Here is a 138,033-nt window from a genome sequence, read left to right as displayed (position 1 = left end):
AACTGATGAAGACCAACAAGGGAAATTATGAGTGACAGAGTGGCCCCGTGGACTAGTTACTGACCCAGTGGACTGAACATGTGTGTGAGGCTGTGGGTATAAAGCAGACACTGATGGTATTCCAATACTGCAGCTCACAAGACCTAAAAGTAGCTTAACATTTCCTGCATACTCTCTCACTCATACAAAAATCATTATTACAACTGATTATGGTGTGTTATAAAACAAAAAACACGATTATATATTTATTAAAAAAAAAGAAAAAAACAAAAAAAAAGGAGAGACTGATTTGCTGATGCAGTCATCAGTGTGTTTTAAACAGTTTATGTGAAACTTACGTGGAGGCCAAAGATGAGGATTGGTAATATAGCAGGTTTTGAAATGGGCTGCAGTTTCACCAGCTTTGATTCATCCAACCAAAGTCATTTACAGGAACTAATTGAATGGTTTGAAGCCAAAGTATTAAGTCACCACTTCTGTTAGCTGGCTGCCTGAGTGTGATCAACAGAGAATCAGGGAACAGTCACTCTAACCACGTGCACACACTGACATTCACATGTTTGACTTTGTAATTTATGTTGTGGTCATAGAGTCTAAATTACAAACACAACAGTTTGTAAAAACAAAGACCATCTGGTCGAGGTGTGGCAAATTCTGATAACTGTATATACACTTTAATTGAGTAGTTCCTAACCAGGGTTCACCAGGCCCCCATGAAAGTATCACAAGATAAATCTGAGGCATTGTGAGATGACTAATGGAATCAGAACACAAAGAACATTGTTCTGAAACATAATTTTGGATTTATTTATTTTTTAAGACCTATATCTAGTCCTTCCTTTTGGGGGGGAAATTGAGTTTTACCTCTGTAGGATCAAAAAGGTTCAAATTAAACTGTTTCTGAAGTTTAGGGGGTAAATGTCTTTTAAATGTGAGTGCTAATTCGTAGGCATCTGAAACTCCACGAGATGCTGAGTTTTTGTAAGAGGATCAGAAGCCTGAAAGGTTGGGAACCACTGATTTGTATTTTATAAATTCATCATATGTTTTATTATTTCAAAATGTATTCTAAGTAGTAAAGCTGTCAAATGAATGTAGGGGCTTAAAAAATACACTATGTCCCACTAAACTGATGTGGAGTAGAAATATAAAGTGGTATAAGTACCTGAAATGTGTACTTAAGCACAGTACTCGACTAGTGCAGAGCAGTTTCTACTTGATTCTGTCTGGTAGTTGAGATGAATTACTCACAAACCAAACAAAGTCAGTTTTCTGTGTCCACTGTAATGATTCAGTTCAACTAGACCTCAACAATACTTTGGTATGAAATCGGATAAATTGATTAGTTTAGTGATGTTGTGTAGATATGACTAACCTGTAGACAGACGAGTCGTTCCTCAAGTGTTACTGCAACTGTCTGTAGCCAATACTCTGACCACTCTTTACTACGGCGACCAGATAAATAAGCAGAATTATAGTTGAAGAAACAAATAAAATTTGCCAGCTGGGTAAACTTAAGGTGGTTGCAGGCACAGAGCCGGGGCAGTATGGTCCAGCTCAAAGGTGAATAAACTGTTTACTGAACTATCCCAAAGCTTGAAATGATGCGGTCAAAGACTACACTGATGGCAGCCTTTTCTGAAATGATGGGCCAGAAACCAAAATGGGTCACTGGCATGTTTCAGTGGATCCCCACATGCCAAGAATACTAATATTCTTAAATGAGTGAACTTTCCAGACGCACTCAGTATTTGCTCAGTTTAGCCTTTTGGCTGGAGAAATTTTAAATCCCTCCTGAAGCTCCACTGGATGCACACTAAGTTCAGATGTTAAGCAGTAAATCAAACCTGTGCTATAAAAAAAAGTTCACTTAAAGGAGAAAAGGTCTGTTCTCATATTGGCTCAAGAGTCTTCTTAGTGCTCTTATTTCCAGGTCCACAGTTTGCTGCATTTTCCCACTTCTGTTTGTTACTATATTGCGCTCTGCTGGCCGTATTGTGTAATGCTACACAGACTCCAAATATTTGACTTAAAATATATCTTCATATTACACAGATGTGAGATAGATTTTCCATTAAATAAGATGCAAACCATTTAATTAAAATTAAGGCTACAGAAATTGAATGACTACATAGAATTGTGAATTTTTTTTTCAAGCTTATTTTATGTGTACTCACTAGAAACTTCCCTCATCATCTTATTAGTCTGTATTGGCATCATTATGCGGCCATCAGATAGCAAAAGTACACTGTGTATTTGGGAAATCAGCCAAAATGACTCATGCTGGCCAAGAACTTATTGTTTCAACTTCAAAAATCATTCTGAAGATTTAAAGTTTGAATATTAATGCTGCGTTTGGCAAACTATTACAGAAAATGTATTCCCGTTAAAACCATAGACAAAAATGAATAAATCATAAAGTGATGAGAGTACAAGAACCAGTAGTTCAATACACCTCTTCAGTTTCTCTTCTTCTTCTTTGTTCCTCTCGCTGCTCCTCTTCTGGTCTGTCAACCTTCCTGGGTGGTTTGTAAGTGCGCTCAGCTCACGTACAGTATGCATGTGTGTTTATTTAGTCTGTATAGGGGAACAGAGCCGTGGCCTCTGACAATTTTCTTTACACTAGGAAAATATGCTTTTGGACAGATGGAAAAAGGGGAGCAGTTAAACAGACTCAGGGCCAACAGATACAAGACCCCTCCTTCCTCAAATCAACCACCACCAACCATCCAGACTGAGAAACCCGCACCTCAAAACGCTTCTGCTTCTTTTCCATGACGGCAGTCTCCACCCAGCATGGCAGTGTAGTGACCAGTGAGACTCAAAAAGCCAAATTTCCGAACTACTGAAGCAAAATATTGGGTCTTTATCAGCATGAACAAACAAATGTGTAACAGAGCTATCAGCTTTTGAGAGAAGGCCACCCTGGAGGCTCTGCAGCATGTGTATGACATTAACTAATATCACATGATTGACTCCCAGGGTTTTAGTCATGATTGCAGCCTTTTAACATATAATCAGTGAAGGTACAAACAAAATATATACAAATAACAGAAGTATTAACATGCTTCGTATGACATGATGCTGAAACACAAGCATGTAGCATGACTCTATAAATACACATATTTAACATAACGTTAGATGATGTTTAGATCAATTGATTTTTGGTTTATTGAATAAATGTTCATCATCACAATAAAATAAGAACAGTATCTTGAGTCCCTGGCCTTTAAGAGGCTGTCATAAGATACAGACCACCAGAACTCTACTCAGAGTTGAGACAGATATACACATGGAAACACTTAAATGATTTATTTTAACCAATGTAGCTATCAGTATTAATTACAGAAATTCAAATACCATGGAGGCTCAGTGTCATAATTACATTTAAGGTTACATTCATATGCAGCTAATTCCTGTTTCACTCTGTAATCATGTAAAACGGGAAGTTTGGTATTAACTCCCAGATATATTTTAAAGAGAAACAAATGATTAAAAGCTTTGGTGAGGATAAAAGTTACTTCGTTGACACATTAGAAAATTAATTGATTTATATATGTTGTTTGTAATCAATAAGATGTTTTCTATTGATGTAATTGTGTAAAAATCACCCTCTCTTAATATTATTTTATAACTTGAAGTCAATGATGAGGGTGTACTGAGCCCAGCGCCAGCATTCAACAATGCTATGATAATAAGTGTAATTACAGAAACAAACAAACAGAAACATCCAAGTAAACACACAAACAAAATCCCTTTTAATGCAGCAGACAGAAGTTAAACATTTTGTTATCTTACTCAGTCCTCTCAAGACCACTGAGGAGGTGTTGAGCTGAGGACTAAGGTTGTGAGAATGGATGGACTGGCTGACTGGGGAAAAAGGGGGGGAGGGGGAGTGCTCTGTGTAGAGAGCATTTGAAGGAGGGGGGTGAGGGAGAGGGGTGAGGGGAGGGGGAGGGAGAGGGGGGGTTGGGGGGGTTGGAGTTTGGGGGATGAGAGAAAAGGAAGGAGGAGGGGAATACCACCCACTAAGCCAGTTGTGGAGAGGTTCTGGGGGTTGGGCTGCCCACAGGAAACAGTTGTGGCTCCATACCAGGCCTCACACCAAGCAGCCCTGGGCCACCCAGTCATCAACAGACAGACCTACCAAATGGCCTGGATGGCCAACCGACAGGGATTTGTTTATTTTTCATCCTTCGGTGGTGGGGGAGGGAGGGGGGGAGGGGGAATTGTTCAGCACAAGCTGTTTATTAGACCTTAGATTTGTCATGTGTCAGCATTTGCTTGCAGGGAATGTGTATACATAAGTCCAGCTTGTGTATAGTTAGAAGGTTTGGAGGCTCAGAGGGTGTGGGCACGTAGTGGGGAGGCTCGGGGGCAAAAAGAAAAGAGCAAAAATGGGAAGCCTCCCACCCTGAAGGGAAGGCTGAACTGCATTATGGGTCATTCTCCAGCTGTCCCTAATTGTTGATGTCATGGGGGACTGAATTGCTGTGCCTGGTTTGCAGTGGGTGTGGGAAGAGACGGAGCATGTGCACAAACACAGGATTCCTGTGGTCACATGGATGAAATGCAGTCGGCTAAATGGATCAGCGTTTAGCAGAATTTGGGAATAATTGTGGTGTGATCGGAAAACTATTACAAGTTAAAACTCTTGAGACACAGATTGATTTATCTGAATCCGTAATAATAGTGTACGGGTAGATAAAATATTTTTTAATGTAATGATGTTGATTAACATCATGATATATTGTATTGTATTATTTTATTTAATAGTTTACATTACATTACATTTAACTATTTATACAAAAACACAGATAAGAATTTTTTTGCAAATACTAATACAGTGAATTATTTGATGTGGTCATAAAACTGTCATACTTATTGATCTGCAACATAACCCTCAATCATCTACATTCAGGGATATAAATATAGTGCCAACAGCAAACACACGAATGGCACCATTTTGAATTGAATATAGGCCTACCACTGAAAAAAAACCAGCCACCCTACTTATTTTTCAAATTTGGAATCTACATTTCTAAATTAGTTGCTTTGATTGATTTAATAATTTTAGTAAACAGACACCAATTTCAGAAAAACTTCAGAAAGACTTTCCACAAAACATTTTTCTATATTATTTCTATATAGACATATCTGCATATGCGATGTTACTCCTCTATCTTAAGCATGACAAAATGACTGCGTCACAGGTGATTAAATAGTAGGTCTAAACACTCCACACTCTATTGTGAATTCACTGCATTAAGTACTATAAGCTCAGTGTGTTTTTGCATTTTTACAAAAGTGTTAAGTATGACATCAAAATAGCGCCCCTGAAATGCAACCTTATTTATATATATATATATATTTATAAAAAAAAAATACCATTTCAAAATTATTTCTGATGAGCCCATACACAAATCTATCGGCACTATCTGCTTGTGGTTGTCATTTTACAGTCGTCTTTTCATTACAGATGTTAGTCCTAACTGACTCAGAGTGTGGCGGTATAAGGCCAGTTTCGATTATACTTAAAATAGCCGTAGAAGAAGAAGGCGGAGACGAGCCAATCAGATTCTTAAAAGAGCAGGAAATAACGCCAGTTCAAATCTCGGGCGGTGCGCTGCGGTGTTCTGTTGAATTTGGCACTGAGGTAAGCTTGTTTTGGACTTTGGTCGGTAAAGGAAAAGACAAATACACTAATTATAATAATAATAATAATAATAATAAAAAAAGACTATTTCGTTAACGTTTTGATGCAATATTAGTTCTATGATCGATGACAGGAGGATATAGCTTTACAGCGACCACAGCAGATAGCGAGTTAGCTCGTTAATGGGCGAACGTTACTTTTACAGCGGCACAAAGAAGAAGCTAAAATGGAGAGTAACCTGTCCAGACTTCTTGTGGGACTCTCTGTGCAGATCAGTCGCAGTGATGGTGAGTTCATATTTGACCTTCGAAATTATAACTGTATGTGCCCGGTGTGACTTTGACTTGTCGTCTTGTTTGTGTGTGAACCAGGTCGAGTCCATTCGGCCACGGTGAAGTCCGTTGATCCGGTCAAATCCACGATTATGGTAGAGTGGATTGAAAGGAAGACGTGCCGAGGAAAGGAGGTCAGTCATGTCATAATCACAAAAACGTGACATGTGCAAAAACACAAACGAGACGTAATCTAAACATCAATTACGATAACTACCTGGAGTGTCTTGTATTTCGGGTTTTAGGCAAGTTTCCATTTGATCTAAGGTGAGGTTTCTGCACGTCTCCTCTTGTCTGCTCTTGTTTGTGGTGTAGGTTGAAGTGAGCGAGTTATGTGCACTCAACCCAGAGCTTTTCGACAATATAAAGGTTGCCACCAACAAAGCCACTGAACCAAACCCTCCTACTCCAGGGACGGTAAGTGTCACCTGACATTTTTTACTTGGAGCACTTTTCTGTCGCACAGTCAACACGGTGAACCTTTCACATCCATAGATGAGAACAGTGCCTTCCTGTTAATTCAACACAAGCTTTGTGCTTTAATATACAGTGTCAGGATTTGATAAAAACATAACGATAAATATAGTCTCTTTTGAATTGGGAAACTTTATTCTAAAGCCTTAGATTTTGATTTGCTTTTGAGTTATCTTGATATCGGCCGCATGAGGCTGTGATTAACATGTTACACACAACTATACCTGGCTCAGCTAAATGACTAATTGATTACGCTATATCTTATTTTCTTTCCGTTTGTCTCTTCTGCAGAAGTATGAGGGTAGATTGCGCTCATCCAGGATTCCTGCCCCTGTCTCTTGTATGTAAATTAAGTGTTTTATTTGTCTGTTTGACTGCAGTGTTCAGTATTATCACCTAATTAGCTCATTTCCTTTCTAAAGCTTCTGCTCCAGCAGCCACCAAGGCTGAAGAGTCAGGTCGGCATGACACGCATGTTCCTCTCACTAAAGCAAATTCTTTTTATTCTCTAATCACTCCTTTTTGTTAAAGGGGTGTGGGTGTAAATACAAAGAATCGCAATCCTGTGAGAGCTGGTTATATTCTGATAATCACTGTGATGGAAAATCACAGCATGCAAACAAACACGTGTGGGTGCCGGGTGATTCTGGGCAGCAGCTGTCTGTTTTTGTCTATTAATCCCTAAATTCTTGCTTGGGGAAAAAAAAAAAATCACACTAAGCAAAACAAGACAAAAGGAGTGCTGAGTATCATCAATACTTAGTTAGGTACTACATTTGTACTGGCATGTTTTATCTATTTAGGACGAAATGGACTGTGCTGATATGATACACTGCTTTTGTTATTCTTAAACTGAGAGATTTTCTGTCAGTTTGATTTCTATAATCAAACATTTAATTACCTTCAAGCCTTTCGGGTAAATCTTTGTGTGCTTGTGTTAATCACTCCAAACGCACAGTTCTGCCAATCGGGATCTCTAAAGAGTTTTCTTTTATCTCAGAATGGCAAACTTATATAGTTGTGGTCATTTATATAATTTTGTGGACAACAAGCCTTGTGTATTTTCTTTCCAGTGTATGAGGGTCTGGATAACATTTAACCCCATAAAAACAAAATGTGGCAATACATAACAATACCTTCAAGACACAGACACTCGTGTTGCAGCTGCTTGACTTGGGTTTGTCTTACTTTCAGTTGCCACTCGGTCTCAGGCCCGGCAGACGTGTATGTTCCAGGCCCCTGTTACAGCACCGGTACAAACCATCACGTCTCTTCCAGCAAACCCACTGTCAGTCCAACCTGAACTCCCTCCGTCATCAGTCCTCACAAACTCTGGTAGGTGGTAATCTTATGAACACAAGTTTTAAATAGAAATTCACAATTGAGAACATTTTCAAAAACAACCTGCTGTTTCACTTAACATTGTATTGTTGTTCTTGGGGAAGGGTCACTGTGACTCTGTGTCATACAGTATATTTTGGGCATCTGTGTTGCACACAATCACATCACACCTAAATAATAATGATACAAGATATAAGTATTTTTTTCATGTTTATTTGGTATTATATGTATAACTTAATCTTTCAGTTCATTCTTTGTTTGGTAATTTTGATTTACTTTTCATTTTTATTAACCCTCCATTCTCCTTCCTTATGTAGTAATTCCAAACCAGCAGCGCGGAAAGAATGATGCCAAAACAGCGCTGTTGCTGCCTTTTGTTCCCGAAGCCGTAAAAGAGAACGGACTTGGACCTGAGAGAATGGTTCCTCTGTTGGCAGCCAAAGTAACTAACGGTAACCACTTTTACAATATCATATCACATGGATCATATCACTGGATTTCTATGATCTATAGATGTATCCTAAAGACAGAGAAAGAGCTCCACATACAGTGTCTCAACTGAGTGAAAGTATTAACATCTAATGTTTTATTCTGTACAATAATAAAACATGTTTGTCATTTTTAGGCGCTACAGTCAGAAGAAAGTCTGTGGCTCCTGCGGAATTCAACAAAGGCAGCAAAAGGCTGTCTGCTGCCATAAAGCCCCCGGACATGCAGACCAAGAGGGGAAAGGTGACATTTGTTTTTCCTTACTTCCTTTTCAACATTAACTTACTTTGTTCCCATATTTGTTTGACATTCCTTTTGTTTCCGTTTTAGTTTGGAGAGGCTTCTCGACCAAACCAGAAGTTCTATGAGATGATTCAGGACTTCAGAGAGACCTTGGAAATAAACCCAGTATCAGCTGCTGACATGGTAAGGTTGGACTCAGTAACTGTGTGCCATGTATGAAGCTGTATGCTGGTTGGGCAGTTTGTAGCACACTCCTTCTTTTTCACATCTTTGCAGATTGAGCCTCACAAGATTTGTGTGTGCGTTCGCAAGCGGCCCCTTAACAAGCAAGGTAGGTTAGAATGATATATGCGTCCACTATGCAGTATCATCTGAATATAATGTAGTAATTAATGGAAAAAATACTCACCATTGCTTTTTTTTTTTTACACACAGCCTTTGACATGTTTGTGTATTTCAGAGATGAATAAGAAGGAGATAGATGTGGTGTCTGTACCTGGGAAAGGTGCATTGCTGGTCCATGAGCCAAAACACAAGGTGGACCTCACCAAGTACTTGGACAACCAGGTCTTCCGTTTTGACTACTCCTTTGACGAGACCACCACCAACGACCTGGTCTACAAGTAATTACCTCCTTTCTTCTTTTACTGAACAAAAAGTGGTTCTGATTCTTTTTTTAAATTATTTAAAATCTTGTTCAGGGTTTTTTTCAGTTTCTTCCTGGTTAATTTAAAGGCCCTGACTTTGGGATCCTCTCTATTGTTGTTTTGTTTCTTTCAGTGTAGTGTAAATAATGTGGTGTATAGGAAAGTCTTCAGTATCGGAAACTTGAGGTGTACTTTTCATACATGCTGTTACTGTACTCTTCTTTCTGTTTTTTTTTTTTTTTTTTACAGACACTTGAGTTTATGACAGGTGTTTTTGTTTTTCTTTAGGTGCACTGCCAAACCTTTGGTGCAGTCCATTTTCGAAGGTGGAATGGCAACATGTTTTGCCTATGGCCAGACGGGAAGTGGAAAGACTCATGTAAGTCACAGCTTGCTGTAAGGGACTTGGAGTTGTATTGAAGCAGAAATGTACAAATTAGAGTTTATTCATGCGCTTTTTTCTTTTCTAGACAATGGGAGGGGATTTCACTGGGAAGCAGCAGAACAGTGCTAAAGGAATCTACGCCTTGGCAGGTATGACCAAAATCATCCCCAGATGCTCATCTGGTTTTAATGTTGATGTCTAAATTGGAATCAAAAGCAATTTTCCAATTTGCTTTTATCTGCATTGTTTGTATTTGTTCAAATTGACTGAGACCCATTGCTCCACCAATGTTAAACTGCATGTGACCCCTGCCTCAGCTGGTAATGTAAATATGGGTCACCAGTAAGTGGGGGTCAAAATGCCATTACAGGCTGGTTTATTACAATCATGGTGACAAACATCAGTTCTATAAAAGAAGTTTTAGCCTCTTGCTATAGTGGTTCAGTGCACCAATCAACATGCTACAGAACTGGAGGTGAATAACCAAAACTACATACAAAACACCTCCCTATTTCCTAACAGCATAACATCCAGACTACTACCAGTGCCACAGCAAACCTTAAATGATATCACTGCAGTCAACAAGTGAACCCCCCCCCCCTTCCCCACACCTTACCGGCCACTCCTGTGACTGGAGGCTGACAACAACCGCAGCACTAAAACGGATAAAACTGTATTAAATGACACTTTATTCAATCTAGTAACACACTGGTAAAATAATATAAAATCAATAATGTAAAATAAGCCAGCACTGTACCTGTAAACTGAACACATCACTTACTCCTTTCAATTTACCCACAAGTAAACAATTTAATAATAAACAATAAAATGTTCTCGGACCCTCGTTTTTATAATTCAATGTTTACATAATATCTAATACGTAACAGTGCATTTGCACCCGTACTTTACCGTAATGATAAAAAAAAAAAAATCTAATTAAACCACAAACAGTTTATTTGTCTTACTAAGAAGACTTGTGCAAAAGAGTGATCACAGGAACAGGAATGGAAACTGAAACATCTGTGCTTCACGACCATCCTAAATGCTGATGTGCTCTCACCTTGCTTGGCTATATTGTGGCTGGGTGTGAGTGTCCCCCTCCTACAGACACAGCATTCAGGCCTGTTGCGTGAGAACTAGGCTTTGATTGACTTCTGAGTCTTTCCCTCGTAGCCCAGGATGTTTTCTCACAGCTCAACCACCGGAAGTTTGCTCACTTGGATCTCTCTGTCTACGTCAGCTTCTTTGAGATTTACAATGGCAAAGTAAGTAAGAAAAAAAAAAAACTTTTCTCTGTGAACACATTTTAGAACATTTGACTTAAAATCAGCCGATTCAAGTTATCCTGAAAGCAAAATATATTTTTTGATTTAGGTGTATGACCTGCTGAATAAGAAAGCCAAGCTCCGTGTTTTGGAGGATGACCGACAGCAGGTTCAGGTGGTCGGCCTGGAGGAGATCGAAGTGTCCATGGCAGACGAGGTCATCAGGATGATACAGATAGGCAGTGCCTGCAGGTACTAAAATGCTTTTATGGTTTCACTTCATTATTTCAAGTTTCAACTTTGTTCAACCTAAAGGCATTGAATGTTTCAAACTGTTACCAGCTAAGAAAACGTGCCATGCAATCGAAGCATTTATGAGTCCAACCTTAATTTTCTTATTTTCCTGCTTTGTTGTCTTTTCCAGAACATCAGGTCAGACTTCAGCCAATGCCAACTCGTCCCGCTCTCATGCCATCCTCCAGATTGTGCTACGGCGCAACAACCGTGCCGCCACCCTTCACGGCAAATTTTCATTGGTCGATTTGGCTGGCAATGAGCGCGGCACAGATGTCAGCAGCAACGACCGCAGCACTTTGGTTGAGACTGCCGAGATCAACCGAAGCCTGTTGGCTCTCAAGGTAGACTATCTAAGGTGGAGGCAGGCGATTCTTGATGATTAACTAGCTGTGGCTGCAAAGAGTTTGCTTTCTCTCCTGCACCTGAGCTAGGGTGCAGATAAAGTAACTGTGGCTCTCTGAAATTAAAACCGTAAAGAAGAGTGCTTCTCTTCTGACATTCTCATAACTCTTTCCAAATATGAAATGTGCATGCACAGCACAGCACCTGAAAGAATGTCTAACCCGCCCTGTAGGAGTGCATTCGGTCACTGGGAATGAACAGCGATCATATTCCTTTCCGGATGAGCACTTTGACCAAAGTCCTCAGGGATTCCTTCATTGGGGAAAAGTCCAGGACTTGCATGGTATGTTGAAACACCAAACATTTCTTACTCAGTCTGGCGTATCTTGTATTGTGGTCTGGTTATATTGTACTGGGTGACGCACACCAGTGTACATGGGTTTAAAGTTTCAGTTGTAGGATTTAGCAAGGATTTTGTTGGGAGAAGTGTAATATAATATTCGTAATTATATTTGCATTAGTGTATGATCACTGGAAACTATGCATTGTTGTGTTTTCATTACCTTAAAAGGAGCCCTTTATAATTTAATAGGGAGTGTGTCCTCTTCCTCTGAGCTCACCATGTTGCATCGACATGTTTCTGTTGTAGTAGAGATCCAGAATGGACCAACAAATACTGGATCTGGCCTTTTGCATTTTTTGAAAGTTTTGCAAACAATGGTAGAGTCTGTTACACACTTGGAAGAGGAGAGTGAGGCGAAGGATGTTCAGTTGGTTGCAATCTGCAAACTGACCGCTACATGCCACTAAATCCTCCACCCTGCTTTTGTTAAAAGAGCAGCGTGTAGGATTTGCAGATTTAAAATGCAGAATGAATGTTGGCATATTTTTCCTCCTTCCTTCTTAGATTGCTATGGTGTCTCCAGGCATGGCTTCATGTGAATATACAATGAACACGCTACGTTATGCTGACAGGTACATATTTAGCTTTTTTTAAGTTTCAATTTGATGGCTTTTTTCCCCAGCACAATAAAGTTTGAACTTTTCTGTTCTTTGGCAGAGTGAAGGAACTCAATGGAAATACCAAAGCCATTGGAGCACCTAAGGCACTAGAGCCTGCAAATATCTCCTCAGAAGAGGTAAGCTTGCACAGCGCGAGTCCAAAATCATTAATACTAGGGAATATATCCTGTGTATGATTTGTTAAATTGGGTTTATTGCCTTTGTGTGGTGTAGGAGGAATCTGTTGTGGAAACCAGTGTGTATGATGCTATATCTCAGGTGGCAGAGCTGGAGGAGAAAGTTTATACAGAACTTCAGGTAGTGGTTTTTTTTATTTTTTTTTAATCTTGGCTCTTCTTTATGGTACACAAGTCATATTGCAACTTTTAGAAGTGCTTTTGTAAATCCTCACACCTTTTTAAACATTTCATCCTCAGAACGGAAACAACATTTTAAAAGCAATGGACCAGACCTCGTACAACATCGAGGCCGGGCTTCCCGACCTGATGGATCATTCGCGGAAGTTATTGGGTATGAACAAAGCACTGCTTTACTTGTGGTTTAGTGGTAATAATAATACATCTAATGTTGCCTTTTTTTTAGGTTGGTGTTGTTGAATATTCCACAACAGGTTTTACACTTATTCTCACTGGGCTCCGGCTTTTGTTTAAAGCCATCCACACCAGATAATAGAGCTTCTGCATTTGTGTTAAACCTGAAAGTTAACCAAAAATATGTACATTACAACCCGTCAGCTTGTTATTTTGTTATTATTTAAAGTAGTGTCCAGCTACGCATGAGGTATAAAGAGCCAAAATCTGTGAGTGACTGGTTTACATTATTTTAATCTTATTTATTATCCACAGATGTCATTCTGAATTTGCAGTCTGTTGTGGATCAGGAGAAAATGGCAAGGCTGAACCTCTGAAAGGAGCCTAAAAACCCAACCACAAGTACAAACTATCAAAGCCTTTTCTGTCATAAATAACTTTCTTTGTTTTTGTTGTCAATTTGTATTGTTTACAAAGTTTTAAAACACTACCTTAATAAAGACTTTTTATGGAAAGGTTTATTTGTTATTTTATTAACTAAAGAATATCATCAAAATGTCCTTCAAAACTTACCAGTCTTGTAAGACATCACTTTGAAATACTGGTTCGGCTGTTAGATGCAGCATGTTTTGCTATGGATGTTTTTATGTCTTACAGCGGTGTATGCAGAATTATTTGAACACGAGTCAAACCCCAAACCATTTGTTTGTATCCAGAAAACACATATAGCTTCTATCACGTACAATATCTGAAAATGAATGTCAAAGAAATCCCAGGGATGTGTGGGATGTGGTCATGGACCATAATCCATTATTCAACAGCTTCAATATATTCAGAGATTAAAACTCACATGGGATGCTTAGGGCAACTGCTCATATTCAGACTGAGTACGCCGCTTACGGACTTGAGCTTGAGCCACAACTTTGAATGCAAGATGATCTCCTGCCTGCACAAAGTAGGGTGACGGCTATCTTCAAAAGTTTCTGTTAATTGACACCAATTAACTGAACTGTTACAAAAGTCATCATGAGGGTTCAAGTTTAAGATTCAGGTTGTATGGAGAATACATTTGAGTTATAGGTTCCAGTGAGCCAAAGATTTCTCACAATGCAGATAATCAACTGGGAAGATTGGTGATGCAGTGGTTAGCAGGGTTGTGTATCAATAGGAAGGTTGGTGGTTCAATTCTCCCTTTTGTTAGGACTTTAAAAAAAATTCATACCATATCAATCAAATAGTCTGTTAGACTACGCTTGATTCTATTCTCTACTTTTTTTTTTTACTGCTTATTTCTCCTTATGATCAAGTCTACTTGACTGTTTTAATTCTGTTTGATTATGAGCAGCACTTTGGTCAACCGTTGGTGTGTCTAAATGTTCTATATAAACGCATCTGACTTGACTTCCAACACAAACCTTTACACAACTCATCAAACATGGTCTGCTGAGATGATACTTAACTGAACTGAAAAATATAAATGTTAACACTGTTACCTAACTATGCCAGTCCTGTAATCTATAATTACAATTGATTGTGTGTGGGTTTGTTTTAAAAGGCTTGAATTGCTCACCAAACTATGTGTATATATACATATATGTATATATATACATATATATGTATATATATATATATATACGTATGTGTATATATATATATATATATATACATGTGTGTATAATGTATATATATAATATATGTATATATATATATATATGTGTATATATATATACACATATATATATATGTATATGTGTGTATATATATATATATATATATAGAGAGAGAGATATAGATATATAATATATATATGTATATATATATATATATATATATATATATATATATATATATGTATATATATATATAGAGAGATATATATGTACTGTATATGTACAGCTCGTCATTTGAATATCCAGGCCAGTAGGTGGCGCCAGATGTGTTAGAAACCCAAGATTAGCCCAAGAGGAAGAGGAGGGACCAACCAGCACCGACGTGAACAGATTAACACACCGCTCCGAGTGAGGCAACAAACCCCGGAACGGTTGGAAATGAAGTGGCTGCGGTTCTCGCTCCTCGTCTTGGGGGTTTTCTCGCTGTTCTACGCCACGTCTGGTGACAACGGTGGCGTGAAGAAGATGAAGATGCAATTCGCCACCGGACCGCTTCTGAAGTTTCAGATTTGGTAAGAAAACGATATAAAAAAAAAAGAAAAAGAAAAAAAATAGGCGAGTCATTGCATGCTAGCTAAACCACGTCGTAGGCCGAAAATCGATGCAAGCTTGCTTACCTCTCGGAGGAGAACAAGCTTTCACGTTACGTTAGTTAGTTATTAGGAAGTGAATCAAGCCTAGTCTAACAGACAAGAAGGGTACAGAGAGTGGATTTAATGGGAGTTAGTGATTTTGGCCAGTTCCGACATGGCCCCCACTTCCGCTGTCAAACATTCATAATGTTAAATCCTCCCGGAGCCGCCCAGCGTCCGTTTGTCAGATCACCGCGCTCTCTTCCAGTCTACTCTATAACTATCGTATGTAACATGAACATGTGGCCTTTGGTTTTTGTACAAAGTGCCTGTAGGTGAGGCAAAAAAAAAAATATGAACAAGAATTGCGTGTTCATGTTTAACGTGAGGGGAGTTATGCTAATAAGAGACGTGAGTAACATCAACAGGAGCACGACATAAGACATTTGCGATGTAAATTTGCTTTTCTCCAAAAACGTACAGCCCCGAGCAGGGACGTGCTGCAAACTGGGGGGGAAAAAAAAATCACAGATTCTCAACAAATGATTCGCAAATAAGTTTGGATTTCAGATCACACGGATATGTTTGTTTCTCTCACCTGAATACGTCCATGTTGTAGTCTGCCTTTAGTCCCCGTTTGGTCCTGCAGGAGTACGCGGAGGACGTCTTTTTTCTAACAGCCTGCTTGTCTTCACACAGTATTTCCTGAGGGTACAAGCGGGTGTTTGAGGAGTACACGCAGGCCTTGTACCAGCGGTACCCAGACATCCGCATCGAAGGGGAGAACTATCTTCCGATGCCCCTCTACCGGTAAGAGAGACAGAGAGAGAGATTGTCTGCTTTGTTACAAGTGGATTATATACTGCTTAATTAAAGCAGCCTTGAAAACTCCCTGGGATTAGCTGTGCTTTCACAGAGGAAGGGGAATTGTCGTGCGCCGTCCTTTCCGGACGTGGACTTGTCTTCGGTAGTTTTAGTAGACAACGGATGAAACGATTGGCCCTAAAATGTGCAACCTTTAAACATCAGGATGTTTGATCCTTTCATAATGTCATATTTTAGGTACAACTGCTTCCCTCCCCCAGATTTCGATCCAAGTGAAATTATTGAGGGACTTGTTAGTTTGCACTCCTTTGCTCATTTTATTAGGTACACCCAGCTGAAAGGAATAGTCTTTATAATGACTGTCCTGCGGTAGATTTGACCTTTACTGTAATAATGAATAGTTGATTATTCATCTAAAGCATTTTTAAGCAATATTTCAAAAAAAAGTTGCTTCTCTAAAGTCTCTAGATGTCTTTGGGTGTTAGACTTGTGTTTGGAAAATATTAAAACTATGAAAAACATCAGTAATTGCAGCTGTAGAACAAATATAGATTATTATTTTTCAGTGTATTTCTCACCCCAATCTGCAATTATCCAGGAGCTATTTTTGTTTTGAGAACTATTACAGATACACACTATACTTTTGGATTCTGAGCAAATTTGAATTGTCTCATCTTTATGTCATAAAGTCAGTGGGGTTGTGAAATCTCAATGCCTGGGGAATTAGGTTATATTTGCATCAAAGGGGGGGGGTTTGTTCTCACGTGTTGTAGTTAGGTGTGGTTTTACTGAGACTCTCGGGTCTTCGGCTGAACTCTTAATGAACACACCAGAGACTTGCCCCTTTTAAAGAAAGGAGATCGTAGCACACCTTGCGTTTCAAATTCTTCAGCCAGTGTTTTTCTTAATCTCTTGTGATGTCTGTCTCTTGCACAGTCGCTGTAAGAACAAGAATATGTCCAGTGAAGGGTCGTAGTTCAACAGGTTCCACGTGTTAAATGTTGAAAGTAGTATCAGTACAGTAAATCGTTTTTTTATATACTACGGGACATATCGGGTGAAATAAGCTGTCGGTGCCATGACGGAGCATGTCTGTTTTTGAACTGCAGTGTACCACTGACCGACTCGGCCAGCCGGCGTTTCCTTCATCGAGTTACATCCAAACCACTTAAAAGCATTCAGGGATTTTTTTTCTTCTTGGAAACAACTGCTAAAGATGACATTTTGATGACTACAGATGCGTTTTTAGAGGTTTAATCAATGCCATGAGGGGTTTTAAGATGATACATTTTTTTATGAGGTTAATGTGTTTGTGAAAATATCTTCTTTTCTGCATCACAAATCAAAGTTTATTGAATAACATGTTGAACATGAGCAGCCCGCATAGACAAATTGCATAAATATCTGGAAACGACACTTGTTTGCTTTATGTTTCTATTTGAAGGAACTGTATCAAAAGCCTTTTTTTATTTTTTTTTATTTCCTCAGACACATTGCTTCCTTCCTGTCCGTGTTCAAACTGCTGGTGATTGGGCTGATTATTATCGGCAGGGACCCTTTTGCCCTCTTTGGTATGCAAGCTCCGGGCATCTGGGAGTGGGGCCAGGGAAATAAGGTAAGGGCTCCTGGAATCAAAGGACTTGTTAAAGCTCTGATCCTATGGGAGAGTTTTGACTGTCATATTCAGGTGTAACAGTGTCTCAGAGGTTGCAGTCAGGATGATGCAACTGCACATTGGGTTTTTTTTTTTGCAGGTTATCACAGATGACACTCAAAAGCATGGGTTGACTATAGAAACAGAAAGGTGGGCTTCAGTTGGGTGGTTTCCAACACAGTTGTGAAAATAAACAAAGTAGGATTTCATTCGGTGCTCCATCAGGGCTTTGAGAATGCGTTGGCTTGGATCTGTTATTTGCAGACCTGCCAAACGCTCAGAGGGGGAACGACATTTGATTGCAAACATCAAATATTTGTCAATAAACTCTTGCCCTGAAGGCTGATCTTGCATTTAACCAGAAAGCTGAAGCTTTCTGTTTTCTGATCTTGGAAAGCAAAGAGATAAGTAACAGAAAAATTTTCAGTTGTTTACAGAATAAAGATTCAGTCGGCTTTTGGCTTGGATTAGTTTTGTTAATGAATTTACTGTTATGCCTCTGCGCCCTGCCATGGCCAGAGGTATAGTGTTTTAAGGTTTGCTGTCTGCTACAGGTGTGCCATATCGTATCATTCACAATTGTATTATAAATTGTATGGATGGGATTTTAAAAATGCGTTGTGTAATAATGGCAATATTCCTACTTGCTGACGTAATGACAGCTTCATGGTGGTCAGTGTTTGCTCGGGAACACGACTGACAGTTGTGGGGAAACCGTTTTTGTGCTTTTCACTCCCAATTTCTGTCATTTTTCTTTCAGATATATGCGTGCATGATGGTGTTCTTCCTCAGCAATATGATTGAAAACCAGTTAATGTCGACAGGAGCGTTTGAAATCACGTTAAATGGTGAGTCTTTGATTTACAGCATGAGCTTTGACTGAACCCAGTGATTTGGAGTACGGTCGATTTCACAAGGTTACCGTGTTGTAAATACTGGTAGTGAGGAAGTGTTTTAGTCAACTATGATTTAAAAAAAAAAAAAAAATCCTTTGTAATATTATCAGTAAACTTTTGAGGCAAAGGGAAAAAAAAAAAAAAAATCCAGTGATTTACAGCAACAGTGTTGTATTTTCATAGATGTACCGGTGTGGTCCAAACTGGAGTCGGGCCACCTGCCCTCCATGCAGCAGCTGGTGCAAATCCTCGACAACGAGATGAAGATGAACGTTCACATGAACACAAGACCCCTCCACCACTCCTAACCCTACTGTTCAATTCCTGGCTGGAGCTAAAAGCCCCTCCATGTAAGTACAGTAGGAATAGGATAAAAAAAAAAGAGCCTTTCATATTTATTTTTTTTTGGACCAGAGGAACATTTTATTTGAACTCAGTCTGCCCTCCCTCTCTTCCTGTCTAGGTTTGAGGTGGGTTTCTCACTGGGCTGTGAGATGATGTTTATGAACGTCTGCGCTGAAGGCAGGAAGACTGCCAGCACAGACTGGATGCCCTCATCACTCCTCACCATGCCCCTTAGAGATGTCCTGCCCCTGACGCCAGAGTGGGAGCCATGGCTACAGTGCCGGCCGGTCATTTTCTTGTTCTATTCAAACTACTGCAGATTTCATCCAGGTGACAATAGTGGCCCCATAAGGAGAGATCTACCATTGATTCTTGTAGTCTTTAACCTGTTGCATATAATTCATCTATGTGAATAAAAGATCGTGTCATTTGTACCACTGAGCCATATTTAGAATTTTAAGTTTATTGTCCTAAAAGTAATTTACCAAGTAGAAAATCCAACACATAAAATCTGTCATCACTGTTGTGAAAATAATATTGGGATAACGTGTCTTGGTATGATTTCCGAATATTTTTTATATTTACATACCTTGGAGGAAGATGAGAAGATTAATAAAACATATTGTAACTATTTAACTGTGAAGCTGTGTGTTGTTGAGCACTGATGTGGCGGAAAGGGGCGTCAATTACCTATGTGAGAGGAAATAATGATCTTTTCCTAAGTGACCCTGGATTGAAATGGATAATTGGTGAACTTTATCAAGTTTGTAGCCACTTCAGGTAAAGAAAACCTGAACGGAATAGCAAAACAATAATCTGAATGTCCTGCAGATTGAAGCAGTCAGTGAGTGCACATCTTTAAGACAACCTAATGTTATTAGGAAGTCTTTAGGCTCTTAACTGATTTGAGTAGGTGTGGTAAAACAGATGAGACGTAAGTACAATGCAAGACCAAACCAGATAAGGATATTACAGTGCTATAGCGTGTCCTGTGAATTCTGGTTGTACAGTAAGACCTATGTTTGATAGTTTCTGTTTGTACAATCAGACACTGCACATAATGATGTTTGAGGAAATGTAGATAACTCTTCTGTCACGAGTGTAAATGTAGAAAGTGCATCCACACTAAAAAAAAAAAAAAAAGATTCACTGAGGAGTATGGGAAAATATTAATTTGCAATTTGTGTCATAGGAATTAAGTCTTTGCTTTACTGCCAGGACATAAATGTTGGCGCACAAGTATACGGTATAATTTGTCTCCCAGATTTCCTTTAGTTGCTGTGGAAAAAAACAAAAACGTGTATAAAACTTAAGACAATTTATTTAAACTTGCGTTTGACTTTATGCTATTATTCCTCTGTGACCTAATTTTATTAGCCGAGCTGCTGTCATTGTGTCACAGTGTTCTTCATTGTAGATACATCAACCATCCTTAAGATACCCATGGATGAAGGCCCTGTCATTGTCACTCATCATAACATAAGCGCTGTCTTCCAGAAGCCTTTCGGCAGCAACACGAAGGTGAGGGGTGAGTCTGGTCTCAGGCAGTCGGGGATGGGACGGCGTCATCAGGCACTGGTGAAGACCCTGAATGACCAGCTGGATCCTGATCTTGGCTGCCTTTAGGAACAGCTGCTCCTTCAGTACAGGTGATTTTGAAGTAGGTGTTCTGTAGCCACCCTAAAAAAAAAAAAAAGTTTATTCACATTAATGAAGTCATATACCAGGCATTTACTTTGACCTGAATCAAGAGGCCACGGTTTATAAAGATGGATATATATTTTTTAATATATATATATATATATATAAAATGTTAAACACAGGATCAATCTGGTGAAATGCAATACTCTAAAAAGGGCACCTTGGAATACAATGTTAGAGTAAATACCAGCAAGCTGGAGCTCAACTGAGGTATTTGAACAAGCGGACACGCAGTATACTGTGAAAAAAATCAAATAAACCACTAATTGCTATTGTTAGTGCACGACCAGAAACACTATCATTTCTGTCATATGCTAGTTAAAAAGAGGAAACGATGCTCAGGTTTTACCTGAATACAGCAGGCTCCCACGTGGAACTTTGCCTGTTGGCCTTGCGCCAAGAAGGAGACAAACACTTGTTGATTCTTTAAGACTCGGACTGCGACAGATTTGTTGAGGGGCAGGAAGATGGGGTGCAGAGGAGTGGGGAGCTGACTGCCCCAGCTCCACCGGCAAACTTTGGCACCTGCATCGCTCAAACACTGACCACCTGTTCTGTTTAAGACCAGCCTGCAATGGGAACACGCACAAACGGATACGCGCACACACACTGGAGCTCATTGCCGTTTTGTTTCAGCACGTGGTTGTTCATTTTAACAAATATTTGATTTACACCCCAATTCTTTTATCTTGAAACCATACAAGAGCATGCTGCCATTAGTACAAATATTATACAGAATTTATTACCATAATGGTAATAATGACCAAATCTTATGAAATAATAAATAGAAAAGACATATCTACCATATGCTGCCACTGCTGTGATAACACGCCGCTCTGCCATCAGACTGGAACACAGCTCTGATCGGCTGATTGGGAGCACCGCTGTCGTCATACACGATGCAGACTCTTCCATTATTTTTAGTGACCACGACAACGAGAGCCAAGAGGCCTGAGGGATAACTGTAACCGCGGTGATAAGGACGGAAACACAACAGTCTGAACCAACTGGGATTAGCTCTGTCTTTGAGTTTGAGTTGCTGTTTAGCACTTCTGTAATTTGTTCTTGATTTCCAAACTCACTGAAAATCTCATCACATGATGGAAACCTATTCATTGTATCTGAGTGGATACAAGACCTGAGCAGAGCCATCAGGGAACAGAGTCAGGAATTTCCTGCCTTTGGAATAGTACTTCAGGACAAACCCAGTCCCTTCCTAGAAATATTAAAAAAAAAGAGAATTAAACAAGGTAAAAAAAAAAAAAAAATGCTCTTCGAAAGAATGGAAATGTGATTATAGATCTCCTGCTATTAAGCGGCACTCAAGCAAATGCACAAATCAAAGTCTTCTTACTCATCATCACACAGATGTCTAAAAAACTATTGTTCTCAAGTCATAAAACGTAACCTCGATGATGTACTTAACTTAGAGACCACAAATTCATAACAGATTACTGTATCATTATAGACTGATGGTGTATTGTGACATTTACAGTATAAGGTACAGAGGCTCTAGCAAAATATTACCTTTGACAGTTGCATTGTGGGAATTGTAGGCTTTTCATTCAAGTACGTATAGAGCCTGATCTATAAATAGGACTAAACTTGACCGCTGCGGCATCATTGTTTTATAATGTTCTCTCTTTCCCTTTAATCCGCCACCCTCCCCCCACCGTTTATGGAAGTACAATCCCAGATATCTGGAGTAACTCTTTAGTTGCCATAAACTAATATCTGTCCTTTTTACAGAGGCAAAATATGACATCTTACATTTGAATGGTTATACGCATTATTAGACACGCGTGCTCACATGGGAGTGGTTTTCATACAAAGATTGAGATGCAGTGTGATGCGGAGTTCTGAGCCTTCTATTCAAATATATTCTGAACTTTACATGTGTTGGAAGGAACATTATTTTAGATATTCATAGTATCATGGAATAAAACCAACTTCTCAGTGCTGTGTTTCATGAGAAATAACTCGGTAATTTGTGGGTACCTGATGATGACATATGCCAAACTGAATTCCCTTGTGATCACAAACGGGAACCAACACCTGCTTCTCTTCCTCTTCAAATTTCAAGCAGTGTTCGGGTTTCTTAAACGGACACAGTGTCCAGGATCCTCTTTGTGATACACAAGAGAGTCGGAAGCTGATGCCCTTTGATGTCGGGGAAACTAAACAATAGCAAAGAACAAAACTGCTTTAGTCTCATTTAAAGTTAAAATATTGTTTTCTTTCACACAAATCAATTGAACAAACAGAAAGATATGGAAAATATAAATACTATAGACATTGTGTATGCTAGTTTGTTTATGCATAGAGTTTGTGCTGTTAGTGTGTTAGTTACTCACACATCTCTGCTACAGGTAGATAAACTGCGTAGTCCCTGTACACGTTCACTCTATGAAAAAAAAAAAAAAATACAAATTAGATTGCTCCTGACATTAATGCCACGTGTTACTTAAGCTTTCTATTAATTATGATTTTGTTTTGATGCACTTCTCTCCAGAGATATAAAAGGCAAATGTGTACCCAAAAGTAGTTTTAAATATTTTGGGATCCCCCTTGCTTCGGGTGGTCAGATCCTCAACCGTCCTGCGTCGGGCCAACGGATCCTCCATCTCTCCCTCTAAATTGTCTTCGTCTGATGACAGATTTTCCATCTTTGAGCTACATTCCTGATTTAACAAAACTCTGTGCCTCATCAGCATGTAATGTAGTTGCTGCCGCTGGGTACAACAGAAGTACGGAGATGTCTAAGATATTTAAAAAAAATTTAAAAAAAAAGGCAGATGCAAGGAGGTCAGTAGTGCATTAGGTCAAGTTGGGGAAATTGATTTACTATCTGCCTCACCTCTGGCTCTATCCATGCTAGGTCCAGCGGAGGTCCGGCCTTTTGCCCACAGTACTGACAACGTACTTCGTAGTCAGTTGGAGGCTGGGATTGGATTAGAGAGTTAAATTGGGTGAATCAGTCACATTTTGCTGCTGTAGATGAAAACGTACAACAGTGGATTGGTAGACATTTGATCTTAGTACCGTGGGAATAATATTTGGTAAGTATAGCTGGCTGTCAGACTCCCCATTGTACCTCAGAACTCCTGCAGCTGTGATATAATAGGTGGGCGAGTCCATGTCAGACTGTGGACATCGTTCCAGTGTAAACAAACACAGAGAGAAATACGATTAAAAGGGCATAAACAAGCTATTATTCAAAGATATGAGTGAGAAAGAGATCAAACATTTACCGTCTACTAGAGCTGCAACGATCAGTGGATTAATAGTTGATTGAAAAAAAAAAAGAAAATTGCCAAATACTTAAACCATTGATTATTCATCGAGTCTCTTTTTTTTTTTTTTTTTTTTTTTTTTTTTTTTTTTATAAAGCTAAAATCCTCAGTTTCTTAAATGTTTATATTTTCTGGTTCCTTTAGTCCTCCATAACAATAAACAGAAAATATTTTTGCTTTTGGTCAGGACAAAACAGGACATTTTGGGCTGCACCTTGAGCTTTGGGTCAACACTTCTCACCGTTTTCTCACATTGTAAAGACCGAACAACAAATCGATTAATCAAAAATATGATCCACAGATTGATCGATAATGAAAACAATCATTAGTTGCAGCCTTAATGTCCACTACCTGTTCTGTCTTCCGTGGTCATCCAGGACAGTCAGTGGATCATGTTCGAATGCAGCAGCAGCAGCATCTAGTCTATGGACTTCATCTTTTTGTCTGTCCCTCTGACTGTAGTGAAGTCACTGTGTTCAGTATTAGTCACAGGTTCAAATGACACCATTCAGTGCTGCACATGCTGCTTCTCTCTTGTCAAAGAGACCGACACGGTAGATAGAAGAAAAAGCATATTCTGTCTCTTACCAGAAAAACCTACACTCAGTATTAGCATTACATTTCCCCAAATAAAAAAAAAAGTAAATCTCCAAAATGTATGGCCTTTAGATTTATTTGAGCCATGTTATCATGAAAACAAATACAAAGTACTGCACTCACCACAGTTGTAGTCAGATATTCAGCGATGCTTCACACTTGCTGGTGTTGTCAGTAACCTTGGAGATGAAATAGCAGTAACTGCAATGTGTCAAGTAACAGCTAACCTAACTTTGGCTGCTGGGTGATTGGTTGTAATGCACGCAAACATCAGGAAGCAGATTTCTAATATACTGTATGATACTGTCAAAGACTCCCCACAGACTTGGGCACCAGGATTAAAGAAAAAGATGATCCTGAAATCTAATGTAAACTTTATATGAAGACTTATTGAAAAAGAAAGAAAAAAAAAAAAGAACTAAGGTACAAGTTCAGATTTTGTTAGATTGATTCTCTATTTACTTTTAAAAGATAACTACATTTTGGTATGCAAATTTGATAATCCAGTGGTTGTCAATTACTTTAGAAAAATTTGCAAAAGATCTAAAAGTCAAATGGTTTGTAAGGCCAATCTTCATAAAGTTTTTTTTTTTTTTAAATGTATTTTGAAGATATGAAAGTAAAGCCACAACAGCTGGAAACTGCTAAAACCTCACCTGAAGGGCATATCTCAGCTGTTTTGGGGCTTCATCAGCAGATGGAGTTTTTCCAGTTGCCATGGACTTGTAGATTTTTAAATTTTAAATATTCGCTGAGCACCTCCTGCCTTTAGAGGCTGAGCTTCAGAGTTCTTCCTTGACCTTGGAAACGGCACTTGACAAAACTTTTAATTCAAGGCTAATTTGGTGGCTGTTTTTCCAGCTTTCAATCATTTCACATTATCTGTGTCAAAGGTCAAGAGTGAACCTTGAGGTCATGGTGATGTAAATAATACTATATAGAATAAAGCCAATGGAAGTGTAGTAGTTTGAAATAAGTATGTTGAAATTTGATGCATTTTTGCAGCAATTTTACTCTGCCTGTTTCAAACCCTTCTTCAAAAACCTCTGATCGGCGGCTTCGATCATGTAATAAATCAAATCTATTTATAGAAAACGGCTCTATAATTGTTTGGACTTTTAACAGATACACACGCAAACGTTGAAAATCTTAACCTGAAATCCGCGGCCTCTTTGACGTCATCGCAAGCTCGACTTTTCACCCAGCTGTAAGCGATGCCAGATGATTAGAGAACAAGCAATTAGTCAACCCGCGGAGGCTTTTAATTGGCTGCTGCAGCAACCTGCTTTCCTCGCCGCCAGAAAACGTCGCAACACAAATAGGGTGGCGTTGGAACTGGTGACCGCAGCGCGAAACACCTCCAGGAGTTGCGCAGAAACAAAATGATGCGTGAAGAAAAGAAGAAAAGTGCCTCCTTCCGCTCGGCCGCAGCTGTTATTCTGGCATGTTATTTGGTGCAAACCGCAAGCTGTTTTCGACTGAGAAAAACAGAAAGACGAGAGTGGCGGAAAGATGCCGATTCTGCCACCGGGGTCGGTGTTCAAGAGGGGGAAATCGTGTTCGGGGAAGTCTTCGAGACTGGGTTAGACCCCGAGTCACACGGGACAAGGAAAGCCCTTTCAAACGCTTCTGCGGAGGATGAAACCGCGTACCAAGCGGACTTCGTAGGTAAGCCTATCGCGTATGTCCGTCTTGTATGTTTCAAATTAGTTCTGTTCAATTTTATTTATACAGCGCCAAATCACAACACGGGTTATTTCATGGCACTTAACCCTCGTGTTGTCCTCTTGTCAAAATGACCAGCAGCTGTGTTCAACCAAGTTCTATTTTATTTCTAATATTTTTTTATATTTTTTTGGGGGGGGATCATTGGTCATCATTCTTTTAAAGAAACCCTCACAGCCTCCTTGTCACCAATGATCCCCAAAAATATGAAAATAAAAATGGAACTTGGTTGAACACAGCTGTGGGTCATTTTGACCCAAGGACAACACGAGGGTTAACCGCATTCAAGTCCTTGCAGCAGAACTTTACAGCATTATACAGAGAAATCCAACAATTCAACAAGCAAGTGGGCGGCATTACACTGGAGGGCATATGCAGCTTTAATCTCTCGATTTGATTTTATACGTTTAGGGCGATATAACTCCTGAACATAGACTGTACTGATTTTCTTTTGGTTTCTTTCAGGCTGGGCCAAAGGACAAATACAGGACGCCAGCTCCAAGGAGGCACAATGGAAGCACATGTCGCCTTCTCTGCAGTGCAGTGGAGACCAGATGAAGTTTAGATCAGTGGGACCGGGAGCGTCGCAGTTTGCGGTGGTACAAGGTAAAGTAACAAAGTCCACTTTGTGTTCTCGTAATGTAATGTGTTTACACCAATGCTTGCACGTTGATTGTGAGACTTTTTTTTTTTTTTTTTTTTTTGCCTACAGGAACTGCACCAGCACTACCTCTGTCCCAGGTCCCTTCCACTTGTGGCTACACTATGAACAGGAACTCCATGGCACTTATTATGCTGGTTCCCTATGATGGCTGCAATGTGATTCGAGAGGTAACTTTAGCTCCTGAAATGTGACCTGTTTCTACTTTTTAGAAACCTGGAATGAGTTATAATTTCACAATTGTTGTCTAATCTGGTAAATTAAAAAAAAAAAAAAAAAAAAAAAGACTTTTAAAAATCCAACCATTTTAATTATTCATTATTTAAAGAAATGATAAACATGACATTAATGGGGATTTTTTTTTTTTCCCCAATCCTAAATCATGGTGGCCTAAATCTATGGACTTTGATCTAATTAATAATAAATACATAAATAAAAAAAAGATTTGGATTAAATTGAGCATTTGCTGCTTTCTGCTGTTTTAAGGCTGTAACCCAGGGTTACCATTTGATGGTTTGTGTAACCGTGAGTTCTGATTGTGTTTTCTTATCCCAAGGGTGGAAGTTATGTGCTGCCACTGCGTTGGCATGGAATTCCAGTCTCACTCTGGTGTCCCAAACCATCTGCATCTTCTACAACTTCTGCCCCACCTCAGACATTTAGGTACCCACCATCAAACCCTCGGGTGCCCCAGATCCCTCGGGTACCAACAGTCCCGCAGGTTCCCCAGATACTTCGAGTGCCCCAGGTGCTTAAGAATCCAGAGATGTCAACTCCCATATTGCCCCCATCCCATTACTTTCTACCCCCTCTGCTTTATCCACGGTACCCTTCAGTACTAGGACCTGCAACAGTTGGAAAGAAATCAGAAATACCCAAATTTCCACAATACCCTCCTTTCTCCCCTCCCTTTTATCCGTATTTTCATCCCCCAGTCACAACAGCCGCACCAACCACAAAACCGCCTACTACTACTACTACTACTACTACAGCTACAGCCGCCCCTGCAAAGATAACAGCCATCGCTCCTTTCCAGATGTTTCCTTTTCCTCCTCACTCGCGTCCCTTTTCACATTTTCCTTGGCCGTTTCAAGGGTCTCTGCCAGCAGTGTCCCAACCCATAGCCAAACCAGCAGCTCAGCCCCAGTTGCCGCAGCTTCCATCCTATATGCCTTTCTTGCCTCAATATCCTCCCTTTTTCGCACCACAATATCCAAAAAATCATAACCCAGATCGAATGCCGACTGAGAAGCCAAACCACATGCAGTCACACCATCGCCTGCACCATCACCCCCAAAATCACCATCATCCACATTACCAGAGTCATTTTGCAGGCATGCCTTTTCCCCCGCCTTCAGTCTAGTATGCTGAAACTGTTGTAATAAATGGTTTGAATAACTTAAGTGACTTGTCAGTTCTTGGCATTTGTTGAAATTCTTTTGGTCAGATAGAGTTTGGATGTTAAATCTACAGAAAGGTTGTGACTTGATTTATTTTATTTTGGGGGGGGGGGTAGGGGGTTGGGGGGTTTGCAAAGACCCTACAATAGGTGCATGTAGCTCAGGTAAATGGTCCACATTGGGGAAAAAGGTCTACTGATGCCACAAAATTACTGAAACAAAAACTTTCTTTCACATGGAAAACGAGTCATGACATAAACCCTTTGCTGACAGTGGTCCATGGCAAACCTGCAACTGATCTATTTATTGCATCTGAAGTGATTTGATTTTAAAGTAATGCTTTATCTGGCATTTATGAATGTTTAGTGTAGCATTGTGGCAAAACCACTTATTGGTGACATTCAACATTGAGTGGTTTGTGTGCACAAGCTTTATTTTCTTTTACCTTTTCAAGTCTGAATAATTTCTGATAAATGGACCAACTGTACTTGTCATGGTGTAAAGTTTGTTCTGAATTTTACTTTTAAAATGGGCAAATACATGCAGGAGTAAAAACAACACTACAGCTGGACAGGTCTCTTTTTGACTGTCACAGGATCTCATTACATTTATTCATCTGCCAATAGTTATTTGTACCGATAGTGTTTTAACTGCATTTATGCATTTAATGCATTAATACCAGTAGCTAGAAACTATTCTTGAAATTTAGATCAACATCTTAATCACTTACAGGAAATTGCATTTGCTGTAACAAAGCATAAAATATAATTTCCTTCAAATGTAGGTCTCAGAAGTTACTCGGTGGTTTAACAAGCTTGTCAGGCCAGTCAAGCTATTAGGATTTTGAATTATGACCTCCTCGATTGAATAACATTTACTTTTAACAATATTAAAGTACTTTTACTTACTATTTTGAGAAATTTGGTTGGCAATCAGTTGATGTCTTGTGTGGCTCACAATTAAACAATTCACACTTGAACTAATTGTTTTTTTGACATCTTTTAAAAGACATCTCTACAAATTTTAAGTATGAATTGTACACTTTTTAAAACAAATATAATGTCTATACAATTTCACACTACTTGTGGCAGTGCCTGTTCATAACAGCCTGTTTGGCAGCGTGATTGCCTGGCTTCGTGTAAAGCCATGTTGCTTTCTTGAGAACGGCTTGCTGCAGACGTAAGTGAAAACGCGCTCAACTACGTCCGCGGCAATGCTCTTTGGAACTGCAGCTGTGCGATGCCACTCTGCCCCCGCTGTTTGACAAGAGTGCCAGTTGACTGTTTATTAAAATGTATTGATAGTAAACGATTCACATGTCCAAATTGTACCATATTTGCCAGTGCACATCCTCTGGTATACTCTCCAAGTTTGAAGCGAAAGGGACGAATGAATGTCAAGATATGCGAGTGACAAAGAAATAGAGATTCCTTGCAGTATAGTTTAGATGTCCATGTGCTGTATAGTTGTGTGTAGAAATCAGGGAAAATAATTCCCCGTAGTCTCTCCATGTTCTGTTGTATTTGTTTCTCTTCATGTTCATTATAATACATACATTTTCACACTACTGGAACTATACTGAAAATATTATTTGCATCTTTATGTATTCTACTTTAAATATGTCAGGATTTAATTTACTTTTTATGGAACCTGCAAATACCAAAAAGTTTGGCGTGAGGGAGAATGCCTTAATGGCTTAAATATGATTAAGCTTTTCACAATAAAACATATGCAAGTGAGTCACGAAAAACTAGAACTGGAACTGAAGGGGAATTGTTTAGTTCAGATTAAGTGTTTACCAATAATACTTAAGTCATGGACACAGTCTATGGACTATATTATTATTATCTTCGTATTCACTTCTGTTGACTGATAAGCTGAAAGGCAGCAAGCATCAATGATATAAATATTCACGTAACTTGACACTAAAAAATAACATACAAAAACCGGTTGTGTGTGTACTGCTTGATGCCACATGATAAATATTTAATTTACTTATTTTGTCTGAAGGAAACACTGGACTCACACACCTGTTGTGCAGACACCTAATCAGCCCACCTGTTAGGGGCTAATTTACCACAGGTGCGAGCTGGATCTGTTTGATTACTTGGTGCCAAAATGTGCACAGTATTAAAAAGCTGTGATGCAGTTGCTGTGCTTCATAGCAAGGTGCTTTCCATCTGCGTCGCCGTTATGGAAGGTGACAATGGAGGGAGCTGTAGAGCACGTCAGAGTGTCGCAGTCATATTGCTCTTGTGCTCTTTAGCCCCGAGTTTAACTTGTGTTAGCTTGCCAGGGCTTAACAAAAACATTGACACAGACGAGGAAGTTGGTGAGGCTGCAAGAATGGCAGAAATAATTTTCTTTAATGGGAAAAGGATTAACTTCCTGTCAGGATCTGCTTCTGTTGCTGCCAAAGGAAATGACGGTTTGCTGAATTTGGACTTCTATCAACCCGACAGCACAGGTAAGACTTCACCGTTTGGTTTTCTGCTAATTTTATATGCCGTGTACAAATGCTCACAAGCCAAAAGGATGTTGCTGTTGACCTATATTTTGGAACATCTTTATTCCTAAAGGTACTCTGGAGCAGACATCACAGCTGGAGAATGACATGGCTGATGAAGCAGCATGGAGGCGCTTGAACGCTTCACTCCACTGTGGTCAAAAAAAAGATGATGTTGAAAGCCACGGGACTTAGTGCTGTCGATTTACAACTGGACATGGGTAGACAAACCAACTTTAATTTAGCTTTAAGCTATTGGTACATAACGGTGTTTGTCATTTAAATATTGCTGTGTCTCTTCCCTCTTAGGACATGCTCGTCGCTTGCCTCTGATCCAGGTACCTGAAACTTGTGGCTACTTGGTGCAGCAGAATGCAATGGACCTTGTTTTAGATGTTCCTTATGATGGCTGCAATGTGATGCAAGAGGTATGACTCTGTTTCTCCTCTATTAGCTGGCTAAAAAGACTTGGTGCAAAAAAACAACAAAAAAATTAAATCAGTAAAAAGTCAAAGGGATTCCATTTCTCTCTTTTTTTTGTTGTTGTTTTTTTTGGTTTTTTTGGTTGTTAAAAATGGTGACTTGTATTTGTAAAAATGAGTATAGCTGGTGAAACGGTTGCAGTTTACTTTGGCAAATGCTTCAAATCAGGTCAAGCATGTTATTACTAACTCAGGTTCTTTTCTAATCTTGTTTCAGAATGGGAGATACGTGTTGCTAATGACTTGGTTGGGGACTTCAGTTAAATTCACCTGCCCCATGTTACCAAGACCTGATCCAACACCTGCTTCGACTAACCCTAAACCTATGCAACAGCCCTGGACAGTTTCTTTCCCTCACAGACCCTAGAGCCTTCGTCGTCCTAAACGACATGCAAAGCAGCCCCCTTCCATCTATGATCCCATTTGTCTTTATTATCTCCAATTGTATAACTATTACATGTATACGATGGGAATGGTACCAACTGCCAACACTGCTCCAACTACAGAGAAACACCCTCAAATTAAGCCTCCTGAATATCCTCATCTGTACTACCCACGTTACCATTATAACCCTTACTACCCTTACTACCTCTACTACCCTAAACAAAATCTGCCACCAGCAACAACCACTTTGACACCGGCTACTACCAAACCAAATATTTCTCGAGACTTATATTTTCCTCATCCCTACTCCCCTCGAGAAAGGCAACAGGTGCAACAATTGCCTGACAACTCTGAAATGTATCGCCACCCAAATGCCCAGAATTACTATGGAAAGTATCCTTACTCACAGATTCTAATTGAGCCTACTCGGCCTCCAAGTAAGACGTGTACCAAACCTCCCACCGCAAAACCTGACACTCCACATACAACAACAACTACTCCTAAAGGATGCCCCCATAAAAAAAAAAACACCCAGCAATAGCGGCTCTCCAGGTCAAATTAGTTCCAGATATTTTTCTTTCCATGACCTCCCGTTCAATCCATACGTTTCATTAAACCACGGTGGCAAAGCCCCAGATAACCAGAAATGCCCCGTTTGAAGCAAGTAAAAAAAAAAAATCTGCATTCCAGCCTAAAGTGCATCCAGGCTCCGACTGGTAATCCTGGTTTCCCGGCTCAACAGGTCAAGATGATTCTTAACTTGCCTGAAAAATCTACCACCTAATTTTCATTAGTTCTAAGAAGTGCTAAGGATCACTTGTAAAATATATATATTTTTTGGCATTAATTTAAGTGTCAAGTTTTTCATTGATATTTGTCTCTCAGGAACTGGTGTCCTGAATATTCAATAAAAACACATTTTTACTTGGAACTCCATCTCATCTTTTGTCTGTAATGCAAATGTTTACATTTTGTGCCGTAGTGCTTTAACCTCTGACAAGCAGGTAACAAATTTCTTGAATCTTATGCCCTTGAGCTATTCCAGTTAATAGCACTGATCATTCAAGTAGGAGAAATACACAATTCAGCATTCACAGCTGGTTGCCTCATTGTGTGCTTTATTTATTTATTTATTTATTAAATCTTTGACTAAAATTAAATTTGATCTCTCCATTGCTCATGTATACTCGGTATATAATAAATCTTATTAACCCAGTGAACCTGTCAAGGGAACACTGGTTGTACGTCACAGCGTGAAGACGTGAGTAACTAAATGATTGTAAAATAGCTTCTTTTTTAAAAATTCTTTTTCTTCTTTTTTTTTTTCATCTTGGGTTCCTCTTGTGGAATAAAATGACAAAAGAATTTTTCAAATATTTGTTGCCAGAATATACCGTGAATTTGAACACACTCACTTCTGTATACTCTCGTACAATGCATGGGCGCACACGCATACACCCCATTCTGTCTGTTCCTATATTTCCACATGGAGCTCTCTCCCTTCGGCACCCTGTGACGATGCGCGCGCACACACACCAACAAATCTACACACACATCACTGAAACTCAGCCACACGTGACAATGGAGAGACGTGGAATGCTGGTCACCCTGAAACCAGAGATGCACGTCTATATTTTTTTTTCCCTTTCATTTACTACATTTCTTGGCTGTCACTTGGACTGGCTGGATTCCGCAGGGCACCAAGCTCCAGATAGTCTCCACAAGAGGAAGACATTCTGAAGTTCTCCTTTAATGCAACACTGTGCTCATGTCTGTTTTAACAGCTACTTTCAAATTTGTATTTCAATCATCTTGAGTGGTTGCACATCTCCAGCTAAGGTGAGTAAAATGTTCGCATGTGCTATTTCGGATTTGACTCTTTATTTTAGAGGTAGAATTTAGAATATTAGATCATGTATTTGTTGAGTAATATATGATTTAGGACTTCTGTTCATGGACAAAACAAAAATGAGTAAAACGTTTAGCCAGAGACGGCGATCACAGAATAGGAACAAAGTACCTACATGGAAAACATCATGACAAAGAATATTGCTATAATTTCTTGTTGAACCCCTTTTTGTGATTATATTAAGATATTTATTTTATCCACACTGTCACAGGAAACATTGAGACACCATGTGAACTAAACCACTGGAAGAGCCATCACTGAAGCAACCAATTTCGTTCAGCGATCTTTATCTACCTCTGTCTGTCTCTGGCCATATTCCCAGCCACAGCACTTTGCCCCTCCTCCATCCCTGACATTTACTTCGCCCACTCCAAATTTGTCTTCATGGAGGACTATGATGTGGACATGGATGAGGAAGAGGAGGGAGAAGTATTCACCAGAAAGGCCACACCAGGCCACTGGTGGGAGGACTCTGATGGAAACTGTGACATACAACACCAGGGAGGAGGAAGAGGCTGCATGGTAAACAGCCGCAGTTGGGCCGAGGAGCTCCAGGATATCTTTGCACCACAGGCAGGAGACTGTTACACTGGAGGGCGAACCAGGCTGTCCAGCATCTCTGTGAGTGATTGACTGTCTTTTATTACACAGAAACTAAATGAATCCATTTGCTCTAACTACATTCACCATAAGAAAATAGAGTGGATCAGAATCAAAGAAGTAATTCAGCACAAATCCAAGTTTCGCTAAATAAATGACCTAAAAGAAAAACAGACAAGAGTCTGAAGTGAAAAATCTTCTTAAAATCAAAAGCCGACACAACAGCATTTGCAATCTATGCGGTGCTCTGTTTGTGTTTTTAAAATGTATATGTGTGTAGATGCGGTGACAATGGTATATACATTGCATACATTACCTGAGAGAAATTCCTGGCATGAAGAGGCTGGAGTACATTTAGCCTGATGATGATGAAGGATGAGAGATGACTCAAAATGTTACGTTGTTTAATCAGCCCACTGCTGCGTGCGTGGGTGTGTGAGTGTGTGTGTTGTGAGTGTGTGCGTGCATGCATGCTTGCGTGCTTGCTATATATATATATACCTATATATATATATATATATATATATATATATATATATATATATCTATATATATATATATATATATATGCATGCATCTATCTATCTATCTATCTATCTATCTATCTATCTATCTATCTATCTATCTATCTATCTATCTATCTATCTATCTATCTATCTATCTATCTATCTATCTATCTATCTATCTATCTATCTATCTATCTATCTATTATCTGTGTTTGTTTATGCACAACACATGTCCCATGTGCTTCCTTGTCTCTATTACGGCTCGTCACACTTGGATCTGTGATGTGGAATGAGGCTTGAGGAGATTCCTTTAGGAGACAAAAACAAACAGATAACGTGCAATTAAAAATTCCCAGCTCTGCTTCGGGCCAGTGGGCAGATGCAGATGCCATGTCAGCGTTGCTGAAAAGTACTGACATCTAGTTGAGGACTTTTTATTAATCAGCCGTGGCCTCTTATAATTGGTTTGTTTTCCAGTGTTTCATTTTCATCCATCAGACTATATTTGGCCTGGCCTTTTAGCCCACCATACATCACCTTGTCATGCAACTTATCATCTGCCCTTATTTCTGTAAATCAATAAGGTCTGTCTCCTACATGAAAACAGATATTTTCAGGAGTTATTTGTTCCTTTATTTCCAATCAATGAAATCTGAAGAGACGCCCAGAGACAAAAAGCAAGCGAGGAAGATGGAGGAACAGATAAGAGATCAGGAAAGCAGTGGCAGCACTGAGCAGCTCTGTCTCTCCCCTCCCTCCTCCATTTCTCTCTCCTCCTCCGCTTCCTGTCTCTTCCGACTCTTTCCTCTCCTGCTCCCACATTTCCCCCTCCTCCTCCTCCTCCTCCTTCTCGTCCTCCTCCTCTCTCTGCTGCCTCTCCCCTCCTCCCCTCTCCGCTCTTCCCTCCCTCCCGCCCTCGCTCTCCTGCACGGAGCTGCAGTATATGAGAGGGTCTCCTGGGTCTAGCTTCACTGCAGTGTAGAGGAAAGCAGGACGGCTCTTTTAGTGCGATGCGCTGAAGGATGGTGCACCAGGAGAAACGCATTTACCAGGTGTGTGAATTGTTGTTTGCTTGTGTTAGTGTGTATCTGAGGGTGTAGCATATGTGGCATGATATTTCCAGGTAGACATGATAGGTATCCATCATGGGTGTGCTGCTGTAGAGAAATCAGCCATACTGGATGAGTGGAGGGGAGAAAAGGGAGTGGGTGTGTCAAATGTAATTTTTCCTTGTGTATCTCTTAGTTCCTACATAGCTTTCGTAAAATTGTAATCATCTTGCTGTCTCATAATTGATATTTATGTAATAATACAAAATGCTGTGTTCCGTTTTTCATAAATCATTTTACACCATTTCCGCTGACAATAATTGGCTGTAATAACGTGCATTTGCTAAACCACATACTTTCTTCCTGAGGGGCAAAATATGTTGTGTGTAAATTCTTGTGTGTGTGTGTGTGTGTGTGTGTGTGTGTGTGTGTGTGTGTGTGTGTGTGTGTGTGTGTGTGTGTGTGTGTGTGTGTGTGTGTGTGTGTGTGTGTGTGTGTGTGTGTGTGTGTGTGTGTGTGTGTGTGTGTGTGTGTGTGTAGACGTCTGCGAGTTAAGAGGACATCCGGTTGTCTGAAGTGGGTGAGCAGGGTGGCAGATTGTTGGTTAGGAAAGTGAAGGCGTTCAAGTGATTTATGCTCTTACATCACAGCCTCATCTAATGATGCGTCACGCAAAAAGAGGGTGCGTGTGCGTGTTGGGTCAGTTTTGAGGTTATTTAAAGAGAACGCTGACACACGAGAGAAACGTTCCTAATTTTGTAGCTGTTATTCAATGCCTGTGGTTGAGGAGAATGTTGCCACAAACACACGCAAATGAAGGCAGCCTCAAGATACGAGAGCATTTGGCACAGTTCCATCATATAAAAATACTTTCTTCATGGTGCTAGAATAGCTTCAAAGTGGAAGCTGAGATGAGGTGAAAACAAAATACAAGATTCAGGGAGGGATGCAAACTGAAGAAATACAGGAAGGAAAGGAGGAGGATGGAGAAAGGGGGCTAAATTCATACCGAAACAAAGAAAACAACCTTTACCATTAAATAGAAATAAAAAAGAGAAGATGTTAGTAAAGACTGACGAGCCACCTACAGGAAGTAGTGAAACACCAGCACAGAATGACGTGGCATTTTAAATCAGCAGCACTCATGATGAAATGTAAATGGACAAATTAGTCGGAGAAGACAATTATTGATGAACATTAGGTAAATATTATAGTCCTGTTATTAGTAGTGATTACCAAAGACCTTAAAGATTTGTTGGTTGTTGTGATTAGTTAAAGGAAAAGGGGGGGAAAAAATACTTAGTGTCTTTAGGTCTGGTGTGTGCACCTGGAAGGAAAAGGCAAAAATAGCTTCCCTCTATGTTGAAGGAATGAATGAATGTTGACAGAATCTGCCAGATTAACTTCACAGGAGCTGTAGTCTATCCCAGGATGCATCTGGTGAGTGACAGGTTACATCCTAGACAGGTTCTCAACAGGCAGTCTATAACACAGCAAACACACACAGAATAAATGCTCTCGTTCATACATGGAAGAAAATGTAGAGTTTTCAACCTGACCTGCATGTCCCTATTTAGAGCATTTCAACCTGCCACATCGGTGCTCCTAATCAGGTTGCAAGTGTGTTTATTATAAAAAAAATCCCCCCAAAAAATCAAAGGATGAGTGTCAGCTGTGCACACTATTTCAATTTAAGATGAAGAAGGAGAAATGCCCAAAGAACTGATTTCTGAACCAGAGAATGGTCTTCCATTTTGGTACAAGTGTGTGGCTCTAATTTAAGGACCCATCTACACACTTAACCATTCTTTCTGTGAATACTGGCCCACAGGATGGCAGCACAGGAGCTGCACATTGATTCATATTCTTTGTCGTCTTGGGTTTTTCTTGGTTTCTGGCAGGCCCAGAGGAATGACAGAGAGTCCATCAGGCAGAAACTTGCCCTTGGCAGTTTCTATGACGACGAGCCAGTCATCTACACCAGCTGCAGCAAAAACGGCCTGTCCTCCCGGTGGGTTTGAATTGTTTGTGTGTGTGTGTGTGTGTGTGTGTGTGTGTGTGTGTGTGTGTGTGTGTGTGTGTGTGTGTGTGTGTGTGTGTGTGTGTGTGTGTGTGTGTGTGTGTGTGTGTGTTAGTGTGTGTTAGTGTTAGTGTTAGTGTTAGTGTTAGTGTTAGTGTTTGATCAATGTAGCCTTTTGAAGGCCAGCACCAATATTACTGTGTTGTCGCTGCTGGTAGCTGGCACTTTTGATGTTTAAATCGTTTAGATTTTATTGTTAGATGAATGGCAAGGAAACAGTGAGGTGCCCTAGATTCAACTAATTACTGATTCATAGAAAATATTTTATTATTATTTTATTTCAGAACCTAAATATAAAACATAATTTTAGATTTTGTAGACTTTAATTGTTGATTATATATGGAACCTTTCTTAAGATACCCTGCCACCGAACTAAACTGAACTAAATACCTGCCATGTATATTGGCAAGGCAATGATTTAATATTGGTCTAACTGCGTTTGGGTGTATGCATGTGAAACACAGTCTTTGGTTGATGTTAAGTTGATGTCTAATGAAAACCATGCCTCTCCAACTTTGGGGATTTCTTTATGGGTTATGGAGACAAAATTGCCTTAAAAAAAAACCTCACTTATAATCTGAAAAATGGTCAGTTCTCACAAAATGTCAAACTTTCTGTTTCACAAGATAGAGAAACGTGGTGTTTGAGGACAGAAACATAATGTTATCCAGTTAACTAGTGCTTCGAGATGCAAAGCATCAATCATGAAAACGACTGAGTTAAGATTTTAAGAGCCAGGAGAGGGAGCTATTCAGCAGCTCACGTTATCAACTAAGAACAATAAACTATGAACAAACTAATTAAAAAAAACAACAACTTTGGATTGGCTTGATGGCTCAATGTCGGTGTTGAGTGCAACTGACAGTAAGTGACAGCAGGTTTGCAAAAGTCTATTTAGAGGCAGTGACTCAGGAGAGCATGGCATTGCTTTCATTGCAAATATGCAAAATGATCATGTGTCATGTCTTTAAACAAAGGAATGAGTGAGTGAGTCATTTAGATCACAGACATGCAGATAGAAAGTGGAAGGCTTCCCAGAAAGCCTCAGTCGTGTTTACAGTCAGTCCGAGGGACATCGAACTTAATAAAGACGGATTTATGATCGATAGTAGAAAAAAGAAACATGACAGTTTGTGTCACAAAGGACATGGCACAGTAGTTAAGACAGACACATGTCCCAGCTTCGTGAGTCAGAAACATTTTGAAGATCTCATGGGATATAGTTTAGACATGAAGGGACTAATGCTTAAATGAGATTTCCCTTTCAAATTTGTGCTACCAAATTGCCCCCCCCCCAAAAAAACATAAAATATGAACATATTGTCACAATTTTCCCATTTCTGTGATATTATTTTGCATTATTGTTGTAGGGACTTAGTCTTCCCTTTTTATCCCCTAATGTATGTACAAGTCATTTTGACATGTACTAACCTACGTAAAAGTGCAATACAAATTAAATTCAACTAGTTCTTAAATAATATATTGTACTTTAAAGTCTTTATTCAAAAAAATACAAATATATAGGGATGTGTTACACAGTAGGTCTGACATACAATCAAACAAAAGCAAATTATGTTTCCCATGAAAGTGATATTTCATGTTAGTAATTGAGGTTTTGGACACTCACAAACACGCGCACGCACATACACGCTGTAAGAAGTTCCATTAGGTTACATCAGACACGAGATGGTTAACCAAAGCCAGGGCACCTTCAGCAGAACTCTTTCTTTTCATCACAACTTCACCTGCGTCAACTATCTACCTCTTTAAAGTTTTCCATGCAATACTCGTCACTTTATTACAAACAGGGCTGCCCCCACAATACTTGCTGCTGTTTGAGGAAGTGCATGTCTGTCTGTTTCTGAAAGAGGAAGTGATGCCTGATTTAAGTCCACAGCTGTGATTGGTGGAATTTGAGTCATGTGATCTCATTTGGAGGAAAAGGTGCATCCTCCTGGGTTCAGTTTGGTGTGGAAATTCCACCACCATCCCGTCCAAATCATGGGATGTTGTATAAGTAATTGTTCTCATCCTAGTGTAGGAGGAGGGTGCTTTGTTTTGTTAGGTTCTTTTAGATTGAGTATCATAATCTGGAAATTAATGATTGGTGTTTTGAGCTCCTGGAAAGGCTGAGGTTCAGGTTTCAGTGGTTTTTGTGAAACTGCAGTGATGTTATGTCACTGGCTTTATTCATTTCCTTAAGTTTTGATTCAGGCGGCACGGTGGTGCATTGTCGCCTCACAGTAAAAAGGTTCGGGGTTCAAATCCGGGCCTGGGCCTTTCTGTGCGGCGTTTGCATGTTCTCACTGTGCCTGCGTGGGTTCTCTCCGGGTACTCCGGCTTCCTCCCACCATCCAAAAAACATGCATCTCAGGTTAATTGGTGGTTCTACAAAATGCCCTCAGGTGTGAATGAGAGCATGAATGGTCTTTGTTTCCGTCTGTCTCTATGTGTTGGCCCTCTGATGGACTGGCGACCGGTCCAGGGTGTACCCTGCCTTCGCCCAAAGTGAGCTGGGATAGACTCCAACCCCCCCCCCCCCCCCGCCCCCACCGTGACCCTGTTCAGGAAAAAGCGGGTATAGATAATGGATTGATGGAAGTTTTTATTCCTAAAGTTATGTCACAGTTTGTGATATTACTGATGTCAACGTACCTCATTGACCAAAGACATAAGGAAGCCCAAGCATAACACCAACATATAAACTCTGAATATGTCATCTCAGAACTACAGTGCATCCGGAAAGTATTCACAGCGCTTCACTTTTTACACATTTTGTTATGTTACAGCCTTATTCCAAAATGGATTAAATTCATTTTTTTCCTCAAAATTCTACATGCAATATCCCATAATGACAAAGTGAAAATAGTTTGTTTAAATTTTTTGCAAATCTATTAAAAATAAAGAACGAAAATATAACACGTACATAAGTATTCACAGCCTTTGCTCAATACTTTGTTGAAGCACCTTTGGTAGAAATTAAAGCCTCAAGTCTTTTTGAGTATGATGCTACAAGCTTGGCACACCTATTCTTGGGCAGTTTCTCCCATTCTTCTTTGCAGGACCTCTCAAGCTCCATCAGGTTGGATGGGGAGCGTCGGTGCACAGCCATTTTCAGATCTCTCCAGAGATGTTCAATCGGGTTCAAGTCTGGGCTCTGGCTGGGCCTCTCAAAGACATTCACAGAGTTGTCCCGAAGCCGCTCCTTTGTTATCTTGGCTGTGTGCTTCGGGTCGTTGTCCTGTTGGAAGATGAACCTTCGCCCCAGTCTGAGGTCCAGAGCGCTCTGGAGCAGGTTTTCATCAAGGATGTCTCTGTACATTGCTGCATTCATCTTTCCCTCCATCCTGACTAGTCTCCCAGTTCCTGCCGCTGAAAAACATCCCCACAGCATGATGCTGCCACCACCATGCTTCACCGTAGAGATGGTATTGGCCAGGTGATGAGCGGTGCCTGGTTTCCTCCAAACATGACGCTTGGCATTCAGGCAAAAGAGTTCAATCTTTGTTTCATCAGACCAGAGAATTTAGTTTCTCATGGTCTGACAGTCCTTCAGGTGCCTTTTGTCAAACTCCAGGTGGGCTGTCATGTGCCTTTTACTGAGGAGTGGCTTCCGTCTGGTCACTCTACCATACAGGCCTGCTTGGTGGAGTGCTGCAAAGATGGTTGTCCTTCTGGAAGGTTCTCCTCTCTTCACAGAGCAACGTTGGAGCTCTGTCAGAGTGACCATCGGGTTCTTGGTCACCTCCCTGACTAAGGCCCTTCTCCCCGATCGCTCAGTTTGGCCGGGTGGTTCCAAACTTCTTCCATTTACGGATGATGGAGGCCACTGTGCTCATTGGGACCTTCAATGCTGCAGAAATTTTTCTGTACCCTTCCCCAGATCTGTGCCTCGATACAATGAGTGTAATGGCAAAGGCTGTGAATAGTTATGTACATGTAATTTTTTTTTTTTTTTTTTCATTTTTGAATTTTAATAGATTTGCAAAAATTTCAATTTTTTTTTATTTCACGTTGTCATTATGGGGTATTGTGTGTGGAATTTTGAGGGGAAAAATGAATTTAATCCATTTTGGAATAAGGCTGTAATATAACAAAATGTGGAAAAAGTGAAGCGCTGTGAATACTTTCCGGATGCACTGTACATCACAGACATTAATCTACTCCGACTATCTACTACTTTTCAGAGAGGGGTACCCATGAGAGTTAGGAACCTTGCTGCAGAGATTTGTTTCCATATCATTAGTGTGTTTGAACTCTTATGTTGTTGATTTAGATGGAGTTAAAGTCAGGGCTCTAGTTAATTTCTTCATCACTCAAGTACATTTTTTTATGTCTTCCTCTGGACTGTTAAAGTTGTATCATAATTTATTATGTGCAGTGCAGTAACAATAAGAATTTCATGAATTGGGAAAAAAATTAGCCTTAACATAATTTCTCATAGCCTAAACTTTGGTATGTGGACGGGGATGTCCTTTTTGTAGTATTTTACCAAAAGGTTTGCTCAGCCATTATTCCCATGAGCATTTTTAAAAGGTGTCATTTGTTTGGTGTATTAGTTTTATCTTTGCCAAGGAAAAACACTTGAATAATGAAAGAAAACCAACCCTCTTTCCATTGTGTCTGGATTCTGGTGCAGCTATTAAACATTTTCACAAGAGTTTTACATTTTTGTGAAAATTTTATTATTTAGCTAAATCAATTGAGTAATTATTCCTTTCTGCAAATTCTGCAATTTTCTTTTTGCCCCAACATTCTCTGGCCTTTCCACTCCTTTCTTCATAAATGACTAGGTACAATCATATAAGACGACTTTAGGGTCATCGTTTTGAGGATACATATAAAGGCCCAAATACTCTTCAAGTCCTGCATTTCATTTACATTGTGGTTGTGTTTGTGTGCAAACAGGAACAGAACAATTAACAGGTTGTTTTCTTTTTCCATCCGTAGGTTTCATTTTGACCATAAAGTGGTTTTCAGTGCCGCTGACACCTGAACTGTCTTTCCTCTCAGGCTGCAGAGTGGGGTGAACTTGCAGGTATGCTTTGTTAACGACAGCAGCAGCGACAAAGACAGCGATGCCGAGGACAGTAGGACAGAGACCAGTCTGGACACACCGCTCTCACCTGTGGTATGAGATAGTCTCTGTGTGCTATTGTGTATGTGTTTTATGTGGGTTTAAATTACGTCCCATGACTCTCACCATGTAAGGGAACTGCGCTGGGTGTTTCCTTATACTATCACCTCTCTTACTTCCTGCACAGAGCAAGCAGAGCTCATCGTTATCGGACCGGGACACAGCAGAGGAGGACTCGGATCCGTTGGATGACTGTGGCGGGTTTTGGCGGGTGCAACGAAGGCTGCAGGAGGAGGCCCGGGTGGCGTTGGCTCTGGCTCGACCCATGGCCCGCATGCAGGTGGAGGTGGAGAGGCAAATCCAACTGCACAGACGTTCACCTGTGGCTGACTTGGTTAGTCGGAGAAAAGAGGACAAGGGATTCATGTGAAATGCAACCAAAAATGCAATTTATGAAATGATTCAGAATGCATTCTCAGGGTAAAGAGTGTGAATAGAATGACAGTAAGCTGCTCTCATAGGAAACACAATTCAATAAAAATGACATAAGGGACTTCTGTGGTGTGAATAGAAGGTCAGCAGTCAGCTTCCTTCTGTGGGTGAGTGAGTGACCAAGAGAAAGCCCCTGAAACTCGTAAACCAAAGCGAAGCAAGTTTGTCTTGCTATTGATGGATTACGTCTGTTTACAAACTCAAATAGACAGATCCAGTTCACTTTGATCAACACTGAATAACACTGTCTTTATTCACTTTCAAAGACATTTTTCACATTTTGACATGCAGCAATTTCCTGTCTGTGTGTGGTTATTTATGCAGCTTCCCCACCTGCCCCACATCAGTGAGGGCTTAATGAAGAGGAATCTGAGGCGAGGGGACATGAGAGACATGAGTCTCGGACAGCTGCAAGTCATTACAAATGACTTGCATTCACAGATTCAGAGTGAGTAGGGCACGCATGCACATACACACAGGACACAAACCTCACTGCAAGTATTTGAAAAAGCCAACGAACCTCCTCCTCAAAATGAACTTCAAAAAACAGTTATAGTTCAAAATATGGAAATTTTGAAACTATTTTCACAGTTCAGGCTCCCAAATTCTCCTGCTCGCCTCCTAAATTTCACTATAGACAACAATTGTGGTCTTTATAACAATTTATTGGACTTGAGTTTATTGCATCTAACACAGGTTTAAATGAAGAGCTGGTGCAGTTGCTGCTGCTGAGGGATGAGCTGCATGTGGAGCAGGACGCCATGCTAGTGGACATAGAGGACCTCACCAGGTGAACCACCCTTACCTACCACCTTTTTCCATCTGCATTATCAGTCAAATTGAGCAGTCCATACGAGCCGTATTTGGACCTGTACAGAATGTCCTGTGTTCTTTTTAATGTTCTTCTTGTCTTTGTTGTGACAGGCATACACACAGCCATCAGCGGCACCAGGCAGAGAAAGCTCTCTCTAAATAAACACCCTGTCCACACGTGTGTCTGTCTGCACGCCGTCCAACCTCCCACTCCACGGATTGTCACTAGTGTTGCTAATGAAACTCCATCTGTGCTGTCTGTTTCTGGAGAAGTGAATACAGCAGATAGTATTAACCCCCACATAATATAATGCACCATATGATGCTCTCTGAGAACCTCAAACCAAGATGTCTAAAAGAAGAACATCACTGATTTCTGTATGGACACAGACAAGTGTGTGCAGGCTTTTCACTTCCACTCAACGTGATTAATCATGCCATATTTCATAGAATTAGGGGAATCTTAAACTTAAATCCATCCCCGACCTTTATTTACCTCTCAGCAATTTTGCACAGTACACTCGTTTATGTTAATGCTGTGTTGTGAGAGCACCGGCACACCTTATTTCTACGGAGAGTAATCACCTCTATAAATCGACTACACCTGAATGAAACCCATGAACAAGAACTTGGTCCTTTATCCGTCTCTATAATAATCCTGAGGGTTGATCGGTTCATATATATATATCATTTATTTCACGAGGAGCACTGTGTTATTGCTGTTTATCACTGGAATTCACTATCAAGCATCAAATATTGTTGCAATAGAAACTTATAAACAGTCTGTATGTGTTAAAATGCTGCAGCAGTTTTTTTATTTAGACACAAAACTGGATATAACTATGTAGCTGCTACAGTGTCCACCTGCTTTAAAAACGTATTTAGAGCTTTACTTGACAACATTTGAACTTAATTTTGACAGATTTGTGTTGTTTAATTGATCTGAGCAGATAAACACACAAAATAAGTTCAAAAAGGAAAAGTGGAGGCATCTTAAACATGATGAGCCTCTATAAAAATATGCAATGTCATTTTTGTTATGCTTAATCTACTAATGCTAACAAATAGTAAACATAAGAAATGTAAAACAAGAATATCAATAAATCACAGCCTAAGCATATATCTATTTTATCTGTTGAAAAGGTTTATGGACACACTGTGTAAATGTTAAAGGATACTTTATTATAAGGAGGAAGAAAATGCTTTGCTGTGATTCAATGCTTTCACACTAAGCTTTTTAAGAATGTCATTTATCACAAAGTTAAACATTGTTTTTTTTTATTGTTTGCTTCATTAATAAATGTAATGTATGATTGTAAAAACATCCATTAATAAATGTTTCAAGTGTGTGAACTTTGCTATAAATTTCCGATTACAAGAGATTTATTTGCACGTATTTTTTAAACTTTTTAAAACAAAAACAAAAATCTACGTTTCAAGTAAATCTCCACGTGTTTGAAGGTATTTACTTTGAACCCGAATGACTAAGTGATGGTGTGTCCATTCATTACCATACTCGTCTTAGAGCTGCACAAAAAGGCAAAGTCCAGTTTCTCTGCTCATTCACACATTCACGCTGAATATTGACACTTGCATAACTTGAGTTCAGTGGAGGATTACAGTAAGCAAGAGGGGAAAGAATGTGGGTACAAAAATAACAGTCCAAATGAACTACTGTTAGCTGAGCCAACAGGGTAAACATTTTGATTCCAATTAAATACACAATCCTCAACATTATTACCTATAAGAATATATACTGTATATATATATATATATATATATATATATATATTACAGAATTACAATATATACAAGCCAAATTCATGTTCAATCATGAAAAAACATTCACACTAAAATAAAATCTGTTTTGAGTTATTCAATGTTTTTCCACAAATGTATAATACAATCTGTAATAAAAATTCCTGTTTTCTAATAAAAAAGAAGCATTTTTAACTTCTGCCAGATCACTCTAAATATTGTACTCTATCAATAGGTTTTCTCATAACTAAACAAAATTAAATGTGTATGTTTGTGATTGGTGATAAACTAGACGTGGCCAATACTTGACAAAGATTATGACATCATTGCACAGGATTACAGTGGAAATTATAACACTTTCACTGTGCCGTTTATAAATATCAACAGTAACTAATCATTGGTGTGAAGCTCCATGTTGAACTCAACATAGATGTGCTGGCCTTTTACTGAGCAACACTTATGTTAATTCCAGTTACACCATAAAATGTAGCCATACAAGGGGGAAAAGAAGGAAATTACACAAACTTGACTGTGCACTTTCAATTTACACTAACAGTAGGTGTCAAAACATTGATGTACTAGTTGGGAAATCCCTGCATCAGTCTGGGTATAAAACCGTCAAGTATGGCTGAGCTGATTCAGACTCGCTCAAAGAATCAAAGATGCCACTCAACAAAATCTGTGAGTATAACCTGACTGAACCGTAATTAATCTTGGCAAGAAAACAGTTGAGAGATGAGATTTATTGTTGGAACTTTTCTCTATTTTCCAGACTTCACTCCTGCACTGCTGGTCCTCGTGCTCACCTGTCCTGTATGGCAGGTCAGCCAGTCTCTGCCTGTGATGGGCAAAGGACCGATGACAGACTCCTGTGTGTTATACGCACAAACACTTCTACAAAACATCACTGATGTACTCACACAGGTAGGCCTAAATGAAGATAAAACGTTACATTTGCAACTACTTTTACAGTCTACATTTTAGTTTAAATATTCTTTGTCCTTGTTACAGAACAACCTGTCCAGTGGAATCGACTGCACAAAGCAGAACATGGAGCTGAACATGGAGACCAGGACACCATCTGTGTGTGCACCACGGGTACATAGGAAACGTTCATATTTATTGCAAATGTATTTCAAGATTGAAAATACACTGAAATGAAAATAACTAATTGTCCTGTTAAAACAAATTTAACTGCACTAAATGATAATGTTCTCATTTTATATTCTTAACATTTGATAAATCTCTTGTAGGTCTACCTCTCATTACTTAACTGTGTTTGTTCCACAGGGATCGACATGCTCTGGAATCCCTATCGCATCAGAGCTTAATCAGGTCGGTTGTGCTCTGTTTCTGTGACAACTACTTTAAGGATGTGGTTTTTTTCTGTTGTTTAATTTGTCTTCATTTTATACATTTGAAATATGTTTTTTAGTCAGATCATTCAAGCCAAATCTTTAATAGATAGATAGATAGATAGATAGATAGATAGATAGATAGATAGATAGATAGATAGATAGATAGATAGATAGATAGATAGATAGATAGATAGATAGATAGATAGATAGATAGATAGATAGATAGATAGATAGATAGATAGATAGATAGATAGATAGATAGATAGATAGATAGATAGATAGATAGATAGATGATTTATTATTTGCACTGTTCTTTTTCAGTGGTATTTTTTACTGTCTGACAGTGTATGTGTTGCCTCAATGTTTGCATTTGCTCTTTTGCCATCTAGGAGTCTGTTTGTTTGACAAACATTGGGAAGGATCTAAGGCACTACTACAAATTTCTCGCAGCTCAGCCGGACCCTGACAGTTTGCTCGGTCCAACTGTTCTGTTCAGCCTCAGAGAACTCATGGAGGTCAGTCTTTACACACAGTGCATATCCACCTTTAGTGTTATTTATCATGACTTGCACAGCTACTATTGAAATTAACACTGGCTTTTTTTTTTTTTTTTTTAAATCATACTCTTCAGGGTCCTCTAGATATAACATGTATCCAATAAATAATAATACTAGAGAAAGGGGAGAAATCCTTTACTACCCATATTTGTAATTGTTTGCCACATTCAATGCACTGTTGAATTGTTGAAAAATACAAAGATAATCTTTTGCTCTCAACAGAACTGCTTCAGCTCGTTTTTGCCAACTGACATGGCTTTTAAGGAGGTAAGAGATCTCTACTAATATTTTTTACATTTTTTTAAGTCTGATTTGCAGACAGAATTCAGTAAATGTGTCCCGCGTGACATCTTTCAAAAGAAACAAATACTATTCTGGTTGTTAGTGAAACAGAAATTAGACAGATAATTTATTGTCATAAACCCATGGTGCCTCTGTTTCCTCAAGGCTGCTGCAGACCGTGCAAGCACCTACGATGAAAGACTGAGGCTGTGCAAAGTGCTGAAGGGCTTCCAGGTCCGCAGCATCACAATCAACCGAGCCATTAGTTACATGAACTCTGGAGGATACGCTAAATAAATCATCACACAAGAATACTCAACAAGTATTCAGAAAGCTACACAGAACCATTTCCCATACAAATGGCATAAACTACAGTAACAGTTCATGTTACATTCAAATAATCAGGTCTTCTTTATAATATTTTAATGGTATATTTATTTTCTTTTTATCAGTATGAAGTTTATATTTAACATCTAGATGATGTGTAAAAGTTTTTTTTTTTAAAGTGTATTTACACACTATATTATATTTATTTATTTATCTTATTCTGGATTATTTATTTTCAACTATTTATTGTGATGCCATTTATTTGGTTCTAAGAATCATGAAATAAATATTTTCCCTGCATATTACCTTCTGACTCATCATTTATTTATTTACTGTTGTTTACTTTTATCACTTCAATTAAAAAATATACTGTTTATATTACTGTGACATAATTTGAGTCATTCCCCCTATATAAAGAGAATATTTAGGTTTGCAATAAATAGGAATTTGCAAAACCTTAAACAACACTATAGGTTATTTACACGAAAAACTTGCTGTCAATTGATGGTTATGAATTCCTAAAAATGTGATTTCCGCCATGATGGAATTTTTCCATCGGACAATAGAACACAATTGACTGTATTTTCCTTTAACCAACTCAACTCTGCAAGCTGAACCGTTGAGACGTGTTGAAGACAATCAGTATGCAATGTAGTGTTTGTTCACACTTCTTTTGGAAAGTATTTGAATTTACAGTAGGATGACCATAATAATGTCAGTAAAAAGAGTTTTGAAGGATGTAAAAGTCTGTCAAAAGATTGTCATTATCTGGTTTAACGTGTGGATTAAACCACATACGTGTGGATTAAACCATATACATATGAGATACCTCATTCATACATGACATGGTCATTGCGGTATCCAGGCTTCTAATCATCTGTGTGCAGTTGTGTCTTGATTTGTCAGTTGCTACTGGCAAAGCATGTTCAGAAACCTGGATAAAGTATTTAAATGCTACGGTACTCAGGTTTTTATCTGAAACCTGAATGTTTACATGATAATGTGCAGCACATAAACCAGATACTCTGAAAATCAAAATATAATCAGGTAAATATGTGATGTTTTCATAACTCCACCAACTGAACTAACTCGTGTTAATTTATGAAGCTCAGTGCCCAGTGAAAGTGAACACAGGTTTGTTATAGGAGTCATGTTTTGAAAGGGCACATATAAGCTTGTGCTTGTTAGTCATAAAGCTGCATTGGAAGTGAAATACGGCTTTTTGTTTCAGTTTGCATCTCTTCTGTGGTAAGTGGAATTAGAACAACTGACATTTTGTGGCTGCTGAGGTTGAGAAAGACATTTGACATTCTTGCCACAGAAAACACACAGAAGAGAAAGAATGAGAGATATCTGGGGGGGAAAGCATCTCTGGGAACAAACAATTGCCGATGACACAAATAGAAAGTTGGTTTATTCAAACAGCCTGAATTTTGCCTGAGGCAAAACACAAGGCAAAGACAATTTGCAAAGTACTGCCTGCTGCGCCTATCTGTTTCTAATATAAGACTTTGTAAGAGTTGTATTTTTAACTTAATTGTTTCCAGCCACTTTTTACCGGCATCTTCCCAGCAGTGTAGTTGAGGTCACATTTCAGATGTCTCTGAGTTGTTAACAGTTTAACTAAATAGTAATTCTCCCTCTACACTTCTAACATGGTTTCATCCCAATAAATGTTCAAATAATCCAACATCTCAACAAATATCAAAGATTAGAGAAAAAGTCCAAACGCTGAAAACATCTGCTGTCCCTAGATACAAAGAAGTTCAAACTAGCTCCACCTGCAGCAGCTCCAACAGTAACATGCAGCTTACATGCTGATTCTTTAGTATGAATCTAATTCAATCTAATGATGTCAAATACAATAATATATCAGTCAAGGAGACCACACCAGTACTTTTACTTCAATACTTCAACTATATTTTGCTGCTAATGCTTATGTAGCCTACTTTTACCAAAGTAGAACTTTTCGTGCTTTTACGTTGGAGTATTTTCACATTGCTGAATTGGTAGGCTACTTTTACTTGAGTAAAAAGTACTTCTTCCACTGCTAAGCTGAATACAAGTTATTAAAAAAACGAATAACCTAGGCTACCATTTACATTAACTCATTTACTTCATCCTGTTCACTTACATTCATCCATATCATGACCATGGAAACCAAAGGACTCTGCACCTGACAGATTGAAATTATGCAACAGTGCCACCTACTGAGAAATTGAGCTTACAGCATGGAGGCCTATAGTTTAGTCAAATGACCACACTACTAAAAGATAGGAAGTTATTTTGTAATGGTATGAGTTTATCAATTACATTATTTTTGCGACATTTCAAATACTCAACACACAGACTCGTTGACGCAGCTGTAATCAGTCCGACTCTGCGCCCAGGTGTGTTTACGGGCTGAAATCACTTCCAGGCGCGGTGATCTTTTCAGCGGGTGTAGGCCCTCCTCACTTCTCCCAGGCCAAGAATGGACTGCAACCTGCAACGAATCCTTCCCTGGTGGTTTGTCGTTTTTTTTATTCAACCGAGGCCCAAGCGCAGTAAACTCCCACAACCCGGTCTGGAGTCACGGCATCATCCAGCCTCAGCTGCCGGCGCTGAAACAGCAGCACAGCGAGGTGCCCAGCGTGCGGCCTCGACCTGTCGTGGTCAAGTGTCACCCGGGTTCGATGGAGATCGTGGTGCAGGCTGACGTGTTTGACATGGGCCTTCAGGTGGACGGCAGACATCTGCAGCTGGGCTCAAACTCAGCGAGTGGGGGGAGTGACTGCAGAGCCGTCCCGTCAGGAGAGGAGGAATTCACCATCTGGGCCCAGCTGATGGACTGTGGTACGAAACTCTCGGTAAGCATTGTGATTCATTTTCTGGGAACCCGCTCATGTGTACTTACTACTTCCACCGTGCACGTCATTTTAGTGAAACGTTTGCCATGTTCGAACTGCTGGTAGTTATATATTCTTTTTTTTTTCAGTCCACCGAAGAGAAGATTATTTATTCCAATGTTCTGGTCTACTCGCCTGAATACTCGGTTTATGGTTTGCTGAAACTGGAGGTAGCAACTATTTCAATTGAATGCCATTATGAAAAGTGAGTCTTGCAAATTTAAAATGGTTTACAGCTATGTTCTATATTGTGTTTGAGGTGTAATAAAAATCTATATTTGTATCAGGCTTCTTGCATATTAGAATTGATGACTGCCTTTTTGTGTCTGTTTTCAGGAAATATTCTGTGGATGGCATTTCTATGCATCCCACCTGGGTTCCTTTAGTCTGCAGGACTTCAGTAGATGACCAGATAGACTTCAATCTGATCCTCATGTCTGGTATTAAAAGGATGGCCTTGCTGGAGCATCTTTTTCTCCTCTAATCCAGCTTCAGCTTGAAGATACCTTTGCCGTTTTGGATTATTGTTTGAAATGAAATGATGAATGTTTCATTTGTATCCCATCTTTGCAGATGATTGGCAGTTTGAGAGGGGATCGTCTACATATTTCCTGGGTGACCCCATTCATTTTGAAGTCTCTGCCATTATTGGTAACCATGTGCCCCTGCGTGTGTATATTGACCACTGCACTGCCACAGCAACTCCTGATGCAGATGCGAAGCTGAAATATGATTTTATTGAGCATCATGGGTGAGCTTCACAACCAAATCTTTTATCCCGCAACAATAAAATTAAAATTGATGATTTCCTTTAAACTTAAAGAAACTCAGTGTGACATTTTTGTCTTTCTTTGTTGCCAACAGATGTCTTGCTGATGCTTATGTGACAAACTCCAACTCGCGTTTCCTACCAAGAGTCGAGGAACACAAGCTGAGGTTTCAGCTAGAGGCCTTCAGGTTCTACCAAGAACCCAATAATCAGGTTAATTTGATTTGCTGATCAATGATTTCTCTACAATGTTTCTTCCAAACGTTTTCTGTTCAACGTAAATGAGACCTGAAACGGCGGGAGTATGCTTAATATTTCACACCAGTTTATCTCTCCCACAGGTCTATATAACCTGCTATGTGAAGGCTGTTCCAGTCACGCTGACTGTCAGCTCTCAAAACAGAGCATGCTCTTTAATTGAGAACAGGTATTACACCGAGGATGAAGCATCTTTATATTCATCAATGTTGTCTTGAGTGTTAAAGTACTCTAAGAGAACACGTGCATCGATTTAATCCCATATTGTCTGTTTTCCTCTCTATGTACTTCTCTATATCCTCCAAGTAAAATATGGCATTTTATACATATGAAAAATGTTTCCTTATCCAGATGGTGGTCAGTAGATGGGAACGACCAGGCATGCAGAAATTGCGATATCTACCACCGAGTTGTGGAGCCTCCGTCCACTGACCCTTCTAAAACTGCCATTAGCACCAAAGCCCGGCCCATCGTGGCTTCACAGGAAAGTTCAGTCCAGAACAGACCAGAACATCTTCCAGCCACTTATGTTCATTTCCGTCCAGGGAAGTACCGGAGCCAGCGCAGCAAACCTCAGCAATCCTCTGCTAAATTAATGAAGATGGGAACAAATTACGAAGCAGGTGAGTACAGCAGATTCTGGTTGGATTCCGCAATTCATTAGGTCCTATTAAACATATTAACAACTTTTTTTTAATCCATTGTTAAACAGTAATGTCAAATAAAACGGGGTTCTAATTACCTGAGAAATGAATGTTAGATCCTAAATCTATTATTTGAAAGATTTTAGTGCGAGTCTGACAGTTTTAAATGAGACTGTGTCATTTGTTTCATAGCGGAAACCCTTCAGCTGGGACCTCTTACTGTGCTGCCGTACAGTAGCTTTGTCGCAAAGCCAAGAGATTCCAAAAAAGCAATTTCTTCAAAGAGCAAGACCACCTGAGACTCAGGATACCTGACTGGAGATTATGGAGGATGAAAAACAAAAACAAAAAGGGATTTCACTGGTACCTCACATGGGATAAACATTTGTTTTGTACACAACAGACCAACCCTGTTAATGCAGAGATTAAATATTTTGTTACAGCAGCTCCTGCATTTTTGACAAATGATGAATCTTTCCTCCAGTAAAATTTTACTTTAACTGTGATTTTTTGTTGTTGTTGTTGTTGTTGTTGTTGTTGTTGTTGTTGTTGTTGTTGTTTTGGCTGCCCTATACAAAAACACAAGAACAAAATACACCATCCGGTAATTTTTGCACCATGAACCTGATCTGAATTTAGCAAACAATTTAATTAGCATCGGATTTTTAAGCACTCAAACTCATTAGACCCACGCAGCAGAAGTGGATGTCAGATGGATGCATCATTTGTGTACTTTAACACAAACCCACAATACATCCCTCGGACATCTGTAAAGATTCATCTGACATCATACCAGCTGTTTTCAACTGAAGAGATATACAGACATGCTATTAGGGAGCACTTCCTTCCATTACTACCCACAACCTACTCATGTAGTCACATTATTGATTATCATTGTGAAGGGTATGATGCGGTATAAAATGTTTGCTTTGCCTGCCACAGCCAGTAAAATGATTAGTCACAGTTCTGAGTAATGGGCTTCCTTTGAAAATTGTATCGTAATTGTAGGGTTATTGTTCACTTTAGTTTTAAGTTATGTAGAATCATTATATAGTTTATAGTTTTCTATTGTCAGTAAAGAAAAGTACCAATCCTATATTTATGTATTTCAGCAATTTTTCCAAGCTTTTGCTGAGTCTTGGCAAAAATCTTTGTCGGAAGCAGCACTTTGCACTTATTGCATTATACGAACTGATCTGTCTAAATGGATGTGGACCAAACCATTGCAGCCTTTTAAGGGATGACCTGACTTGACCTCTGAATGTTCACGGACCAGTATTAACATTGTAAATGAAAATCTTCTGTGCTTTTGCCAGCTACAGCATTAAAGTTATTGGGGCGGAGTTGTGTCAGCACTGTGGACAGCTCCCGTTATTGTTTCCCTCAGTGGGCGTGTTGACCGCTGTCCATGGTTCTGAAACATCTAACCCAGGCTCCTTCGTGTCCCGTCCCACCTTTAAGATAAATAGTCATTTCTCGTGTTTTTTCGACACAACTTATCGATTTTTTTGGGCGCCTGTTTACTTTCATATCGAATGAATAAGCCATTGCATGTCAGACTGGCTTTACGAATTGCTGGACGGTATCAATAAGCTGGAGCCACTAAGTGCATAATAAATCAGGGCATTTGAAGTACACTGGAGTTAATGCCAAGCTTATTAGCATATTCTGTGTTGCAGAGACTATACAGGGACATTGAGCTGTATGATTATCGAGAGAGGGTGAGTGCTTACTATTTATGGTATTTATATATTATTATATGTTATTTATAGTCGTATATGGACTTATTGTTTCCCCTTTCTTTTTTCAGTGACATGTCATCTGGGCATGCGGTGCATTGATGATGGCTCTGCGTCAGTGTTTCAATCAAGGCATCTTTCAGCGTATTATCCACACGTGAACTGTGTCGCCTGCATCCTGTTTTTCAAGCCATCAACGTCCACTTGATCATTGCATCCCGTTAACAGCGATGTTTGTCTACAGACGCCAAGTGCTGACGGTGTTTACTGTTTGCCTTGTTCGAACAGCAGTTTATTCCATCCGAAGATGTGGACAGAACCTCTGCCGGGATGACCAGGTCTGCTGCGCACAGGGAAACGACACCACCGCCGTCACCTGTTGCAGGCATTTCGTGGACAACACTTACTACAACATCGCCATGGTCACTCGGAAACTTTCCGGGATTCTCATTATGCTCCTTCTCTTCGCTGTGGGATACTTTGTTCAGAGAATGTTGTGTTCCAGGTCCAGGCAGCGCACCCCGCCAAACCATGGACCGCCTGCTGTTACCACATCACAAGAGCTGTTGATGGAGAGCTGTCCAGCGGACAGCCTGGTGAATCCAGCGCCTACTGCTCAGCTGCCCACATACGATGAATGCAAACGTCTGCCGACATATGAAGAGACAGTCCGGGATGGCGGCAGAGGACAAACAAGTACGTCATTTGGATAAAGTGGATTTGCACTATTTAAATTTTCGATTGTTAGGACGGTATTTTATTTGTACAACAAATCGCAGGACATATTTTCCCGCCGGGAACTGTGTGCCTCTGCAGGATGTTTTGACGTCTTTAATCGGTTGTTGCTCTATTTGGTCCAAAGAATATGAGTGGTTACAGGTTTTTTTTGTTTTTTTTTTAAAAAGCACCTTGTATTTATAGCTTGTAGGGTTAATACATTATCTTATGCTTCTTTGGTGTTACTGAGTCCTTCTGGTTGGTGTGACCCTCCGGCATTGCGCTGTCTTTTGGCTCTTTAATAATCATGAATTAATTCTGCAATAAAAAAATAAAAAAATAAATCCGTTTATTACTGACTATTTAACATTTACCTTATATAGGCTATATAAAAATTGCAGACTTAATATATTTTTAGAAATGGATAATCAGTATTTGTAACTTAACTAAAAGGAAAAAGGCCAACAAAAAAGATGGTCCACAACCAAGGATCACTGCAGCAATCTCTATAGCGGCAACACCTATTTGCCGCTGTCTTTGCTACTTATCTCGCTAATATTGACGCTGTTATCGGTGACATTCCTATGAAGATTTTACTGTTTGATAACTGAAAGATGATGCAAGCCATACATGATCACGCAGTTGTTAAAACAGTTATTTTAATACACAGACGTGGGTTTGTCTCTTTATGTAGTCTATCGCTTTTAACTTGCAATATAGTTCCAACTGATCACTGTAGCCCATTTATGTGCATAAGAATCAGTGACTAATAGAAACAGACTAAACAAAAAGGTCAGATCTCTTTAAATAAAATTGTTGGCACAAAGGAGTTTTAAGTCAAAAATCCATTTGTCATATTGTTTGAAAACAACAACAACACATTTCTTATAAATAAAACTTAAGGTTTTCGGCTCGTTCTGAGGTAGTGCACTTTTTCCTTGATATTTTCTTTCACTGCACCAGAGTCTGAAGGGAGTTTAACCATTTGGACTATTTGTCTGAATGCCTCTTCAACTCCAACTCCTGTCGCTGCAGAACAAGGCTGAACGAACCAGTCCCGATCAGAACATGTTTTTCTCAGGTTGAATCGGTCCTTGATTTCAGTAACAGTCAGTGCGTCGTTCACGTCCTGTTTGTTGGCGAGAAGAATCAGCGGACGGCCCCGCAGCTGATCACTCCTCAGGGTGTTTTCCAGCTCGCTTTGCGCCTCTTTCAGACGTTCCCTGTCAGAGCTGTCCACAACAAACACGATTGCTGAAGTGTCCTGGTGGAAATTCGGCCAGTGCTCTCGCATCTTCCCCTGACCACCGACATCCCAGAAGTTTAAGGCAATGTTCTTTCCTTTCTTTTTCGCCTCGAGCATTTCCACGTTGAAGCCGATCGTCGGGACGGTGCTGACGCACACATTGTGCTTCAGTTTGTAGAGGAGAGTCGATTTCCCAGCGTTGTCGAGACCCAGAAGAAGAACTTGAACTTGTGGTTGTTTAGAAACAAGCTGGCCCATGGCGATGTGGACAGACGTGGACAGACAAACACAGGCAAATCAAGTGGCACACACATCTTCCACACAGTGACGCAGTGTTTGCTCAGTGCGTTGCCTGGAGTTTAATAGATGAGCTATTATAGGTCCATGTAGACTTTAACCAGGATTCAAAGTTTGTTCCTCATCTTGTCTATTCGAGTTAAAGCATTGTAAAAAGATGACAGCAAAGTGTCTGATTGATGTCACAAAACAATACTCATAATATACCTTATTATGAATAAAACCCACTTAAATCGACTAAAAATACTTCAGAATGATAAATAACAAATGTGTTATTGTCTGTGATTATTTTGGGACTATGTTGCACAGTGCCTTGGATACATAGGCTACTGTATAAGAAGACGGGGATAATTTGACTCAAAATCTCTTCTGACAAAGTTTTGGGAATTTTAATCACAGATAGGATGCAACATGTGTGACAATCAATAGGAAGACAAGATGCATTGTAAAGAAGTCTTTACCCGCCAAAGAAAGAAATGCACGGTCTCCCCGGACCAGCCTTAGTCTCCTCCGTACAAAGAAAATACAAATCTGTAAATGTACATTTTTGTAAACAGTCTTGACATGTCACTGGCAATGGCACACCATTGTCTTCTTCAAATTCTTCTGAAAGTGCTTCTTTTTTTTCTTTTTTTTTTAAACAAAAGGTGCCATGAGCTACGAAACTCTTCACGTACCAAAAGACATTCTGGACATTTAGTCCTTCCCCTAAAGATGGGTCGACATACAACCCAAGTAGGCCTATATCGCATTCAAACTGCAATCATTAAAAAAAAAAAATATATATATATATATATATATATATATATATATATATATATATATATTGGATTTCAAAACGTTTCTAAAATTAATTCAAAAAATAAGAAAAATCAAAAGAAAAGGCAAGAGGAAATAAATTAAAGTTAGTCGGCCATTGGAGGGTGCAGTTTTGACCTTGACAGTCGACCAAAGTGCACTGACAGTTAACATTGTTTACTGTTATCAAAATGCGTCTACATCCCAACTCACTGTGCTGACTTAATCCAAGCTCCCTTCTTTTATTTGATCTACATGAAAAATATTTTATAAAAGTGTTTCAAACACATTGCCTCATTGAGCATAACTCGTACCCTCATCTCACCATCTTTTTCAGAATCTGACACTGAATATATGAATGCGTCACATAAAGAAACTCAGTCAATTGCAGTGACCAGTTCAGCCAACTCTTCCATGTCGCGGACACGATTTAACTCCACCTAAACTCCACACGCTGCGGTGTTGATGCGCCCTAGAACATCAGCGCAGGAACCCGAATCATCTGCTGCTTCGAAGACGCCAAAGGTGACGGGCACAAAAGACATCCAGTCCCAGGACGCCTGTTTTGATTCTACGTAAATCATTTGCATTACACCAGAAGATTTTATTTTAGTGTCAGGATCTGGTCCAGTTCTCTTCTGGCTTCACCCACACACCGCCGGTCGGGTTATCCATCACGTACACCAGTCCGTTGGTGTCACTTTGGGGCCAAGAGAGGGGTGTTGACTTCTCCTGTGCCCGGGCGGAGGAGTGAAGACAGGCCGCCTGCGTGGTCGCCTTATTCTGTATGCGGACAACTGAGGCCGGACTGGAGCACATATCCGTCTTCTGACACATGTTCACTGCGCCAACGCGCTGGAAGATCTCCCGGGCTTCAACTGAGGATTTGGAGCCGTGCTGTCCCATGTTGTTTGGAAGTTCAAAAATATTCCTTTAAACCATCCAAGGGAATTAGACAAAAAAAAAAAAAGCAGTATTGTTATGTTCTCGCTGGCTGCGTTGGCTGAAAGACACAACTGTTGCCTACCCGCACTTGTCTTGCTTATAAAGTGCCAAATCCATATAGAACAGGGCAAAGCATTCCCGTAAAGCTGAAGTGTGACGCACTTGATTTTATGGTTATTAGACACCCGAATGTTGCAGCACCGGTGTTGGGCATTTGAATCAGCTCATGTTCGAGCTATTCTGAGTCGCTCCACCTGCTGCAGACCGTCATCTTACATTGGGGTTGAGTTTCCTTGCAAACAGCAGCGCAGAGCTATGGCATGGAGAGTACTATTTGTGGTCCCAGAAACACTTACGTGTTTTCCCTCAATCTCAATCTGAGGTCATTACACCGCGGCTTTTTTTGTGAGGGAAGGTGTAACCCAGTAGTAAAACTGCGCGGGTTATAGTGTTTCATTTCTTGTTGTCTATTTGCTAAATACAGTGTCAATCATAGCCACCTTCGTTCAGACGTAGTTCTCATTTGGCTATATCGGGCAATGCAGGTTTCTGATTGGAGGAGTAGGTTAAGTCCCACCCCCTCCAGGTACTAGACTGAGCGCAGAGAAGTGAAGATGGCATGAACACCCTTCCGCATTGATAACCCGGTGGAGAAAAGTATGATGAAGGAAGGAGTGACCAACAAACATCTAACTGTTCTGCCCAGCAGCAAGCTACAGACCCAAAGCCTGCTTTGAGTTTTGACTTTGGTACTTCACCTCTTACTGAAGAATGGAAACAAAGAATTACTCAAAAGTTGAACACTTTCTCTGATGTGTTCTCACACCGCGATCTCGACTTTGGTCATGCAACTGAGATCCAACATCACATACGTCTTAAAGACGAGACACCATTCACACCAAGATCTCGACCCGTTCACCCTCAATAGTTTGAAGCAGTAAAAAAGCATCTTCAAGCTCTCCTTGGTGCAGGCGTCATCAGCGAGTCCGAATCCCCATTTTCATCACCTACTGTGGTAGTGCGACAAATGAATGGTGATGTCAGACTTTGCGTGGATTATCGGAAGTTAAGTCTGCAGACCATCCGTGATGCCTCTGCTCTTCCAAATCTAGAGGAGTCCTTCTCAGCTTTTGCTGGATCTCAATGGTTCTCTGTGATGGACCTCAAATCCGGATAATAGTGCATGAAGGACATCGATTTGAAAGAGGAATTACAGGATTATCTATATGGTAACACCTTTACTGTTATCACAGATAACAACCCTTTAACCTACCTTCTCACCACAGCAAAGCTTGATGCCGCTAGTTACCGCTGGCCTGCAGCGCTTTCTACGTACACTTTCAACATCAAATACAGAGCTGGCGAACAGAATCTTGATGCTGATGGTTTATCTAGAAGACCTCACGGATTGACAGAGGAAGACATAGTTTCCCAAGAGGAATGCCAGCGCATTGAAAAGTTCAGATCCTATCTCCTGTCGCCTGTTGGGTACTTTAAAGGACAAAGAGAAATCCCATTAGTGGGATTTTGTCAAGCCCCTCACACATGGATATAACTGCACAAAGAATGATGTCACAGGTTTCTCCCCAAATGAATTGATGTAAGTCATCCGCGAGTCCACGTTGGATGTTGGGGACCGGGTCTCAGTCTCCGTCTCAGAAACAAACACAAACTGGCTGACTGATGGGAACCAACAATATACCTGGTCACCAAGCAAAGGGGAGACATGCCTCATCTTCCGCCGCAAACTAAAAACACACCTCTTCCAACTTTACCTTGAATAGGAAGCACTTTAGTAGCACTTTGAAGTTTGGCTTTCTTTAAGAAAATGTTACTTTCTTGATTGTTGTTGTTCTGAATTTGTACCCTCACGGTTGAAATGCACTTATTGTAGGTCGGTTTGGATAAAAGTGTCAGCTAAATGTAATGTAATGTAATGTAATGCCTGCACATACCCTGAAACCAGAGAAAGGTGATGGACCACCGCGAACGCTCCATTGAGATCGCTTGCTCCTTTGTGGCTTCCTTTCACATGCAGAGGAAGAGGAACCTCAGCGGACCAGTACGCCTCAGAGACCAACGACTCGACAGAGTGCAATCCAACCAGACGGTTACAGTTCCGCTGAAGAGGATGATGAAATCTGTTTTCAGTTTGCACCATCACATGAGATGACAGAGACACGCGTTATCAAAATCTATGATACACCAAAACCAGACAAACACAGAGGAGAAAGATGATTCATCGCTCAGTTGTCGTTAGGTATTATAAGTTTGTGTTTAAATCGGTGTTGCACTGTTTATATTGCAGCCATACATTCCTGTTATGCACTCCTCGTGCTAATGATAAGATGTCATGTCTGTTTAAAACTACTGCACGTGTGCATTTGAACTATGATCTTAAAAGAAAGAATGTGAGTGTGTAATATGCTTATTCATGTTCTGGTTATAAAAAGTAAACACGTTAATTTCATAGTAAATGTTTAAAAAGAAAATCCTAATTCATGATGAAAAGAGAAATGATATTACCTAAGAAATACTGTACAGTGAAACCAATCAATTCTTTTAATTGCTGTTGTGCCACAGTTGTAGAATGAGAATTTGGATGTGATTTTCAGTCGGGCCTTAGAGAACTGAATTTAGTGATGCCATAGAGTAACAGCCTTGTTTATATACAGGTTAGGTTTATGAGTTACCTGGGAAACCCTGTAGATTTTGGATTTGGATTCTCCTTGACGAAGGCGATGACGAGCCTCCTTCAACCCTGAGGAGTTGGACCGCGATCACTCGTTGTTCCACGGAGGAGACCGTCCCTTCCTCCATCCCTTCATCCGAGTGCACCAGTGTGGTAAGACAGTCAAAGCCCGACATCTCTGACTATTTTTTTTGTTGAACCAGAGAGCTCTCTTTTGAACTAAACTGACTTGACTGGACCTATCCGACTAAAAACTGTTACGACCTCAACACGGCATCATCTTAAACGTTTGGATCCAAAGAAACTCTAAAACTGTTTGCACTAAAGAGACAATTTTCTTTCATCACCTGTGATATTGATAACAAGTTCATGAGTGTCATGTTTTCGAGCTGCGTTCGAGGGAGTAACCCCACGGCTCCAGTTGATCATTGTGTGTCCGTTATCTCCTTACATCCTCTCCCTTATGAATCTGGACATTGGTCCACAGCATATTGAGTCTTCTGTTAACCCCGTGTGGGTTACAAAATGATTTACAACGAGCAATTTGTGCGCATGTTGTAGGGTACTGGAACGAGAACACAACTGATTCAGATTCCTGAAAAGGTGATAAAAGCAGAAGGAGGACAATAATAGCTGTTCCAACGCATCTGTTTGGTTGCAGTCTTGAGCAAGGCACATGAGACTGAAGTGATCCAAGGGAGCTGTCTACTAGGACAAGCAGCAGCTGAAGAAATGTGCAAAAAATACATCAGTTCAAATTGATCTATACGTCTGACATTGATCGTAGATTACGTGTTATAATGACAAAACCTCCTGAAACCACTGATGAGGTATTCATGAAAAATGCCAGGTCTTTAAGATAATGAAGACTAGAAGGGGATATACAGATGAGTTTGTTTAATACTGACAGTTTACATACAGCAATTTTTTTTTTTTTTTTACACTTAGCATCCACTCAATCTGTGTGAATCACGGACTGCCTCTCCCATTAAAGTGATGGGTATTTATTTTATTGTAAACCTCTGCTCATGTACAGAAGGACAAAAAGATGAATATACAGTATGCTGATTTGGCAATGTGCCAGAGACATCCAAAAACTCAACAATAAATAAGGCATTAGGTAAACTGTTAAATGAAAACACACAAAAAAAATCCTCATTTCTTTCAACTGATGACAGGTCATGTACACAGCAGTAAAAGTTGAACTTAAAACATCATGAATCAAGAATGATTTACTGTAACTTTCCTCGACAGGTCGTTGCTGTCAGTGACAGCAGTTGTATTGCTTCAGGAGCGCATCATTTACTAGCAGTCTGGCCGCAGCTGTACAGCTCGTGATGAGTCATCGTTTAGTCCGCGTCTCAAGGCGTAGGTGAGTCTGGTGTCTGCTGCACTTCCTGTTTCGTGTGCTTCCCGGGCCAAAGGCAGCCACCAGTGTCCACACACACTTTGTTCATGAACATGGATAAGCCAAAGCACATGCCCTGATGCAGATGTTGTCAAACCACTGAGACGGAACAGTTCACATTAGCTCCAGAAATATGTGAAGAGGTGAAATGTCAGCTTCTAAATCATGTTCTACGTACATTAAATCCCTCCTGCATTACTGAGGATAGACGGTGTTTACGTTGGCTGATATGTAAGAATTTACCATTCCAAAAAATAAACATTTGAAGAGTGCTTCTTTTTTTCTTTTCTTTTTTTCTTCTCCTCAGAGAGCTGTGTGTGTGTGTGTGTGTGTGTGTGTGTGTGTGTGTGTGTGTGTGTGTGTGTGTGTGTGTGTGTGTGTGTGTGTGTGTGTCTCACACACTTTCTGCAGACTTGAAAGGTGACTTTAAAATGATGAAGTGTTTCTGCCTTCAAAGAAAAGAGTGTCTCAGTGTGAGTGATGGTGAGACAGGATTTCAAGAGTGATCACTCTTCAGGGACTTCTCACACCACTCTGTCAGAGATCACATACCTACTCCGGTTTCACTTCCCAGTGCACATTACTGGTTTGTCTCCGAGGACATCAAACTGTTCTAATCCATGTTTAAGACAGCTGAATGTGCATAAATCAACTATTAACTACTAATTTATTTATGTATTACTTTTAACGGGTTGCAAAAGTATATTGTGTCACAATTATGGATAGACAGACTGGGTATATGGATGAGATAAGTTGATTCATTAAATCTTCGCAAAGTTCTGCCATTAGAACAAATTTAACTGATTTATTTAGATTACAAATTCAATTTCCTTCGTCTCTATTTGAACAACAAATTAGAGACGCCATCTGTATATGCAATCCCAAAATTACTTCTAAAAAAGTCTTTAAAGGTGCATTTCATTCTCACAGTCAATTAGTCTCCTTTCACATTTACACTTTCCATTTTCCGACCAGCTTCATTTAAACGATATTTTCTTTTGTTTGACATGTGATTGGTCGAACTCCTATCAAGACATTGTTTTTTACTTTAACTACCCTTTTTCCACTGTGCTGACAGCTCAATTTCTTCTCGGAGAATCCGCTGTACCCAGTTGAAGCTGAATGCAGCCAAAGGATGGAACTACAAATGTTTTAACAGGCACCCTCAAGTCTACAGAAGGTGAGTGCTGTACACAAAAGATAAGATTTAGGTGTAGCATCACTTCAAATTCAATAAAGGTGAGGATCCACTGGAGTCTTCTTACGTTTGGCAACTTATTCCCAGTCAAAAGTGTAATAAACGCATACGATACTTCAAAACGCGGCAAGCAGGACGGTGCTTTTGCGGTTGCATTTTCAGGAACATCCTGTCGTTGCACAGTAATTCTTGAGTAGGCACTAGTTCAAGCCTCCTCTGAAGAAGCCTCCAGTGGAGCTGTACCATTCGTGTGCATGTACAGTAAACAGTAGTGAAGCAGTCACAGTCTTAACGTGTGCTGGTTAAGAGAGAATCCCCTTTGTGGTAGTCTCAGTACTGAACTTCTGTTTTTTTTTTTTTTTTTTTTTTTTTTATGTATTCATTCTTTTAGCAGATGGTTATAATATCTGTATTGTGTTCAAATGCCCTTTCTTAAAAAAAAAAACATAAAACAAAACCTCATTTTTACATGTGTGTGTGTGTGTGTGTGTGTGTGTGTGTGTGTGTGTGTGTGTGTGTGTGTGTGTGTGTGTGTGTGTGTGTGTGTGTGTGTGTGTGTGCGTGCGTGTGCGCATTTGTCAAAAGTACAGTTCTCAGAGTCCATCTAACTTCTCCCAGACCTCCTGTGATATTGTACCTGCTGCTATACCCAGAAGTTCGGGAAAATCAAGTAGATCACAATGTGAGCTTTAAACCTGACTACCTACTCCCCCGCCTTGCTGCTCCCCCCAGCTCCACTTTTGAACTTCACCACCATGACAGTGATGTTGTCAGGGCAGCCACGGTAGAAAGACTGGAGGACAATGCTCTTGGCACCGAAATGTGGCTCGTCCAGGCGCTCTCGTACGAACCGCACGGCCTCCTCGTTACTGAAGGCGTCCCACAGGCCGTCTGATGCCAAGATCATGAACTCTGGCTGCAGTTTGTCCAGGTCAAAGGTCATTATATCAGGGTCGGGAATGACTACGTTGAGGTTCTTCAGTGGGTAGTCCCCTAGGGAGCGGGACATAGCGAGGATCCCCTGCACTCTCCAGGATCCATTAAAACTGATAAAACCTCCTGGATGGGAAGAAATAAAAAAAATTAAAAAAAGTTATGTCATTATAGATTAAGCATAATCTGAACCTCTGGTGTTATGAAACAAAAACTGTTTGTATATCAATCTAAAACGGGATTTAAGTCTTTGTTTGGCCCTCAAATGTGTGAAACATCCTTAAACAGCTTTGCCATCTGTTTATAATAGTACACTGTTTAATACAGTGCAATTCCAGAACAGACCATCAGATGGCAGCCAAGGAACCCATATTCATAAGGCCTATAGTAACATTACATGCTGTATTTGCTTCATATTACATAGTATTGTAGATCTCATTGTGTACCTGCCCTCTTGATCCTCTTGCGCTCTTTAAGCTGATACGGCTTGTGGTCATGTGATAGCGCAACAGCATTCCCGTCTTTGTCACACAACACACCGCGCGAGTCTCCGACGTTGGCCACCGTAAGCTCTCTGTCTGACAGCAGTGCTACGAGACATGTTGTTCCTGGAAGGGGAAATTTAAAGAGAATGACAGGGGGGAAAAAAACACAAAGGTTGACAATAATTTTAAGTAAATAAACAATTGTGCAAACCAAATGCTAATTACTGATCGTGCCTTTTATTTTACCCGGCTAGAAGTAACCGAATTTTAGGATTTCCAGATCATTTTTAGTAACTTGTCACAGTTCACGTTTCATTGAATTTTCATTGAATGTTTTTTGTTTATCACGCTGCCCTTTAATGCAAGAGAAATCATAACATAAAATAACGTTTTGTGCTGGATATACAGTAATACATAAAACAAAGTTCAGCTTTTCTTATAGCAGTCATTGAAATAATATAAAAGAACGGCAGTTTATGTTTCATGTACATGATGTTTAATATTCGTAATGGAGGGTAAAGTGTCCAAAAGAGATCCGAAGAGTCCAAACTTTCAGTAGAAATAAAATATTTCCAGGAAGGAAAATGTCAAGAGAGTTGACGGCAGTTCCCCGGTATAAAAATATACTTTTTAAAGTGACATTTCACACTATAATAAATACAGTGATTTATAAAAGATTAGACTTCACCTAATCCTCAGAGCTCCAGGTGTATGTGTGATGACATACTGTGCAGAGATGTTTGACCTCGAAAATGTGATCGGAAGATTTTTTTTTTTAGAAGAAGTCGGTAGATGAGCGGTGCGAACTGTAAATGCAAAGGTGATAGGGCGCAACCCAGTAGCGAGCCCGCTCGAGAGGATCCCTTCATTCAATGTTTGACCTGCAGGTCAAGTATAGGCGAAGCACAATGACGGCATGAGTCTCACGGAGAGAGCGTGGTGAGTGTCAGTGGCTCGTCTTCCATTGTGTCTTTAATATTCAGCGCTGACATGGTGAAAGACTGCCACCAAACAAATCGATGACTGGAAAACAACAGGAGGCCAAAATGCGGGGGGACTTTTTTCAGGAAGATGTATTAACTGCCACCAACAGATCGATTTGCACCGTTTCTCTGAAATTTACATCGGTGAATGCGCGGCAGTATAATGTTACTACACGGTCTCACTCCAGGTCAGTCGCCAGCATTTCAAGCAGCTTGTACAAAAAGAGTCGATCGGCGAGGTAAATGTCAGCGGGGTTGCACCGGGCGGAGAGGAAATTAGGACATTTCTTTGGATGGACAAGATGCTGGGGCGCACCGCGTCCTTTAAGAGAGGCAAAGCATTCAGGACAAACTTGAAAGCATCTACTTCAACATTTCCACTTTGACTGTGATCTATTTTCATGACACATCCAGGCTGGTCATTTGAATTCCGCTGTATTCTCATCCTGCTTTCCCACAAATGTTTAAATGTCCCCTTTCCTTTTCTTTCTCGCTGTTGTCCCATAGACGGTGCACCAACGCCCCTCCCCACCCCACCCCCGCGCCCCCACACACACATCTACAAGGTCCACTTCCCACCGCTCTCCTCCCCCTCCTCACCTGCTTCATCGTGGTTAGCGGAGAGCTTGTCCAGCATCTCCCGATCCACAGTCAGGATGCGCTGCTCGAGGATGCTGGCGTACGACAGAGCGCTCTCTCTCCTCTCTCTCTCAAAGGCCTGCAGCTGCTGCTTCAGGGACTCGGGCAGGTGGGCCTTCACAAAGTCAGCTGCAGCCTGGGATGGGGAAGAGGGTCGGAAGGGAAAGGAAGACACAGAGAGGATTAGATTAGCGGGGCGCAGAGCCGTCTGCGCCATTAATGATGCAAGTAAACCTTTTAAGTGTTAGATCGGTAATACACAGACAAATGCAAGGAATTTTCCGAACTACACCATCTTTGAAAGATCTGATTGAGCCAAATCTAAAATGTTGATGGGTGTAGAGCTGCGTGGGATGTCCTCTTCCTGACTAGTCTCAGCACAGAGCAACGGATGTTGATTTACTTTAGACCACAGGTTCCCAAACCTTTCAGACCAGGTACCAAATGAAACCCCTTTTCCCCAGTAAGCTCCACTGCAGGTAATAACAATATTGTTTGACAAAATAAATGTTCCAAATTTAAAGTTCAATAGCCTCAGAAAAGCTAAATGTCAAAAACATGAGGCTAAATATACGTTTACATTTCTTACTAGAAAAAGTGTCACTTGGTGGCTCAGCTGCAGACTCGAGACTCTTCCTCAGCGTTGACGTGTTCAGCTGACCTGTCGGCTCCAGCGTTGCGATTTGCCTCTCAACTCGAGTTTCACACAATTCAATCGCTAAAACTAACAACCGAGGAGTCTGAATCTGACAGCATCAAACTAAAGCTGGCGTAAAAGAGAATGAAACGATTAATTCATTCTAATGTGATGTGTACGTGTGATAGATTGAAATTAAAGGACAATTATTTTTTTTTGCCAGTCGGAGTGCAGTCGTTATGCCGTTCAGCGAGGCTCTAGCAGACCACCAGGTGGAGCCTGACGTGCCGCCGGATGTACTCGTACTGCAGTTTTGGACTCACTGCTTTAGACCTTTCAGATTACATTGTTTGATATATAGTTACCAAAAAAAAAATTGTAAACTGTCGTTGCCAGGCAATGTGGTCCAACTCTAATTTAGAGAAGTGCTTTTTTTTAGTTTTGTACAGCAGGTGTTCTGCGCTGAATTATTGAACAACCTCCTCATTCACCAGCCCCCCTCCTCCTCCTCCTCCTCCTCCTCTTCCTCCTGCCTTTACCTATCTGCCTCTATCCTCATTTTCTCTGCCAAGATTCCCATTATGCTAATGCTGTCGAATCAAATCTAAAATGGGAAAATGTTACACCATCTTGTCTGTCTACAGAGTGCATATTTCATATTTACAGTTCCTATGGAAATTAGGCCACATTGGGCCGTTAAGTCCACATGCTTTACTGTGCTGCTTTCTGATCTACTGATATGCTTCAGCGATTCTGCAGCACGAGCGAGAGGCCTTATGTGAATTCAGTTTGAGTTAAATATGAATTTTGACCCTTCAGTAACAAAACTGTTCCTGAATATGGCCATACATTTTAGTTTTAATACCAAGTGAAAGCCAGAGTAAAACTTTTTGAAAATGTACACGTTGTCTGGTGCTACATTATATTCATATGCAACTAAACGTACCAGTTTACCTCAATGCATTATTTAAGCTGAATGACTAGCACAGATGAAAGCTGCAGCCACTTTAATTTTAATCCAAATGTTTATCGTGAAGTATATGGAAAAGGGCATTCAGCGTGGATGAGCAACGTGAACTGGAAGAGGCGTAAGAGAGATTATAACATTCCTAATTATCGGAAGAGAAAAACCATCTGGTCCTCCGTCCCCCCTCTTTATTTCCTTTTTGCTGGACGAGTGTACTCGATCATTCATTTAATTTGAGAGAGAGGCACTCTGAGCCTGGATCAGCAAAAGAGCTCCAAGTGCAAATTTCCATTTGCAGTAAATAACAGAAATTGTCAGAGTGAGTGCAGTTACAAAGCTCTTAAATGATTCAAATATTGTACTGTCTGTACATTTAATGAGTCAATGTAAAGTTTGGAACCAGCTTTATCCAAAGTGAAATCAGTCTGGATTTCTTGTTGACACTGCTGCTTTATGTCCTTTTTACTCCTCGACTCGCGTATAATTATAAATGCTATTTTTATACAGCGAAGTAGAGTGAAAGCTTATGTTAAACTACTCAAAGTTCCCGCTGCAACAGAAAATAGTCTCTATAAATCAAGTCAAAAGAGGAGCAGCAGCTTATGCTGACTTTTCATAATTTGGAAAAGTCACTGCCTCAAAAAAAAACAAAAAAAACATGTTTGAGTAATGTTCTGCATGTTTTCAGGGTCAGGACACGCTGCACCGAGACAGTGTTCTATCTGCCCATATTTGGCTTGGCACTGGCAGCATCGCTCCATTTAATAGCGGTGATGTGTTGTGCGTTTGTGTGTATTTACAAGTGCGTCAAACTGCAAAAAAAGTGCTGAAGCAAAAGAAATGCCATTGGATATTCGTGCATACAGTTTTGTTGAAACTATCATCAGCACTGAGGGTCCTGAAAGTTAAACACAGCTTTGACTGGGAATTGTGTTCATAGGACCTGACTGTGTTTCCAAATTTGAGGATGATGTCCGTGTATTGATGTTAATGACCCTATAAGGGTGACCCTAACCTGTGGCAGACGTCAGAGTGACCCACTCCAAGTCCAAACTCTGTTTGACTGTTTCTACTCATAACACAAGTTAAAAAAGAAAAAAGGAGAGGACAAACAATGATATGAAAACACACATGCAAAGATATACAAATGTAACTACAGAAAGAGATGATGCAAAAACGAGCAGGAGACTGAGTGAAAAAGAGGGCGAAAGAGAGAGAGAGAGAGAGAGAGAGAGATGAATCCAGACAGGAAAGATAAACATTTGTTTGCGGGACAGAAATAGACAGAGCAGTCCAGATGGGTAAACACCCCTTATTCTGTGTTGGCTGTCTCCCTCTGGATGAACACACCCCAACAGTAACTATTGTATGTAATATTTTTAAAGAAATAAATGGGCAGTGCTTTTTGTATTTTTCTTTAGAAGAATGGGAAAGAATCTGGATCATATCAGAGCAGTTCTGCTCAGGTCTGACTCAATGTTGAGGAGCAGGAGAACATTTAGTTTCAGCGCCAACCAACAGTTACAGAATCTCTGGACAGCTAACTAAACAAATCCCTCTTAAGATGGCAAATAAATTCCCTGTATGCAAAGGAAAATGTAAAATAGGACTTAAAATATTCTATTTAATCAAACGTTTGGATTGATTTATTGTTTTAGTCCATTTTAAACAATAGTTCCAAAACATCCCTGCTTCCAGTCAATTAAATGAGACCATTTGCTGGTTTTCTTGGCCTGTCAGTCACTATTTAATGGGGTCTGGAGTGCTAGTTGGACAAGAAAAGTAATAAAATAAAAGCTCTGGGAAGTTTTGAAGGACATTTTCCAATGTTTCCCCACATTTTATAAACCAAATGATTGATACAGCATATTAATTGAGAGAATAAAGCCAGCGCTTGTCATTTGGAAACTACAAATTAATAACATTTCTGTCCCAAACTCAGCAATCATGACTCATTTCTATTTTCCTCTGCAACAGCAGGCCATATTTGTTGATAATATACTTTATATAATCAATTTATAATGACAAATTCTTCCTCCTTATTTCTCATACTTGCACAGCTCTATAGCTTTTGTTTGTTGTATAGCCCATAAGTTTGCTTGAAATCTAAATACGTTTTCTAATAACAACATAACAATAGAACATGTGAGACAATTAATACCCATATGCTTATCATTTAGTATGTACTGCCACCTCTGGGGGGGGGGGGGGGGGCAGTGGTGATGATGTGACAGATGGTGTCCAGGACATGTAGTCTTAGAGCAGCCATGAGAAACCACTGACCCTTGACAACACAGGGAGTGGAGGAGAGAGACAGACAAAAAGCACAGACACACATTTCAAGCCATTGTGCACACACACACACACACACACACACACACACACACACACACACACACACACACACACACACACACACACACAAAGCTCTTTGTGATCAATCCCAGTCATCTCCCTTGACTGGCAGTGGGATGGTGGAGGTGTTCACACACAATGCTGAAGTGGGGAGGGGAAGTGCTGTCTGAAAACGGGCTGAACACAAGCGGTGTGTCTGTTTCAATCACATAGGCCAGTTTTGGTCCCAGAAACCAGTTATTTCTATGGAAAGTTGATAATAGCCGAATCTTAACTTTTGTGATTATAAACCTCAAATAATATAAATGTATTTATTTAGAATTTTATATATTCAATGCCCCAAAATGTGTATATGATGTGATGTAATTTGTACCTATGTCATTAAAATGCAGGTGTATAATGCTTTGTCTAAAACTTCCTGTCTTGTCTTGCAGCTCTGAATCACTGTGATGCTGAGAAGTCGCGCAGCAGCAGGTCTGGCCGAGTCCAACCAAAATGCAGTGTTATAAAATGGGCCCGTGTCACCTCTCCCTCCCAGCCTACCTCTCCACCGTGACCGTCAAATATCCCGAATATCGACGGGTGGCTCTTGTTGGTGATGTCGGTGAGCACCTCGAAGCGGTCCTCCATGTGGTCTCTCCTCCCCTGTATGGAGTACACGGCTACGTTGTTATTCTTGAACTCCCAGGTCTTGGAGAACTCCGCGTCCAGGATACTAAGGCCTCCCAGCCGGTCATTCTGCATCATTTCTGCCACTTTCCCCTTCACCATCTTCACGGCATCCCGGCTGGACTTGACGATGGTTTTCACCTCGTCAGTGTGGAAGAAATAACTCCACAGCGCCAGGCTTATGCACAACAGAAATAACGTCTCCGGCCTGAGGAGAAAATAACGCATGATCCGACCCAGAAGAGACAAGAGCGTCATTGTGTCTCCTATCATCACACGCAACCAAACTGCGGGTCTGTCTCTCTCCCCTTTTGCACAATTCACTACATCCGCTCAGCGGAACTAAGAAGGAATCGATTCACCACCACGATGTCAGACAAAGGCTGAATTTCAACATTTAAAGTGCTCCTCCGAGGGCTGCTTTCTCTACTTCGAGCACATTTACGCGCTGTGCAGAGCTGGCTGCCCAGACACCGGGCCGAGAAGCGAAGGACAAAAGCGAACAGGCCACCTTCATCGACTCGGTTCGATGTCTTGGTCCTATCCTCGGCTCTCTAAACAGCTGCAAAAGGGTTCGAGCTGAGCCGATCTCCCACAGCCCATTGTAGAGTGACGGATTTTTGGGGTTAGACCCACCCCGGAGAGAGACATGGGAGTCACCGGGGGGCGAGGGACGGCGATGTGACTTGGAGGTGTCCTCCTTTTCCGCCGCTGACCCCGTTTCTCGTGTCGGATATGTGTCTATTCGGTGGCCGCATCAAACATCACATTTTTCACACACACACACACACACACACACGCCTCCATTTCTTGAGAATTGTCAAAACACAAAGGGAGAGCGAAAACAATGTCGGAAGTATGATGGTTGGCTTAATAAAGCAAAACGGTAGCGGGAGCTGCATACTGGTCTACACGTCATACGATGGCTTTATTTTGAAAGTTTATAGCGGAAATGTGGTTTCATAATGGTCAGCTTGACACCGACTCATTCTTTAAGCGTCGCCGGCGCTGACAAGAGTGCGCAGCTGCAAACTCATACCGTGGACAAGTTAAACACTGGACCAATGGCGGTGGCTGCGGAATCAAATGATGATGTCATCCGGTATAATATATATATCATAGATCCTACTCACAATCCACACCGTGTATCTTCCATTCACCGTGTATACTCCACAGTGGAGTATTTCGTGGGTTTGCAGACGTTTTAAGAGTAACTGGACATTAATCAGCTCGCTATAATAGAATTATTAATCTCGGCCCGAAATAGAATGAAATTGTATCCGTACATACACACGGTCAATATTTCTAAATGCTCACATGAGCAAATTATTTTAAAAATAAATAAACATGGCAAGGCACAATAATAACTAATTAGAGATCTTAACTTGAATTTCTATTGCCCAGTAATTAATGCAACAGTAGAGGCCTTTGTTCATGTTAGTACCAGCCGTCATTAGACTGAGAAAATGCTGCCCCCTGGTGGATCTCTGGATTAAAATATCATTGGTTCGGTCATCATCTATTGTCTAAGGAAGAAAACAAAAATCTTACATCACAGCAGAAAAATTCAGTCACACAAAGTAGTAATAGCACATATTCGAAATAAAGCGGGAGCAAAGATTATATAGTAATATAATCAAGTAGAACTTCATTGTCCCTCAGAGAGAAGAGTTTCTCTGACTTCAGCTTTTTGGCAGTTCATTTCAAAAGTGAAATGCTTTGCGCTGAAAGCTAGTCATCCCCAGTTCAGTGTTATACAAGGAACTGGGATTTTGTGTCATGGTTGTTCACTTTTAACAATACAGGCCATATAAACGAAAACACAAAAATGCTGATGTGATCATTTTGCATTTAGCACAGTGCATATTGCTCCATTTTATATTTTCCACCTGTATTCATTTTTATGCGTTTTATCTGTTTCTTATGCATTTTATCTGTTTTATCTCATTTCTTTTCTATATTTTTAATTGTTCCTTTATATCTGTTTTTATGTGAAACACTGTATGTAATTATTTTTGCTGTGAAGCACTTTGAGCTGCATTTCTTGTATGAAAGGTGCTATACAAATAAAGTCTATTATTATTATTATTATTATTATTTTCAGATAAGTCACAGAACTGAATGACACCTTGGTAAATGTAATCCATTGGTTTATGGGTAGTGACAACCATATGAGGATACAGGGTAGCTTTGTGTGTTTTTTTCTGTTTTGAAAGGCAAAACAAGTTCTATTAAGACTCCATTAAAACAGTCAGCAGTTCAAGTGCATTTTTAAGAGGTAAAAGTTGAGGGGACCAATTCAACCAAATTCTTATAAAGCACCGATCATATTACATTTTCATAAAGAGTATTGATCAGAGCGGGGACGTCAAAACTGCTATTTAAAGAACTGCAACTATGTTCTCATGAAACAGTTTAATATTGGGAAGAGGTGTAGGTGATGGGACTCAAGTTATTTTCGTTTTTTGTTGCTGTTTCAATGTTTGTTTGTTTGTTTGTTTGTTTACCGCAAAGATTACACAAAAAGCATTTTAGTAAGTGTTCATTTAAGTTTTCAGGATACATTGTATTGTATTGATGATAACCTTGAACTCTTCAACTTAAAAAAAAAATGTAATCAGATTTTCTGTGGAGTTAATGTCTGAGGCTGAAACAACATCGGGCACACATTCGGAGACGTGTGACGCTCGGTTCACTGGCGCCAGGTTTCCGTGAGGTTTACTGGGTTTACTGGGCTCTTTGGGTTTGTTAGATCAAGGGAGGTGAGTGGTTGGATCAGTGTTGCCATGCCGCCTGTTTTAGGACATTGATCCTTTTCCCACCGGGTGATCCATTTTCTGCTTTGAGGTACTGCCAAATGGTGTGATCGCGACAAGGTGTTGCATTTGGTAGCTCTCATATGAGGCGTTATTCATTACCAACAATGTGTGAGTTTGTGTGTATAAACAATATCTACACATGTTCTCTGAATGTGTGTCCGTCTTTGTAGCTTTATATTTCTTTTTCCTGTTTGTGTACAAAGCGAGCATGTGTGTGTGTGAACGACGCCTCAGCAGCATATGCACTTTCGGACCCTGGATTCATATCCCATATCACAAAGAATAAAGTCTTGCCTTGTATACAACCTGCTTTATTTCATATCCCTCAGGAGTCATGTAATCTGTTCTTCCCAGCCCACCTTCCTCCCAATAACCGCCAGGGATTTCTGTCCCTTGTTGTGCCGTTGGCTTAAAGGTGCAGAAGTTGGGCTACCAGAGCAATAAAAGGAAGGAAGGTAAACAGCATCGATCACTATTCGGAGGGGATGGAGTGAAGAGTCAACACCCTCTACATCAGCAGGTAAGATGCACTTGTTGCTTTGTTTTTACATTGTGGACCAACTGCATTGCAACAGAAAATGACCGGTGCTGCGCCTCCTTCATCTGCGTTCCTCTGACTTCCATCAGATCATCGTTTCAAGACTTCAGCATGCCGTCCGTTCGCCTCGTCGTCCTGACCGCTCTCTTCGTGGCCCTGGCGGCCGTGCTGACCTCAGGTGCCCGAACCACGCGCTGGCCCAAACCCCAGAGCACAAAGAAGCCCCCTCGAGCCGGGAGCAGCGGTGGAGGTGGGGGCGTCGGAATTGGACGGACCACCACGACAACCCCATCCCCGACCAACAGCCTGCACACAGAGGAAACCACTGAGATTATGTCGGATGCGTACTCCTTGTCCCCTACAGACAGCACCACCTTCTCCATCGACACCTATCCAACCGAATTTCACGCTGATGCCATAGTGCCCCCCGGGAACACCCATGGAAACTATAGCCTCGACTACAACGAATGCTTTTTCAACGTTTGTGAGTGCTGTCCACCAGAACGAGGTCCTGTAGGGCCCGTGGGAGAAAGAGGACCACTAGGGCCACCAGGAGAGAAGGGCCCCCTGGGTAAGATGGATTTTTATTTTCTGGAAAATTACCTTTTGGAGGCCACAGTTTGTCCTTCCTCCTACTCTTATCTGTTTTACAGGGTTGCCAGGAGAGAAGGGAGAGACAGGGCCCAGAGGACTTCCAGGACCAGCGGGATTACCCGGAGCCAATGGTCTCAATGGCGACATAGGTACAAAGGAGCTTAACATCAAGAGAGTTCTTGAATGTCTCTCGGTTTCTCTCTCTCCATGCCTCTCTCCTCTTTTTCAAAACGCTGCTTTGTATAAGTACTTTTTGGATGTTATTTTCTGCACTTTATTTATCAAAAATGCTACAGGTGAAAAAGGTGATCAAGGACCTGTGGGTCTACCTGGCACTCCTGGGATCCCAGGAAAATCTGGAGAAAAAGGTGTGTAGTTTACCACAAGAACTTGGGCAGAGATTTTTAGATAATCTATTGAAGTATTGTTTGATTAAAATCCATAAATTCACCTCATAAACCTGTAAAATTAAATATCTTATTGGAAAACTGAAGTGCATCCCATTTGAAACTTCTGTTCCTATACGAACATAACCTCTCCACATACTACAGGTGATCCGGGCCCCAGAGGAGAGAAAGGTGAACGTGGCTTCAGTGGATTGAAAGGGGACCCTGGAGAAAGAGGAGCGCCTGGCCTGAATGGGACTAAGGGCAGTGCTGGTCGTGAGGGGCCTATGGGTCCCTCAGGGATACCTGGGACAAAGGGTCAGAAAGGCGAACAAGGCCTTACAGGCGAGTGTTTACCAGGTGACAAAGGTGATGTGGGAGAGCGTGGTCTGAGAGGTGAAATGGGCCCCCCAGGGGTGAATGGAACTGACGGTACAAAGGGAGAAAGGGGGTTCCCCGGGCCTCCAGGAGGGAAGGGGGATACTGGGGCCAGAGGGCCTCTGGGACTACCGGGTGGGAGGGGCATGGCAGGGTTGAGGGGACTGAAAGGAGGGCGTGGGCCTCGGGGCCCTAAAGGCCCTCCCGGTGAAAGTGCGGAGCAGGTTCGCTCTGCTTTCAGTGTGGGTTTGTTCCCCAGCCGCTCCTTCCCTCCACCCAGCCTGCCTGTGAAGTTTGATAAGGTGTTTTACAACGGGGAGGGGCACTGGGATCCAGCACTTAGTAAGTTTAACGTCACCTACCCGGGGGTCTACTTATTCAGTTATCACATCACTGTGCGCAACCGGCCTGTGCGTGCTGCCCTGGTGGTTAACGGGATAAAGAAGCTGCGGACAAGAGATTCTCTGTATGGCCAGGATATCGATCAGGCCTCCAACCTGGCACTGCTGCAGCTGAGCGAAGGTGACCAGGTGTGGCTGGAGACGCTGAGGGACTGGAATGGAGTTTACTCCAGCAATGAGGATGACAGCACTTTCTCCGGCTTCCTGCTTTACCCAGACTCAAAGAACAAACCAGCTGCTACGGAAAACCTGTGACTGCAAACCTCTGACCTAAACTGAGCTCTGAATTTAACTTCTTGTAGGTGCTTGCACAGCCTTCAGCCTTTTGCGCTGCTCTGTCAAATCCTTGTGATTCAGCTAAATATCCGGACGCTTATTCTCTGCTTGTTGTTGCTGCGTTAATCAAACCAAATGCGTGAGATGAATGAGGCTTGATTACACCGCTGTACGCAATATTTCCGTTCTTTTTGACACTGCATTAAAAATGACTCAGCTTGAAATGAATTACCCTTGAGTCTCATTTACTTAGAAACAGAAAGATGATCTTATTCATGAACCATTTGTCGTTGCAACGAGGATAGATAAGCTCTGTGTCAGTGAGCCATTTCCGAGTTTGGATACATAATTGAAGTCAATCATGTATAATTGCGTTTGGTCACTAGAGGGCGCAAGATCCTCAACTTTTACAAAGATGCACTGGACATTATTTTATACCCAGGTATTAGGCTGAAGAAGAAGAAAATAATTGTCATTAAAAATTGCTGCAGACAGAGTCTAAGAAATTGATACTTCATCATCAAAATGTTAAATAAATAGAATAGTGCAAAAGAACACAGTTTAAATGCACCAAAATCAATTCTCAACTCAATATGTTTTTGTTCACTTATTGAAGGCAAAACAACAAAGAGGTAATGTTACCAAGATTCTTCTGGACTTTTACACACCATTTCTAGCTCCCACTTGTCATTCACCACAGCTCAGCCTCTGCTTAGTTGAAATCCCTGAATTTGGTTCATTTTGCCAACGGTGACTTGTTGGGGACTGTAAAACACTGAATAATAAAAACAGCAGCAAGAACAGAAGTGAAATAATGTTCTTTCTCCTACTCATCAGCAAAGATTAAAAGCAGTAGTGTAGGTGAATAAGATTCACAGAAACACAGAAGACAGATATGATTTTTTTTTTTTAAATACGTCATACAAGCTGATATAAATAAGATTTGAAGCCTCGTTGATATCACACACCCATACTGGAACAACAGATTGGCTGCCTTGGCCCTGAACAGGGAGGATAACCCTCTGCTACAGAGCAAGGTGCAACATCAATTATACTCCAGTGTCCCCACAGGGTAAAATGAAAAATAGCATTGACTTTTACAAATGCTATATCTCATTAGACTCTAAACAGTCGAGCCCTCTCTCCAGATTATAACTGATAATAACTCGTATTCCTTTTCACCACAGCAATCCATTCAGAAGATTAATTGTATTTAGCATTTGTTACATTGAGAGGCTTTTGAGACAATTTAATGTAGTGACATATTTGTTAAATGATTGGGGGATTCGGATTCAAAAGCTTTTTCACTGTGCAGTGTCGTAATTATTACTTTATGGGTTCAGGGAAAATCTTTTATTAAAAACAACAAGAAAAATAAAAGTATTTATTTATCTAACTTTGCCAGAAATCTTAAGTAGGTGTATTAGAAATATTTCATAACAGACAACATGAGTCTCATCACAAATGGAGCGAGATACAGTTTGTGATATATTCTCAAGTTTTGAACATCTTGAAGTTTATACCTGCTTCATGCGTTAGTTTGCCTTATGTCTTCTCTTCTTCTGACATCTTCTTTTTTCCACAGAAAATGATCCTCAAATTCCATGACTGATAGAGGATTAAGAACATCTGTGTGGTGAAATCTTCACTGTTAATGAAGTCAGTATTTAAGGAATTAATCACAAATCTGTTCCGAAATCTCCTCAGCAAAGTGGTATGATTTACCTTTTAAGTTTGGACTTTTTATTTTAAATCAAAATCCTTTAAAATTGTCGCAAGTTATTCACATTCTTTGATTGTTAAATTATTGCACAACAATAAACTGGGCATATATCTAAGAATTTCATATTCATTTACCATTACAATATACTAATGAGTGCTTTTAGGATTTATGCATGTCTGATTCATTTTTATACAAATCTGCGTGAGACTTGGAATTTTTCACTTGCACCACAGAACATGTATATTTCCTCTGTTTTCCTGAGAGTGACTCAGTGTTCGATGTAAATGTAACCAAAGCTGGAGCCCGCAGCACACAAGGAAACAAACACTTACTGTAACATGAAATATTGTGGCATAATAGACACTGGGAATTTTTTTTTTTTATCATGTCCAAATGAACATCATCAAAGACAGTCTTTATTTTTGTTTCTCATGTTCTTATTTTATAAATAAAAAAAATAATTAAGAAGCTGGTGATTTAAAAAACTAAAAAAAATCCAACACTTGAGCTTAATCTGTATGCGTCTACGATAAAGCCAAAAGAATAGAAATCACGCAATGATCGCTACTTAATTGTAGTTAAATGCAGTGTGTGCATTTTAAATGACACCATTTTTTTGTGTGAATTATTTAGTGAACAAATGTATTCAGTTTTGTACTTTTCTTCTTTTTTTTGTACTTCTTATAGCACTTTTTTATCTGTTGTATCTTCTAAGCTAAAATAATTCTCAAAATTGGACAAATTTTATTGATTGGAAAATTGATTTGAGCATTATGAGCTGATGAAAATACAAGTTTAATATGTCGCACAATATGTATAACTTAATGAAGAATACAGAACAGAAACATAATGAAACTTGATAAAGTGAAAAGCTCAGAATGACATCTCCATCTGCTGGTGAAGGACATACATTTCTGTCAGATTTCCACCTTATTTATGCTGTGGTTTGTGGCGATGGTGGTGGTGTGTGTGTGTGTGTGTGTGTGTGTGTGTGTGTGTGTGTGTGTGTGTGTGTGTGTGTGTGTGTGTGTGTGTGTGTGTGTGTGTGTGTGTGTGTGTGTGTGTGTGTGTGTGTGTGTGTGTGTTTGTTAAAGTGTTATTTTGCTTATTTGTTTATAGGCCTATCTCTGAATATGTGTGCATAAGTGTGTGTGTGTGCATTTATGTATTTTCTACTACTCTGTGTGAAAATATAAATAACTACCTTGGCGGTGTGTGCAGTGTAATCTGTCCCCAGCAGGCTGGATTCCCACTGTGAGAAAGACAGTATATTGTTCCTGCAGCACCACAGATAACAACTCATTAGCATACTGAATCATTTGGCTGCAAGAGCCACTCTGCCACCCATCTGCACTGAGCTGATAAACACACACACACGCACCAGCTCACGTACACACACACACACACACACACACACACACACACACACACACACACACACACACACACACACACACACACACACACACACACACACACACACACACACACACACACACAGAGATCTATGCAGCGCACACACATAAACACAAGCCCAGTCTCATAAATACACAAACACACACACACACACACACACACACACACACACACACACACACACACACACACACACACACACACACACACACACACACACACACACACACACACACACACACACAGCCACAATCTTCCTCTCACTCCCTGTCTTTCAATCCCTCATATACACTTCCTGTACCTCTTTCTTTTGTGAGTCTGCGTCTTTTTGGAGAGAGGAACACTGAAGCAGGTAAATGTTTGGCAGGCATTAACCCAGACAGCCCCTCAGTGGAGTCCCAGCAGAGCCAGAGCAGAGCACAGGAGAGGTCTCCAAACACCTGGATGTCTCTGATGCTCTCTGCAAGCAATTATTGCCTTTAGAAATGTCTAAGTGCTGATTCTGTTGTAGTAGTGGTACTGGTGGCAACGCCCACTTGGTAAAGTTTTGTAATATAGGGAAGAAGATTTCATAAAAAGCTGAATTTATTCTTAAGATATATCCATTTATATATATATAAATATTTTTAAAAGAACACAAGTTGATGAACATAACTTTCCTGTTGCGTAAGTGAATAACTTATGGGCGGGGGAGTCTTGGTCAGTATGGCAGTTGCACAATGTGTACAGCCACAACAGCAGGCAAACGAGTGCAGCGGAGGCTGTCAAAACCACTTTCACAATGGCAGGATATCCTGCAGGTCACCGAGCCATGCTAACCTCCAAAGGAAGTTGTCACTTGTTGGGAGGAAGTGAGGATTCTAGCGTCCACCGGAGGAGTTTCTCTGAGGAGGTTGTGGTTTTAGCTATACACTGTGCAGATAAGGTGGGAAAGCATGAAAAGATCTGAGTTTAGGGATGTCACTTAGATTATGCAATTCCGAAATAATGGTTAAAAAAAAAATAGAAAAAAAATGTCATGTGTGATGTGGTATGGCACAAGATGATCATGTTCAGCACAGTTTCTTGAATTGAATTGAATTAGACCCACAACATGCTTGAGTGAGATCAAATATACAAAACTTTTCATCCGTGTGTTTTATTCAGGGGTTTTGTATAAAATTCATCAATTTGACATTGGATATATTTATAATTACAGCTATCATACAACAAATATGTCATAACCAAACGTACAATGTCCCTTTACTGCAATTCATAAAATACCATAGTTACCAAAGGTACCAATATAGGTCCTGCTGAAAAAGCAGAATAACCAACAACAGTGAGCAATACATAACTGTCTTTGTCAGAAAACTGCTGGTGTTCTTATGATATTAACACTGTGCGATGGTGGTGGTGGTGGTGGTGGTGTGTGTGTGCTTCCACGCATGCCTCACGTGTGTATGTTTGCACGTGTACATGTGAAATGCGGCAATGAAGGGATTTATTCGTGTACCTTACTAAACTACAACTGCATTACAGTTTAAAAAAAAAAAACACTTAAACATTCATATCAAAAGGACAGCATGAGTCAGTTCATGATTTCATTTGACCCATGTTTTGTACACTTTAAAGAACACTGCATGTCTTGTACCTCCACAGCAATTTCAAATAGATATATTCATTCCAGGCAGTGAAACTGTTTGTCTGTCTTGAATTATTATTTGGTGTCATTTTCTCATCACCAAAGTGTAACAGAAGTGAATGGTACCACATTTGATGTACTTTATGTTCAGTTGCTCACTTTACATTTTGAGTTTGTCTAACCTCTTCTCTCCTCTCTCTCCTCTCTCTCCTTGTCTCCTAAAAGACAATTTTGCAAGTAAACCCATTGACAAACACACTATAGTACATTTTAAACCACATGACTTGAATTTGAGTCGCTGTTATTACATTGTGCAGTGGAAATATAAAGCTATTTACAATACATATGTAACTGCATGGGCACATTTAGAGTCCGGTCTGTTTACTTTAAGGCCTCCGACTGAGGCAAAGTTTCTTTTGCGTCATTTTTCTAACGCATCCATTTTGTTGGGCACATATTTCCAGGTTTACCTTATTGACATTTTACAACCATTTACTTGCAGCACCTACCAAGAGAGGTGATTATATTTTGGCTGTGTTATATTGTAATTAATAGTGCCATTAGTGAAGCATTGATCCTCATCAATACACATCAAAAATCTGTCTCTTGAATGATTATTGTTTGGTTTTTTGTTTGTTTGCCCTTCCTTTAATTTTTCAGTTTTAGATTATTGAGTCTTTGGAACTTTCAAAACACAGAAAGTTTTCATCCACAGGTCAGTCAAAGACATGAGACATGCAGAATTTACAAGTGTTTTGCTGGATCTAATTCAACCAAGCTATTTATCAGCACTACTCGGGTGTAGTGTGGAGAAAATAAAGCGCCCGTGATCCGTTTTTGACACCAATATCTCACTATGTGGAGCTCGATTCTCCTTCCTACTCTGATCACTCAAAGCTAACAGGGTCGTGAGCATATCCATCTCTTTTTAAGTCTCTCTCCTTGCTCCCTTTCAGTCTCAGGTGTTGTGTCCGTGGTCTGTTGGCATCAGCATCATCGGCGGCTGGAGCCATCTAATGGGCGTCCATTGCGCCTCAGATCCCGAGCAGCTAGATGCAGTTGGGGCCCACGTGATGCTGATAGAGTCCTTGGAGCTGGAGGTGAGTCCTGGTCCTCCATAAAGCTCTCAGGACTGCCTTCAGCGTCGCCATCAGGCAGGCTTCCACAGCTGGAGCCTGGTGACATTGTCTCCAGAAGATCATCCCTGGCCAAGCCCACGACTGTGTCCTGGTGTGGTCCACCCTGAGGCCCCCCCTCATGGGCTGCAACCCCGACAAGAAGCCCCGTCTCCCCATCAGTTGTGCTGCCAACATTCCTCCCTCCATCCTGATCCTCCAGGAGGTTGGAGAGGAAACTGATGTATTTCATAGCGAGCCGCAGGATCTCATTTTTGCTCAGCTTCTTGTCTGGAGGGTGAGTGGGGATGAGTTTACGGAGCTCTGAAAATGCCCCGTTTACATTCTGCTGCCGCCAACGTTCACGACTGTTTGTGAAGATACGACGTACAATCTTTGGCTGGCCAGCTAGCAGAGGAAAAAGGAGGGAGAAAGACAGACAGGGACAGGGTAAGGTGACAAGGCAGTGATACAGAAAGTAACGCAAAACATGAAATGCAGAGCTGAATCACAAAATGTAGTTCGTAAAGCGGTGGAGCGATTCAAGTGCAAAAATAAGAGTGGAAGAAGTAGCAGCGGGAGATCAGATGCACAACGGTTCTGAGAAAAAAATGACTGTAGCTACTAAAACAACAAAGTTAAAAAAAAAAAAAAATGGTCCTCTGTACGATCGTTGATTTTTACATGATGGAGCATAAGTTGTGCTGTATGCTTTTCATATTATACAAGAGATATAGGTCGTTTGGCATTCCAAGCCCTATGAACATGTGTTAGGGAGACCGTGTGTTCGCTATTAGGCATTCTATGTACTTTTTATTTATTTAGGCATAATAAAATGCTCCACTGCAGGTAGTCACATCCTCCCACCCCCAACAATGGTGTCTTCTAGGCTATTGTTGCCCTTGGAACACACCCAGTGTATCTTAATCCTTCAGCCCACTCTGCAGTAAAACCTTGGCATGGAGGCAGCAGCACCCCCATCCTCCACCCCTGTATATGGCAGTGAGTGGGCAGCAGAGGAAAAGATGTTTCAAATGAAATTAACCCTAAATCCGCTTGAAAAAGGCTTACTTTCATGCCATGCAGGTACATGTATTTGACATTCAGATTAGCAGCATTTGTTTATGCCATGAATTATGATGTATTTATTCCTCTGGGGTTAGCCACTTTCAGAATTTTCTTTTTTGCAAGGCATCTTCTGCAATACTCAGATTAGATACACTATAGATCCATGTCAGTGGATGAATGACAATGGCGATGAGGAAGGGACGTTTGGGGGACTAAATTGGCAGAAGGAGGACACAGCAGAAGTGCGTCTTACCATACTTATAAAAATCTAAAATGCGCCTACCCTCGTCGAGTTCAACCTCATAAGGCGCCGGGCGGCGCTTTACCCTGTTGCTGGGGTACATACTGTACTGCTCCGACTCCCCTCCGAGACTATAGCAACAGAAAGCAGACAAGAGGTGCACAGGTATATAAGAATATATGAATTCTATCATAATTGGCTTTTTTTTTTCTAACCCTTACTGTCCACTCCTTCCACCAGGAGCACACATACACAGACACATACACACATGGTCTAAACTTGTGCCAAATATGCACGTGCTAAAGAATGAAGCTAAATATAACGTGAACTCATTCAATCAGATTACAATCATCTTTGTCCCTGCTCTATTCCTGCAGGGCATAGCAGAGCAACATGTAGCCTAAACGCCTTTAATCTTAAAACTTTCCCTCCCAATGATGTTAAAACGTGCATTCCTGAAACTATATGATTTTCTTTATTTTTCAGACTCCACCTTTACCTGTTGATGGCGGCGAGAGGCTGCGCCAGGTTGTAGAGCATCGCCCGGGCCGGGACAGGAAACGCGTTTGGGCTCAGTTGGACCATTCGAGCGTCGTCTCGTTGCGGCGGCAGCGGCAGCGGTGGAGGTCTGCGAAGTTCCGTGATCGGCACCAAATGGCTTTCAGTCCTCTGTTCCACCGCTTTTATAGCGTCCCTCCTGGAGAGCTCGATCACCGGCACTTCCCTTTTCAGGTCAAGGGCGTTGTGAGAGGCAGTTTCCCTGGCAACGCCGTTGATGATGATGCTGATGCTGGTCCCGTTGCTCGAGTTCTGCAGAGGAACGTCATCCGTCTCCTCAACCCCCTTGAAGCTCCCTCCCCTCTCCTCCTCCTCCCCCTCCTCTCTCCTCGGCTCCTCGTCCTCCTTGCATCCGTTCTGTCTGGAGATGGTGGAGGAGTCCTCTCGCTTCACAGGACCGGATTCTGCATCGGGACTCCCAGGACAAAGCTCCTGCTGCCGTTTTTCCATCATCTTTACACCGTCACTACTTGCTCGAGTCCACTACGTCCTAAATAAGATTTCCCTCGATTAATTCAGAGTCCAGAACAGTATTTGTAGTCGCAAAATACCAGATATAACGACGCATTTGGTGTCCGTGTGATCCTATAGGAAATTAATAATTTATCATTATTATAAAATCTTTTTATTCTTGCTACAATTATTATTATCAATCGCAGAATGTCCAGCAATATAAATAATGTAAAACTGCAATTCGCAGGGGATAATTGATGGTTAGATTATTGTTTCTCGTAGTTAATATTTTGTTCGATATATTAAAATAGCATTTATTTAGAAAATCTCGGAGAGCCTAAATATTTTCCACATGATTACACTAATTTGACAATCTATTACTATTAAATTCAAATATTTCTCCGTTCTCCAGGATAGGAGGCTACATTTTTTTTGTGAAATGCTGAGGGTGTGAGAGCTTGTCTTAAAGTCAAACAGGTAGGCCTATGTGATGTGATGTATTTTTTGTAGCCTCGTTGTACATTTCTGAAACTGCCTCCAGTTGATCGTTTTCTTGTAGCTGATGAGTTCAAACGTTTTATTTTATGGTCTCTTCGTGCATGTGGTGGTTTTCTTTCTATATGCTGTTATCTCACGCTTGCTTGGCCTCCAGTAGGTTACAGTTTTTGCTGTTATCTTACCTACGTTTGAACTCTGAATTAATTCACATACGAATATATTAAAAGATGATTCTGTCTGCTGTTGATTTGGGGGTAAAATTGTCGCCTTGTACAGAGACTGTGGATCCCAGGACTACGAAGAGATCTTGTGATATTTCTCGTTAAAATAACATCTCTTCTTTAATCACTGTCTTCAGCTGATTCCAGAAAAACCTCGTGAAGCTTCAGAAATACTTGGGTCGAATCATTTTAATAATCCGGGTAGGTGGACTTGCCTAATTTTTGTTTAATCGTGGTGAAGGCCATAATGCTGTTGTTGTTACAGTCAAACATCAAGCGTGTGTCATATACACCACACACCACTGTCAGGTATTTTAGTAATGAATTCGATGTCCAATAAATATTATTTTAAACGAACCGGACATCGCCAATAAAAAAAAAAGCCGCACATTTATTTCTGGGAATTCTCCAATAGGCCTCGCATCCGTTATATTCCGTCCCACAGCCTCAACCAACCGATCGGACAAAAGCAGAAAATATAGGCTTAATATTTCGCTCATTACTGTAATAAACTGTAGACGACAGCAGTCCAATCACAGCTTTTGGAACAACAAATACGCAGGTTTAAATAAAGAGACGTATTTTTTGCACTTACCGTTCCAGCCGTGTTGTTGATGTTACTGTGTAAGTGGAGCCATTTTGTGAGTGGGTCATCCATGTCTGAGGTTTTCTTTTTTTCTGCCAGTTGTGGAGCTGTGTGTGTGTGTGTGTGTGTGTGTATGTGTATGTGTGTGTGTGTGTGTGTGTGTAGCTGAGTTATTCCTCGCTGCATCCAGTGCGCTCCCTCAGTATGGGGAGCGGAACACAGGCCGCAATGTGGCCGAGTGAGATAAGCGCACGGCAGCGGCCTCTTCATTCCCGATAAGCCCCTAAACCCATTATTTATGAAATGATTCATTATTATTTGGCTGTCGTGGGCTATATAGTCTTGTGGAGGGCAAAGCATTAAAAAAAAAAAAAAAAAAAAAAAAAAAAAAAAAAAAAAAAAACAGGCACAGCGCAACGGCCTGTAACAACGTGAGGTAGTAGTAGCCTGTATAGTAGAGCTTTTTATTTATTTTATTTTTTTTTTTTTTTTGAAGAAAGAAAGAAACGCTCGGGTTAGGCTTTTGACCTATTTCAATTTTCAACAATAGGTTATTTAGCTAGGCCCATTTCTCCCGCAATAAGATACCGATGATAGCAGGTGCTCCTCTACCTTTTTTGTAGATTTTATTGTACATTTATATTTTTATTTAATCTTATTCTTAAAATAATATATGCATTCATCCATTTCTGCGCCTTGAGGATGGATGTGCTCCTAATACAATGGGCTGCTAAAAATGATGGTGTCTAATTATGTTGACCAGGCCTTAATTGAATGTGACACCATTTCTTTATCAATAAATAGGCTAAATAAATAACAATTTTAAAAAAACGCGCTTTGGTGTGTCATTGTTTGTGTTTGGGACCTTAGCCGGCGGTTCCCCCGGGGTCCGTGGGGAGTCATGGCTCGGGGAGATAAAAGCGTATCGGCTTCTGGTCGCATCAGATAAAAGAGCAGAGCATCAACGGTGACATGCTATCAGAGCACATTCAGGACAGCCTAAATAGTGACAGGTACGTAATAATAACGGTTTTTCTACTCTTTTTTTCTTCTTTTTTTTAACTCAAATAATTTATGAAATTAAGCAATTAGCTTTGTATGCAATCAAATAAATAGGCGACATGACAAATTATAGAATGCATGTGTAGATAGATAGATAGATAGATAGATAGATAGATAGATAGATAGATAGATAGATAGATAGATAGATAGATAGATAGATAGATAGATAGATAGATAGATAGATAGATAGATAGAAACATCTCGTTTTGAAACCTAATGGTTCAAAAAGTGCGAGCCTCACAATCAGTCACGACCTGCAGCACTGTTGAAGCAGAAGTCACGACCATGATCCTATATCCTGCTTTCGCTGAAACAATCCCTTTTAAGTTTTGTTTTAAAAGGATCTTCCAATGAAACACCAGTTTGCATCCAAATTAATTACTGATCGAAAATGTGCAAATCAATAGTTCTAATTGGCAAAACGAACGAGGGACTTCAAGAGTTGAGAAAATAACTTTCAATGGAGAATCGCTGCAAAACCATGTGATAACACAGCAACGCTGTAAAACTGCTTTTGTAGTTGTGGGATTTTGTGGCATAAAAATGTGAATAATTAATAAATGTATGACATTCAAGGATCAAAAGGTTTGACAAAATAAAACATGTTTATTTAGAAGCAAAACAGTATCAAGTTCATGAAAGAATAGGTGATACACAAGCAAAGGGACCATGCAGAGCCCCAAGAAAATATGATGCACTGCATATCGGAGGTCATAATTTGCTTTCTTTGCTTGTGCACATTAGCTTGTGCTCTTCAGTTTGGGGTCCTATGGGCCAAGCTAACATGGGGCACATTGCTACAGATCATGTCATCTAAAAAAAAAAAAAAAAAAAAAAAATCAACATAAATATAGATCTGTTCACAATTTTAAAAATGTGACAAAATAATTTCACTCACAAAGCATTTAGAATATTATACTCTGTGTGATGTAAAGAGCAAAAGAAGTCACAAGAAAATAAACATAGTCTTTCCCTATTCATCTAAATCTGCAATATAAAAAATAAAACCAGAAACAAAGTGTGCTGGTTTTGATTGGAATCACAATAAATACCCCGATTTGGTTGGTTTTAGATTCGTAATTTGGTTATTTTTCCTATTGATCCTTTGCTGTGTCATACTGTCAGTTTACATTATGGGGACTGACGTCCTACCCTCGTTATTCCATGTGTGTCATATTGCACTGTAATATACACTGACTATGTCTCATCTATCATGTGTTGCAGCCAAGCCGCAGTGTCTGCAGTGGTCAATTACTATCCCTGTGTTCAGGAGAAGTGGCCGTGTGCTACGCCTCTCCTTCCAGTCACCGCTGACTTCGTCGAGCCGGCATGATCCGCAGAGAAGCAGTGCTCTCCCGGGTCATGAGCCGTGTCACCTGGTCCAAACTGAGTCCAGCCACCACCTCTCCGTTCACCTGGAGAATTTCATCGCCAATGCCGAGGAGACCGACATATAGGCCTTCACCACTACCGTCACCCACTTTCTCAACATATATACCTACAGAAAAGAGACAAAAATCAGGGGGAAATCAGGAAGAAGAGAGGATGCATGTGAGTTGAATTCTTTTCTCTTCTATTCTCAGGATACCATTGCAAAGTAGTTTAACTGATGCTACCACAGGCACGAAATTAATGCTGCAACTGCTCTGAAACTCAAGATTTCAGGGACAAGGAAAACAGTGATGAAAACAAAGTTACCTGTGTCTGGTCGACCTTTGCCCCTTGAAATGACAAAACCAAAAGGACCGTTTGGGGGTTTGATGAGCTCCAAGAGGAGAGTCCCATCAGGGAAGGCCTGGGTGACCCGGCCCACTGGACGCACCATTCGAGAGGGAAGTACATCTTCAACACTCAGTGCCCTGTGAAGCTCCAGCTGAGGGCTATCAGGGCTATCAAAGCAGAAATTCATACTTTTAAAGACAGTTATTTAACTTTATAAAACAATATATCAAGTGGTTTTATTTATTTTTTTTTTCACCAGTCATCCCTCCCTTTTGGTATCTTTCCCTCTCTTTTAATTGCCTTTGGACCTTACCTGGGTGCCAGGCCATATGGTATCTGCACCTCTCCAAGTATTGTTGAACGTTCTGTTCTTCTCTCTAAACTCTGCACAGAGGAGGCTTTACGCAGTTGGGCCAGTGGCAGCACCTAGTGGCAAATGAGAGGCACTGTAACAATTTGTGTATTTCATTTTGACAAAATCAATCAGACCAGCTTTTGGAACTGAAATCATTTTTCTTTACCACCCCTGTTCAACTTTGACACCACTCGCAGACATGTACATGCACACACATACACACGCACACACTTAATGCTAATGCAGGTTGTGATTGGCTGGAGCAGGAAGTGATCTAATTCTGTTGTGTGCATTCCTACAGCTGCAAGGTGGACAACAGGGGTGGCAACAATACAAACATGAAGAAAATTAAAAAAAAATAACCTGAAAAGAATTGTTTGAGCTCCCCGTGTCAGGCAACAAGGTTGGTAATACTTGGTTGGTCTACTGTTTCAATTAATTTTTTAAAGGTACTTCAGGCAGAGCTGGAACTTTAAAGGCATGTAAATTACACGTATTCTCCCGACTTCCTAGATTTGAGGTAAAAATCACATGTATTTGATGTGGTCAAATGCAACTGTATGACAGAAATAGAGAGGATACAAAAACAATGGCAGAGCCGTCCAGATAAAAACACAACATAAAAACTGTTTGCTCTCCCTTGCTCACCGTGTGTAGCGTCTGCAGTGAGGGTGTCCTCTGGATGCGTATGGTGGGCTGCTGTCTGCGCGTGGGGCTCGGTGAAGTTGAGCTTGCCCGGGGGACAGAAGGGACACTGAGCTGTTCCATACTACTGGAGCGACCTCCTTTTACAAGTCTACCAACGCTGTTCAGACCAATGGAGGAAAAGAAGCGACGCAGAAAGAGCTTCGGCCGTCCATCCAGCTTTCTACAAAAGGAAAGTTATAAATATCTTTCAACTACACAGTAATATATAATTAAATTGATCAATATAGAAACATTGACTTCACAAACTAAAATTAAAAAAAACACACCAGGGAAAGCTTTTTTTGTTGTTGAGAGAAGCAGTTCAAATCATGACTTTGCTGACGGTTTTATCTTTCTTTTATAAATGGATTAAATGACTACTACTTTTCATTACCAAAAGAGGGCAGGATTGTCTTGGTATTCACAGAATATTTCTAACACTAACATCCTGTGGACAGCAGGGCAGGTTCTAATCTCCTAACTGCTACCAGTGGCATGCTCAAGTAATTTCGGGAACAGTGCTGGTGGGGGCAGGGGATTTATTGTCGAAGCTATGACAAGAACATTGTTATCTTGGCTTACCTGGATCCGTCAGAGTTTTCCTCCCATATAGCCTCTGCTTTCAGATGTTCTGCTCTCAGCAGCTCTGCTCTGAGGTCCTCGGCCCGAGACATAACCAGGCCACGCAGAGCACGGCACTCCGAACCAGGAACAGTATCTCCACTTAAACCTGTAAACAGAAAGAAACTGTTCTATTTAAATACAATTATGTGAATTCCAAAACAGATTTCAGCTGTGATGATCTGATCTTGGCAGAAAGTGAAATTCTATCTTTATACTGCTACTCCGTTATAGCTCAGGCAGACATGTTTTACTTTTTTTCCACTGTATTTATTGGGCAATCAGTTACCATTTGTACTTTATAACAAGTTTATAAAATATAAGGCTTTATTATAAAATAAAAGACAACTAAGTATGTAAATTAGCTCAAATTAGTTCCAACTCATACTGGTGCTACATCAAAATGGTGACAACACTAGACTCGTAGTCAAATGTTATATGTAGTAGTATAACACCGCTTTTGAAAATGAGTATATTGTACTAATAATACTTATTTTGCAACCTTAATTCCAGGGCTTTTACTAAAATTACGTTTTAACAGTCTGGTGAAAGTTTCGTAAAGGATATGAATAAATATTCCATTACAGTATCCATTCATATGAAAGTAAAGTATGATTTCAAGAAATATAATCATCAGAAACTACAAATTCAGACATCTTCACACTATCTTCCACAGAAACAGAGAGCTACACATGACAGTGTTCATCCCCAGTGACCGCTCACCTGCTCCATCTGGAGTGGCATCCCAGAGTTCAGAGGTTGTCATGTCTGTGTTGCATCTGGCTGGGGAGTACCTCAGAGTGGAGGGTCTGATACAGGGCACTGGGCTGCTTGTTGCTGGTGCCCCTTGGGTTAGAGACACTGGAGACTCCCTTCTTGTCTCTGGAGAGTCCAGGATGGATTGGGATCCGCCCTCTCCTCCCTGACTTGAGGTAATTTGGAACTGAACTGTGGACTGACCTGCAGCAGAGCGGTTTCTCGAGCTCGACTTCAGGGCTGACTTGATAGGCAGCGATGGGGTGGGTGATTCCCTTAGTCCACCAGAGGCCTCTAGCAAATGTGGCTCCAGAGCAATGGGGCTATCAGGGGCAAATGAAACAGCTCTGCTCAAGTTGACCCTGTTCCGTGGATTTGAGTTACGCCGCTGAGCCCATGACGGGCCGTAAGGTCCATGGCCAGACTCCAACCGACTTTCTCCTTTCCTGCTTCTTCTCCGAAGTTTTCCAAACCCGGATGACTTCCACCCTGTGCTACTTTCTTTATTTTCCCCCAGCACAAAAGCTCCAGCAAAAGTGACAGTAAGAGGAGCTTTAGGACGAGTACTCGCTTCTGGTTTGTTTGGAGACATCCAGCGAGGAGAAGCTTTCCCACGTGGGTCCTCGGGGTTGCCAGGCTGCTGTGGCTCAGCGTTCTGTGGATCTGATGGTGATAAGACTGGCTGAGGTTCCCTGACCACAGAACCACAAGCCTCACATTTTTTCACCAGCACTATTATTTCTTTAATCACGGTTGTGGTTTCACAACTAACTCCCACATCTTCTTGCTTCTGTGAAGGAGGCATAGATGCACTTCTGTGGCTTCGGCTCCTCTCTGAGCCACTACTGCTAGAATCTGTATTACTGTCCTTACTGTTGTTCTTGGGCATGCCAGGCCTGCCTCGCTGTCTCACTCTATCCAAATAGCGAGACTCTGCTTCTTTCTCTGATTCATCCTCAAAGCGTACACGCGTTGGTGAACAACCATACCGTCTTGATCGACCTACTTGGTCACTGGGGGAAGTGTCTCTTTGAGTTGGTACGCGGAGGGGACCAGATACAGTCTGAGCGTGAAGATTTTCTTTGGTTTGAACAGCCCTCTGTGCTTTTGTTGGACCAGGAGATTCAATTTGCTGCTTCTTTCTGCAAGAAATTACAAGGAGTGCATATTAGAGACATTTAAAGCAGCTGTTATTTTGTCAATTTGTACACTAGTATTATATAGAAGTGAAGTAAAATGAAAGTTAAAGTGTAGAGGAGTCACAGTCGTCTGTCAGCATCAGACTACGTTGATGTAGGACACTCAACTGACTCAGTCACAACTAAACGTGCTCCTCAGGTCATCCATTTTCATATTACATGAAGAAATAACATTCACATAGTAAATTGTAATAAGATACACTGTACGCATAGTGACATCTTCTGTCCACAGACCAGGTTTGTAATGCGGCCATGAATGTGGGATCCATTGCAAATACTCCTAAATCCTAAATTTAGAGAAAGCTTCCTGCTGACATAAGGGGATTTCAACAAAACCGCATGATGTATACACGTTACATAAACAGAATGAAACCAAATGGTTTCATGACATTGTCAGCTTTGTGTCTGCAATTACAAAACTCAGCCAGGTTCCAGAGCTTTAACTTATTTTTAGGTATGCAACATTAGGTTTGCCAAAAAACAGGCCAAGTAGAAGCATAGGATAGACAAAGTACAGAAGTTTGTTGAATAGCAAAGACAGACTTATGTGTGGGAGTTAAGTGATAAAACAAGAAGCACAGAAACAGAAAAAACCTGTAAAGGGAACTTTTCATGACACATTTGTTTCATAATCATGCACACAAAACTGCACAAACAGGTGGGATGGTCAGTCTCTGACATCTTGCTCCTGAAGATGCCAAAGAAGTTACAGCCCCCACAGGCATTTTTCGACAACTTACACGGTGGCTCTCTGATCAGAGTGGGAGCGTCTGCTGGGACGATCGCCTTTGATGTGATTTGAGCGAGCCTTGAGTCTTGCTCGCTCCAGAAGACGCTTGGCTTCCTCATGTCTTGGGCTTAGAGGTAGTTCATCACTGATTACAAGAAGTGACCTGAGAGAGAAATATACAAATTAATAAAAGAAATATTAAATTTAGGTGATGAAAATGGCAAGGCAATGGAAAGAGTTGAGTGTATGATGAGATGAGGCTATATCGCCATCGATTTAAGAAAAATTAAGTGCTCAAGAGTGCAAAGCTTATTCTGTGTTGAGAAATAGCCAGCGACATCATATTTCCCACCAATTGACTACACATAGAGTGAATCAAGCTGCATCTTCTTAAGCCGTCTTATGTAATATCAGATAGATAGACTAGGGGGCGTGGCTTTGGCGGTGAGCAGCACAGAGAAACGTCATCCATCCATCTATCCTTATGCCCAGCAGCTAAGCTGCTATGTATTGTGCTTCATCGTCTGTACTTGTCTTTATCCCCAGGCCCAGTGATAAAGATAGCATGACACACCAGCCATGTGGATTATCCTTGTACCAGACTGAGTGTGATTCATTCTCTCCTGTGTGTCAGTCGGAAAACATATTGTGTTTCAATAGATTACACTTTGTTGTGTCAATGTTTTAGATCATCCCAACACTGACAAGCACAAAATAATTAGCAGCCTCTTTTGGCAGCAGCGGTTTCATTCTGCAGTTAATAATGCTGATTAAATTGATTAAATTAATATACTCATTTATTATAATGGCCTTAAATGCAGAAGATAACAGTGGATCAGATAATCTATGTTAAACAAATGAGAAATGTATGTTTTCATTTTTTGTTAAAAGACAGGTTCAGTTTATTTGTTTACTTTCACATACTTACAGTATTCATATTTCAAGTATGACCGGAGGATTTTGTCAGATTTCCCATCGACAAGAATAGCGCTATAAATCCCTCTCCAATGTGGGTTTCATTTTATAATCTTATTTGGGTAAAGTATCAGCAACCTCAGTGTGCGTCTTTAATATTAATATTCATACCTGATTCAAAAATGGCCAATTATTAAACCCTGCTTGTTAGACACTCACTCTTCAATCCAGCAGAAAAACAGACACTGGATGAAAGTGGAGCTGTAGAAGTGGAATCATGAGGAAAGGATACAGTATAAATAGTCCTTAGGGATTGTATGTCACCACCCCGGCCAAGCATGACATTGCTCACCTCAAATAGGGTTCAAGTTCCTGAGCAAGAATGACTGGATCTGAGCTGTCCAAAACTCCATAGGCACCTGTGATGGGCAAAAAACAGGAAGGAAAGATAGAAATGTGAGCAGATCTGACCAAATGTATTTTATGTGTAAAAGCTTTAAAAAGTACTCCGATAATTTGATCCCCTTCAAATAATTGTTTATCTTTTTGTTTCCGTTTTCACTGAAATAACGCATTAAAGTGCATTCAGTTCTTAGTTAAGGTTCACTTCTTATTTAGTGCTTGCCTCAGAGCAAACAGGACTGCCAAGAGAGCGATCAGCCGTGATGGGACCTACAGGAACATTTCGGTATCAAAGTAATTGAGTCTTTCATAAGGATTTAAAAAAAAAAAAAAAACTCCAATTCAGTGACAGTCTCAGTGGGTATCCCTGCTTGATCCTTAATGTCAGTCAAACAAAAAAAAAAACAACGACAGGTTATGTAACTGTGCGAGAGATGAAAGCAGATTTTCCCAGAAACAAGAGGGAAAAATCCTCTCATCATTGTGGACTCGCACCTGCATATTGACCCTCTATCTCGTATTAACATAATCTGCTTACACACACACACACAGGACAGATATATATAATATTTTTAATGCACAGCATGAGAAAATACGTAATCTGTCATCCTACACACATATAAAGACTGCCATTAGCACGCAGACAGAGATACAAAGGCAGGGACACTTCCCCCACAGCTCTGACTGCTAATAATAGCAACACCATCATGCACATCTGCACATCTGACATCTGTTCAGCACTGGGAATCAGCCAGGTTACATACTACATTTCAATACAACATCCTGGGTAGACAAAAAAAAAAAAAAAAAAGGCTTGTGTAAGGCCCTTTTGAACAGCTGGACAGCATTCTAGGCAGACGGTGTGGATAAATTGTTAACATTTCTGAAGCTTTAAAATATTTTTGGGGAATATCTGCAAAATTATTCTGAATTTTCTGTCTCCATTCAAAATGATAACACACCATGTTAGCTTCTAAACTGCTGCAAAATACTGTAGCTGCAATAATATTTAGCTATATATATATATATATATATATATATATATATATATATATATATATATATATATATATAAAAAACTGTGTTTCACAAGGAAGTTACAAATGATCACCAAAGAACTGTGACTGAGCTACTTGTTAGCCAAGCCTCCATTCAACTTGTATAATGGCTTGTTGTCTCTGGTGTATCGGCATGTGTCTTTCCACCACGGATATCTTATATTGGGGCAGACAAAGTGCAAAACTAAAGTTAGGCGTTTCATGGCAGGGTCAGAGGCTTTTCAATATTTTCATTAACAATCTAACAATGAAGCCACTTTGACAAAGAGAGGAGCGATCAAGCTTTTACCTTATTTTCAGCTCCATGCTTTCATTTCTAAATTTCTACATCTGGCATTTAAAAACAAGCTGTTTTCCTCAAGAGACATACCTTTACAATCCACTCTGTATGATGTGTCTTCATAGGAGCTAGCACTGTCTCCTCCACGCTGTTCTCTCTCCTCCCTGCAGCTTTTCTGTCTTTCCTTTAACTTTGCATAGGCCCTCTCCTTCACCTTCAGTTTCTCATCGGCACAGAGCACTTCACTTTGTGAAGACATGCTCTCCCAGCTGTCGGAGCTGCACAGTCCTTTGGTAGGATCAGCAATATCTTCTTCCTTCTGCTTACACCTTTCTAGGAAGCAATCCACACTGTCCGAGTGTTCGAATTCTGATAATGCTTCGATGTCATCCATCACACTCCCCACATCATTCCTGTTGCCTGTTTCGGATGGTTTGGGCTTCCCGTCAGGCTCTGCCGGTGCCTCTGTCTGAGTGTAGTCCTTCAAAAGTAAAGTGGATGGAATGTTTTGAGGACCAACTCCATTGAGAAGCAATGTTTCTGGGCGTGCAACTCTCCAGAAGCCCTTTGGAGGTGCCCAGTGTCTTGTTGAAGATGAAGTTGTGGAAGAAGAACAGGGAGATGTTGAGGAAGCAGCAGTGGTAACAGGGAGGGAGGACAGCACAGGCAGTGGAGGAGGAGGCAATGGGTCATCCTTGCTACTGCTTGAGTTGTCAGACAGAAGACTCTCCAGACTAGTCCCTTCCCTGAGCCCACAAGGCTGCCCTGTCTGAAAGCTGATCTGGATGTCATTTTTTTCTGACCTCTCTTCTTCAGGTTCCTCTCCCCCCTGCTCTCCTTGTGCTTCAGCTGGAGGACTGTGGATCTCCAACCTGACTCGCACCTCTACCTCCTCCTCTTCATCACTACTGCTCAAGTCCTTAGCAACACCTGATCGCCAGGAGGGAGCAGAAAGACATAGCTGGCCTTTTCCTCCAGGTCTCGGCCTGAGAAGGACTTCAGAGGAAATCTGCCCAACTGGACTGCTCGCCAGCACATCTGTGTCCAACCTGTCTCTGTCTTTTTCTCTCCCTCTTGTCCTTCTCTGCGTGACCGACTTCACCTTCGTCTGTAGTGCGTGCACGGCTGAACTCTGAGAAGGAGGAAATGAGGTGCTCAAAGAGGGTGCTGGGAAAACGGGCTCGGGAACAGGGCCAGTGATGAGCCCCCAGTTAATGGGAAGCCTGGTGGGTAGAGGGGAACTGGATTTTGCATGGATGTTATCAGCCGCTTTCTCTTCCTCCATTGGCTTGTCATGCACAAAAAAGTTCAGACAGATTCTAAAGATAAAGAACAAAGTTTTACCATTTTTACACCCAAGAAAAATAAAATAATTTCTCTTACAATCTATTCTGTATCTATGTTACCGGTTACTTTCTTTCTGATGTGCCGGGTAAGGAGATATGTAATGGGGATTCAGTCACGTTGCCTTATCCACTGATTACTTTGCAGGGCACAGGATAATCCTTTAGAATGAGAATAAGCAACTGCTGCCTGCAACTGAGACCCAAGCCGAATAAGCAATATTTTAAGTTTTCTATCTTTCTTTTTTGTCAAGCAAATTCAATATCAAACAACCAAATACACTGTCTTTAAACCTGTCACTCAAACAATAAAAACTGAGAAAAAAAAACGGGATTAATTATTCAGCCTTAAGAGATTAAACTGTTCTGAAATCCTGTTTCATATAATGCTGATAAACATGTATGCAAAACCTCTACATGAAAGCCAATTTAACATCATGAACAAAGTAGTTTCTAGTTCTCTAAAACAGTAGAAATCTAACACGCAATCAACAGTGTACCTGGATATCTAGTGAAGATGGTGTACTTTGAAATACACTTCCAGCGTTGACCATCATGAGAAAGTTAATATTAAATTCTGGTGCAATAATAAAGTTACCCTCCATACTGAAAACTTGCGCCGACCGCACAGATATTACAGCGTGGATCCTCAGGCCGGTCACCAATATCAGCAGAGCACCAAGCAACTGTCACCACCGGATTAAAAAAAAAAAAAAAGATAAGGAACACAAATCAGGTTTCTCAATGTTTCTCCAGATCCTAAGGTTTTGTTTCCAATTCCTGTCTACATAGCTCCTAGTCCGAGCAGCGTCCAGCGAGCCAGCGGTCTCTCAATCATGATTGGTCCGGTAATCCCTTCAGAAATCAGTGGGATTAGACAAAAATGGAATACAAAAAAATGCCTGCTTTAATTTCGCCCTTGCCTCGCTGCCGAGAGAAGCTCTGTTGCGTAAGTATAGTGCACACACCGATTCCCATCCACACAGTAAAAAGCCAATGAAAAGGAAAAGGGGGAAAAAAAACCAAACTAAAATGGCTTAATGGGCTTCCGCCTAAATGAGATCTGCCCAGTTTCCTGTCGGTGCTGAGATATTTCGACGAGCGTGGTGTGAAATTAGAAGCTGTGTGTTTCAGATAATACAGGGCCAATTTTCTCTCGTAAAAAACAACTTGTCAACTGATTCTTATTTGTCAACACAGCTGATCCCTCCCTCTGTCTCAATTTTATCCCGTCTCTCTCTCTCTCTCTCTCTCTCTCTCCCCCCTTTTTCTATCCTTCTGTGTATGAGAACACGCGCGCGCACGGACACACGCGCGCGCTCGTAAACAGTCCTCCTAATTGGGGACATGTTCCTCTCGCCAGTTGTCACAACCCCTCCCCCCCTCCTCCCCCCCCAGATGTGATCAGACAGATGTCGCTCAGTTTTTGTGTGCGTGTGTGTGTGTGTGTGTTTCGTCTGTGCGCGTGCGGTCTAACGTCAATAGAGGGCGCCATTCGCACACGTTACACGCGCGCGCACTCAAATATCCACACGCGCACGCGCACACACGTCTTGCCCAGCTAGCTGTAACCGGCTAGCGAGGCTGTCGTCGAGTTGACACCCTCTCCCCCGAAACCTCGGCAGCAGCTTAAGCTGCACAGTCGACATGGCAAGAAAATATCGAAATATTTTCCTAAAGAAAGAGGGAAAACTTCCAAGTCTTTTGGAATAAGTGAGTAGCACCGACGGGCGACGGATCTGTTCCGCCGGCGCGGTTCCGGAGGACCGGCGCGACTCGGCTGTTTGGTTTTTAGTCCCGTTAATGACGCATAGCATCGGTCGATCGTTTGCTAGCTGGCTGGAGAAGCTAACCGCCGCTGACGATGTGTCCCGTTAGCCTCGTTAGCCTCGTTAGCCGTCGGAGAGCATTTTTTTAAGTTGGCTGGCGACTCCAAAAAAAAAAAAGAAATCACCGACATAAAAAAAAAAAAAAAAAACCGATGCTGAAGCTTTCACCGGTGTATCGTGTTGAAGGTTCCCCGGAGGAGGAGGAGGGAACACGGGGGTTCATCTGTAAAGGCGCTTCGGCTGCTTTCGGTAGTTTCGGGGGGTTTGCTAGCTGCTAGCGTTACATAATATCACGGCTGAAGCTTCCTCGACTTCTTCTCGAGATAATAACCAAACCATCGATTCATAACTCCCGACGAGAAGAAGAAGAAGAAGAACAACCGGTGCGCGATAGATAACCCGGACAACATCACGTGGTGGATTATGAAGTAATTGTTTTCCGATCAAACGACGTTTTTGCTCGCTAGCCGAGCTAGCCACCCTTAGCTCAGATGGCTAAAAAAAAAAAAAAAAAAAAAAGCGAGCTATCGCATCGCCCCGATACAGAATATATAACCCGCGAATGTGTAACGAAACAGGTGAACGATTGCAAAGCGGGACGGCCGAGCTCTTCGACCAAACTAAAAGTAATGATTGCGGCTTTGTGGCTCTGTTAGCAAACGTTAGCTCCTACCAAAGCGAAGGGACTCGGTGGTTAGCTTGTTCTCGCACCCTTTGTCCAGAGTCATAGTGGAAGTAGGCCGGAGTTGTTTTGATCCATCTCCGTCGTTTGTTTCATTTGTGCTCATGATTTTATTTTATTTATTTTTGTTGAACACGTTAATGCTGGCGAGAAGAGAGCGGCACATTTTTTTTTTAATATATATATATTTTTTGTTGTTGTTGTTTTTATATTGTAATGTCTTGTTTTTGTTCCACGAGGAATCTACTTTGTCATCATACCAACTACAGATGCACTCGTACACAACACATCCATGTTTTAAAAACGCACTTCATGGGCTCCGCGTTTCTCTTTATCCCGAAGAGGACACGGAAGTCCTGAAATAATTTAGGGAGCTCGGTAAAAAAAAAAAAAATACAAACAATTTTATTACATGCATGGCAAATTTATACTGCACTTGTGTGTCTGCGTGTTTGTGCTCTTTCTCCTTGTGTTTAATTAAGATCTGAAAACCAATGGGAGGCTGTAAAAGGGGGGAGACTGGTATCTACGTGACACTTGGTTGTTTTAGTAAAACACTGAAATCTATTTTCTGGGAATATTTGATTCATTTAAACTTTTTAAAACATTGACACAAGATTTTGGAAATGTTGAAACACAGCTTTTGCAGGAAAATGACACACGAGCTTTTTAAAATATTTGAAAGATTTTTTTTTTTTTTTTAAACATTGATGCACTGAAACAACTTCTTTTTTCTTTTAAATGACATTTTAACAGATATTGTGGCTCTGCAGAGGCATGTGTGTACTAAGGAAGGTACATAAGTGCAATCGCACGTACTACCGAAATCTCTACTTGACACAAAGGCTGATGTTTAAATGACAAGACTAGATCAAAACCAAGTATATGTATATATGGGCCATGTGTAAATTACCAGAAGGCTTTTCATTTGAAACAAGAGCTTGTAATTTGAAACAAATACAAGATGTCTAAACCTTTGGGTGACCAAAGATGTAACTTTATCACTCACCTGCTCAGTGACTGATCTACACCCTGTGGTTTTTGTACAGTCCAAAAGTTTTCCCTGTGCAAAGATGCAGCGGGGTTTTATTGTGAAGTAGCAACAGGAAACTCTTGTCTTTGTATGCGAGTTAATATGGACAGTTTTAAACAACCACATATTCTGTTAGGAAACCAGTGAGTAGTGTATTTGCGACCACCTAGTAAGTGGCTGTAGCCTTGAGGTTGCGTATCCGCTTCACTGTCTGCTAGCGTTTAATAATCAAAGTTGTCCTGTATTCTGCCAATACGTTATGTTTTTAACAAAAAGATTACAGTTGGTTGGTTGTAATATTTATTCACTGTGCTCCTAAATTACTTTTCCAGCTTCCACATATCTGTTAGCTGCAAATGTGAGTTTGGGATACAAGATGAGAAGCATTATGAAGTTGACTTTTTGACTTGTATGCCAAGTTGTTAAAGTCAGTGAATATTTGCACAATTGTAATTCACTTTGTCTTTCTCTCTTCCAGTATTCATCACGCGATGTGATCCAACATCCACAATGTGTGAGGACATTTAAGAACGATTGAGTTCGGAAGAAAAAAATCTTGATTCCAGTGGAATCTTCCATATATATATATATATATAATTATTATATTTTTTTCCGTGTGTTAAAGCGTACATACATTTATATACACACCCAACTCATAAACATAACCATGCCAGTGCAAGCACCACAATGGACAGAGTTCCTGCTGTGCCCAATCTGCACACAGACATTTGAGGAGACTGTTCGCCGGCCCATTAGCTTGGGCTGTGGACACACTGTCTGCAAGATGTGCCTGAACAAGTTGCACCGAAAGGCCTGTCCCTTTGACCAGACGGCCATCAGCACAGACATCGAGCAGCTACCTGTCAACACGGCCCTTTTGCAGCTGGTGGGAGGCCAGGTAAGATGCGTGTCTGTGTGTGTTTGCCATACATTTCCGAACAACTGTACGGAGTTTCCAGTTTGCGTCGTCTGCGTGGAGCCCTTGTTGACACCAACTTGTGGTAAGAGAAACGGCTCCTGGATGCGCTTGAGTCTTAGGACATTTCAAGGTACCGTCCCTATCTGGAAAAATGTTGTCTGTAATCACTGATTATTTATTAGTGTGTTACACATGGGTTGTTACATGATGCGCGTGGCTGGGAGCCTTTATGAGTCACACTCCAGTCATTGAGCAATGATTTTAATTATGTTGGTTCACTGAATGCTGGCACAATTAGCACAGCTGCATTTCTCTGAAGTGGTTTTTCACCAATAGGGTGAGATACAGCTCATAATGTTTTAACTTAGTTGATGGAGTTTCCTAGTTTAGAGCAGTGATGGATAACCTCAGTGCATAGACTGTAACCCTCAAGTGTACGATACAGGCACGGTTGGGATGTCTTATCTCTTATGTGAATGGGCACATTTCTGTGCTAACGCAGGTTAAAATGGTACAGCGTCTTATCAAAAAAGCATTCCCAGGTAGATATGCGTGTTGGTAGTTAGCATTAATACTGTTAAAATTCCACCATCCTCAATATCAAAACTGAATATCAATCCAATGACGATATTTCAGCATAAACTCTTAATTTTAAAAAAAAAACAACAACCGTTGCACACGTAGTGTGCTAACACGCACACGTATATTATAGTTGAGAGACAGAATTGTAGTGACAGTAGCCTACTAATGTGCGCAGATTGGGAGGCCTGTGTTTGAGGTGCTTAGATAAGTTATAGGTGTTTACTAATCGTTTAAAACTTGCGTGATGTTTTTTGCACGTTGGCTCTTCTCTGTAACAACCCCGCCCCCCTCCCTCCCTCCCTCTCCACCCCCACACAAGTTTCAGCGGACTTGTTACTGCACCTGCTTTTGCTGCTGCCATTCCACATGTTGTTTATTGTCAAGTATATACTGTACATTCAGCCTCTATTGTGCAGTATCTGTTCTTGTAACATCCCTGGTTATGTTATCATAACCAATACTTTTAAGTAACATGGGATTTTTTTTTTTATTATGAAATGCTCCAGAGCTGCAGGGTCCATATCAACACGAAATACGTATTGTATTGAAAATGGTGAAGTTATTTTGAAAGCTTCATTGGATGCCCGTAGGTTAATGAATTCAGTCATTGCCTGATAGAAGTTGTATGGCCGACATGGGTCTATATACGTAAATACAAACATGACTTAAAATGCGTCTCTCCTTTTTTTGTTTAAGCTCTGTTTTAAATGGAGATAATTATCACTATATAACAAGATCGGTACTGTTCACCAAGCCATGACTTTTATGCAGAAAATGGAGCATAAACCCTTAGTGGGATACAATGGTTCCTGATTGTCAAAGTCATTTATTATAAGTCATATTTCTTTGCTCTGATATATGTAATTATGGCCCAGTGGAAAATATATCAGGGGACCATACTTGTGTGTAAAGATTACAGGAAAATCACTTATTTGTACAGAAGAGTTCTAAAAATAGCTTCATGACACATTCATGATGTTTTATTATACTTGACACAACAATATTAGTGGAAGATGAATTTTATTCAAACATTATGACTGTTTCAGTATGTAATATATGCTTCTGAGTGTTTGTAGATGTTAATTTTAATGCATTTCACCATACAATTCCACGTAGTCAGTGAGGATACATGCTGCAGTATTGTCCCATATTAAAAGGTATTGATTTGGTATGTTAATAATTTGCACACAGCCGTGTTGAGCAGTGTTAGCTGCTGCATTAGATAAATGAAAAGGAAACTGGTGGTTCCACTAAACCCACTACAGCTCTGTTGAGACATAATTGTACTAAAAGCTTTCAGCTGTTGCTATCGGTTGTCCTAAATATTTCCTCTTCCGTGTCCTGCTCCAGGTTCCTAAGGCTCAGCCAGTTGCCTTGATTACCAGTCCAGAGGACACACAGCATTATGAGGAGGCCAGGCAGTGTGTGGAGGAGCTGGCCCTCTACCTCAAACCCCTCAGCAACACGCGAGGTACTTGAACAAACACGCGCTGGTTACTTTGACCATTTTTCTAATCCTCCGTTATGATCAACTCTGGAGACAAATTTCAACAAGGAGAGTTCAATGTACAATCTTCTTGGCATTCAACTGCTTCAAGATGTGAAAATATTGTTGCCATGTGACTTAATGCATGTGGAGTTGTTCCTTTTTGCAAAGTACTGTATGAGTTTGTGTTTCCTCGTGTTGATAGGCTGGGAACAAGAAAAGAGTAGAAAACAAAGTTGGGAAAAATGTTGTCACTGATTTTAACTGGGGCCGGCACTTAAAACATTAGCTTGTGTTTTGATTCATGAAGTTTGAACTGTCCTTCACTGATTTAAGTTGTGTGAATTTAGCATAACTAGCATTTGTGTCGGATGTTTTTTCCAGGAAAGAATTTCAGTCTTGTATTAAGAAAAAAAAAAAAAAGACATCTATACCTTTTCACTTATTTAAAATACCAGAATTTACAAAAATGCAAATACATTTTATTTCTGAAGTTAAAGTGCTGGACTGTTTCTTACGTCACTGTAAAATCCACCCTTGATGTATGTACCCCGGGGGCTTCAAGTTTCCACGTCATACTTGTGTGAGTTGATCTTTAAAATAGATTTACAATCAGCCAGAGAAAGTTCTCCCCTTCAGCAGATGAATTTGAAGACGACATGCACCAGCTTTACATGTTTAGATATATACATGGTTGTTAAAATTCCGAATGTTGATCGGAAAATAACCATCTGCAATCCCAGTAAACATGCGTGACTTCATTTTTTTTAATTTTTTTTTATTAGTTTATAGCACCCTCCTTCTCACTGTGTCACATTGGTCCTGTCAGACATTCTGCTGCAGATTAGTGCAAGTCTGCAGAATATAGCATCAACTCATTGATATGTTATTTTAACATTGGCAGCTTCCGCTTTTCATGTTTAATAGTTTTATTCATGCTCATTGGCCAAACCTTTTTTTTTAGAGAGCTATTGGTTTAAATTATTGAAAAGATTGTATTCTGCAGGGGTTTCTAGTAAGTAGGTTTGCTGGACTGATAAAAATATATATATATATATGGTACAGTGGTATGTAATAATTGTCCTCCCTCATTTCTTACCAGGTGTGGGCCTTAGCAGCACGGCCCAGAGCATGCTGAGTCGACCCATGCAGAGGAAACTGGTAACTCTGGTCCACTGCCAGCTGGTGGAGGAAGAGGGCCGTGTTCGAGCCATGAGAGCTGCCCGCTCTCTGGGAGAGCGAACCGTCACCGAACTCATCTTGCAGCACCAGAATCCACAGCAGCTTTCCTCCAATCTGTGGGCCGCTGTCCGTGCGCGTGGATGTCAGTTTCTTGGCCCGGGTAGATGCTTTTCCATTATCTGCAAAGTGGCACCACCATGGCAGTATTCTCAATATATGTTCAATTCTGGGGCTTTTTGACAGCCAGCTGTTACTCATGGTTTTTATGTTTATGTTTTTCCTCCCACAGCAATGCAGGAGGAAGCTCTAAAGTTGGTCCTCCTTGCTCTAGAGGATGGTTCTGCTCTGTCCAGGAAGGTGTTGGTTCTCTTTGTAGTCCAGAGGCTTGAGCCACGCTTCCCTCAGGCCTCTAAAACAAGCATAGGCCATGTGGTGCAGCTCCTCTACAGGGCCTCATGCTTCAAGGTTGGTCCCCGAGACTTTTTTAAAAATTTGTTTGGATGTCTGTAAAGAATATCTCCGGTCATGTGATGCTACTTCATTGTGGGGCCCATTCGTGTAACTTTGTCTGTACAGATGTATATGCTTATATAAAAAAAAAAAAAAACATTGTTAATTCACTGCTGTGATGAATATGAACTTTATTAATGTAATAAATGCTTTCTATGGTAGAAGCTTGACAGAAAAGACAATTTAAGTCACTTCTTCTGTGGATCTCAGGTCACCAAACGGGATGAAGATTCCTCCCTGATGCAGCTGAAAGAGGAGTTCCGTACTTACGAGGCTCTGCGACGTGAGCACGACTCTCAGATTGTTCAGATCGCCATGGAAGGTGGATTGCGCATTGCTCCTGACCAGTGGTCCTCTCTGTTGTATGGAGATCAGTCTCACAAGTCACACATGCAGTCTATCATAGACAAGGTGAGTGACGTAAAAACAAAACTTATCCAGTACACGCTTGAATGATTTGTGTGTTCTGCTACACGCTTGTTAGCTCCATATGTCAAAACAGCGCTTTTTGTAACGCGTGAAAGTCTGTCTGCCATGAAACCACCAGAACATTTACGCCCTGTTGTTTTTAATGCTTCCTGCACAGCTGCAGACCCCAGCATCTTTTGCTCAGAGTGTTCAGGAGCTGACGATTGCACTGCAAAGGACTGGAGATCCAGCCAACCTCAACAGGCTGCGGCCCCACCTGGAGCTACTGGCCAACATCGACCCCAGTCCTGGTAAGAAACAAGCCCATTTCAGGATTAATGGTTTCGTAGTGACGTTAGTGGGAGGTCTATTACATGCAATGTAAATGTGGAAATCCGAAATGTGACCATTGAGTTTTAATCATGCATTTCTTTCCCTAGATGCTCCTTCTCCTACATGGGAGCAGCTTGAGAAGGGGTTGGTAGCAGTGAAAACTGTGGTACATGGCCTGGTGGACTTCATCCAGAACCACAGCAAGAAAGGAGCTGATCCTCAACAGGTCAGTGTTTCAAATTGAACCCCCAAAAAGATGAAGAAAGAGTTTTGATTCCTCCAGTATTGTTCCAGAGACTTGTAGAAATATATTCTGAATGCTCGTGGGGGCCCAGCACATCAGAATAAGACTTGATGTTGTTTTTTTTCTGTTATTTTGTAAACACCCGTATATTTAAATTCGGAGGTATTTAGTAAATGACATGACAGCTCATTTTATCGGCATCAACTCTAATTGTATTGTATATTATCAACAGTTTTGAGTGTTGAACAGGTTGATTTGCATTTTGTTATGCCATGCAACTTGCACGAGTTGGCTTTTTACCATTTTTATCATACAGAAAAAGTTAAGTTTTCTTTCTCTCTTAAGCCTCCTCAGCACAGCAAGTACAAGACATACATGTGTCGCGACATGAAGCAGAAGGGAGGCTGTCCTCGTGGAGCCAGTTGCACCTTTGCCCACTCTCAGGAAGAACTGGAGAAGTGAGTCTAACAAATATCAACATGAAGAAATGTCTTTTTTTTATTTTATATATATATATATATATATATATATATATTAGATATTTCAGCTTCTCTTCACATCTATCCACAATCACCACAGTGTTTCTGACGCATTTTGTAATGTATTTCATATTTTTCAGGTATCGCAAAATGAATAAGCGCCTGGCAGCTCGCCTTCCTGGCTCAGGAGGGCTCTTGGCAGACGAGGGCCTTCCTCTTGATGTAGCAGTGACCCGGAAGCCTTCACCCCTCACCAATGGGAGCGGCGGACCCTCTTTGCCCCAGCTCATTGCCCGCGGCACAGACACAGTCTCATATGAACTGTTGCGTAAACCTGGCAAGATGGATGGAGGGACTCCCAGTGGCCCAGGATCACCACCTGATATGTGAGTATAATATTTTCATGGAAATGAATTTAGGTAGCAGCTGAGGAGCAGGCGACAGTGTATCATGGAGGTCAATTTATTTTATTTTTTTTCTGATTGAAATGATGTCCTTTTCTCTTGTTCAGTGGTCAAGGCAAATCAGTGAAATTATCTACAGTATGTTTTAAGAGAGCAGGGCAAGATAGATCCTTTAAATCCTGCAAAATTAATTTAGCCAAATGTATTCTTGTAGCCTGGACCCTGTGCCCAAATCCGGAATGCCTCTGCCACCTCATGCCATGGCCCACCCAAGGATGCCAGCAGACCACCTCTCTGGGGTGAAGCACATGCCTGTGGTAGCCAGAGGGTCACCAGTGTACCCACAGCCGCAACTCCCTGAGATGTGCTACGACACTCGCCCTCCGCATTCTGCCTCTCAGTATGAGCCCCCACAATACACCGCAGGTAAGGATCAACTAAATTTAATAACGCATACTTCTATGTGTGTGACAGATGGGAAAAAAAAAAATCTATTTTACTTTATTTCTGGCATTTATTTCTCAGGGTACCCCTACCAACAGCCACCACAGTATGTTCCTCGGGATTACATCCGTAACCCTCCTCCTCCCAGTGAGTCAGGACCTCCTTACCAGGACCCTTACCCTGGCTACGGCCCTCCAGAGCGCCCATATCAGGCCCCTCACTCTGGCCCACCCTTCTCCTATCCTCACCCCCCACACTATGACAGAGGTCGCCATGGGACCTACACTGGCCCGCCACCTCCCCCACAGCCTTACCCATCTCAGAGGGATGGCCTGGTCAGAATGAGTCCAGCACCTCTGGATGTTCCCCCACCATCAGCAGGACAGGCCAGCTCACTCTACCACCAGGAGCCCAGCGCCCGGGATAGATACGCACCAGATGGCTACTATCAACCAGGCGCCCAACCTCCACCTATGAGGACTTATGTCAGGGTGAGTCTGCTCGTTTATGCTTTTTGCGTTTATCTCTTTGTGTGGTCACACTTGATACGAATAAGATGACTGCCGACAGGTCAGCAGTGATATTTCTGTCTGTGTGTCTTAGGGGCCATCATATGGTGGTCCACAGCCCAGCCTGGACTACCTGCACCGACGTCGGCAGGAGCTGTTAACCCAGCTGGAGGAAAGGAAGGTCATCTCCCCTCCGCCGTTCGCTGCCTCCCCCACTCTTTCGCATCCCTTCCCCAGTGACTACCCTCCTGAGGTTAGCACAAAGTCATTATATCATATGCCTCTAATACTATTTCAGATCTCACACACACACACACACACACACACACACACACACACACACGCACACACACGCACACACACACATTAAACTGTAACATTTGACACATCTAATATCATGATTTTAACCGTGAAGAGATATGGTGGTTGCAAATATATGCAAGTATTAGTGACGGCATGTTCTGTGTTTGCAGTATGGTGACGAGAGCTCCAAAACTATAGGGAAATGCAGAGAGCCTGACTATGCAGGGCAATACTCTCCCTGGTCCTGTGAAACTATTGGCTCGTACATTGGAACAAAGGACGCCAAACCCAAAGATGTTATGGTTCCTGGTACCATGGAGATGATGGTAAGTTCAGATGGATAACGTTTAGAATTTACAGATTCTTGAATGAATGATCAATGTACAGTAATAGGGTGAATAATTAGAATGTTAGTCAAGACACGATATTATGCTATTTGATTGTGTGTTTAATCGATCAGTACACTGATGTGGACTTTTTGTTCATCTTTACACTGTCCTACTAACAAGAACAATATTTGTTCCACTATCAAGTGACCAAAGAACATGTGTAATCTGCCTTTTCTTTTTTTCTTTTTTTTTTTTTCCCTATCTCTCCATATCCATAACCCCTCCTCTCTTTACCCTTCCCTCTCCCTCTGTCAGAATGTGGAGGCTAAAAGTCTGAGGGAACCATCTTTGGAGGCTCCCCGGAGGGGTGCAGAAGTAAAGGACGATGACCCTATTATCCCGTTCGGCCCCCAGCCCACTGTATCACGCTTTGGTGCCATCTCCCGCACCTCAAAGACCGGCTACCAGACCGCTGGCCCTGTGCAGGCTTTGGCCTCCACTCCCCAGAACCCAAACTCTAAACACATGGCCATGCCAGGTAAGAAACCTGCATAACAACCCATTCATGACTGATGAACACTGTTAATTAAGGGCCACAAAAAAATTTGACTGAGATCTCAATATACGTACTAAAAACTATTGAAACACAAAAGTATCTTTTAAGTAGAACAGTAGCTTATTTAGATAAAGCAAACAGTGTTTCCCCTGGGATGGAGTTGTAGCACTGGAGGTGAAGCACGAGTGTGGGCAAATGTTATTTTTTTATTTTCACTCATGTTAAAAAAAACAAAAAAAAACGCGCCCTCCCGGAAGGTTTGGATGTATCCGTTGGCTACATACTGTACATTTGCGCACTGTAATCCGCAGGAGAAATGTCTGTCTCGCTAACACGTAGCACGTATGACGATTTGAAGAAAGTCGACTTTTACTGGGAATTAATATTCAAACATCGAAAAGTTTGTGCTCTCCTTTCCAAAACATTGCTGCCACACAACAGAGCCGCCTCTCCCCCGAGTCTTCTTTTGATCAGCCAGTCTTTTTAAACTCGTCTGAAAATGATTTGAAAGAACAAGCTATTAGTTTTGTGTTCGTGTCACAGTCGCCCACCATCGACCCGCAGCGGCCGTTTACATCCACTTGTTCTTAAGCTGACAGCTTGCTAGCTGCCATTCATTATTCTCAACGGCCCTTTTTTTTTTCTCCCCAGGAGTAACTTGCATCACCATACCGTTGCATTGTCAATATCCAAATAATTACATTTACAACATTTCTTCAGGAGAATCTTGTCCAAATTATATGTAACGCCAATATCTCTGTGAGGGAATCTGTCGGTTATCTTTGAGATGGACCGTTTTCATGCGTCGGGGTTGCTCTCGAGTGCAATAAGCCCCGCCTCCAGGAAGAAGAAAACATGCGGTGCTTGTTTAATACCAATTGTCTTTGTTCCAAGATAGAACGGCAAGATTTTTTTTAAATTTTTTTTCCTTTTTGGAAAATGATAATCGTGAAAAATGTATCGCTTTTGCATTTTCATTGACGTCGCCTGTTGTTACAATCATGGCGCTATCATTATCAGCTTAGCGCAAAGTTTTTTTGTTGTTGTTTATATGCTTTACTCACAGGTCTTTGAACTGATCTGGATATGAGGTGTATGCAGTGCCAAATAATACTACATTAGTTTCTGAAGAGATAAGACCGTATCCCTCTCCTCTTTTCCCGTCCCATCGTACTTCAGCAGCGGTAAACTGCCACTGTTAAATGCTGGTAGAGAAAACACCGCTAACATGTTGGTTTTATCTGGACTGTCCACAGAGACCTCCCGAACGGAATATTTCACATACTCGTGGTATTTAATAATTCCAGTTTGGCATAACCATGTTTGGGTTTTCCATCTTGCCCCCTTGTTACAGCAGAGTACACGTATGGAAGCCATGGAGGATGGGGTGGAGCTTCATACCCCTCCCACCAGACTGCCTCCTCCTCTCAGGGACACTTCAGTGAGCGGTGAGCCCGGGGTTTTTTTCAGTTCGTTTTTAAAATATCCCTATGATAATACTAATCATGCTTTTCAGGCAAAAAAAAAAAAAAAAATGTAAATACAAGTATAAAAATGAGACTGTCACCTGGAAGGATTGTGAAGCGGCTCTTTCCGTATTTTGCCCTCGCAGCCTACCGATGGCAGACAGAGAACAGTTGAAGATTGAGCTGCAGCAGGTCAACCAGCAGATCACCCAGCAGACCCAGATGCACAGCATGGAGGTGTGTGTGATCTCTGAAATTTAAGATTTGCTACAAAAGTCTGGAAAGTACAAACGTGGATTTTTATAAATGTTACAATTTCTACGATTTTAAGATATTTGAGCAAATGTAAATGCTGTTTTTAGATTCCCAGAGGAGATTATATTTAAAATAGAATGAAATGTCTAATAAAAAAAATTTAAAAAAAAAAAAAAAAAAAAAAAAAGCTTTTCATGTTGTGCTGTCTCTTCTGATTATTGCCAACAATTTTGAGATTGCTCACTCGCCCTCCCAACTTCCTGTCTCACTTTTACAGGCTGCCAGTAACTCTCTACTCCTGCAGAGGGAGGCCAGTGCAATGGCAGGTCAGCCTGTGCAGCCCAGCCAGGGCCAGGCAGCAGTAACCCCGCAGCAGCAACAGCCCAAATGGCCAGCAGGGGGAGCTAGTGCCACCGCTGTCTCCAGCGAACAGCTAAGTCTGGAGCTCCACCAGGTGGAGAGAGAGATTGGCAAGAGGACCCGTGAAATAGCTATGGTAGGTGGGTGTGCGGTGCTGTGACAGTCTGACTATGTATAATGAAAGAAGTTAGGATAAAGGGGGGGGGGGGATTTATTGATTTTAAAAAGTCCGGTGATGATTGGAGGAGGAGATACTTGGCAACATCCCACTGTGTCCTCAACAAAATGGCTTTTCAATAATGTATTGTCACACAATACACATGAATATGCAGGTTTCTCTTAAGAATCCCTTCGGCCGCTCAACTCCAGCTTTAATGTCCATCCACCACATACAGACATACAGATAGATCAAAAAAAAAAAAATTCTCACAGTCTCGCGGTGAGCAAAATAAAGAGACGAAACAAGAAAATTATAAATATGCAACAACAAACTCACTCCTTGTGGAGTCTACAGAATACAACTATACAGTGGGATTTTTTTTTTTTTTTACACATTTTAACACCAGTTCAGGTGCATGCGTGCATGCACGCACACAACAGTAACAGCTGTGGTGTTTCGGTCAACAACTGAAGTCTTAAAAATGACTGACGTGGCTCAGATAAGCTCATCATTTTGTCAAAAATAGAATATGCATCAGGGGGTCTTTTCAATGACGCATATTTTCTCCATTTGCGGACCAGGAAAACCAAGTAGCCCATGATGTTCAGCAGTACAAGATGAAGCCAGCAGAGAATGGACAGCCGGACCACAAGACGCAGCTGGAAGAAATCTCCCTGGCTCTTGGGTGAGCATAAACGTACTTCAACATGAAGCTATATATATATATATATATATAATATATTTCCGTGCTGCATCATTTAGAATGACCCGGTCCCTGTATTTCGTGTTCTCATTTGAATCTTTGTGGCTGTTCTTAATTCAGCGAGGTGTCAAACGGCTCCAGCGGTCTGCAAGAAAGTGCAGTGGGCGGGTCCATGCTGTCACTGACAAATAAGACGTCTGCGTTGAGCCTGTGTTCTGATCCCGGTGCCGCTGGATCAGAGATGCAGAAGAATGGCGTTGTCCATTCCTGCTCTTAGGAAGTACACACACACACACACACACATACATACATACATACACACACACACACACACACACACAAGATGCTCAATTGAAAAGCATGCACAGGCACACATACACCCATTCTATTTAGAAGATGAGCAGTATCTGCCGTGATGAATTTTCTTTCTTTTTGTTCTGTGAATGAGCTTTTTTTTAATGACTTTCCTTGCCTGGAAACCAGGGCATATGATAACATTTCTCGTACGTGTATTTTTTTTTTTTTTTTTTTTTTAAATCGTTGTTTTGGTTTTTTTTGTACTGGGATTACATTAACAAGGCTCGCAGTAGATGTATCGGGAAGAGAAAATGGTGGTGATGTTGACGGTAGTATTGTAACTTTATTCAAAAGTGACATCTTCTACAAACACAAAACTATTAGGAAGTATTTGATCCTACCCCCCCCCCCTCACCCGCCACCCCCCACCCGTTCGGGTTTCGATGTGTAAGCAGTTTTAACGGTTAAATCCAGAGGAGCAGATTACCCAGCGCCATCGCACCACGTGCACCGAGGAACTCTTTCCAATCTGATGATTTCAACAGGTGTGGCAGGAAACGGCAGAAGTCCGTCGCTCGGTTACTCACCCCCCAAAATCGTAAAAAAAAAAAAAAAAAAAAAAAAAGAGGTTGCCCAGATTCAGACGTCTGAGGAGGGAAAAGCAGTCAAATATTCCACCCCCGTATTCAGCAACAACAACAACAAAATGGACGCGCGAGGTGTTTTAAGAAAAGAAGTGTTGCACCACACGCACTTCCTCACCGGCCACGAGAAGTATGATTTTTATTCGTGCATTTTATGAACAAAATCACATGTCCTGTTTCATACTTGAAAGCGGTATATTATATATTTAATTGGAGCATTCTGTTTTAAAGATTGCAACAAGAGTCTTTTTGATAACGAGCTTTCCGTGTTTTCTATAAGGGAAATCTACTGCGTGCTTCTCTTGGTTGTGGTGCGACTCCCCCCCCCCCCCTCCCCCCCTCCCCCCATCCCGACGTGGTTTGGTTGCAATGCCTCTCTCGCTCCCGACCCGCGCTGCATTCAGTCCTTTGCCAATTGTTGTGGAAATTATTTTTTTTACAACACGCTCAAAAACAGTTGCTTTTTGTTGAGTGAAGGTGGAGAGAGAGAGAGAGAGAGAGAGAGAGGTCGTCTTTCTGATTCAAGAGTCGGGAGAACGAGTGTAAAACTTGGGACTTCACAACACCGAGGCGATTTTAAGGTTTCCCTCCTCAGCCGCTTCTCATCTGGCCAAACGAAAAGCCTCCCCATTGGGATTATCTCGTCATTTGTTCTCCTAACTTCTATGAAGTTGCCTTTTTCCCTTGTGTCTCTCTTTTTTTTTGTTGTTGTTGTTGTCGTTTTGTTTGTTTTTAAAAAAAAAAATTTTTTTTTTTTTTTTCCTTCATGCTTTACATTGTTACGATTTTGGGCGGTGACGCTTTATCTCGTGGAGGACGCCCCCCCCCCCCCACCCCCCCCCCCCTCCCGCATCCTCTCTGTCGGGAAACGGTTACATTTTGTGCAAAAAAAACAAAACACAAAAACCACCTCCCGACTTCACTTGGCGGCGAGAAGGTCACCGTTGTGGCGTTTTTGGCTTCGCGGTACATTTGAAATCATGAAGACATCGCCGTGCGTCGTCCGGGAGTAAACGGAAGCAAAGCATCCGAACAACGGCTGTCCTTAAACCAACACGTTGCAAGCTCCATCTTTTACCCCCCCCCCCCCCCCCGTTCATAACCTGCCGTCGTCATCACCACCATCGCTGCCGTCGTCGCTCTTTCCGCCGTCGTGTAAATCGTTTACTGCCGACGCTCGACGCCGAGCTCCTCGCCTTTTTTTTGTTTGTTTTTTTTGTAAACAATTAGCACGATCGGGCAACGGTTTCAGGGCTCTGCCGAGAGCGAGCGAGCCCTCGCGCTCGAACGGTTGTAGGACGGAGGAGACGCTTCGGGTCGAGTTGTTTTTTTTTAGCTGCGACGTCACGCCCCCTCGTTTTGGTCAAACGAGGGGCGCCGAGAAACTTGACGGTTTTGACGAATCCCCGATAACTGACGACTTCATTTAAAAATAAAAGACGCGAATGTTTTTTTTTTTTTTTTTTTTTTTTTGTCCCGACATCCTCATCTGGTTGTTAAATGGGCTTCTCTTCCAATTTGTCATAAATGTTTTGGATTTTTTTTATTTTTTATTTTTATTTCCTCAGCCACACCTTAAAGCCTCTGGCTGCTCCTTGCTACATTTGTTTAGGTACACAGCTCACTTATACATGAGTATGTATGCATACATTTAATATACTAAAGCACTATTAATGTGCCACCTCTTATTCTACTCGCTCAGCATTTATATTAAATGATCTCTACTTAGAATCAGCAAATCTTTTTCTTTTTTTTTTTCTTTTCTTTTTTTTCTTAATTTGTTTTCTGTCCACTGGTTGCCAACACAGACTTTATCCTTTCCCAGACGAAGGACTTCTGTGTGCATTGATGTGTGTTCACTTAATCTTTTGTGTTCAAACAAAGATGTTCTTTATAGACTATGCTTCCGAAGAAGACAAAAATCTGTAACTTTGGAAAATGATCGAGATGTTTTTGTGTGTGCTAGATTGTATTGTAGAAAATGTACCCTAACTAAGTTGGTTTTCTTTTTTTTTTCCTCCTCAAAAGTGTGCTGTACCGGTTGATAGTGTTGAGGTATTAGAAAAGTGTTGGAGTTTTTGCCCACCGTTGCGCCCCCCCCGCCCCCCCCCCTCCCCCCCCCCAAAAAAACCAATTAGCAGAAGTCTCTGATGAAAGGGTTATTTAGCCTTAAATCCTCTGGTAATGCTCCTCAACACGATGCGTTTTAAGAGCGCGAGGTGATGTCAAAAATATCAAATGGACGCTGAATTTGGCACGACTTAAGTCGTACAGGTGAACTTCAGCAGACCCCCGGCCCCACGCCGCCCTTTCAAACATGTCCTAAACAGCAACAATGCAATAATGCAAATCCCCGAGATTTGGAGTAAAACGCATGTTTTTATCGTTTTGTTTTTTTAAATTTTTTTTTATCGTTTTTTTTTTTTTTTTTTTTTTTTTTAAAGGAAATGTTGAATAGCTGGGTTTGTATTTTTTTTTTTTTTTTTTGTGTGCGTGTTTGTTTCTGCAATAGTCGAGTGAATTTACTGACCTGCAAGTATTAGTGTTTAATGCATCATCTGACCTGATGTGTACTCAACAGCTTTAAGAGTATCTGAGTGACATTCACACATTTTATACTTTTTTTTTTTTCTTCTTCTTTGACAAGTATCAAAAGAATTTTGCTCGCCAACTAAGAAGCTCCGTATAAAAATAAAATAAAAAGAGGGAATGGGGTTTAACCACGAATTGGCAACAATTAATGGGGTTCATTTAAAAATGTTTTGTTACTCACTCTTCTAAATGCAAGTCGACCAAAACTACTACAGTGCTGATTCTACCTGATGGGTCGCTGCAGGTCTGAATGGAGCCGGAAACGCCTTTAGCTCAGCAGAACTGACATACATATGAGTTACTGGGTGGTTTACTATGTAGTGATTACGAAGATTTTCATTTCAATCTCCTGTGTGTGTTTTTTTGTTGTTGTTGTTGTTTCCGAGTGGAACTATTGCCTCTCCCCTCGCATAACCAGTTAACCCCTCCACTCCCACCCTTGACCACTGAACTCTTGTTACTGCTGTTTGAGGCTCCCATTTTATTCCTGGACTTTCTGGGGAAATTCGCAAAACGCTTTTTTATATGATTACTCCCTTGTAAAATATCTCTTAAATTAAGGTACAGGTTTGATTTCAGCAAGAAAAAAGTTTTTATATGTATATTATACTCCATTAAGGAATGTCTAGAATTATCTTCCTCCAATGTGGATGTAGCCATTATTACGCCATTTTATGACTTTGTAAGAGAATTCACTGTGTGAAAATTGGTTTGCATTTTTGTATAATACAATCTGCTTTTTTTTGTTTGATACAAGATGGAGGTCAAACTGGAAGTTTGAAGAGAGAAAAAAAAAAAAAAGAACCTGTGAAATTGAGAAAACAAAATGTAACTTATGTACAACAGTGATTCTGAGCTGAGGGGGAAAGATTAAAAATATTGCTAACTCTGAATGTTTTCGTCATTTGTTTTTTATTTATTTTTAACGCGAGTTTGAGATTTCCGAGTCTAAAGAACGACATCGCAGTTGCTGAGCCATCTCTTTTTCTGACGTCCCGACGGCGAGATTTTCACCTTTTCTGCGACGATGTAGAGTTTGTTCAGGGTGTGGCAAGTACACCACGACATAAACGCCAGGGTGAGTCATTGCTGTTCTCATGTTGGATTTATAATAATAAATGATTCAAACATCATCTTCCCACTTGTTGAGTTAAAGTGCTTCAAGGAGTGATCGCGACACGCAACACTGTGTACACTCGGTGTGGGGAAGAAAGTACACTGTACTTAAACACAAATTAGGATCACTGTATTTTACTACTAGTCTGTGTCATTGTATTTTTACACTGGTCTTGTAACTTTTACATAAAGGAATTGTTCAACATCTTGTTTTACTGCTGAATGTTAGCTGACGGGATGGAACTATCGCGCTAATGAGTGCAGCGTTGATCTCGTCTACCTCCTCGGCAAGAAAGTGAATCGGCATATTTCCTAAAATGTCAAACTAAATATGTATTAAGTGACTCGATACTCGAGTGAAGCCCAGATCTGGTGTTGCCTTATTTGAACGTGGACGTCCTGAAAATTTGGGACAAGATTCAAAACCTTGTCTACATCACTCGCATCCTTAGTGATAGCTGTATTTCTGCAAAGTCAACTATGTATTTAAACAGTTTTTATATATATATATATATATACTTTAGTAATTACTTATGATTTGCAATATCTAGTCAGTCTTACTTTACATAAAAAAGGCAATGTCCAAGTCATTTAAAGTAAGGTACTTTTTTGGTACTGTGTATGTGCAGCTTGTGTACAATTGTTGATGGGTTTAGTTTTTTTGTTGTTTTTTTTCAGAGGAGGTAGCTGAGATTAATGAACTTCAGATCATGGAGGTCATTTTCCAGGAAAAGTATTACATAAAAAGATAAAACAAAACCCATCACATAACAATAACACTGTCGACTGTGTTTCTTGGTTGTTTGTATATAATATATAGATATATATACTGTGCATTTTATATTTTTTACTGCTATTTTATTGCTTTTCTATTCTATTATTATCTTATTGCTTCCTGTATGCTGCTGTAGCAAAAAAATTTCCCCTCGGGGATGAATAAAGTAACTGCCTAACCTAACCTAAAAAAAAGAACAGATTAAAATTGTACCTTGAGATTAGTCCCTTCGCCCAACCATTACTGACAAAATTAGTTCCAGGACAAGACTTGCCTCCTGTTTTCCCACACTTTTGTTTTACTCCACATTCGTTGGATCCCAAGTCACGTGTCTTCCATCATGCAGTCTTCCTAAAGCGGACATGTCCGCCTCCTCCAGCTGGAACCCAAACACCTGTTAGTATGAGACGGCGGAGTCAAAGGAGGCACCGGGTGAAATAAGAAAATGACTGCCTGTGTCATTAGAAGTGACAGATGGCAATTCTAATTTCTAATGACTTCATTTACAAACCACATTATTAATAATCTGTCAAGCAGTATTATCTCGCGTCAAAAACTGCAGTGGCAATCACAATATATCCAAGATCTGTCCTCCCTTTGTAAGGACGTTCAAAGAACAAAGATTTGCGCAATAAGAAATGACTTAACCTCTTAGTGACATTTGTTAAACCTCAGTTAAGCCGAGTGTACAAATTTATTATATGGTGACCTCTCGTGGTATCTAGGTGAACTCGATGCAGCAAGGGTTTAGACCAAACAGCTTGACCTTAAGACACATCTTAAACATTAAGCCACAGCCAAGCTACTAAAATACCAACCGCTACCTCAATATTTCACTTGTAGTCTGCTTTTGGCTTCATTTCAGCCCCGTGATAAAGTATTCGGCTTCATTCATTTAAGTTGTTTTTTTTTGGACGCGGAGTAGTGAAATAAAAAAAAAAATTCCATTGACATTTAAATGCATACTGCGTCTTCATGCTTGGTCCATCACAACAGGATCTTCCTTACATTTTCTGACGGTTGAATAGACCTGGCAAAGGTCTTTTGACTTACGTGACAGTTTTCTTGAATCCTGTTCTTTTTGATGGATTTAGGTATTGTGACAACTCCATTCTGAAAAAAAACCCAAAAAAAAACATGTAGAAAACAGTGCAATTGTGATGAAAAATATTTACAGAAACAAAAGTCTCAAGCCAGGGCAATGTGATAACCTGAATACTCCAACGGATGCAGATCTGAGCTGGTGTGCGCGTGTGCTTTTCTGCTATCTGCCGTACAATGGGATTGCTCAGGACTTGACCTTTGGCCAGAGGGCTGTACCCCTCAAACACAATCCCCTCCTGGCGACAGTAGTCTAGCAGGTGATTGGGCTGCTGGAAGGGATGGTACTCCACCTGACGGGTCAAATCAGCACATCAAACAATAAGGTTTTGAAGCATCTCTGGAAAGGACATGTTAAAGATTGAATTTTCTTTCTGATCATGTAAATGGTAAAGGGTCTGTACTTGTATAGCGCTTTATCACAAAGCACTTTTGTTTTTTTTCATGTTAGTGACACATTTCTAAACCTGTTATTGAATCAATTGTTTATGCAAAATTGGGCAACAGTACAACACGTTTTGGTGTCCCACAACTAAAGAGTGACTTGAAATTTAAATCTAGGATATGTAAATATTGTTTAAAAAAAAAAATATATATATATATATATATAATGTTCTCAAAATACATAACCATCCCCTCTGTCTGAGCCCCAGTCAGCCAATAATTTCCCGATGGTCCCTAACCATATTACTAACAGTGTATGAGGCAACGTTTTAATCAAAAGAGTGACTAATACTACAGCCAGCAGCAGGCAAAGTCAGTTTATGTATGAAAATTACTACTAAGTACTGCTACTGTAGGTGCAGGGACAGATACCCATGAAGGGGTGTACTTCTCCTTTGTTGCCATAACTAGGAAAGATACATAACTAGATAAGAACTAGATAATAAGAATATGGACCTGTGTTGTCTATTCTTTTACATACTGTATTTCAAGACCCACCTGGTTAATATGCGGCACCACACTACAATCTTCTTTCAACTGTTCCAGGTGATGGACCAAAAAGTTGCTCACCCCAATAGCACGGCACACTCCTACAGTGAGACACAGATGTTTATGCTCAATAATAATTCATTTATGTTCAAATACCCGACTCTTACTACTATATTTATGATAGTTTTTTTAGTCACTAAGTGACTACAACAAATAGTCACTTGGTGTTCCCTGTCTTGCTGTAACATTGGATCTGGTCTTTAAGTGCAGTACTGAGAATAATTCCAACTATTGAAATATAAAGGTAATAAAGTAAATAGTTCAGTGTTTTATAACTTGTTACCTGTTGCGACCTACGAGGTTACCGTCTCGCATCGAATTTAACATTGTTACATTTGGTTTAGTAGCAGAAACGAGCAACCCCCGTAATCTAGTCAACAATTACCTTCTTTGTAAAGTTCCTCCAAAGCTCTCCAGGTCTCAGCTCTCACCTCCCTGTTGGAGCAACCAGGTCTCAATGACTCTGGCCAGTGCATCAGGTACAGATCTGATTAAGAGGGCAGGAGGATTTAATGAAAGACGAAAGACAGGAAGACAACAAATGGTATTCAATGTTGGGAAATTAACATGATAATAATAATAATAATAATTTTAAAAGCATAGAAAAGTTAGTACATCTCTGAACACGTTAAAAAAAAAAAAAAAAGAAGACAATAAGTGGTCAAATTGTAGTCTCTGATAGGTTTATGTTTAACATGACTTCATCAATCCTATCTCATACCAAAATATTCAACCCCCATCTCTGAGCAGGAATCAAGGCAGGCGTTTTTTGCAGCTTTGTATCCATAGTCCCCGGGCCACAGTTTATTGGTGAGCCACAGATTACTTCTCGGTAGCCCACTTTCTTTGATAGCTTTGCCCAGTTCGGCCTCACAGCCATAGCGCTTTGCTGTGTCAATGTGGCACATGCCACAATCGGTGAGGGCATAAACAATGGCATCATGGGAGTATCCGCCATCATGTGATGTGCCTAGAATAGACAGAAAATATGAATATATATATATATATATATATATATATATATATATAGAGTCAAAGAATTTAAACCCAGTTCAATTCAAACTTTTTTTTAAATTCAAGAGCAGTATTTACCACGGTAATATAAATACTGACGTAACAGTAGGCTATGTTCAGAACATTGTTAAAGAAAAAAGGTAATATTCAATCATTTAGAATTGTTAGGAAAAGTGATTCATGTACTTCTAATATTTAACTAGTAGCAGATGTTTTAAGCAGCTACTAGGGACATTTTTTTTATTCAGGGAAAACATCAAACTGTTTGGTCAGTTTAGCTTTACTTATTCATTATTATTATTATTATTTTTTTTTTAACTTTTATTTGATAAGCTTTTAAATACATTTCCATACGGTACACCGTATAACAGTACACGTTTCTTTAAACATATAATTACTGTATCTAAAGGGTTATGCAATGCATCTATATAATCTTACATGTCCAGGATTTAGTGAAGTAAAACGCACCTAATCCAAGTACCGGAATCTGCAGACCATTAGAAAGTGGGACTGTAGGACAGCTCAGCGCCGGAGGGAAAGACATGTGCTCCTGAAAGAAGAGGTTTTCCTAGTTTATCTTGTTTCAACAACACGAATCTGTGTCCTCGTCCGTTAATACAAATCTTCTGTAGCCTACTTCACGACTTCTCACAACTTTCCAAATCCCACACGTTAATAGTAAAATAACATTATTGTCGACAACACATCAAGTTAAGACTTACTTGCACTTTGCTGTGGGGGGCAGTTTGTACTTTAATGTTTCGGGTATTGATTCAGGATAGTATGAAAGTGTTTTTTTATTTTATTTTTTATTTTGTAATGCTTCTTTCCAACCCAGACTTGTTAACATCTCTGAAGGGGTGAAGATGGGTCTCTAAAGACAAATCAAATCACTCCGGGTTTTTTTTTTTTTTTTTTTCCTCAGCCGAACAAAGATGGCGCCGGTTTATCGAATTTACGAACATGCTTGAAGTGAAAACATAAACACGACACTGTAATGTAAAAAAAAAAATAAAATAAATAAAAAATAGAAGGATACGAACTCATGTAATCTCATTATTTTGTAAAGGTTTTGGCACGTTTTTTTTTCTTGTGTTTTTCCTGACAAAATGGTAGTTGATTCGTCCCCTGACTACACGTAACGGTGAACGTCAGCTGCCGTCATCTGTTTCCTCTCAGGCTCTCTGGTCGGAATCAGCCAACATGGCGACCATGTGAAGGAAGCGGGGTGGACTGCGGTGCCTACAAAATGAGGTGAGTTTTGATTTGTAGATCGACATGAATCATGGCTTCTACAGTAAACCGTAAATAGTAGTTCTAACATGAGGTGACGTGGGTAAACTCAAGGTGTGGCGTTATGTCCATTCACAGAAACACTGAGCTAAGATCAGGAGTAAGTTCAATCATACATGTTAAAAGTCAACAAGGCAGTTTTGATTGATGTACTTGCACAACGAATTCATCCATGCGCAAGATTGTAAACTGGGAATTTTGGACCTTTGCGAGGAAAACAATTGATGACTTGATTTATTTAATATATACGGTCTGCTGATTTTTCTGTCCCTTTACAGCTGTGAATGCCTCCACCTATACTTTACTACAGTTTTCCCCTGCAAACAGTTTATGGTTCCCTGGAGGTTCTCCGAAGTAAAGGGTCCACAAAAACAACGTTTAGAGAACATTTCCTGGAACTTTCTTCAATGGTCGCAAAACCTAACCTTCAGGGGTACCTTTAAGGAACATCCCCTGAAGGTTCTTTAAAGTTAAAGGGTCAACAAAATGAGATTTCCGATTTGACCCACCGTGTTCACCAAACCCTAATACAGGCACATAGACTGTAGGATTAAACTGTTTGGAAATGTATTTTCCCCAGTTCAACCCTAACCCACTGCCATATTACGCGCAGCGAGAGAGCTGGGAAACATCTTTCCCATTATGTGATGCATAGAGCTAGGGAACACGGGATCATAGAACCCTTTGTCTTGTTCCCATTGTATGCTGTGCAAATCTGGGAACAGGACGCCGGGAACGGAGAGATGACTTTTTTGTTTTCCCAAAAGTAAGTTGCTGTTGCATGTTCCCCTGTTGAATAGCATAAGTTCAGAATAGCCCGTGTAAATACTCGTGTTGACATAAAAGCATTGTGTCCATGCTGTAAATCTGTTTTGCCTCCTCTGACGCAGGGTGCCCCGTTGCTGCCTTGGAGTGCGGCGAACACATTTAGTTTGTCCAATCCTGCTGATCCTCGTGGTTGGTGCAGCCCTGACAGCTCTGCTGCCACCTGCTGACGACCAAGGACGTGTTGGGGTCTTGGGCGTGCTGCGCAGGGCAACACCTCAAAAGCGATATCCTGCCCAGGGCCGCCGCCCTGACAGCTCAGAGGAGGAAAAGTTTACCGTCATCTTCCAAACTTACAACCGCACAGACATTTTGCTTAAACTCCTGAACCATTACCAGGCGGTGCCTCATCTTCAGCGGATTATTATAGTCTGGAACAATATTGGGGAGCAGACGCCTGCAAAGTTATGGGACTCCTTGGGGCCTCATCCTGTCCAGGTGGTCTTCAAGGAGCAGACTAGCAATCGAATGCGGAACAGACTACAACCGTTCCCTGAGGTTGATACTGATGGTCAGTATATGTCAGCTTGCACAATCTACTTGAATAATCATTATTCTCATCATAATCATATTTTTTTGTGTTTGTCAACAATTTTTAAGTATCATTTGTTGATTTGTTATTTCCCGTTCCCCCAATCATTTAGCTGTGTTGATGCTGGATGACGACACTCTCATCAGTGTTCCTGACATCAGCTTTGCTTTCTCTGTCTGGAAGGTAAATAAGCCGCAGTAACTTTAAAATGGACTTATTAGCAATATGTGCTACTTTTATTCATAACATAAAATAAGCAGGCACAGCCCAAGTTGTTTTGTTTTTAACTCCCACACAGCAATTCCCAGACCAGATTGTTGGATTTGTCCCAAGGAAACATGTCTCAACACCAGGAGGAGTGTACAGTTATGGCAGCTTTGAGCTCCAGGATCCAGAAACAGCTGGAGGTGACAAGTATGGTGTTTGTTTTTTTGGGTCATCGTTTTCTCCACGTACACCGCATCTTAAAGGCTGCTTGACTGGTATTATTGTGATCGTAAAGGCTGTTTAATTGCATTTCTGTCTTTATTCACTCACTGCAGATACTCCATGGTGCTAATTGGTGCTGCCTTTTACCACCGCCGCTACCTGCAGCTCTTCCAGGACCAACCACCAGCAGTACATGCCTTAGTGGACGAAACACAGAACTGTGACGACATTGCTATGAACTTTGCTGTAGCACTGTATTTAAGGAAACACTCTAAGGCGAGCAGAGTCAACAAGCCTTCTGGGGTCTTTGTCAAACCTGTGGACCTCCGCAACCTGGAAAAGGATGCCAGCAGTGGATACCAGGGTATGTGGCACCGTCCCGAACACCTTCTTCAGAGGTCCTACTGCCTGAACAGGCTGACACAGATCTATGGCTTCATGCCACTCTGCTTCTCCAACCTGATGGTCTCCCAGTTTGGCTTCCCCAGCTATGCCAATCACAAGAGTAGGAGCTGAGGAAGAGCCACATCGCTGACTGTGTTGGAATGGAAGACGACAGGCTCAAGCAGCAGTCTGGTAAGTTAACATCACATGCCTGGACTGAGGATTAGTTTAAATCTTCTCATGCTTGTGTAATGTGTGGACAATGACCAGTCATTAGCGACTGGATGTGTCTGGAAACAAATATGCTTTAAATACAAAGAAACTGTCATTTCACTGAAAGACGTTATCAATCCAAACATTTGTATATAATCTAAAAATAATTTGTAAAAAAGTATCGTTTTTTTGTTTGTTTGTGTGTTTTATTATCCTGAACAGTTTCATCGTGAAATCAGCAGGACAATGATGAACTTTTCCTCATTTGGACGACCGCAATGACTGTGAAAGAATTTTCTCCTCCTGGCCCACTCTGATGAAACATCCATTTTTGATAATGTAATCTGTATTGTTGGGAAAATCGGCTTTTCCTGCAGCATGTACAGCCTCCCTCATGGGTTGAAATGCAGCTCCTTTAAAGCCAGCGAGTGTCGGTCTTAGGTCTGCTTTGAGAACACAACTTGCCTGGTTTGTCAATGATTTACAGATTGTGTCATTTCAGTTGTTCCATTTTCTCTCCAAATAAATGCTAGAATATAAAGGTAGTTAAAAGTAGTGTTTGGCCAAAAATAGCCTCCCTTAAATACTCCACTACATTTAAAAAGCAATCTTCATGTCCAGTATTATGCACGCATGGACAATCTTTTTTTTTTTTTATGTACACATGTTTGCAAGATTTGATTAAACAAAGTTTTCTCTTTCTATTGATATAATTTGTGGATAAATTCATAGTTATGATTTCAGTTACTAAGTGATAAAAACATGATCAGAAATCAACATGCTGACATGAACTAATTATGAATTAGGTGCGGGCATATTGATGCATAATTTTTACGACAAATGATTCGTTGACAACTGAAATTTCAAGCCTATTAATGAAGTGAAGTCCTAAATTGGTGAGTGCAACAGAGGGGGCTGTGAAGAGCGATTATTGGACAGAAGGCAAAAAACAAAGATGCAAAAGAACAAATCAAGCCAGAATTTATTCTTAATTTTAGGGGGGTGGATGGATAATAACTTGTAGGACGTAGAGGTAGGAGTACCCATCTGTCAAAAATAATTTGATTTGTTTCATTTTTAATCAAAAATAATCCTTCCTTTTTGCAGAAGTATTGTATAAATGCAAAACGTGAGTTTTATAATGTGACATGAGATCAGCCCGCAGATGTCAATCTCATTAATGAATCAGATCAGTTCCTCTTTTTCTGTCCAGTGAGAGACGACTGTAATTCTTTTCAGTCATATGAACAGGAAAACGCTGACATACTGGATATGGGTTAAACATTAAAAGAGGTAGGAGATTGGTATTTCATTTTTTTTTTTTTTTTTAGCTGGAAAGGGTAACGGATGTCATCAGTCTAAACTGTAAACATCTGGACCGTAAAGCCAGACGTGAGATCTGACCTGTATTCAAATTTCCAAGTCTCTGCAAATGGATGGAAAACTATATTTATTGATAAATAATAACAGCCCCCTCCATCTTGGTGGATAAAAGTGTCTTTGCATAATCTGAGGTAACTGGAGTCCAGTTCTTTCAAAAAGGTTTCCAGAGATCTTGCGGAGTCCTATTGTGGTCCAGGTCCCCCACCCTCAGCACCACCACTGACCCCAGGTCCACCTCCAGGCCTGGATCCTCTGCCGCCTGGAGAACGTATGTCATGCCACAGCTTCACAAGAGGCTCCCTCTTCCTCCAAATTAGTTTGTGACCATATGCCACATACCATCTGTAAGATGAGATATATGGATATGGTTGAAATACTGTGACTGCAGAGTAGGAGCCCCCCCCCCCCCCCCCACCACATGAAGCCCGATAACGTCCACACAAATGAATGAATGCTTTACACAAAAGAGCACAAACAACAGCCACACATGACAACACATAATCTGACAGAAAGCATAAGCATCATAAAAACCAAAACAACAATAAATCAATAAAGGACATAAAGTACAAGTTCAAGAAAGTGCCAAAAACGACCATCTCATGAGACCTATTCAAGGATTTAAGATTGGTCAAAGTAGTTGAACGAGAGTTCAGACTATAACTTTCACTATATTTCTTACCATTAACCCGGACGTATTTTGAGTAACCATTTAAGGACATGCAGACTCACACTCCAAAGAGGGCTCCGCCAAGGTGAGCTGCATGGTCAAACAGCCTCCATCCCAATATAAGCCCTGCTGTATCTATGGCCACGAGCGCTTTAAGGGCCTAAAGACGAACATGGAGCAGGAATCTAAAGTTACATACAATGTAGGGAAGTGCCTCAAGATCAACCTTCTGTCCACCGTACATTCAGACATGCATATTTACACATTTTACTCATTCCCACACTTGTTTGTTTTGTTCATGCACAGATTTCAATGTCTTGCCTGCAGGAAAAACACAACTAAATGTACAAATTTGCAAACAAGTGTTTTAAGATTACATTTCAGAGGTGTCTATCTAACATGGGAAAAAAAAAGAAAGTATTTCAAACAATGTTAATTGCACACTTAGGGCCATGACTGCACACAAACATAACATTATAAACATAATTTACACAGACAGACGTAAATACACAAACTGCATCACTTACATTTCCTGCTGTGAAAGTGACCATAGGAAGGAAGATTATGCCGAGTTTGGCCTCTGGCACCTTTGCACACACAGCAGCGAGTACTGCCATGACGGCACCCGACTATTGATCAAACAAAGCTGCGGGTCAAAATTTGTACTTAATTTGTACTTAAGCTGTGTAAAAAAGAAATATCTTACCGCCCCTAATGAAGGGTAGAAACGCCCGGTGGCTGTTTTACACATGTAACTGACCAAACTGGAAATCACGCCTGAAAATACATCACATTAAGAATCAGACTTTTTCTTCCCCACAAACATTGTCTGTGTCAATTCTTACTTCATGTTCTCCGTTTTCTCAATCTAACGCCACAGTTATACTGCTTTAACAGGTGAAACTATGAAATAAACAAACACTGGCAGTTTTCTGAAGAAAACGTAAGAAGACTCGCTGCTAAAAGTTGAGGGTGCGTATTCTGAATAATACAATTATTTCTAACTTGAGTTACATCAACTTCTTGAACACTAATATTAAAAATATTCTTCCAGATGTTCAAAGCGATACAGGTTTTATACATTTAGTACTGATCCAATAATGTATTCAGATTTGATAAATGTTATCAGTCCCTAGTCCTAGTTTTTAGTTGACTCACCAGCAGACAGGTAGACTGCAAGAAACTGCTCTTTGCCTAAGAGAGAGACGATTCCTGAGGAGAATGTCCATAGGACATACATGTTGGCCACCATGTGGATAATGGAGTAGTGACTGAAAGAGGAAAGGACCATGGGAAGGCACCGTGTTTCTGGAAGAAGAAAGAGAAAAGGACTAAAACTGTTGCGCACTGGAAATGAAAAAGACAAATTCATCACGGTCACAAGATCAAGCAGAAAATCGTAACACTTGAAAATGGACGCTCTTCATTTTGTGTCAACTTTATTTACTTCAAATTTTCCAGAAAACAAACTCATGGACGGGCGTACTCACTGGAGGCCGGGTTGGACGTGAAGTACTTAATCATACTTCTTTGCATTGAAGGGATCCGCCAGCAACACAGGACCACAGCATTTACAGCGATAATACCTAGAAAACATCAATGGAGAAACTCCTGAGTGAGAAGAAATGCAGGATTATAAATGCAATCATATAGATAACATTCAAATTTAAAGAAACGGAAGGACAAAATGAGTCTGTAAAATGAGCTACCGGTGGCGGTCTTCTGTCCCTCGGTGAGGCTGCTCCAGAAGTCGTCCACCGTGGACATCAGGAGGATGAGCTGTCGCTGGAAGCCGGACAGCTGGTTCCACCAGTTATGCCAGTGTGTCCTGTTCTGGGAGCCCTGATGACATATGAATGGTTCACTAAGTCACTCATAGGTAAATTGGTCATACAAGTTGACGGCAGTGGAGGAGTAAAACGACAATTTGCATCATTAAATGCTCACCTGGATTAATTTTTCAGACTCTGCGTCATCTTTTGCAGTCTGAACTCTTGACCTCAGGGTCTCATATTGCAGGATGGCCGCCGCACCAAAGGAGCACCCTGTAAACTGACATGGAATCAGGCGACAACCAACACCACCCTGCAGTCCCAAACCTTTTTAGAGCATGCATCTATTTTCCCGCTTTACAATAAACATCAGACAAAAGGAAAGTAAATCATTCCCGTAAAACACAGGAGTCCTACCCCCACCGTGAACATCAGCGGCTTGAATAGCGGACTGGGGACTTTGGGAGGAGGTGGGTGCCCCGCCACGCCAGCCTCACAGGATGAGGCGTTGGTTTCTTGGGTGACATTTCCTTTCTTCGTATCTGGTCTTTTAGCGTCACGACGGAAGCCGCACCTCTGCTGGTTGTAGGGATTTAGTCTGCCAAAAGAAAAAAATTAGGCAGTTTTTAAAACTACTTAAGTCAGTGTTGGGAAATACACAGAATAACCCCGACTGCTACATAAACCAATGAACACTTTTTTAACCAGTCAATTATCAAAGTAGTAGTATTTTTTTTTTTAAATTGATTAGTAGATTGTTTCAGTATGAGTTTGTGAAATATTATTAATATCAAGGCTGGGCTATATGGACAACGTTAAATATCACAATATTTTTCTTCAAGGTTTGACATTGATCATGCAGCAGCATTGTAGGGATGATTGCTGGTGCTTAAGTAATTACATGATGAGATTTATGATGAATAATCATCGGTTATAAAGATATAATGATTGAATAGGTAAAGGCAACTAATAGAACAGCTAGAACAATTTGATAAGTGGGTAAAGACAACACATACCATATCTTTATGATAACAAAACCTTCGACAATATGTGGTCTCGTTTATGGAAATATTACATGGTGTACCAATTTACTGTTATGACCAACCGCTTCAGTTTTGTTTCCTGATTTCCTGTTAACTAAAATACAAGGTGAAAAATGTTTGAAAATATAAAATGGACGATTGCAGGTGAGTATACCCGACATTGGCAGTTACTTTTGGTTGAAATCATGTAACATCAGCTACTTGATTTCCTGGCTGTACAGTACATTCAGTGAGGTTCACAATATGACATGCAGTTTAAATATCTCGGTTCAGTTTGAAAATAAAAGACAGCACAGACAGTGCTGGTGTTGCACGTTGTTTTTCGGTACATAAGATAAAACATACAGCTGTCTTCAGCTCCGTGGATGTCTTTACAATGACAGTCGGTGCGGTTAGGTAACCACACACTGCTGGTCCAGCAGCAAACACATGCACATGCACCATGTCCGTGGTATTCTTGTTTAGACAGACTGCAATCTGAACAGCGTTTCAATTGCTCACCTGGAGCTCCGTGAAGTCGTGTTTTGGGATCTGATGAACTCTGTTTTGGCCCATTTCATGACACATCCCTTCCACGCCATGTTTGTGGTGACCTCCTGCTTGAAGCCCCTCCCACTGCCAGACTGGAGCTCGTGCTGCATTCACGGACTCTCCTAAAAGCTCCGATTTATTAATTTGTATCTGACGCGGGTTTTCAATTCTTTGTACTACAGCGTACGTTTTCCACTATTTATAATCCTGCACGGTTTACAGTAGGCTATAGCGTTTACCTATATAGTTACTATATCTATTAGTTTATTGTTATTGTCCATTTGTTGTTCAGTGTGTGTATTTGTAGTACACAGAGAGCTGCTTGAAACCAAAGAGACTAACTTCTTCCATGCGTAAATATACATATAGTGATTGCGATATAACTGTTCGGTTTTACAGGACAAGATATACAGTACAGTAGGCCTCTGAATTGCATCTCTTTTATTCAATGATAGGACTTCAGTTCCCTCTAGTGGCTTATTCAAGTACAGCTTTGTCTTGTACGGCTTGTCCAGCCAGAATCACAGACATAATCAGTTGTGGAAAGTGACTAAGTACTTTTACTGAAGTAATGAACCTAAGTACAGTTTACAATTTAAAGTAGTGGACTTTCTTGCTCTCATTTAATTGTTATTTTATTCTTTCAATATCTGATGGAAATATAGGCTATTACTGTTCACTCCAGTAGTGTATGCGAGTCAGGTGCCATGCAGATTAATTTGCATAATATAGTACCTAGGCCTTTTTTGGACAGAATACAGGAGAGTAATTAAAATAAATGAATAAATAATGATGGCTGAATTTGATTTTGCTTCTTTGGTCTCAGGGTCCTGTAGTGTGCATGCTGGCTCACTGTGACACTGAATGGCTTACTGGGACACAGAGCCATTGCTTATGCTATTAGTGACACTTGTAAAAGGAACATGTGTGATGTGAAAAGGACGGCTGCTATAGATTAAACTACCAAACTACATATAAAGCAGTTAGAATATGATTGCGTGAAAAATGATAATCCAAAATTGTAATGTAATAATTTGATACCCTTAAAGGATCAGTTCTGCATAATTATCACTTTTAACACTTTAAGTGAATTTGGCTATTTTTCCATCATTCTTTTGGCTAAAAGATCATAATTATTCTGCCAGATTTACAAAACAAAAGAATATGGAGGAAACGAGAACACTTAAAAACAAACAAACAAACAACAACAAATAAAACCAAAATTTATAATTAAAACTAATGGGTCCCCTTCTTTTCCTTCTTTTAAAACATGTCGTATGAGCACACAGAAGAGAGAAATTATGGAAGCCGTGGACAGTTGGCTGAGCAATATTGATGGCACTGGTTGTTGCTAATGGCATCTGGACAAGTTCCACAAACTTCTTGCAGGCTTGCCAGCGACTCCAAAAATAGGTAAAGAAGGTAGACTTTACATTGAGAAGACTGCACTGCAGTGTCTGCAGAGAAAGGCTCTCCTCCAATGCAATATCTGCACTTGCTGCGCTGCTTTAGCTCGACACAATACTGCACAGAGAACTGCAGTAATTGAGCTGGAAAAGACTTCAAGTTTAGGAGTAGGTACACAGGCAATTTATCTTAACGGAAGCAGACAACGCATCCCGTGGGTATAGTATAATACAACCTGACTTCTGGTAGAAAATTATACAAAAAAGAGGGGATGTAGCGGTTTCAGGACAAAACATACAGTGTACAAAGACAAGGGAGCAATATGCCTTTGACACTGTATGGACCAAGGACACACTGCCAAGTTAGATGATATCCTATGGGTGCAGGTCTGGGGCAGGGGAGGACACAGAGTTATAGGAGAGGAATTAGAGAGGAGGAGGGATGAAAAGAGAAGAGGAGGGAAGGGAGCAGTGACAATGATAGGACCGAGCACAGGGTAGATAGATCGAGGTGGGGAGGCCAAACAGGAGAGCATAGAGAGAGGAAAAGAGGGTGAGAATCATAAATATTTGAGTGGCCGCAGAAGTGAACTTAAGTAAAAGCTGTTGGGGGATTTTGATTTTGATCAAAAAGACGTACAGTGCTGCAGACCTGCAGACAGCGCAACCCCAACACGCACACATTCATCTCTCTCGATATGTAGAGGCCTTTAGGTTCCTTTCTGATCAATGCAGTTCATTTTTTTTCCCTCCAGCATAGGTGTCCTCTTTCAGGTGCTTTTATTGATTCGCTGTGAACCGACGCCAGCCAGGATTCGCCTGTGTCGGCAACAGGGCAGCAAGGCCTCGGCCATGTGACAGGAAGTAGTCTCCCTGAAATCAGAACAACTTGTCATTCTTGTAGGACAACCATCGACTCCACCGCAACTATATCCACATGAACTCTGACATTGCCCTCCTGCTTTAGTGCTGTGATTCGGATCCACGGTCGGACGCATGATGCTTCACGTCATTTGGCCTTGAGGCTTCTATTTCAGCACAAAGGCCAGCAACATTTTATACCAGCAGCACAGTCTTTTTATACCATCAGTGGAAACTCTAGCTGTTGTCATAGCGTCCCATCAGAGTGCTGACAGGGCGTTTCCTAAGACGCTGATCAATGGGCCAGCTAGATAATAACACACTTGTTTTCAGTATTTTTCCTGCATAGATTTTCCAACCTCAGTGGTCAGTGCATCGCTGTGGTATTTTTTGAGTAGCAGCTGATTTACAGACTCATGCCGTGTGAACTGGACAATCGAGAGCGGGATTTCAGGCCTGATGTTTGTTTTACCCAAAATACCACAGAGGACAGCACACTACACGACAGCAGCAACCTCTCACTCCTCTAATTGATTAAGAGGATTACAATAACAGTGTTTATGTATAGTTTGTATGGGGTGGAAAAAAAGAGTAATTATAGAACAAGAGAGGCACTTGAATAAATGTGAGAACAGCACACTCTTATGCACACACTGAACCTTTGTCTGCATCTGTCCAGCAGTCAAACTGACACGACAGCATTACACAACACAAGCAAGTTCCTCAAGAGCTTTTCGCACAAACTCATTACACTGCAACAGCAAGCTCATTCTGAATATACAGTCTACACTGTACACAATATCCATCTGAATTTTTTCCGCAGTATAATCAAATAACAGTCACAATAAAGTGCCAGATGCTCAGGACAAGGCTATTGATCGGACTCATTCATTAAATATTGATGTCTCTCAGCAAAATATCATATACCTTTGCTATCAGTGAAGCAAAATGGTACAATGTGGTCAGGAAGGGTGAGGAAGGAGCTCTTTGCTTTACAAGATGGCTCAATTGTGCTCTTACTAGGACATACATGACATTTTCCATTAAATTACTCAACAAAACCCTGAAATATTCAGGTGTACAGCCGATGGGAAATTGTGGCTGTTCAAATTTGACGTGTTTAAGTTTGTCTCAAAAACCGCATGATGGACTGATTACTTCATTCAGATTACTCGAGAGTTACAGTAGACTACATGTTTTACCAGCAACTTTTTGTGGGCGTGAAGGTTAGAACATCTGACGTGCACAGTATCACCCCCATTCTTTTAAAATTATACTCACTGACTTTGTTAAACAAGAAAAGAAAGCGCAGTCAGATTTCTTACAGATATTTAAGTTGAAGAAAAGTTAAATTAATCAGGGTTTATCTGCACAACACAGAAACAACTCTGACGACATTAACTGTGAGGTCTTACTGCCAGTCAGTCCCCTGTATTTCTGCATCAATACACAATGCACACACTGCATCCGCTCACCCCTGCAAAACACACACACACGCACGCACCCCCCACCCCCCCCCCCCATCCCCCACCACCCTTTACCTGAGTCCCCAATCCACCTTATTCAGAAACTCTCAGAAACCCCAAGCGGTAACCACGAGCTCGCCAGAGAGCTACATCCGGTGAACAGGGGGTCCGAGCAGGATCTAATTTAGGCAAAAATATTACTTGAAACGAGCAACTTCCGTCCAGCTCCTCCTCCGCTGGGCTCTCCTGAGCGAAGAGAGCGCGCGCCAGGCGAACGCATCCCTTCAGCCTACGTCGGCAGTAACTTCTGCACCGCAAGGGGACATGGGTGATAAAAACGCCGGTAAGAAACTTCCACGTGCTTGTTTATGAATTAATTACGAGCTCGTTTTCTTTGTGTGTGTAGTTACCGTTTGGATGCAGCATTTTTTTATTTTTTATTTTTTTTATTAGTGGGGAAAATTTTAAAGACACAGACACCAAAAAAAGAAAAAAGAAAAGAAAAAGTCATTCATAACTTTATGATTTAATTGCATGCAGCGACTGCGATAAAAAAAAAAAAAAAAAAAGGAAAGCACTTTTAGAGTTTTGGTAAGAATTTGAGCCGGAGATGCGTATGAAGGGCTTTATATGTGTTAACCAACCCCGGATTACTACAATCCTCAGTGCTGCAGCGTGCTGCTGCTTCTGCTGCTGCTGCTGCAGCTGTATCTCGGCTTTCTGGCTCAGTCATCTGGAGTTTGCTCACCCTATGTGCACCTTAACCTTTCCAGTACATGGGAACTATATATATATATATATATATATATATATATATATATATATATATATATATACATATATAGCTATAACTAGATATAACTATAACTATATATATATATATATATATATATATATATATATTAAATGCATAATTAGTCCACAGTGTATTGCAAATAATATGCACTACAAAATAGCCTACAACTTGTGTTGTATTAGGCCTGCATGGCAGTGTTTTCACCCGGAGTGTTGCGCATGGTAAACGATTCAGTCCCCCTGCGCCCAGCTTTCCTTTAGTCCATCAGTGCTGTCAGCCGATTTAGACCAAAACTGCTGGCTCCACTTTTTTTCTGAGATGAATGTGCTGCTGTTCCCCCGTGCGGCAACGGCAGTGTGGCCTCTACGAGCAGCATACGTGTTGTTGACAAAGCTTTTCAACTCTGGCACAGAAGCTGTAATTCAGATGCTATAGGAAACAGAGAGTCTGCTGCATGACAAACTAGATACTGTCTTCTCGTCACACACAGCTTAACATGTGCAATTTACTATAAACCAGCGTGTGTCTTCTTGTGGTTGTGACAGTGTGTTGCAGGGCCTTTTTAAAGATGCATGGAGTTAAAGCACAAAACCGGCAGTTTCCCTGCATATAATATATTTGGACAAGGGTCAGAGTGCCCTTGTTTAAGTAGGGTAACCTTCTTGCATGGTCACCCTGCCCTGTTTTAGTTCACTGTAAAGCAAAACGAAGCACACAACATCATGCAGAAGGTAACTGTGCTGATAATGCCGGTTTTAGAATCCACTTGCATCATTTAGGCTCTAAACTTTAAACACTCATTCTTATTCAATCCACTTTGAGATCTGCAGAGTTTATGACCTCACTCACTCATGGAAAATAAAGCCTTCACTGCCAATAAATATGACATGCTTTATGCTTCACGGTGTTTGCATCTTTTCATTTTGTTCCATAAGAGGCGGAGTTTACAGTTGCGCAATGATTTGTGTCGTCTCATTGGACGTTGTTGAGCTTTTTGTTGAACTCTGTTCAATGTGACTTTTTCATGCTGCATATGCAAATAAACTGTGGAAACATAAGGCCAGTTGTGACAATATATACCAATTTAATGCATCATATCAATCATGGAGTTTACACCCACAATAAAAAGACACTCTTAGCTTGATAGAGTGTCGGCTTTTGAGACATCTTTCTGAAATTGTGACTAAGATTCAAATTTGTGTTTCTGTCTTCGGGCTAATTTATTTATTTCGTATGTTATTCATCCGGGTTTTAGATGCATTACTTGTAGTCTGTTTTGTAATCTCAAATACAATATCGGCTGTGATGGTAAGGGCCTGAAGGGCATCCTGCTTTGTTATATAATCATGAAGTCCTGTGTTTGAGTATGGCACCTGTGTTAAAAGCTTGTTTTAAGGTGAGGCTTGTGGAGACACGGTGCATCATCCTAAATGAATTTGCGTTCAGTTAAATGACTTCACATCACATCTGGGGTTTTGTAAACATTTACAGTGCACACAATGCTTTGAGAGTAATGGGTGGTTAAAAAGGGGCCCTGCAGGTCATTTTTACTACAGGACCAACCAGCTCAATCCAGCCACGAGAGACAGAATATCAATACGTTTGTACAACGTAGGTTGTTAAACACTGGGCCTTCACTGGTTACAGCAAGCCTCATCATGCTGTACACACCACAGGTCAACATAAAGTAAATTCTGACTGTTTTTGTGCTCTGTTGGTGACATTTCTTACTGACCCCCCCCCAACCCGCTTTTTTTTTTTTTTAAGGAAGAGGGGAAAGCTCTTTACAAGCAGGTACAAAGACCCGTTTAGTGCCGCTGCTGCTTCACTTTTTACATCCGTCTTCCCGGCTCTGACTCTCCTCATCTTTTAAATCCCGTCTTTCTTCGTCGTGCACACGACAGCAATCGTTTCCCACGTTTGCACTCTTGCTGAACCGATCATTAAATTAAAATGCTCCTTCTTTCTCTCATGTCGTGTCATTTTCTCATTCACTAATATGCACATTACAAATTCCCATGAATATGAATGCTTATAGCTGTCGTGTCAAAATTTTGGAATGCGGCTCTAGAGGTTTATAAAAAGCTGTCAACACGAAGCAGGAGACGATAGAAACAATTCTGAGTGGTTTCCATCCACCTCCAAAAATCCATCCCTTTCTAATGTTTATTGCATATTTTATTTTGTGATTCTGTTGTGTTATCTCTGTCAAGTATCTTGTTGTTGTGTAGTTCTCACATTGAGACCCTAACCGCAAGTTTGCACACTTGCAAAAGATTTTTGGCAGCATTACTGATGCAACCATTAACAGTTTTGAAGTGTTGCTGATTTTCGCAACATGCGTCGCTTTAGCTTGGCAGAATATGAGAATGTTTTCTGACATTTCAGCAAATGGTCGTTACCATCAGCAGTAGCTCAGTGCTGTTGTACAACAGAGTGTATATTTTGACGCCCCTCTACTCATTAAAATCTCTTCCTCAACTTCTGTTGTAGCTGAATGTTGATCAATATTGACGAAATACGTAGTGCTATAGATGCCAATTGATTTTCCAACATGTGTAGAACACATGAGAAACCTCTGTTTGTGCAAATTCACAATATTATTGAGAAAAAAAATGTGGATGCTGTTAAAGTAGTTTCAAGGAGCATTTCTGCATTTTGACTTACTTTAGCTGTGACCAAATACAGATAGATGTTGTTTTTCTTGAATATGTGGGTGCAAGGTATTTGCACATATCGATTATTCTAAAGAGTCAGAACCAAAAGAATAATGTCACTCGAGCAAAAACAGAAAAAACTGTGTGCTACTGTGTACAGAGATGAACTGAAACCACCAATCAAGCTCACCCAGCACAGAAGCACACGTTAAAAGATTAAAACATTAATGTG

General features: G+C 40.7%; 16 protein-coding genes across 26 annotated transcripts; 9 read left to right on the top strand and 7 right to left on the bottom strand.

Annotated features, from left to right (window-relative positions):
- The first annotated feature begins 5,601 nt into the window (after positions 1-5,601).
- Positions 5,602-13,539, top strand: kif2c (kinesin family member 2C). Of its 2 annotated transcripts, XM_069718369.1 has the most exons (23): positions 5,602-5,656; positions 5,862-5,943; positions 6,028-6,122; positions 6,304-6,405; positions 6,754-6,802; positions 6,885-6,920; positions 7,657-7,797; positions 8,121-8,255; positions 8,429-8,535; positions 8,623-8,718; positions 8,812-8,866; positions 8,996-9,158; positions 9,471-9,561; positions 9,653-9,716; positions 10,741-10,832; positions 10,942-11,084; positions 11,257-11,470; positions 11,704-11,814; positions 12,379-12,446; positions 12,532-12,610; positions 12,708-12,791; positions 12,911-13,004; positions 13,340-13,539. In XM_069718369.1, exons 2-23 carry the CDS (start codon positions 5,883-5,885, stop codon positions 13,399-13,401), a joined length of 2,142 nt encoding a protein of 713 aa, XP_069574470.1. In that variant the 5' UTR covers positions 5,602-5,656; positions 5,862-5,882; the 3' UTR covers positions 13,402-13,539. The 2 variants fall into 2 exon arrangements, with proteins under 2 accessions (XP_069574470.1, XP_069574471.1); XM_069718370.1 differs by lacking the exon at positions 6,885-6,920.
- A 1,483-nt stretch (positions 13,540-15,022) lies between these two features.
- Positions 15,023-19,617, top strand: selenot1a (selenoprotein T, 1a). Its single transcript, XM_069718362.1, has 6 exons — positions 15,023-15,206; positions 15,966-16,076; positions 17,580-17,706; positions 18,506-18,593; positions 18,825-18,991; positions 19,105-19,617. Exons 1-5 carry the CDS (start codon positions 15,073-15,075, stop codon positions 18,947-18,949), a joined length of 585 nt encoding a protein of 194 aa, XP_069574463.1. The 5' UTR covers positions 15,023-15,072; the 3' UTR covers positions 18,950-18,991; positions 19,105-19,617.
- An 89-nt stretch (positions 19,618-19,706) lies between these two features.
- On the bottom strand, positions 19,707-23,965 carry LOC138632633 (uncharacterized). Of its 2 annotated transcripts, none has more exons than XM_069718360.1 (9): positions 23,730-23,965; positions 23,545-23,628; positions 23,223-23,446; positions 23,042-23,091; positions 22,686-22,864; positions 21,821-21,903; positions 21,491-21,649; positions 21,037-21,256; positions 19,707-20,666 (listed from the first exon to the last, which is right to left on the bottom strand). In XM_069718360.1, exons 1-9 carry the CDS (start codon positions 23,823-23,825, stop codon positions 20,409-20,411), a joined length of 1,353 nt encoding a protein of 450 aa, XP_069574461.1. In that variant the 5' UTR covers positions 23,826-23,965; the 3' UTR covers positions 19,707-20,408. The 2 variants fall into 2 exon arrangements, with proteins under 2 accessions (XP_069574461.1, XP_069574462.1); XM_069718361.1 differs by having other exon boundaries at positions 23,223-23,419.
- A 1,838-nt stretch (positions 23,966-25,803) lies between these two features.
- LOC138632632 (uncharacterized) lies at positions 25,804-28,353 on the top strand. Its single transcript, XM_069718359.1, has 4 exons — positions 25,804-26,245; positions 26,768-26,908; positions 27,015-27,133; positions 27,520-28,353. The coding sequence occupies exons 1-4, from the start codon at positions 25,960-25,962 to the stop codon at positions 28,324-28,326; spliced, it is 1,353 nt and encodes a 450-aa protein (XP_069574460.1). The 5' UTR covers positions 25,804-25,959; the 3' UTR covers positions 28,327-28,353.
- A 5,621-nt stretch (positions 28,354-33,974) lies between these two features.
- Positions 33,975-45,610, top strand: LOC138632627 (schwannomin-interacting protein 1). 2 transcript variants are annotated; one of them, XM_069718348.1, is made up of 7 exons: positions 33,975-34,265; positions 37,701-37,810; positions 42,893-43,010; positions 43,144-43,350; positions 43,773-43,896; positions 44,145-44,238; positions 44,373-45,610. In XM_069718348.1, the coding sequence occupies exons 1-7, from the start codon at positions 34,029-34,031 to the stop codon at positions 44,422-44,424; spliced, it is 942 nt and encodes a 313-aa protein (XP_069574449.1). In that variant the 5' UTR covers positions 33,975-34,028; the 3' UTR covers positions 44,425-45,610. The 2 variants fall into 2 exon arrangements, with proteins under 2 accessions (XP_069574449.1, XP_069574448.1); XM_069718347.1 differs by lacking the exon at positions 33,975-34,265 and adding an exon at positions 35,675-35,802.
- An 89-nt stretch (positions 45,611-45,699) lies between these two features.
- On the top strand, positions 45,700-48,842 carry LOC138632628 (interleukin-12 subunit alpha). 2 transcript variants are annotated; one of them, XM_069718350.1, is made up of 7 exons: positions 45,700-46,700; positions 46,792-46,943; positions 47,031-47,117; positions 47,310-47,354; positions 47,767-47,892; positions 48,157-48,201; positions 48,382-48,842. In XM_069718350.1, exons 1-7 carry the CDS (start codon positions 46,682-46,684, stop codon positions 48,511-48,513), a joined length of 606 nt encoding a protein of 201 aa, XP_069574451.1. In that variant the 5' UTR covers positions 45,700-46,681; the 3' UTR covers positions 48,514-48,842. The 2 variants fall into 2 exon arrangements, with proteins under 2 accessions (XP_069574451.1, XP_069574450.1); XM_069718349.1 differs by having other exon boundaries at positions 45,700-46,943.
- Positions 48,843-49,934: 1,092 nt separating this feature from the next.
- Positions 49,935-53,473, top strand: LOC138632645 (zona pellucida sperm-binding protein 3-like). The gene is made up of 9 exons (XM_069718373.1): positions 49,935-49,950; positions 51,079-51,392; positions 51,521-51,636; positions 51,768-51,871; positions 52,005-52,182; positions 52,296-52,413; positions 52,542-52,627; positions 52,810-53,081; positions 53,295-53,473. The coding sequence occupies exons 1-9, from the start codon at positions 49,935-49,937 to the stop codon at positions 53,399-53,401; spliced, it is 1,311 nt and encodes a 436-aa protein (XP_069574474.1). The 3' UTR covers positions 53,402-53,473.
- Positions 53,474-56,200: 2,727 nt separating this feature from the next.
- arl14 (ADP-ribosylation factor-like 14) lies at positions 56,201-57,196 on the bottom strand. Its single transcript, XM_069718371.1, has one exon. The coding sequence runs from the start codon at positions 57,060-57,062 to the stop codon at positions 56,457-56,459; it is 606 nt and encodes a 201-aa protein (XP_069574472.1). The 5' UTR covers positions 57,063-57,196; the 3' UTR covers positions 56,201-56,456.
- A 5,222-nt stretch (positions 57,197-62,418) lies between these two features.
- On the bottom strand, positions 62,419-72,643 carry ppm1la (protein phosphatase, Mg2+/Mn2+ dependent, 1La). Of its 3 annotated transcripts, none has more exons than XM_069718354.1 (5): positions 72,322-72,642; positions 71,685-71,786; positions 67,144-67,318; positions 65,522-65,683; positions 62,419-65,201 (listed from the first exon to the last, which is right to left on the bottom strand). In XM_069718354.1, the coding sequence occupies exons 1-5, from the start codon at positions 72,325-72,327 to the stop codon at positions 64,846-64,848; spliced, it is 801 nt and encodes a 266-aa protein (XP_069574455.1). In that variant the 5' UTR covers positions 72,328-72,642; the 3' UTR covers positions 62,419-64,845. The 3 variants fall into 3 exon arrangements, with proteins under 3 accessions (XP_069574455.1, XP_069574454.1, XP_069574453.1); XM_069718353.1 differs by having other exon boundaries at positions 72,447-72,642; XM_069718352.1 differs by having other exon boundaries at positions 71,685-72,643.
- A 2,635-nt stretch (positions 72,644-75,278) lies between these two features.
- On the top strand, positions 75,279-77,340 carry otol1a (otolin 1a). Its single transcript, XM_069718334.1, has 4 exons — positions 75,279-75,738; positions 75,821-75,910; positions 76,058-76,129; positions 76,313-77,340. The coding sequence occupies exons 1-4, from the start codon at positions 75,279-75,281 to the stop codon at positions 77,179-77,181; spliced, it is 1,491 nt and encodes a 496-aa protein (XP_069574435.1). The 3' UTR covers positions 77,182-77,340.
- Positions 77,341-81,443: 4,103 nt separating this feature from the next.
- tal1 (T-cell acute lymphocytic leukemia 1) lies at positions 81,444-86,874 on the bottom strand. 2 transcript variants are annotated; one of them, XM_069718338.1, is made up of 4 exons: positions 86,715-86,874; positions 84,889-85,532; positions 84,432-84,520; positions 81,444-83,488 (listed from the first exon to the last, which is right to left on the bottom strand). In XM_069718338.1, the coding sequence occupies exons 2-4, from the start codon at positions 85,398-85,400 to the stop codon at positions 82,959-82,961; spliced, it is 1,131 nt and encodes a 376-aa protein (XP_069574439.1). In that variant the 5' UTR covers positions 85,401-85,532; positions 86,715-86,874; the 3' UTR covers positions 81,444-82,958. The 2 variants fall into 2 exon arrangements, with proteins under 2 accessions (XP_069574439.1, XP_069574438.1); XM_069718337.1 differs by having other exon boundaries at positions 84,889-85,437.
- A 1,485-nt stretch (positions 86,875-88,359) lies between these two features.
- LOC138632625 (uncharacterized protein KIAA1614) lies at positions 88,360-99,208 on the bottom strand. The gene is made up of 9 exons (XM_069718344.1): positions 96,583-99,208; positions 95,105-95,171; positions 93,848-94,000; positions 91,876-93,050; positions 91,114-91,261; positions 90,493-90,712; positions 89,803-89,915; positions 89,466-89,656; positions 88,360-89,265 (listed from the first exon to the last, which is right to left on the bottom strand). Exons 1-9 carry the CDS (start codon positions 97,775-97,777, stop codon positions 89,072-89,074), a joined length of 3,456 nt encoding a protein of 1,151 aa, XP_069574445.1. The 5' UTR covers positions 97,778-99,208; the 3' UTR covers positions 88,360-89,071.
- A 187-nt stretch (positions 99,209-99,395) lies between these two features.
- Positions 99,396-114,015, top strand: rc3h1b (ring finger and CCCH-type domains 1b). 3 transcript variants are annotated; one of them, XM_069718329.1, is made up of 20 exons: positions 99,396-99,548; positions 101,858-102,277; positions 104,231-104,351; positions 105,469-105,708; positions 105,838-106,013; positions 106,269-106,469; positions 106,645-106,777; positions 106,907-107,025; positions 107,389-107,501; positions 107,663-107,908; positions 108,141-108,352; positions 108,452-108,861; positions 108,974-109,132; positions 109,353-109,508; positions 109,827-110,049; positions 111,422-111,515; positions 111,680-111,770; positions 112,066-112,284; positions 112,890-112,993; positions 113,132-114,015. In XM_069718329.1, the coding sequence occupies exons 2-20, from the start codon at positions 102,047-102,049 to the stop codon at positions 113,286-113,288; spliced, it is 3,405 nt and encodes a 1,134-aa protein (XP_069574430.1). In that variant the 5' UTR covers positions 99,396-99,548; positions 101,858-102,046; the 3' UTR covers positions 113,289-114,015. The 3 variants fall into 3 exon arrangements, with proteins under 3 accessions (XP_069574430.1, XP_069574431.1, XP_069574429.1); XM_069718330.1 differs by having other exon boundaries at positions 99,396-100,092; positions 111,425-111,515; XM_069718328.1 differs by having other exon boundaries at positions 99,396-100,092.
- Positions 114,016-118,710: 4,695 nt separating this feature from the next.
- On the bottom strand, positions 118,711-122,087 carry LOC138632621 (glyoxal reductase). The gene is made up of 7 exons (XM_069718339.1): positions 122,012-122,087; positions 121,251-121,499; positions 120,915-121,016; positions 120,479-120,570; positions 119,647-119,829; positions 119,489-119,548; positions 118,711-118,829 (listed from the first exon to the last, which is right to left on the bottom strand). The coding sequence occupies exons 1-7, from the start codon at positions 122,085-122,087 to the stop codon at positions 118,734-118,736; spliced, it is 858 nt and encodes a 285-aa protein (XP_069574440.1). The 3' UTR covers positions 118,711-118,733.
- A 705-nt stretch (positions 122,088-122,792) lies between these two features.
- On the top strand, positions 122,793-125,921 carry extl2 (exostosin-like glycosyltransferase 2). Its single transcript, XM_069718372.1, has 6 exons — positions 122,793-122,797; positions 123,727-124,172; positions 124,306-124,376; positions 124,492-124,607; positions 124,736-125,198; positions 125,442-125,921. Exons 1-5 carry the CDS (start codon positions 122,793-122,795, stop codon positions 125,136-125,138), a joined length of 1,041 nt encoding a protein of 346 aa, XP_069574473.1. The 3' UTR covers positions 125,139-125,198; positions 125,442-125,921.
- Positions 125,922-126,183: 262 nt separating this feature from the next.
- parla (presenilin associated, rhomboid-like a) lies at positions 126,184-130,705 on the bottom strand. 2 transcript variants are annotated; one of them, XM_069718335.1, is made up of 10 exons: positions 130,586-130,705; positions 129,459-129,639; positions 129,217-129,321; positions 128,979-129,111; positions 128,760-128,855; positions 128,428-128,577; positions 127,976-128,046; positions 127,797-127,898; positions 127,332-127,429; positions 126,184-126,944 (listed from the first exon to the last, which is right to left on the bottom strand). In XM_069718335.1, the coding sequence occupies exons 1-10, from the start codon at positions 130,663-130,665 to the stop codon at positions 126,785-126,787; spliced, it is 1,176 nt and encodes a 391-aa protein (XP_069574436.1). In that variant the 5' UTR covers positions 130,666-130,705; the 3' UTR covers positions 126,184-126,784. The 2 variants fall into 2 exon arrangements, with proteins under 2 accessions (XP_069574436.1, XP_069574437.1); XM_069718336.1 differs by having other exon boundaries at positions 129,465-129,639.
- Positions 130,706-138,033: the final 7,328 nt, after the last annotated feature.

Source organism: Brachyistius frenatus, unplaced genomic scaffold (assembly GCF_029030835.1).
Source record: "Brachyistius frenatus isolate BFR_SWC_R1_liver_20210118 unplaced genomic scaffold, ASM2903083v1 Contig_190, whole genome shotgun sequence".
Lineage (NCBI taxonomy): Eukaryota > Metazoa > Chordata > Actinopteri > Embiotocidae > Brachyistius > Brachyistius frenatus.
Note: the sequence above shows the minus strand (reverse complement) of the source record. Positions and strands in the feature narration are given on the sequence as shown.

What these genes read in the sequence shown, in the direction of transcription:
- kif2c (XM_069718369.1), top strand. Translation starts at nt 5,883, where the DNA reads ATGGAGAGTAACCTGTCCAGACTTCTTGTGGGACTCTCTGTGCAGATC. An exon ending in GCAGATCAGTCGCAGTGATG is followed by an intron (nt 5,944 to 6,027) that starts GTGAGTTCATAT and finishes TGTGTGAACCAG; the next exon opens with GTCGAGTCCATTCGGCCACG. An exon ending in ATCAGTCCTCACAAACTCTG is followed by an intron (nt 7,798 to 8,120) that starts GTAGGTGGTAAT and finishes TTCCTTATGTAG; the next exon opens with TAATTCCAAACCAGCAGCGC.
- LOC138632633 (XM_069718360.1), bottom strand. Translation starts at nt 23,825, where the DNA reads ATGGACTCGCCCACCTATTATATCACAGCTGCAGGAGTTCTGAGGTAC. An exon ending in CACAGCAGTGGCAGCATATG is followed by an intron (nt 21,257 to 21,490) that starts GTAGATATGTCT and finishes TTCCCATTGCAG; the next exon opens with GCTGGTCTTAAACAGAACAG. An exon ending in TGGGAGCCTGCTGTATTCAG is followed by an intron (nt 20,667 to 21,036) that starts GTAAAACCTGAG and finishes TTTTTTTTTTAG; the next exon opens with GGTGGCTACAGAACACCTAC.
- LOC138632632 (XM_069718359.1), top strand. Translation starts at nt 25,960, where the DNA reads ATGATGCGTGAAGAAAAGAAGAAAAGTGCCTCCTTCCGCTCGGCCGCA. An exon ending in GTACCAAGCGGACTTCGTAG is followed by an intron (nt 26,246 to 26,767) that starts GTAAGCCTATCG and finishes GGTTTCTTTCAG; the next exon opens with GCTGGGCCAAAGGACAAATA. An exon ending in GCAGTTTGCGGTGGTACAAG is followed by an intron (nt 26,909 to 27,014) that starts GTAAAGTAACAA and finishes TTTTGCCTACAG; the next exon opens with GAACTGCACCAGCACTACCT.
- LOC138632627 (XM_069718348.1), top strand. Translation starts at nt 34,029, where the DNA reads ATGGAGGACTATGATGTGGACATGGATGAGGAAGAGGAGGGAGAAGTA. An exon ending in CCAGGCTGTCCAGCATCTCT is followed by an intron (nt 34,266 to 37,700) that starts GTGAGTGATTGA and finishes GGTTTCTGGCAG; the next exon opens with GCCCAGAGGAATGACAGAGA. An exon ending in GACATAGAGGACCTCACCAG is followed by an intron (nt 44,239 to 44,372) that starts GTGAACCACCCT and finishes TTGTTGTGACAG; the next exon opens with GCATACACACAGCCATCAGC.
- LOC138632628 (XM_069718349.1), top strand. Translation starts at nt 46,755, where the DNA reads ATGAGATTTATTGTTGGAACTTTTCTCTATTTTCCAGACTTCACTCCT. An exon ending in TCACTGATGTACTCACACAG is followed by an intron (nt 46,944 to 47,030) that starts GTAGGCCTAAAT and finishes TCCTTGTTACAG; the next exon opens with AACAACCTGTCCAGTGGAAT. An exon ending in GCCTCAGAGAACTCATGGAG is followed by an intron (nt 47,893 to 48,156) that starts GTCAGTCTTTAC and finishes TGCTCTCAACAG; the next exon opens with AACTGCTTCAGCTCGTTTTT.
- LOC138632645 (XM_069718373.1), top strand. An exon ending in GATTTTATTGAGCATCATGG is followed by an intron (nt 52,183 to 52,295) that starts GTGAGCTTCACA and finishes TGTTGCCAACAG; the next exon opens with ATGTCTTGCTGATGCTTATG. An exon ending in TGCTCTTTAATTGAGAACAG is followed by an intron (nt 52,628 to 52,809) that starts GTATTACACCGA and finishes TTCCTTATCCAG; the next exon opens with ATGGTGGTCAGTAGATGGGA.
- arl14 (XM_069718371.1), bottom strand. Translation starts at nt 57,062, where the DNA reads ATGGGCCAGCTTGTTTCTAAACAACCACAAGTTCAAGTTCTTCTTCTG.
- ppm1la (XM_069718352.1), bottom strand. Translation starts at nt 72,083, where the DNA reads ATGATAGGAGACACAATGACGCTCTTGTCTCTTCTGGGTCGGATCATG. An exon ending in TTGACGGTCACGGTGGAGAG is followed by an intron (nt 67,319 to 71,684) that starts GTAGGCTGGGAG and finishes TCCCCATCCCAG; the next exon opens with GCTGCAGCTGACTTTGTGAA. An exon ending in CAAGAGGATCAAGAGGGCAG is followed by an intron (nt 65,202 to 65,521) that starts GTACACAATGAG and finishes CTTCCCATCCAG; the next exon opens with GAGGTTTTATCAGTTTTAAT.
- otol1a (XM_069718334.1), top strand. Translation starts at nt 75,279, where the DNA reads ATGCCGTCCGTTCGCCTCGTCGTCCTGACCGCTCTCTTCGTGGCCCTG. An exon ending in AGGAGAGAAGGGCCCCCTGG is followed by an intron (nt 75,739 to 75,820) that starts GTAAGATGGATT and finishes TCTGTTTTACAG; the next exon opens with GGTTGCCAGGAGAGAAGGGA. An exon ending in AGGAAAATCTGGAGAAAAAG is followed by an intron (nt 76,130 to 76,312) that starts GTGTGTAGTTTA and finishes CACATACTACAG; the next exon opens with GTGATCCGGGCCCCAGAGGA.
- tal1 (XM_069718338.1), bottom strand. Translation starts at nt 85,400, where the DNA reads ATGATGGAAAAACGGCAGCAGGAGCTTTGTCCTGGGAGTCCCGATGCA. An exon ending in CCTCTCGCCGCCATCAACAG is followed by an intron (nt 84,521 to 84,888) that starts GTAAAGGTGGAG and finishes CTGTTGCTATAG; the next exon opens with TCTCGGAGGGGAGTCGGAGC. An exon ending in TGAGGTTGAACTCGACGAGG is followed by an intron (nt 83,489 to 84,431) that starts GTAGGCGCATTT and finishes TTCCTCTGCTAG; the next exon opens with CTGGCCAGCCAAAGATTGTA.
- LOC138632625 (XM_069718344.1), bottom strand. Translation starts at nt 97,777, where the DNA reads ATGGAGGAAGAGAAAGCGGCTGATAACATCCATGCAAAATCCAGTTCC. An exon ending in TCTGATCAGAGAGCCACCGT is followed by an intron (nt 93,051 to 93,847) that starts GTAAGTTGTCGA and finishes AATTTCTTGCAG; the next exon opens with AAAGAAGCAGCAAATTGAAT. An exon ending in GAAAACTCTGACGGATCCAG is followed by an intron (nt 90,713 to 91,113) that starts GTAAGCCAAGAT and finishes TTCCTTTTGTAG; the next exon opens with AAAGCTGGATGGACGGCCGA.
- rc3h1b (XM_069718329.1), top strand. Translation starts at nt 102,047, where the DNA reads ATGCCAGTGCAAGCACCACAATGGACAGAGTTCCTGCTGTGCCCAATC. An exon ending in ATGTCAGTTTCTTGGCCCGG is followed by an intron (nt 105,709 to 105,837) that starts GTAGATGCTTTT and finishes TTCCTCCCACAG; the next exon opens with CAATGCAGGAGGAAGCTCTA. An exon ending in TAAACACATGGCCATGCCAG is followed by an intron (nt 110,050 to 111,421) that starts GTAAGAAACCTG and finishes CCCTTGTTACAG; the next exon opens with CAGAGTACACGTATGGAAGC.
- LOC138632621 (XM_069718339.1), bottom strand. Translation starts at nt 122,087, where the DNA reads ATGTCTTTCCCTCCGGCGCTGAGCTGTCCTACAGTCCCACTTTCTAAT. An exon ending in GATGGGGGTTGAATATTTTG is followed by an intron (nt 121,017 to 121,250) that starts GTATGAGATAGG and finishes CCTCTTAATCAG; the next exon opens with ATCTGTACCTGATGCACTGG. An exon ending in GGATTCAAGAAAACTGTCAC is followed by an intron (nt 118,830 to 119,488) that starts GTAAGTCAAAAG and finishes TCATACTAACAG; the next exon opens with GTGTTTGGGTTCCAGCTGGA.
- extl2 (XM_069718372.1), top strand. An exon ending in TTGCTTTCTCTGTCTGGAAG is followed by an intron (nt 124,377 to 124,491) that starts GTAAATAAGCCG and finishes ACTCCCACACAG; the next exon opens with CAATTCCCAGACCAGATTGT. An exon ending in GAAACAGCTGGAGGTGACAA is followed by an intron (nt 124,608 to 124,735) that starts GTATGGTGTTTG and finishes CACTCACTGCAG; the next exon opens with ATACTCCATGGTGCTAATTG.
- parla (XM_069718335.1), bottom strand. Translation starts at nt 130,665, where the DNA reads ATGGCGTGGAAGGGATGTGTCATGAAATGGGCCAAAACAGAGTTCATC. An exon ending in TCACTTTCACAGCAGGAAAT is followed by an intron (nt 127,430 to 127,796) that starts GTAAGTGATGCA and finishes GTTCGTCTTTAG; the next exon opens with GCCCTTAAAGCGCTCGTGGC. An exon ending in GGCGGAGCCCTCTTTGGAGT is followed by an intron (nt 126,945 to 127,331) that starts GTGAGTCTGCAT and finishes CTCATCTTACAG; the next exon opens with ATGGTATGTGGCATATGGTC.